Here is a 111,519-nt window from a genome sequence, read left to right as displayed (position 1 = left end):
TGAAAAAGCCACAAAAAAACCCCCTGTCCTGTGACTTGGATTCAGAATGTACGTAAACAGGGTTAACTAGTCACTGCAACCACATTCTGGTTTCAAGTGTGTATGAACGTGCTTGTATGCATTTGTGCTTTCCTAGTTCATGTTTGTATATTGTTCTTATCTTAAATTATTTTCCCGTTTGGCACATACACTCCTGTGCATGTCACAACAGTGCTCAGCTTCCTCAAATAGTAGCTTTCCACTGTCTAGCACAGCCATGCACTGCACAAGAATTACCTCCCATGGAGGCCCATAAATAATGTCAATACTGAAGAAAATGCAGCAGAGGATGCTACTAAGGTATGGAGATGACAGACATGTCCCATGCCATGGTATCTGATTTTCATCTTGAGACTGCTTCAGCGTGAGACTTAGTTTGTTGCTGTTGTCACTGGGTAGTAAAGCTGAACTCAGAACAGCAACTGGTATGTAGAAAGTGTTTTCAGATAAAACCTGAAAGCTGTTCCAAATGGTTACATGAAAACTTGTAGTAGTCTTAAGTCTGGTTCTGTAAACTGATAACACTGCTTACCCAGTTAAGTGCAATAGGGTTTTTTGAGGGGTGGGGAGAAATTCTGATTATATGAAACAAGTGTAATGCTATGTCTATTGTAATTTCTTTATAACTTGCTGTTTTTGTGAATGATATTGTACATTTTTTCCAGAGTATTTTTGTATGTACTGAAAAATACTATCTTCCAAATAGAAATTTCAAATCTTCAGCGTCCTTTTTTTTTTTTTTCTAATGCAGATGGGGTCTGCTTAAAAAAAACCCCAAACTACTAAACCAAATGTAAAGCGGGGCGGCAGTGCCACAAAAAGCATATTTTACACAACTAAAATGTCATGCTAGAGTAAATTTGAGGGGGCTAGGAACACTGCTTTCCTGCTTCTAGTATTTCCAGGTTTTGAATTAACACCCTCTGAATAGTGCAGTTTGCAAACTGCGTTGACAGCTGATGTCCCAGTTTGCTATGTGGATGACAGCCCTGAATTCTTTCCAAATGAGTTGTTTGGCTTGATCAGAGCTCAGAATTGCTGTTTATCTTAAGTGTCCACCTAAAACCCTGGTGACAAGGCCGAAGGACTGTAAAAGAATAAGAGGAGGCACGGATCTTGCAAGGTGTTAATTCTCTAGTATTGCCCCTACTGCTTGCATTCCAAACTTGTGGAGAAAGCATGACTGTAGCTATCCCATTATATGTATTTTTTTCCTTAATACTTCTGGATTCCAGCTTGCTTCAAGTGCAATTTATCTCTTAGGAAATTAGCCTTAGTGGGTTTGAGAGGTCTTATTCTTCCCTCTCCCCTCAAAAAACCCTAAAACTTAGACTGCAAGGCTTAGGTTTAGTCACAAGTTAAAATTAAGAAGCAGAATCCATATTACTTAAGTAGCTTTTAGCAGAACTACACCTTGAGTTTATAAAATGGTTACCTCAGTTTTGTGACTTGCATTAAAACCATGGTATTTAAATATTGTCAAGTCAGTGTACTAGTTACAGTATGTATACAACTTCAGCACCTGTGTAAATAAAAATCCATCATGAATTTGAAGGAACTAAAGCTGTAGTAGGTGATAAGATAAACAGCAAAGCAAATATGAAAATTAAGTGTTTTGTAATAGTCTAAAACCCTGTAATATTACCATGTTTTTAAACAAATTATTCCACTTGAGTATTCCAAGACTGTTAAGGGGTGTTTTACCTTTAACCTCTATGTTAGCACATGCATTTATGCAACTAGTCTCAAACTAACTTAGCTAATGGTTATCAAAGTATATGCCTTTACACAGACTCACTCTTCTAATTACCTTTTTTTTTTCCCCCCTCACTCTTAGGGTTTTAAGAAGAATGTTTAGGAAGATTCTTAGGTTACTAGTGTTTTGGACTTGATCCAGCATAGGTGAGATTACACACTTTATTTTATTATATCCTGACTCAACGCTTGGCCCAGTGCAGAGTGCCATCACTGTTCTGGAGTTTCCCTGGATGTCGCAGAAGTTCGATACTGCCCCAGGATTATGCAGATTAGATTTCAGCTGTTTTAAATAAAGTTCAGACTGTAGTAATTCAACTTAAATGTTTCCCTTTGTTTACGGAGCAAGTCCTCTGTTAAAGTGATTGAAAGGAAAGTTACTCAGGTGTGAAGATTTGGTGAGGGAGGCTCTTTGATATCAGACTTCCTGCAAAATTTGCTGTTTTCTGTCTGATTTCTTAGCTGGTGGTTGCATGTGTGGCTTGGAGGTTGGAGGTCCAGGTGGAAGGGGTGAGGGATGTGCGATCAATCTCGTGAATCAGGAGCAGCTCTGTATTGAAATTGTGTATGGTTAGTAGTTTTGAGCAAGAAATTCCATTGCAGGGATTAACATTTCCTGTCGGTTTACTTCTTAGGTATAAATAAGCAAAGAAAGAGTTAATGTGAAGTTACCTATGCTTCTGCTGTTGCAATGGATGTCCCTGTAGAAACTGAAAGTAATAGAATACTTACTTTTTGCCTTAATGAGTATGTCCTGGCTTTGGCTTGGATACAGCAAAGGGAAAAAAGGTATCTTAAAACTGTTCATCTTGACTTTAGAAAGGAGGCAGCTGATTAATACATTAACCTTTATGTAATACCTGGTGACATAAGCTGTTTAGTCTGAAAACACAAGCAAAAACTCCTAGCTGTGTTTTTGCGATTACCTCATCACACTTCTTATAAAGAGTCTGGTCCTCTGCACCGTTCCAGTAACTAAAAAGCCGTGGTTGCAGCCAGGGCTACCGGCCACCCTGGGCTGCAGTCGCTCCGTGCCCTGTCCCCAGGGCAAATCAGGTGGCTGCAGGGGACACAGTGACCTGCTCCTGTGAACACAGGCACCTTCCTCTCCCCCAGCACCCCCGCAGTGGGTGGCAGCCTTGTCCCCCCCACCTGCTGTGGCTGTGGGGGCTGTTGTGGGTGCTGTTTGCCCTTTCCTCGGTGGGGAGAGCCGGAGGGCATCTGTGGCCCTGACAGCCCACGCTGGGGTGGGTTCCTGCTGTAAGGCCTGTGGCGTGGGCGGGCTGGGGACAGAGACCTGCGTGTACTGTGACGCTGCTGGTGTGTGACTGAGCTGCGGGGCTGGGAAACACCCCTGGCCACCTGCTGGCGGGGCCTGGGGGGACATGCCACAGCCTCCTCTTTCTGCTCAGCTCAGTCTTTCCTCAAATCCTGCGGGGCTAAGCAGAGTGCAGTGGGGTGTTTACCAGCCTGGAGCTGAGAACTGTAGAATCACAGAATAGTTTGGGTGGGAAGGGACCTTCAAAGCTCATCTAGTCTAACCCCCTGCCACGAGCAGGGACATCTTCACCAGCTCAGGTTGCTCAGAGCCCCGTCCAGCCTGGCCTGGGATGTCTCCAGGGACGGGGCATCCACCATGTCTCTGGGCAACCTGGGCCAGGGTCTCGCCACCTTCAGTGTAAAAATTTCTTCCTTGTGTCCAGCCTGAATCTCCCCTCCTTCAGTTTAAAACCATTGCTCCTTGTCCTATTGCAGCAGGCCTTGCTATAAAAAGTCAGTCCCCATCTTTCTGAAAGGGTCACTCTTAAGTACTGCAAGGCTGCAATAAGGTCTCCCTGGAGCCTTCTCCAGGCTGAATGACCCCAACTCTCTCAGCTTGTCCTCATAGCAGAGCTGTTCCAGCCTCTGATGGTTTTTCTGAAGGAAGGGAGCAGCGAGCTGTTGAGCCTCGATGCGCTGGTCAGCATGGGCTCCTGTTCCCCATGGCTGAGGGTTTTTTTCAGCCCTCACCTACCCCTGGGGTGCCAAGCTCTGAGCACAGCCCAAGGGCTGAGGGCTCCAGGCTGCTGGACCTTGTGTATTTTTTTTTTTTTTTTTAGCAAAACGGTAGTCTAAAGGGTTAATTTTTCTCTTGTTCCAGAAGATATAGCCTGTTGAGCTCTCAGCTGTCTAGCCTTCAAGAAATTAATAGAAATCAAGAAAATCAAACTGGGACTGCTTATCCTTGGGCAGTTCCTCTTTGCTGGGAAGACTCTGTCTGAATCATCCTGCTCTCTTTACCCAACCTTGTTTCTTATTCACACCTCATCTCTTTTTTTTTTCATTTTGTCTGATCTCAGACTTTTGCCTGCCTTTCTTTCTCTCTGATAACTCACATCTTCATTTTTCACCCAAATCCATCTTTTCTTCCTCTGTATTTAAACTGGGTGGACTGAAAAAATCCCAGGAGTCCTGTAACCAGAAGAGAAATAAACTACCTTGTTTCAGCCTGGCAATCAGCTACCTACTGCAGGGCTGTCCAGCTCACTCTCTGCAGTATCTGCAACAGAGAAAAAGATGAAAATTTTGGCTACAGAGCAAGTCTGGCAAGCATGTGTAAGTTCAATCTTCCCATAGGTTCAACACATGCCCAGATGTGTGGTTTTTCAAAGGAAGAGTAAAAAGCCCAATAGTGGCACCAGCACAGCCTCTGTGCTAAATTTCATGTCCCTCTTTCTGAAATGTGGAGAAGAGTTTCTTAATAAAAGTTTTAAGAATTCTTTTGAATATAATTAGGGCAGCATATGTTCCCCATGACTCATTCTTAGAAATTACTGAGTCATTTTTGTTCTGTTTTTCCTGAAAATCAGCTGGAGGCGCAGTGTATGTAATCATATTCCAAATAAAAGTTTCTGGCAAACTTGGAGTAACTGAGAATGTGGCCTTAAAACAGGAAGCATTGACTAGCTGTAAACAACAAAGTGCATTGGTGGTAATGTGACAAAAATAAACCACAGTACCTACTTGCTACAGCATTAACTAAAGTTAGAAAATGCTGGAATTTATTTTGTCCATGTGGTTTTAATTCTGCTCTGTTTTTCCTGTGTTCACTTGGCAAGAACAGAAAGATGTAAACACTATATCCAAGTGCATGTACACAAAGAAGAGCTGAGGTTTTTTTTTAATTGCTTAGTGCTACACTTTCAATACTGCTTCAGAGTGTTTGTTGTGTGTTGGGGTTTTTTGGGGTTTTTTTGGTTTTTGTTTTTTTTTTTTTTTTGTCCGATTGTTTTTACTCTAACTTATTTGATACCAAATCTGTGGTTTATTACATACAGCCTTTTGTACTGCTTGAGTAGAAGGGTATAAACCTGTAATTGTGAGCAATCCAACAGATTTCTAATAACTAAGCTAAAGAAGTAATAGCTATTTAAGTTACACATTTTCTGCTGTCCCAAATGAAGCAAGCATTAGACTGTTGGGAAACTGAAAGTTGGTCCTGCTTCTGAATTATATATATGAAACCAGAAGTCTTTAAGCATTTCTTGCAAGAATCGTAGCTGGTCATTACATTCACTTCTGGGTTCGTCTAGATAGCATAGCATATGTGAATTTTCCCCATGCATTTTGAGTGGTTTTACAGGTCTTTACCAATCCTGTACCTTTTCTGCTATGCAGAGGAACAGCTGGTGGTAGAGTCTGTAAAGCAACTCAGTGTAGGTTTTGTACAAAAATAACAAAAAAACCAAACAACCCCCCCCACCCCAACCAAAAAAAAACCCAACCCAACACACCACAGTCTGTCAACTCATGAATAGGAAGATCATGGATACAGCTGCTTCTGTATAGTGATTGATTGCAATACTTTAGTTAAGAAAATCAAATGGGACAAAAATATCCCTCTGGGAGTCACATTTTGAGGAAAATGGCTATGTTGCAAATAGCTAAGTACTAGCGATGAGAAAGCAAGGGAATCCCCTGTTTCTGTTCCCCCATTGCCCACTAAACAAATCACTGGGTTACACTAAATGGTAAGTTGCAGAAGTACAGAGATGTTTACTTTTCTGTAATTCAGGGCTAATGTTTAGCATATGCCTGTAAAATTATAAATCTGCTTACTAAATTATATTCTTCTTACAGCAATGAGTGATCAACAGTGTGTTAATTTTCTCTCCCTTTCTTACATGTTGTGATTTCAAGTGGGGAAACCTCAGTAAAGGTAATATCTCAATATTCTTCAGACTGTGCTTATTTAAAGTTGTTTTCAGTTCACCTTTCAGTAACAAGTAAGCTGAGATGGATTGTCCAGAAACCCAAGCGTGGAGCTCGAAGAGAGGTTTGTATGTTCAGACTCAGATCTTGTATATGTGTGTGTTCAGCCTTAAAGGTCATCCCTGATTTCAGGGGCTGTGATGTCAATGGGGAAACCCTGCTGCACTTTTGTTTGTCCTTGTATGAAGGTCTAAAAAAGTCAAATAAAAGCAAAGCAACTACTTAGAAAAGTTTAAGGCTTTGGTACAGAAACTAACCACAGGCTCTTAGTGATTCCTAAGCAAGACTCCATTATTTCATTAGCTCCTGCTTGTATGTGAACTTGGGTCTCTGTCACTGTTCCTTTTACTTAAGTTGTTTTTGTTTTCAACTACTTACTAAGGAAAGCTTTTGTTGAGAAACATGGGATGATCTTGTATTTGGTAAGTAGTGGATGCTGCTGACACTAATGTTTAAGATAACTTCTTATCCGAAATAATTGGACAGGATTAACCAGGGTGTCTACCAAAAGTTCCTTCTTTGTATTAAGTTTTGGTACTACTGTGTACTTTTTTCCAAGGCTTTCCCTGACACAATGTCAAATTCTTTTTCAACACTTAATCATTCTTTACAACATTTCTGAGTTTTTTAAAATCTCTGCTTTAACAGATGAGGAACCTAAGGCATAGAGATGAACAATTTACGATGGGTCAGACAGAAATTTTGTGGCGATACCACAAACTGAAGCCAAATTCCCTGAATGTGTGAGATTTGTGTTGTCTGACCCTTTTTCTTTAGAGTTGTGTTGTCCACGCTTGCAATGGGGATTCCCAGTACATGAGTTACTGCATCTGGCTAAGGACTGTTGTAACTATCTCTGGACTATAACTGAAACCAACTGTGGATTTTTAAGCCACTACATATGTGATATCCCACTATTCTTTCCTATTTGCTTTTCTATAAGCTTGCAAATTAAACTACTTTCCTTCTCAAGAAGAAGAAAAAAATAATCACACATTTGTTTCTTGCTTATTTTTGGCTCTCCACAAAAAAAGTCTCACTAAGAATTTTAGCACAACGTGCAGTGCCATAGGACTGTTGCATCCAAGATAACACCTTAGTAAGTGCTGATGGACAAGTTCTTCTATCTTGCTGTTATGTGGATGGGTGAGGGTGGTAAGGGGGAATCCCAGTAATTCCTGAGAGTAGATTTATTAAAAAAAAAAGTGACATTTTCTAAGGAGTTACTACTAGTTCCTACTGAAAATGAATGGATGTGAAGTGTATATCCTTTAAAAAAAGGCAAAAATACTAGAATACTAACTGTCCAAATAGCAGATGGCTTTTTACATAGTCTTCATCAAGATTCTTGATTAGACACTGAGAGGTGCCTTTTTCTGTTGCTGAACAGTTGCCGCAGCATCTAACCACAGTTTCTGTGTGGAAGATGAATGTAGCTCTGAAATGACTGAGTAAATCTTTGCAGAAGTGTCATGTCAACTATTATGAAAAACTGGATATCCCGCGATACCATTTCAACATAGGAGGCTCCTTTCGTACGGTTGTGTGTTAAAGCCACAAAGACCTTACGTATCGCAAAATAATTGTTGGGGAACTGTATGAATTGGAGAGGCTCTGTCACTCCGAAGTTGTGTGTTAAGTACTGCAAAACCGGGCACTGTAGGATCTTGGTGTCGCCGTGGGTTTGCCTCCAACTCACAGCCGTGATATCAGACTTTTTTTTATTATTGTGCATTTTAGGCCCAAAGTTATCCCCCTTTAGATTCATTGTTAAAAATTCCTCTTTGCTTCAGTAGAAGACAAATGCTTTTATTTAGGGAAGAGTTGTAGCTACTGAGTTGAGTAGGTTGAATTATGAATGTCATGTATGTGAACTGCTATATTGTTACGTGTTAATGAATGAATGAGTTTGCAGCAAGTTGCTGGTAGCCTTACAATACTTACAACCCTTACAATACTTAAATGAATGTTGTTTGCAGGGCTGCGTATTTTCGTCAGTCAGACAACACTCCAGTCAAGCCAAGTGGAAGCTTTGCCTGTAAGAGAGGTGCGTGATTGGGTTCTTGACTCCAAACTGTACTCTGTCGCTATGAATGTGCTATTGCGTGGCCCCAAAATTTAATAAATTATTTCTGTAATCAGTGCTTGTTCAGTGCAGTCAACAAACACAATGAGAATGTTTCCAGGGCCTAAGAATGTGCTGTTGCTTAATGAGTTGCTTAAAGCCCCTCAAATGAAGGTAGAAGAAACACTCAAGTTGATCGGACTTGACATACCCCTTTTCTCCAGCTTTAGGAGTGCGAATCTTCCCAGATTTCCTCAATTAAGCTGTTGATCAGTCTCTGCTGCTTGAGTGTGTTACGAGCAAAGATGGAGACGCTCTTGTAAAGGGAACCACAGAGAATTCTGGCTCCCCTCCCATCTTCCTGAGCCAGAACAGGAATTCATGAAGATACCAAACTTCTGTTGGTAAAGCGCTGCTCTGCACGCTGCGTTAGAAAGCTCTGCGTTGGAAGACAGCCAGGGTCTTTCGCAAGAGTTGAAAGAATTGTGGGGTAGAGGCTTACGAAGGGGAGGATATTGTAAAAGAACCCAGAACTGGACAGGATTGCTAGAGAATAACATGGCTATGGTTTATATTAAGGGGGCGAGGGGAAGTCACTTTAGTTTGTTAAGCAGTAGCTACTTTGCTGTTTGTTTTCATAAGCCATAATCGGTTCGTTTTTATCACTTTAGGAGGTTCTTGCCACCGCCTTCATCCCTGGCACACTTGAGTCCTCCTTTCCTAGCTGGAGACTTCTGCTTCATCGGTTGTGGTGAATCAACTCTCTGTTTATAGCTAAGGAGCCAAAAAGCTCTGTTAAAAGGAGCAAAAATAACATTACATTTATTTACCCCTGGTTTTTGTTATTTCAAATTAATTACAGGAATGTTTATGAGGCAGGGTTGTTGACCACACAAATATAGGTTGCTCATAATACATATAGTCTGGGAGAAACTGTAATTGCTATGCTAAATGTAATTTATTCTGTGGTTCCATTCAACTATATATTTAATTTTATTTTCCCATTCTTATTCTAGGGGTGCTAGCACACATTCTTCCAAGCAGGGATAGTAATGATGAGACAGTAATTGTCTGAGTAAATTATCCAAGCAGCCTTCTTTCTTTTTTTCACTTCCCACATTTCTGGTGTCCTCTGGCATTGGAACAGAAGTATATGTTAGTCCTCGGCTATGGAAGTGAAAAGTTCTGTCTACACTACAATTAAAAACATGTCAGGTCACATGGTTTCCACTTGACCAGCAGTGCTATTTTGCAAATAAGGTTTTAACTGTGTTGCAAGTGTGAAGTCCTGAACTGACCAAGTCTGTAGTAACTGGGTCACCTGCCACAGAGGTGGTTTTTGTTTGTGTTTGTTTGGGTTTTTTTTGTGATGCAGGTCATGGGAATATTTGCAGAAGCAAAAGTGCTTTAATTGCATGTCTGTGCCAGTATTTATGTTGGCGTTGAAGCTTAAAGATGCGTGTACAGGAAGCAGAAACAACGCTATATGTAACTAGGATATGTAGAAGGAATATAAATTCTAGTTTTAAATAATCTAGCTACTAAATAGCACGGATTTTTGAAGAAATGCTGTCATTATTTCAGGTTTACTACTTTTTAATGGGCTCTTTGCACCCCAAGAGCTACCCACTGTTGCAGAAAGATAATTATTAATAGCAGCAGTAGCACAACCCCAAAAAGAAATCAAGTGGACCACTGGATGAATCACTGTGAAACAAAATAGTCCCTGGCCTGTAGACCTGGTTGCTAAGTATGAGACAGAGTAAACACAATATATACTCATGAAGTAGAGAGGCTGTATAGCAACATGTAGATAGTATCCCATGGAGTTGCCTAAACATGTAAGAGATTAGATTGACCATGGCACTGCCATGTAGCCAAGGAGCTGTAGTCTTCGACCACCCTGTTGTGCTGTCCAAGCAGGATGATAAATCTCACAAAATTGCCCCAAAGCCCTCAGAGTCTAAAAACAGATTAAGAGAACAGGTGAAGATGGTGAAACAGGGTAGCACCAGCAACTTAAAAGACAGCATCTGTCTGTAAGCTCATCACCATCTGTACAGAAAGCTGGAATTAAAGTGGTTTTTCTTTTTTTTGTTGTGTTTTTTTTCAGCAAGACCTTCCTCGTGGAACCTGTAGTCTCACTTGGTTGGCCAGATAAGTTTGAAAGGCTTTCAGCAGTAAAAGTATCCAGAAGTTAATCAGGTCTCAGTACCAATTTCTGAACTGCAACAGTCTCTTCGGATTGTTCATAGGTGAGTGTGGACCATAATGAGTATTAATTAAGTGTAGTAGTTAATTGTACTTTAGGCAAGTCTCTCTGCCATTTCTATGAGTCTCCTGGAATCGGACAACTACAGAATTATTTCTTACTGCAGCATCTGTGCCATTGGGAACAGATTTGGTCGCTCACTTGTTGAACCATGAGTCTCTAGTCTCACAAAAGCTTTGAAGTGGTATTAAATCTGAATTGGTTTACTCATTGTTTTCTTGTTTTTAACAGGGTAAGAGAAGGTGGTAACAAACTGAAACAGCTGTGCTAATTTTTAAAAAGTAACAAACTTTTTCAAGTAGGCCTATAGAGATGTCTTTTTTTGGCCTTTTTTTTTTTTTTAGAGCAAATAATTATGTGGATTCACAGAAATAGTTCACAAATTCAAGTGGGAACTTTGGTCTCAGTTTATTTTCTGTTATGCAGATCATTATTTATGCAGGTTTCCTTTAATGGAAGCTTCTGGAAAAGGCAGAGGCAGCTACGTTTGGCTCCTTTTCTTGGAGATGAGAGCTCGAGATACCACCGTGACTAAAACTCTCGGCTTCATGCACGTAGATCTTTATTTTCTTGTAAGCATGAAACCACATAAGTACGACGAGCACTTAGAAGCCGATGTCGAGAGATGTACTGGGAAGGCAGTCGTTTGCATGCCCTTTCAGGAAATCATTGCCGTGACCACGAGAGGGCATTTTATCAAGATACCACAAACCCAACTGTGTTACTCATGATCACTAGGAGGGTGGCATTAAGTCCCTTAAAGGATAAGTTGTTGTGACAGCCAGGAGTAAGGCCAGTAGGACAGTAATCAGGCATTTTATTCCAAATCCAACCCCGTCTCTGTTCGTACTCATTTGATACTGGAACGTGTAACGCTTATCTCAGTAGTGCAACGGAAGGGGTGAGTGCAATGGAAGATTTTAGCTGGCATTTATGTGTTTTAGCCTTTGAAGTAGATAATTCAACAGGCTGATTTTCAGCCCAGGGTTCTCACTGGAGACTAATCAGAAGTGGAGCTAGGACATGGGCAGCTTTACCTACATATAACTAATCTTTTCTATATCTGCATGTTAAGGAACCTTTCCATTAAGCACTTGGGTTTTTTTTTTAATATTCAACTTTATATATGACATTGCCCTTCTAGCCAACTCGAGGCCTTGTTCTAGTTAATCCTTCTTACCACCAGCTCGTTTCCGTCTTATCTTTCCTAGGTTAGGCCTTCTTCCTCTAGCTCTGTCCCTCTCATTGGAGGGAGGTTGGACTAGATGACCTTTAAAGGTCCTTTCCAACCCAAAGTCTTTGATTCGATGAGAGTTCCTGCATTCGCTTGCCAGAAGAAGCTTGTGGTGGCAATTCTTCCTTCATGTCTGTTTAGTTTCCATTCAACGGGCTCTGTGTCCAGATCTGTTTCTTCTGCCGCACAGGGCAAAGAATCCGTTCAGTTCCTTTTTCTCTGTGTATTGTGCAACAGATGACTTGAAGAATTACTAGTTTTCCTGGCTCCTTTTAATCAAAAGCAAAATAAGATTGCTATGTATATTCTTTACTCATGTAGAGGAAAGTACTTTTTCCAGGCACCTGAAAATGTTCTGAGTCTTATGGCGGATGACACGTTTACTATACCGAAGGCACAATATTTCAGACTGAAAACCCCGAGGATGTTGTTTGGATTTTATCTCTTTTCAGTAATATTAAGGTTCATAAGTGGGATCGCTGTGCGGATGAATGAGTATTTATCGAATGTATTGTTACGTGAGAGGTTAACCACCACATTGATTACAAAAAGGATGTCGAACTTTCCCCAGACGTCCTAAAATCAAAACTGATAAGTCATGCAGCGACTGCCAAATGAACAAGACTCTGAAACAGCAATATCCATCACTGTTCAGTGTGAGAAAGTAAGGGTTTTCAACCTCGTAATTAAGAAAGCTCAGACTAATAATCGTAGCCTTACTAGAACGTCGGCCTTTTTAGTAAATCTAAATTATTTTATTGCAGCATATGAGTAAATCAGATGTATATGCGCACACAAAGTGTAAACAGACCCCCTGGAGACGAACTATTTGAGTGTGGTGAAGCAGAGTGTGGTGAAGCAGCGGTGTTGATCATGACTTACTATTGCCGGTAACGCATGGTGAGGTGGCCCTGTGACACACAGCCCCAGGCAGGCTGTAAAAAGGGCTCATGCAGATGCAGATAAGATGAGTAGCTGGCCAATTTACAAATCCTAGATATGCTTTGCATATGTAGGAGGACTTATGCATAAAGTGGCCCCAGAAGGTGTTCTGTGTTTTTGTTCGGCCTCAAGAGGGGTGTCACTTTCTGTGATTCCTGTGTAATCCTTTAACTGTCCAAGTCAGAACTACATGAGTCATTGGACTAGAGATTATTTTAAAATAAGGTGTAAGACTTCAAATTAAAAGGAGATATATCTGGTGGGGCTGTACTGAAACAATGTGCCTTTTTATCTCTTTATTACTGACTGCAGACACAGTCTTCTGAGACTCTTGAAGCTCAAGGTGATGCTAAGTAGCCTAAACTCCTTGCAAGCCCTGAGGAAAAAGGGAAGTCTTGTAATAGAAACCTGGATGAGTGATTGTTAACCTCTGTAGGTGGATCCACAGCATAATGGCTGGTATGTGCTGGGGTTTTGGGGAGCAGGAGAATTAATATGAGCATGCATTGCCTATTATTTTTCAGTATGTAGTTTTCACATTACAACTAAGGTATTCTAATAGCTTGCTGTTGCTAAAGGGATGGTTCCCATCCTTCTTTCTGCTTCTCTAATTCTTTTCCATAGCTGCAGCCAGAATAATTCTATTGCTTCCCTTTGTATTAGCAATAGTGATTTGGCTCGTAGATCTAATCTATTTGAATAAAAACATTCTGGGCAGAAAAAGGTTGTTTTCTACTGATTTAGCTCCTTATGCTCAGCCTGAGCTCGTCTCTTCCCTAAGTCCTCTCACCACAGCACTACTGCATCGGATTAATCTTCGTAGGGGCATAAGGAAGAAGTTTGCAGTTTGCCCATTTTGGAGGTCACCAGATCAGCTTCACTGTTATATGAGGCCTTTATGTAGTGCAGTGGAAAAAGAAAACACTCCTCTTTTTTTTGCCTGCCAACAAATGTGGAAGATTTTTCTCTATTAAAATAATGCAGCAACTCCCAAACTGTGGTATGTGTTTGCAGCAGTGGGATGAGGAGAAAGGAATAGGAATCACTTGAGAGGGCCGGGGGAGAAGCTGCCTGAGAACTTCTGCACTGAAAACTATATCTGAAAAGGAAGGATTGTGAATTACAAACTTCAGAGAGATTTATCAATTTCTCAAGCTAAAAATGGTGTTAATGCTAGAGTTCCATGAAGCTAAACACTCTGCCAAGAACTGGCACCTCTGCCCAAATCTGCCTTCCAGAAACTTCTTCTGGCCTTGGTGCCACCACGTTCCTTGCTGCTGGCAGAGTAATTTCTGTGATTGCACATAGAATTGGCTCAGTAAAAACCTGAACCAGCAGAAAAACAATCTTTTTGTTTCCCCCAGGTTACCTTCAAGCAAGCTCCCGTATCACCCAAGGAGTGCTTGCAGCAACATAAGAGCTGAGTTGCCTGGAGGTTATGGAGAGAAACGGGGAAGAGACTGACTTTTTCTGACTCTACCGCAGTCTAAAGTGTTCATGGAACTATCATATTTTACTGTCCTCGGCACTTTCATATGAGTGGCTCATCCCCCGAAGAAGTTGCATCATCAGTGAATAAGGTAGAAGTGTGGGAGCAAGGAAGTATCTTCTCTGATTTCTCTTGGGGAAATTGAGGCTCAGAGAATTAAACGACTTGCCTAAGAGCAGAAGGGCTGACTTGCCAAGAGCCAAATTCCAGTCTCCTGAATCACAGCCTTGCGCCTTATCCACAAGACCAACCTTTCTCTATTAACATTTCCTTTCTCTCCACCCTGTTTTGAGAGGAGGCGCAGCAGCATTGTGCTATGTCAAACAAACTCCAGCTTCCAGCAGAAGGGCTTGAACAACCTTTGAGTTTATCATTAACCTGGAAGCCATGACTTTTCTTGGAATGGCTTCTGCATTAGAACCTTCCTTAAGACAAATAACCACAAAAGCTTGAAAGGTCTGAGAGTGTTTAAATAAGAGGCCTTGGAAATTAAAAAACATGCTTCAAACAACAAAAGGCTTCTTAAGTTATAGAGGATTGGAAATTACTAATTGGAGAGTCTGTAAGGTTTGAGATACAGTGAACAAGAAAACAGGACTTAGCTTTATTCCATATGGAAATAAGTGAATGATTTTATTATTATTTTTATTCCTGCTATGATGTACCTTATTAGGAGAGCCATATTCTAAAAGTACCTTAGTGCCTGCTTGGCTGCTTAACCAGGCCAGTGACAAGTGGCTTATCTTTGATCTAAGGCAGATAGCTGGGAACAGGAAATAAAGACTTAACCGTTTGCTTGTTTCTCTTATATCACAGCAGACTTCATTGGGCAATGCCTCTGCTAAGCACCACTAAAGAGCTATCACCTGAGGCTTGACAAATACCATGTCAAACACTCTATCCTTTGCTGTTGCAAGTTTTGTTGGTGTGTTGTGTTTCCTGGTTTGTGCCTTTTTTTTAAAAAAAATTATTTATTTTTTTCCCCTATCTATCCTTTTTTCATCTTGCTTGTCCCATGACATTCCCTGCCACAGCAGGAAGCTTAATTCCTTACAGCAACCTAGGTGTTAACTGTGGTAGTGCAGCAGCCAGTGAAAAGTAGGCGGGAGCACTTGTCTTTGGACTTGATAAGTGGAGAAAAATGGGATCTTAAAACCCTGGCTTTAACTGGAAGACAGGAAGTGAAGCACTGGATCAAACTGGTCTAAGAATTCTGGTATCTCGCCCCTGGCTATAGCCAAAGTCAGCTGACAAAAATAATAGTGATGCACCTGGCTTTTGTTATGCAATGCTCCAGGAGGGGAATTCCGTCCTGCTTTTTGCAAAGATCTGCATATGCCCAAAGTTATGACACGTTCTTATGCTTCATGTCAGTCGTCGACCAGGTTTCTGTAATTACCAGTGCTGCGATTCTCTAGTTCAGATCACTCTCACAGGACGATCCCTGTGCCACAGATTCAGATCACGGCAGAACAAAATTGCACACAGGGTAGTCGCAGGAATAGAGAGATCTATCTATCTATATGCTTGCATGATTTTAAGTAAGACCTCTTTAATTTGTTGAGATTTTTGCCTTTTACTTGGGAAGGCTTGTCGGCTTCTGTAGAACTTTCCCCTAGTTTAGGAACATGAATGTATTATAAAACAGCCACGCTGGGCTTAGACTAAAGGACCATTTTGACCCACTGTTGTGCTCTTCCCTGGGCATCAGCTTGTGGCCACTGCTGGAGAGAGAAAATCTGTCAAGAAAATGTCTCCACCAATGGTGTCCTTCCTTGAGTATCTTTGTTCAAGGGCTTTGTGAGCCAGATCTTGTCTCTGTGTATCCAGGTGATGTGCGCGTATAGATCTTATACAATGAAACACTACATTCGGTTGGTTTACCTCTAATTTTGTTACAGGTGGTTTTCATTTTAGGGAAGGGGTAGGGATAGAGTTGAAGTTTTTGCAACCCACTCATCTTCTCCTTAAAAAATAGTATCAAGAAGCAATTTGTACCATAGACACTTGTCTGTGAGATTTCTCAATTTCTAATGTGTAGTCTTAAGGATTATCTTTGAGTAGCCTGTTCCTGCAAGCCCTAAGAGTTCAAAAGAGCTGGGAAAAAATAGGGAATGTTTATTGATGTTTTAGTCATAACATGGTATTCTTATTGCCTGGAATATTGCCCTTAATTTCACATCGGTTTAGACTGTATACCCTACAATAAGATTTTCCTTCTGAAGAAATGAGTAGACACTTCTGTTTTGAGCCATAGAGTTTCCCAGGTGACTTGCTCTGTGTCTATTCAGTAGTGTCATGGTCTACAGAAGTAGGTGGGAACCAGGGATACAAACAGTATTTAGGGAAGCACCTAAATTCATCCTTGCTCAAAGGCCACCGTTTACTGTCTGAGACTTTGCAAACCAGCCTGAAGATAAGGAAAAGTGTTTAGTCACTTCATATGCCTGTACCCACAGCTTGCTTTACATCCAAAACTCACACCTACACTCCAGCTCCTGGGTAATAGCCTCCCAGGGCTTTTCGGAGAGGACTAGGGCCCTTTCCCTCTTAAAATCCTGTCCAGATAGCTCCTGTGACCTGCAGGGATGCCCTTAAATTGGGAGCATTTCTCCAGCTATTCAACCTTGTGAACAAAGGCTGTCCAAAACTGTTGTTCCACAGCCAGGTGATCAATTCAAAAACAGAAATAGCTTCTAATATTAGATGTTCATGAGCTAAATGTGCTTGGATGCTGGCACTTAGAGAGAAATCCAAGGTGTGTGTTCTATTTGCTGCTTTGCTTCTTTTACTGTGGAGCAGCACAAGCAATGAGACGCTGAGCTCTGAGCACCCGCCGTGTTAACGTGCCATCCCGTTGGCATCTCCCAACCCCATTACTTAAAATGCAAGAGAAAAAAAGCATCTACCCTCACCTCAACCCCCAGCTGCCACCTTGAAGAATGTTTTGTTTGAGGTCTCCTTGTCGGTGCATGCTTTCTGGTTGTGTGTGCATGTGTAGGTAAAATCTAAGTTTGAGTTAGAATAATGGAACCGCTTTCCTGCTTTATTTTACATCATCAATCACAGGGAATCCAAGAAATCCCTGAAGACATAAAGATCTAGTCCTAACTTCTCATAGTTCTAGGGCACTGCTGGTTTGTACCTTTCTTGTTTTTCTTTTTGTGGGAAATAAAATGAGAAAATCATATTCTTCTGGCAAGAAACTAACCCACAACCGTACAATTATTTCAGCATACTCTCTAAATATAATCATGTAGCTGTTCTTCCCTTTAATCTTCTAGAGCTAATGTCATGGACATTTTAATTATTCTGTGTGCCCCACAGGATTCTTCAGATTCTGATTTCAGTTATAAATTTGATAGGGGTGTAACAATCCTATTGTGTTAACAGGGCCAGGAATATATGTCGTGTATTCTTCTTCCCAGGGTCCTCTTAAGCATCTGGCTCTGTACATCAGTCAAGCTTCGTGGCTTCACATTCTAAAACCTATCCTGATAATATTTCTATTCAGATGCTGAACTGTGAATCTTAAATAAGAAAAGTTTTACTTGCAGGATGGAGAAAGATAATTTCTGTTTATAGGAAATATTATAGAACCATTAGTGGTGACAGTTGGACAAAATTAAGGTTATAAAGGAAAGTCCTGTTGAGATGGGCCCCAGAGCAGGAAGAATAACAAGCATTGGACAGTCTCTTCTGCTTAATGACCTGGGTTAGTGTATGGATTTGCAGATTAAAGAACAGCATTTTCTTCTGTGGTTCATTTCTATACATCCCAATAACCTCTGCTTTAAGAAAGGATAGTGAGAAAAACGAAAAAAAACCTAAGCAGTTATGTACTTTGAGCTCTCTTTGAGGCTTTTCTTGTTATTTTATTAATGTGTTGTTTTCAAGAATACCAACTCATTTAACTGAATTTTTACATGTGATGGTAAAGATTTAAGACCAAAAAAAAAAATTAAAAAAATTTTAAAAATTTTTTAAAATTTAAAATCATTGCTAGCTCAATACAGCCTGTACCACAGCCGTGTGCGCGTTTGCTGTTCCTTTGCGTTCCCCTCTTTACAGGTGTTTTTAATCCCCTAGGTTTGCTTGTTCCTGATTGACTCCTCCACCCCACCTATATTTGGGGCTGTGGGGCTGTTCCCACAGTGTCCTCCCCCCTTTTCCTTGATGTTTCTGTGTCGGGTCCAAGCTCCCCGCTGCAATTCACATGCTATGAAAACTCTGGGAGGGTTTTAAGTGACGTGCCGTGATTTAACCCGCTTGTTGCTGATGAGTTTTCCTCAACTTCACTGTTATTAACACACCACTACATGGAGTTTTGTGTTAATACCGGCAGCGTGTGCCCACCAGGCCCCATCCCGCGGAGATAAAGCGGGGCGGGGGGAGGGTGATATTTGTGCCGAGGCTCCGGTGCGGGCGGGCCCGGGGGCGGGCGGCGCGGCCGGGGCGGGGGGCGGCACCGCGCACGTCCGCCCGCCGGGAAATTCCCCCTGAAAAGGGCGGCCCTGGGGCGCGGCAGCGCAACCAGCCGGGGCGGGAGGGGAGGGAGTCGGACCCGGCCGTCCCTCCGAGCCAGTATTCGTCTGTCTGTCTGTCCGTCCGTCCGAAGTGTGCGGGGCCCGGGCGGGGAGCGCCGGAGCGGCGGCGCGGAGCTGTCAGCATGGCCGGTGAGCGGGGGGACGGGGCGGGGGGACGGCACAGGGAAGGGCTTTGGGGGGCCGGGGAGCGGCTCCGCTTCTGCCGGTGCCCCGCGGGAAACCGGGGTCCCCTCCGCCCTTCCTGCTCCTGGTGTTACTCAAACCGCGGTGCCGAAGAAGCGGCTGCTGGTTTAGGGGAAAAGCCAAGTGTCGGCTGGTTCGTATTTTTGCGCTGGGAGGGAGGGTGGGTTTGCGGCGCCTCTGCCACCATTTCGCCATCTGCCACCATCTCCTGGTGAGGTTAATGGGCTCGGTGATCCTGGGGTCTGTTTTGAGCAAAATGACTTTATGATTCTGTCTCCATGTTGGCTTCAGCCCATAGGCAGGGAGAGGTGAGTAACAACGCGAAAAAGGGTGACAGTGCCCCTACCCTGTCATCCCGGCATCTGCTTGCGATATTAAATCTGTATCTGTGTAGCTTGTCAAGTAGGCTTATGGAGGAAGTTAATGAAGAAACATCATGGGGTTGTTCAGGTTGGTTGCAACAAGACTGTTATAAAATCATAGAATCCTTTTGGTTGGAAAAGACTTTTAAGATTGAGTCCAACCGTTAATCTAACACTGTCAAGGCCACCTCTAAACTGTGTCCCTAAGAACCTCATCTACATGTCTTTTAAACACCTGGATCTTTTAAGCCTGAAAATTGTGTCATTAAAATGTCTGGGTGTTAAATAAGCACATGGGTCTTGTATCTGGGCAGGAGACATCAACAGGCCAAAGACTGTGATGCTTGGCAGGATCCTCCTCACACAGGAACTTGCCTGTGAGAATGCAAATTAATAAGAAACAGAGATGGTATAAATGCAAAGTAATGTAGATAAGGGGTCATGCATTGAGTAATTACAGCAAAAAAAAAAAAGGCACAATTAAGTTTCTTTAGGCTAAATTAAATTGAATTTGTCATCCTTTCAGAAGGCATCTCTCTGGTATCTTTCTTAGGGTTTAAAAAAAAAATCCCAAAACTTCAGACTTGGCAGTGTTAATTAGAACAGCATTTACAGGGAAAGATGCTTTCCAGCGTCAAAACTTAGGTGTGTGTGTTCTGTTCCCACTTAGCAAAGTGTGAACTTTACTCCTGCTAAATATGTGTGTGCTATCAACAGAGAGAGAAAGCAACTGGATTTGTACAAAGGTGTTGTTTAAATGTTATGTATTTTAGAGTGACAAAACTGAAGCAGGAGACAGCACCTTTTTTTTTTTCTTCTTTTTCATGTCTTAATGTATTTTCAGTGTAATTAGGAACCAGATAAGGAATTTTTCAGTAGGGGAAGTTCATAACTTCCTGGTACTAGCTAGCTTTTGTAGTTGCTTTTTTTTTTTTTCCTCTTCTGGTTACTGTTCTGTAATGTAATATGATAGTAAAGAGGAAGTTCATGAGCCGTTTTGTCTCCCTGTTAGAATCTGTACAGTTTATGGAGTCCTAGGTAGATTACTCTTTCTAAATTGAGAATTTATGCTTTTGATTATTTTAGACGGAGCTAGAATGTGCTATGTAACAAATCTTCCACCGTAGTCTGTCTTGCCTGAGGTGTTGCAGGAGGTTTTAAGCGTGTAGATGTTTGCTCTGGCTTTTCAGAAGCAGCGATTGCTGCGGAGGATGTAGGGTCAGCAGTGACGTCCAGGTGGAAGGGCAGCGCTTCTCCCATCTGTGTCTGGGGTCGGAGGGTTTCGGTGATACTTTCACATCTTCCACAAAGCCCCACAGCTGCTTCGCTTTCACATGCAGATGTTGCTGGCGAGTCTGTTCACAGGGTGCTCCCAGTTGAGCAAGAAAATTGCAACTTGTGTAGTCCCTCCAGAGCCCCCTTCCCTCGGGCAAAGGGACACGGCATAATGTACAAACCCTTGTCAGACCCTTGATCCGGTTGTCAAACCCTTGATCCCGTTGTCACTTTGCTCGGTGACAGCGTGTCGCACTTCCTCCCCTGATGGCACAGACCATGTTTAACTTTGAACCGGCCCAGATTTCTCATCGTGGAGAGGTCTGATGGAGGTGTTGTTTGGGGTTGTCCTTTTGTTCCTTTTTGTATTACCCAAACCTGCTTAAAATAAACTAACCTTCAGTTCTTGAATGAGTATAAGGTGCCTGAACTCTTGGACTGTTACTGCTTTTTTTGCATTTGTAGTTAGGACACTCGATCTACTGTGTTATCTTTTAAATTAGTGCATTATTCAGGGCATGGGGGGAATAAACAATTTTATAACAAAAAGAACAAGAGGCAGGTTGTAATCTGTAGTGTAATGTATTGCTGTAGTGTAATGCTATCGGTAGCAGTGTATAGGCAATTATAACCAATTACAAATGCAAATTAGACTCTTAAGCACTTAGATGAAGGATTAGCTACATTTTTTGCCTTTCTTCCATTTCAGATGCTTCTCTGAGTAGTTGTGGGCAGGTAGGTAATACAAGTAGCTGTGCATTTCTCTTCCAGAATTAGCGAAAGAGAGTCTGTGTTTTGCTGCAACTCGTATTTGTTTGACAAACACAGCGTGACCTGATGAGGACAGGTCGTTAGCGACCGTGTGGGAGCCAACAGACCTCTGTGTGAGAGCAGATTGGGAAATGGTTAAGCCCGGCCGCTTCGAAGCGTGTTGCAGGTTTACAGAAATGAGGAACACTTAACAGCCCCCCACTTCACTGCAGAGCGCTGATAATACCTTTAGTTCGCACAAAACACTTTTATGTGTTTCCTCTCTACACAATACACGATGGCATCGATAATCGGGGTAGAGATGATAACGTGATTCTTAAATAGAGTGAGAGAGAAGTGAGATAAAATGAAGTTTAATGTTTAATCTCTGGAGGCAGCCGCGTCATTGAGCTTTACTTTCCCACAAACACACCTGCTGTTAAGCAGCGGCTTTGCCTTCAATGACACTTGTTTCGGCCGCAGCCCTGTAAAGATCACTGAGCGCAGAGTTTTAAAATAAAGTGCTCTTAATAGGTGAGAAAAAAATCCTCCTGAGCAAGTGTTAATAGAGCGTGAAGGGAAATTATTGGTTAAAGCAGAGAGAGTTCAAGACTTGAAGTTATTGTGTTCTATAGTAGTTTCGAACAGCAACGCTCTGGCTGGTTTTGACATACGTAATGTACATGGGTGTCCTGTGCGTCTGGTTAGCACCTATGTAAGCGTGTGCACCTCCGAAGTGAGATGATTAGTAGGCACTTTGCTGCAATTTTGTCATTATAGCTTCTAAAATAGAGTTTTAATTTAGTATATGGGTACGTGCGGGTGTTTGTGGCATGCTGTGTTACGTTGGAATGGAAAGGTGAGGTTTTTTTCTCTACTCAATTGCATGATGGCAATGGGAGGCTGACCGATCTGCAGCTCATTACTGCTGGCAGAAGTCATCTGTTGTCCAGTCCACTGGGCTGGTAAATACAACAATGTAAGTGAATTTAAATGTGAAAGTTGAGTAGCCATATGCTGGTGTGCGGGCTTGGCTTTGTGAGCAGCTCAGGCCTCTGCGTTCTCTTTGAAACCAGCTTTACGTTATTTCTAGGCTTTTTTGTTATCAATATCTGTCTCCCCTCCCTTTTGCTGGATTTGTTTATTTTCCAGAAAGAGAAAATATGCAAAGCTTACCTAAAGGAGGGTTGGGTGAGATCTGGCAAGTATTTAGAAAAGGGACCATCCTTGTAAGTAACTGGACCTAGAGTAGTGGTTAATGCCTATTTAACATGACAGCTCACGGACTATTTTCGGAAAATTATTTAAAATCTGCTTGATGGGAGGTGATTGGTTTAGAATACTGCATTTTGATAAATTGTTAGAAAGGAATATAGAGAATATACCTAAACCATAGTTCTCAAATGTTTGGCAGCAAATGTAGCCTGGAGTTGAAATGTGTTGTGCCTTTTTAAATGGCAGTCAGGTTTTGAAAAGGCACGTTTTGTTGAAGATGATTCCAACAGACATCTCAGAGATGCACTTCTTTCCATCCCTTCTCTTAATTACTTCATCATTTAGGTTATAATCTTTTCCTGCTTTGAGGATGAATTGCTGCAGCACTGAATATGTTTTGCCATCAACAAATCCCAGGCATAAAGTTAAAGCTTTGTGTTGGCAGGCTGTACCCAAGTCATTGCAGGGCCAACAAAAGAGAAACTTCTATTATGGAGTTCAAATTGGAATCCACCTCTTTGCCCAAATTATATGCTATGGACCTTAGGCTGTCTAGAGCTTGGACAAAAGGAAGTAGGGGATCTTTTACCCCTTTAGCGCTTTCAATATATTTAATAACTATTTTGTTTATTATGTTGAAATCCAAACACTTTTTTCAGTGCTATGCCACAGCATGCTGCCCGTCATGCTTGTTTGTGATGCTCAGCCTCGCTCGAGGAGGATGCTATTATATGAAGATGACAGAGAGCTCAGCAGACATTTCCATAAGCTATGTTCTTCTGATCATGCAACACCATGATGATTCAACATCTACAATATTTACTTACCCTCTGTTATTTGTTTTTCACATGCCATCCCACTGTTGTCACTGATTGACTATCCTGTTTGATGTTCTCAGTGAGATATATTAAACAACTTGTTACTCTCTGGCAATAAAACATCACTTGAGCAGTACTTACACTCTTGCGAAGTTAATGTCTTTCTAACCCCCTCCATTTAGGAGTTCTGCTGTCTCTTATTCTTGTCTATCACTCATGTTTCCTGAAAACCTCCTTTTTTGACAGCTGCCTAATAGTTTCTACTGAGGTTTTGTTGTCTGGGGTGATACTGTAACTAGAAGCTGGTCCTGTGGGAGGTGGGCAGCTCAAGATGGAGAGTTCAATACCAACAACTGGGTATTTTCTGAGCCCACAGTGATAAATATTTAACCCAGTAGGGCTGAGTTTTTTTCATAATTTGCATAGTTGCTGCTTCACTATAAGAGGAACTAAATCAATAAATTCTGAGGAAACATCTTCACTTTCAGAGGACATTTAAGAGATCATAGTATTGACAGTACCTGTATTTTGAGAGGACAACCATTCCTAAAAGCGTATTATCTTTAGAATATCAACCTTTCCCGCAAAAAAATGATTTGTTTCCTGTTGTGTAAAATCCTCTTTCATCAGACACATGCTCTCTTAATAGCTAAAAGAGGTTAAATTGTAGGTGAGGTGGAGGGGAGAGCACCCTTGGCTCATTAGTTGGATGGCACTGATTCCTGAGGCTTCATTTAAAATCTGTTCTCTCCCCTTGCCACCCACCTTCAATGTGTGCATGTACATGAAGAGTGGATTGCCTGAGAAGGCAGACCAAGTGGAAAGATGGTAATACCAATCAAAGAGTCTAGATCGTCTAATCCTTACATCTACTGCTGCTTTTTAAGCTCTACTGCATGCTAATATTTAACATGTTTTGGTTTTAAGGTGGCCCTGAGCCCTACATTGAAATATTTGAACAACCCAGGCAGAGGGGGATGCGTTTCAGATACAAATGTGAGGGAAGATCAGCAGGCAGCATTCCAGGAGAACACAGCACTGAAAACAATAAGACGTTCCCTTCCATACAGGTAAATATTGCTTTTATCCATGAATTACTATTGCCCACATTAACAGTGTGGTGTAGCCATGCCTTGGACTCGGTGCAGTAAATAAAATACTTTTTTAATTTCATGTTCTGTTATTCTTTCCTTGACATGCAAATGCAGTTGCAACAGAGTGGAAAAAAGAGTTCCTTGCTCCTAGTCATTAAAGATTTTGTTCAAATTTACAAGAAGGTGTAGAGGTAGTTAACAAGTGCTAGTAGAGAGGGCACTCAGTGAAGTTACTCATTGTCTGGGAACCATTCATTATTAGCTTTTTCTGTATGCACATTTGTTCTGCTTTCTTAGTTATGCGACTTAGGTTTGTTTTTACTGTTTGGACTGCAGTATGAATTTTGGAAGAGCTCTGAAGGAGTTTGTGTACAAAATTTGAAAAGCTGCTGGGCGCAACTGTGTACAGGTGAGCCAAGTCAGAAAGTGATTTGCAGCCAGTGATTTGGTGATTAGGCTCTGCAAAAGAAACTACCATGAAGTACGTGAAGTCAGAAGGGGATACAGAATTTAAAAATGAGCTGAGAAAGGGGAATTATGTGGTCAGAGCACCTGCAATGAAGCCAAGTTGGGTGGTTGCATTATGGATAGGTTGGGAATCCCAGAATGAAGGGATTCGGGGCAGCCCTAGCAGCTCCGATCAAAGCAGGGACAAAGATACAAATGGTAGAGGTGGGATGGAAGTGCTTTGGCAGTAGCTTTCATATGTGGGACAAAGGAATGTCTCTCCTATTTGAAGTTTAAGTTGCTAAAGTTTCCTTAATCTCTTTCAATTTGGAAAAAATCTTTCGGAGGTGAGATTAGAAGAGAAAGCTCAAATATAAATGGGAAGTTAGAAGTACTTGCCATCTTGCAGTGCATCACAGTGCCCAGGAGCAGAAGATGTGTATCTGTGTTTGCAGTGTGTGCAAGTATTAAAAAAAAAAAAAGCAGAGCTAAAGACAGAGTCTCTGGAATCACAGCAGAAAAAGAAGAGATACAGAGGATGTGAAATCTGAATAATATGCGATGTTTTAGGCTAAGGCATAAAAGTTGTATAAGAAGAGGGAGAGTCTGAGAAAGGTAACGTTGGCAGTCGTGTTGAGCGGCAGAGTGAGCCTCTGCTACATAAAGCACCTTTGGAAGCTGGTCTAGCCCTAAAGCCAGAATTACTGAGGGAAGAAGCAAACAAGGTCCTCCCCTTGACTATCACTGTGCCAGATTTGGTTAAGGAATGCAGGAAATAGAGATCTTGCCAGACTTTTTTTTTTTTTTTTTTTTTTCCGCAGCACTTACCAGTTGAACAAGGAACTACGTAGGCTACTGGCAAGAGTAAATCCTTTCAAACTCTCAGCCTAAGGCTGTGTCAGGGCAGAAGTTAAACAGACAGTATAAGGCTTTGATTCCTTTTATTCTGGGCTGTGCTGCACGTGAAGGCCAGCCAGAACGCAAAGGGAAGACGGGATACAGTAGGTGACCCATCCTGGCCGTAGTTTGTTCTTTTTTTAAAGGTGACTGTTGATGACAGAGCTGATTGTTAACGATAGCAGGTGATTTCTAGGTGAATTCCTGCCTCCCTGAAGCCCGTAGGAGGCTTTAGTGCTGATGAGCTACTAGGGGAGTCCCCTCTAGAGGTGGAAACATCAATGAGGATGAGAACAGAGGGGCCAGGAAGAGATTATATTTTGTGGTGTGGTTATGCTGAAGAACATCAAGGAGGAACTGGAGAATCAGAAGTGGCTAGCTCAGGCTTCCAGTTCAAGAGATGGGGTGTGAAATGAGGGAGAAATGATGTAATAGTTGGAGAAGGTGAAGGAAAAGTGGAGGTTTTATTTTAAGGGCAAAAACTAACAGTGGCTTATATGAAGGCCAAGAAAGGAGCCAAATTGGAGGCTGAAGAAGCTACCAGATGATGGAAGCTAGAAGACGACGGGTGAAGTCAAAGGTTTGAGGTCTCAGCTGAAGAAGATCTATGATGGGTTCTTGAAGTCTCAGGAGGAAAGAGAGAAAGGGCTTGAAGGAGGAGAGGAACATTTGGTTCCAGGGCAGGGGAAGTGGAGGAGGAGAGGTCGCCTCTGCACAATTGTGTGCCTGAGCGAGTATTTGCTTTCAAGTTGTTACACTTCAAACAATTTAGGCCAAACTGTTTTTCTTTTTTTTTTTTTTCACTCACCCACACAACCCTTGGTGACTTCACTGGTAGCCGTCAGCATAAGGAAAGACTTTTATGCAACTGAGAAACCTGCGTTGAATTAGGCTGGTGATTTCTATGAAGGGTTAGTGCCCCTCTTGGATATAAGATTGAATATACATCTGAGAATTAATTAAAGACTTCCTAGAGGATTATGTCATGCTGTATCTGTTAAGATCCTCTTTCACTGCTTAGCGTTCCATGCAGAGGTAACATCCTTATCCCTGAGGCTTTAGGAGTTTTTATCCCAAGATCTTCGGAGCTAGACCCATCCTTCAATATGCATTTGTATGTGGTCACCTACATAGAGTTTTGCGTCTTCCATTGTGATGAAATACGTCCTGTTAACATTCAGTCTCACAACATTACGAGCTGTTTTAGGTCTAAGCTTCTGTATTACCCCTGCCCTTTTGCACAGGGATGAATTCAACTGGTAAGATGGTGAAGCAATAGATCTCCAGCCTCAAAACAAAAACAAACAAAAAAGATGCTTTAGAGCCATTCAGACTTCCTTCCTGTTCTGGCAGGAGGGTAATTTAAGAGAACTGAACGGATTGAATGTGAAATACTGGCACTGACAAAATTTTATTGGGACAAATAACCAGCTCCTTTGGCAAAACTAGCAGGTGAAGTATATCGTTTGACTTTCTGAAATAGATGAGATACACTTTTGGAAAAAAATTCACTTTTCACATGTTGTGCCAAAGAGCTGGGTTTTTTTGGGTTGGTTGGTTTGTTTGTATTTTTAGCGTGAAATGAACAGAACTGAAATGGAATGAACAAAACTTCTGAATTGTCCTGGCTTTTATGAAACAATAATGGCATTTTCTTAGCTGTGGTATTTCTTCCAGAGAGCATTTTAGGGTTAAATACATTTTCAGTTAACGTGTGGGGAGTTTACTAGCTCTGGTATCTAAAATCTAGAAAATATCCCACATTTTTTGTAGATTCTGAACTATTTTGGAAAAGTCAAAATCAGAACGACATTGGTGACGAAGAATGAACCCTACAAGCCGCACCCTCACGATCTGGTTGGCAAAGACTGCAGAGATGGCTACTACGAAGCCGAGTTTGGGCCAGAACGGCGAGTCCTGTCGTGAGTAATGGGCGTTGCTTGGGAGTTTGATTAATTATGCAAGTGATTTGCTAATCTTATGTTTTAAAACTCTGAATAGTGACTAAAAGGGCAATTAGTATGCTGCCTTTGAGGTTTGCTAATCCATCTCAGAGAGAGGCCAACTTCTCTTAGAAGTATTTTCGTCTTTTTCAATACTTCACACACTCATCTTTGGTCCTTTTCTGATCACCCTTTTCTCCCTTTTTTTTTTTTTTTTAATTTTCGTTCTCCCAGTGTCCATCTCCTTTTCCTTTCTCCCCCTTGTTTCCTTTTTTTAGTCTCGTTCAGTAACCCTTCTTACTCTTGAGTGTGACTCTCTCCTACATGTGAAACTGATGAGTAATAGAATGGGTAACAACAACCTTAGAATTAGTACGTCACGGTGATGAGAGATTTAGGGAAGTTCACGTCTTCCCTGGGAATTCTATTTGGACTTTCTGGAAAGCGGTGGAGAAAGTTTGTACTGGCTGAGTGTCACATCATCGAGAAGATAATGGCTGTGACGCACCTCAAAACGTGTTGGTAGCTGTCACTGTTGTTGCTATTTGTTTAGGTTGGGGGGTTTTTTTGAGTAAAAATCCAGATTCTGCTCAGGCCCAGCTCTGTAGAGCAAGGATACCGAGCAAGGATTTACTTATGGATGTAGTAAGGAAAAATTCAGGCTCTGTACGAGATGCATTTCTCAGTGCTATTCAGCGGGATATTAAGAATATCGGCAATACAGTTGTATTTGATGGTATTTCCTTTAAGTTTACCAAGTCTTACATAATGAAGTAAAAGCAGAGTAAACTGACAACAAAAGCCGAGTGATTATTGCTGGAGAGGGGAATTTAGAATTGACAAACTGCTTGTGGTTCACTGTTTGTGATGTAGTAAATTTGCAAGTAGGCTTCGGGGTAAACATAACTGAGCTGGGAAGAAAATAAGGTCAATATTTCAGCGTATAACTAGCTGTTACACACTGCTCTCAGGCTGATGGGATTCTGTTGATGTTAGTGATATTACTCCACACACGTGGATTTAGACAGTAGAACACTCTTAAAGGAGAGAACTGAAGACACACAGTCTGAAGATGACAATTGCCTGATGGTGAAATAAACTGTTGTAACAGTGGAGAAGCTGCTTTAACATCCAGCGCAGGCTCGACTGATCGTGAACATGCTGCAGATGGATTCAGCTGGCACGTGGTGTGTTGAATGTCTTGTCTTGCTGTTGCAGATGCTAACGGTTTTATTAGTTTATGTTTTTTAGCTCTGTTCACAATGCTGTCCTAATTGGCAAATGGTAGAAAAGGATTAGTAAATGTAATTCTCCTCATTTTTTCCCCATTGTGATACCTCTTTAGAAAGGTAGGGCTGTCCCTTCAGGTGCTTATGTCCCATCTTGATTGTCGTAACCTCAGTCCCGTCGCCTTCCCTGCGAGTAACCTTGTCTAAAAGGCAGTTGTGAGTATCTTAAACTGTTCCAGGACCTTGCACCTTCCTCTGACCGTCCGTTCAGCAGCTTCCCCTTTGTCTTCTCAAATCAAGGTTCCTCACGCGAAGTCAAAGGGTGTCTGTCGCTCCAGCCCGTCCCACTTCCCGCGCTCAGCTCTGTGCCTGCTGATCCAAAGCAATTTAAAAAAAAAAAAAAAAAAAAGAAGAAACCAAATTGCTTCACCCCTTTTCTGGTTATATGTGACATTCACCGGATACGGGGAGACACTGATGATTGTTTTTCCTCTTGGCATTTTGTTGCACAAGGGTTGAGTGTGTAAGTGCAAGGCAAGTCTGCAGAGAGGCCGTTGCATTGCAGGGTGTAATGCCAAAAAGCACTGGGATGCTCTGCAAATTATTTGCGAATTTTGGTTTTGTCTCCATTAAAGCGTGCGTCAAATCCTGTTCTTGGACATCACGCTGTGTCTCTCTTTCATTTAAAGCACTCATGATTGTTTGCTGTATCCATCAGTTCTCCGTATTGTTAGGTTATAAGCCTCTCAATTTAATACAAAATAGCAAGTGGGCTACTTTTGTTTAACTGATAATGCAAATCTCTGAGCTCCAGTTGAGCTTGACATTGGAGATCCTGGTGTGAGGAGGCTCAAAACATTCTCTTTGAAATGTTTCCAGCATCGGTACACTAATTTTAATTTTTTTTTTTTAACAAATCATTGGTCGCTTTAAGATGAAAGAACAGTACGATCCGTAATTGGATCTGGATGTTTAAAGTCATTTTCCTTTTTGTGGCTGGTGACTCAGTCTCCCCATTCTTCTCTTTGAGGCCACGTTGGAGAAAAGCCTCATACAATACTAGTGAGCAGGAGATATCCTCTCTTGGTAGTAGTTCTGGCTGTTTGCTCTTGCTCATCATCCCAAATGGAGCAAAAATCTATTTTTAAAAATTTTTTTTTTAATTTTTAGAAGTGGAATTATTAATCCCAGGTTTGGGGCTGCTCTGAGTAGTTACTCCGCTTTCTGCTTGTTTAAAGTTCCCCCTGCAGTTCCGGTTGAACAAAACGTTTTGTTCCGCCTGTGGTTTAATGATCTTTGTACCGCTGCCTAAACTCGATCGGAGCCCTCCCTGGCCAAGACATCGAGGCAAAAATACGAACGTTGGAGCATGTGTGACTTGCCTGTATATTCAGATTTTTACTTCCTAGTTCGCTGTCTCTCTACATGGATGATATCATAGGTTTTTTTCTTCGTGTCTTTCATTTTTTTTTGTCTCTCTTCCTACTTCTCCCTCTCTCTTCTCGTTATCTCACTGGCTTCCTGTCAGCTCGCCTCGATGTGAAACCCCGCGGCCCTGCTGAGGTTCTCAACAGTTTCTCCTCCGATCCGGCCCTCTGTTGAGCAAAAACAGACACTTTCACTGGGACAGCGCGTGTTTAGCTATATGTTTACAATCTGAGAATTACAGGGTGCTTAAAAGCCTGTTTGTTTGTTTGTTTGTTTTTTCCCATGAGAAGCTTTGCTTGCGATGGTTAAAAGGGGCAGTGATGTCCTTGCTTAGCTGGGTAGAGCTTTTCTTCAAGACCGGTGCTGTATATGGGCCTTTTTTGATAATTTATACGGGATGGCTGGAGAGCCTGAATGGCGATTTTGGGAAATAATACAGAACCAGACCTGTTCATGAGCTTGAAGTGTGCTTCAGACTCAATCTGTGGAATACAGTGGGTATTCTGGGGGAAAAAAAAAATAACATGGGCTGTGTTCAAGCCCTAAATAAAGCAGTAGCTACAAGAAAAGATAAAAATAGGTACAGCTCATCAAGGTACAGTGCAAATCTTGAATGTCAGCAGCCAGAATATGAAGGCAAAGTGTTTTGGTGAATGATGAGATGCTTCTGGGTTTTATTTTCCTCTCTGTCACCGTCTCAAGTTCAGGTTCAAAAGGAAGCTTGTGTGTTCCTCCGGTGGATAAAGGTTCTGCGAGTGCAACCTGATCACAGAGGGTTTGGGAACCTCAGAACAGAACGAATTGGGCACAGAAAATTAAATTTAACATCATGCCCGGAGAGTGTTGTTCAGAGCAGGGAAATGCAGGACTGTTCCTGAGGGTGCTGGCAGGAGCTTTAGGTGCATTAAGGTGTATTTTTTAGACACAGCTAAAGCACAGAACTTTTGTTGGGAGTTTCAAAGGAAGGGAAATTGCTGGTACTTCTGGAGAAAGATGATTGTTGGCACGACCCATCCTCTGAGCTTATTGTAACAGCATGAAACATGGCTTTTTTTTTTTAATTTATTTCTTCTTTTTTTTTTTTTTTTTTTTTTTTTTGCTTCCTGCTTTACATCCACTCAGCTTTGATGATGTCATGGTTTTTCCATGTGGGAAGGAGTCAGCTCGGCCGGGACTCCCCCCACCTCCTGCGTTGGGGTGACCTGCGCTCGTATGCAAATCAGCAGGAGCTGCAGCTCTTCAGAACTTTTCCATAACTACAGGAGATTTAAAAACCTGTTTGTACTGGTTTCAAAAAAAAAAAAAACCACCACACAACCCTTTAAAATAGTGGTTGAAAGTTACATTCCCTGAGAAAAACAGGAGGGCAAAACCTTAACTAATGCTTATTGATAACAAAAGCAATTGTCACTTTATATTGAGTATTTAACTTTTAAATCACTATAGGCTTCCTGCGGACTAAGTCCTTAATATAGAAATATATATTCTTAATAAAGAAATTCTGTAGAATTTTATTTTAGTGTTTTTTACTTCTATTACTTATTTTAGAAAACCTGTCATCCCTGGTTTTTCAGATCTTTTACATCCTCAAAATAAGCTTTTCTTTCCCCATTTCTTATACTGTATGTTATCACACTGGTCAACATAAAATAATTTATTTAATATTCTACACTGAAGATTTCATTAGTTGCTGAAATCCTGCCACATATGCTTCAGTTTTCAGAATTTGGGCATTCAGTGTGTGAAGAAGAAAGACCTGAAGGAATCAATTGCTTTACGAATCTCAAAGAAGATTAACCCTTTCAATGGTGAGTAGAACTTAGCTGGCTGGTTCACTTTGCAGAGTGGCGGGCTTTTGTTTTTCCTGCCTTTGCTTTTGTGGTGAGCTTTATTTTTTCCCAAAAACTCCTTTCCTTCTTTTTTTTTTTTTTTTTTTTTTTTTTTTTTTTTTTTTTTTTTTTTTTTTTTTTAAGAGAAACTTCCCTGGAAACTTTATCTGACAGCTGCTCTCACCAAGAATTGTCCTGCCCTTCCCTCCATCCCTACTCACATGCTCCTACCACTTTACTCACACCAGCTACAGAGGCACTGTGGCTACGCAGTGGGCAAGTTGCTCCGATGGAAAACCAACTTGCAAGAAAGAAACCAAAGAAGTGGTTTCCCCTCAGATCAACTTGCTAAACCAATTAATCTCACAGCTGAGTTCAATGCACAGAGCAGCAAATTTAAGGCCAACTGGAGCGGGACCAACGCTTCCAGCATGCAGGCACAACTAGGGGGAATTAGATAAAAAGTATAAACCCCACAAACTATTTTCTAAGCATTATTATTAGTACAGTTATGTATTTGCTTAAGTGTGGCAACAGCTTGGAGATTTTTCAAATACTTTTTTTTAAAATGTCCACAGAAGTCTGGCTGAATTCAGGTAAGACCCTTCTTAGAGAGGTGAGAGTTACATTTCCGGCTAGCTTCGGAATACATATTTTTCTTTTGTCCTGAATTGGGACAAAAAGAAGCATGTTGAACTTATTACAAAATGAGAAATGTTTTAGAAATTTTTATTAATTTTAGAGCAGCTGTTTGTAGTCAGGCTGATGGCCCTAATGGTCCATGGAAACAATTATCCTGGTTCTGGTAATGTGTGTACACAACAGCATCTGTTTTTACGTGGGTTTAGTCCATCAGCACAATTTAAACAGTGTTTTAATTATGTTACCTTGACTTAGCCAGTTCTCCCTTGATTTCAAACAAAAAAGGGGAAATCTTCTGTTCAGCCCTCTTGTCATTTTCTCTTGACGTCGTGCAGTAAAAGAACCTGATAAAATCCCGTTCTGTACCTCTATATCACCAAAGAAACTTTAGCAACCACATGTTTAGCTCTGTTCCTAGCGCTGCTGTGATGGTGAAGACATCTTTAAAATCATCTGATGGTAGATTTTTACAAGAGCTGGCACATAACTCCAAATTTCCTAATGATTTTGGGGTGATTGCAGCAGGTTTTGCTTGGCAGCGTCAGGTCGGGTCCTGGGCTGGTTTCCAGCTGCCCAGCAGCAGAGGAGAACCTTGCTTGGGTGACACCGGTGACACTGAGGTGGCACCTGCCCCTGGCAATCCCCAGCCTGCAAAATCGCTTTTTGGCACTTGTTAATGTGTCAGCAAAAAGCAGAGCTGCCTTGAGACTGGGCTCCAGCCTAGTCCCGTGCTAAGTAGAGCCCAGAAAAGGACCAAGGTCTAATAAAACAGGGGTAGCGACAGAAATATTTTGATACGTGTACTTAATTGATCAAAGCACCGTTTCATTAGCAGTCACGGCAATGTTTGCTGCTTGATGAGACTGAAAGTTTTATGTAGAGATTTAGTTTGGTTTTTAAGGTCAGCAGAGTATCACTGTGTTCTCCAGGATTGCACGGGCTGTATTGTATCCGTCCTGCATTGTGCTTTATTTATTTGTCTTCAGAAAGGCATCTGAGTTTTCTTTTTAGAAAAGTTTCGGAGTTAGGTGCATCCTCTAAGCAGGTTGCAAGTTAGCGTTACTCACTTCTTGTATGAACATCATAAAAGAAATTTCATGGAGCTGAAAACTAGCCTTCAGGGTGTTTGTGAGTTGTTTTTTTGTTCTTGTTCTTTCCCACCTTCTTCTGGAACAAGCAGTCCCTGTCCCCAGTCTCCTTTCAGGGCAGAGGATCAGTATTGACCCTATAAAGAGATGCGAAATGCCTCCAGCCTGTCAGCGTATGTATTACTTGTCTCGGCAGTAAGGGATGAAGCAATAGCAAGGCGTGGGTCCACGACATTGCATTTCAAACGTCTTTGTGTAAAGGGGACGTTGTCTTCCAGGGAAGCCCAAGTGCTACAGGCAACTGGGATGGCAAAGATAGAGCGAGCCCAAAGACAAACTCTGTGGTGGGGTCATCCCTCCTTCCAGCACATAGTATTGTCACATACTGAATAAGGGTCATAATCAGCAGCAGTAGGAAACTGCTTGGTCAAGATTTATGTTATTTTTAAGATAATTTTCTCCAGCACTCTTGCCTGTACTGTTAAAGCAACTGACGTCTAACTCCAAACTCCTGGACGGTGGGAAGATCATGCTGTGTGCCGCCTGCACCTGAGTCGCCCTGCAAGCGTTACCTGCGAAGCTGTTTCACGGTGAATTCCCCACTGTCAGCTGGCAGCACTTATCACTCGTTGAGTTCAGTACGTCCTGTACAAATTGCCTGCGCTCACTCGGATGCGAGTGGGATGATTTGTGCTCGGGTTGCTCCTCTTGTGTTACTGAGAGAGTCGCCGTTCCCACACCCTCCCTGGACGTGTTCGTGATCCGCTGCGTTCACAAGGTGCATCCCATTTATTTTTATCCTTTAATAAGCTAAACAATTCTAGAAATCGCTTGTCTCTTACTCTGGAGCACACCAGGGCAATGGTGTGCAGGTAACTGGGACTCCTTGGCGTGATGATGATAAAAGTAGCACAACATCCGAGGAGCAGAGTTACTCCTCCAGTGGAGCTGGTCCATGTCTGCTTTCGAGGGTGTTTGTTTTCTTTTAGTAGCTGTTGAGTTGTGCCATGTCCCTGTCTTCCCGTGGACCGTCTGATGTACAGCCAACTCAAATTAAAAGAAGAGCCAGTCTTCAGTTAAGAGCTTTTGTGGGTGGGTGTGACTTGACAGAGAGACAACAATTGAGTTAATAACAGCTTGAGTTAATTATCAACGAGAAAAAGCCCTAAAAGTGTTCTTTACATTTAGGGGAAAATCTGTGCTTGGGAAAGCGTTGCAGGGGACTAACGTTCTTCTAGCCAAATGGGTGACAGCAGGAAAACCCTGGACTTGTCTCAAAGTGAGAAGCCCGGAGAATTGCCAAATTTCAGGCCATTTATCAAGAGAGTATAAATAAGCTTTCCCTGGAGCTTGACGTATGCTTAAGGTTCCCGTCCCTTTGAAATCGCTCTTGCTAAGAGCCATTTAATTAATTTTTAGGCTCTCCCCTGTGCCCCACAACCAGCTCTGCTCCGTTTGCCTCCGCGGTTCTTTCCTTTCGCTGTTTCCCCTTTCCGCCCGCGAGCGGCTGACCCCGCGGCGGCTTCGCGCTCGTCACAGTCTCCACGACACCCCACGCCTCCGCCCCGCGCCGGGGCTCGTCCCCACGCCGCTGACACTCGCTTCCCGCCCCCGCGCACCGTCACCGTCCCCGCAGCTTCCCCCGCCGCCCCCAGGACCCCCCTCTCTTCTGACACCACTCACCCACGTCGGCCAAATTCGCCCAGATCCCCCCTCTCCACCCCACGTGCTGCTTTATAGGGGGGGGGCGCTGATTAATCGAGCCGGTAATCAAAATATTATGAACCAAAAGAAGGCTCTTAGCAAGTTGGTTTGAAAGCAGAAAGCATCGGAGTCCTCTGTAACAAATCCCTTAGGTGTTGGAAGAAACTTTAAACCTCTGTCTTTAAATTAAAACAAGTATTTAAACCCCCCCCAACTGAATTCTCAAGCTGAAAATTTTGTTTAGCGAGACTTAAGAGGTGCGGAGCAAATCCACTTGGGGAAAGCTGAGTGTCCTGATCCTAACGTGACTTTAGGTTTTACCTTTGGAAAGCCCTTGGTTCTTTTGTTCCTCGTGCAAATGCTTCTTGCTGTTTATGCTGAAGTTTTTATGTTAACCTAAAGGACAGGCCCTTTGCAAGTTGTTTAAAAATGAAAAGGAAAATTACCGAGTAGAGGCACAAAAAATGCTGACTTCTTATTTTTGTGCTATAAACAGAAACGGCTAAAAAAGGCCTTAGAAACATACAGGTGCTGCTGGATAATGTTGGCTTAAATCTGGTCCATTTTTACTTATTTTTTTTTTTTTAGATTGGACTTGAACCTAGATTCAGGGAAATGTTGTCTGGACAAAACAAGGACTGAGTTTCAAAAGTTTTAATTTGTATTTTCAGTTCTTCCCTTGGCTTTTGTATCGGGCCAGGTCATTCGCCTTCCCTGTGCTTCCTTCTGTAAAACAGAGGTGATGCCACTTCCACGTGCTGGAGATGCATGAGGGACATGTAACCGTAGTCATTTGGCCTTTTATTGACTGTAGATTAGCATCTGAATTTTCCAGTCATTTGCGCTAATCAACCCCCTGAGTTTTTGCTTTTTAAAAACCGAGCGTTGCTGATGCATGTTCTGTTTATAGGTACATGGAAAAGTTTCTTTTTTTTTTTTTTTTCTGCAGAATTGATTGTAACTTCCCTCTTCATGCATCACAGGGGTATAAACATGGGTGCATCAGGAGAAGAAACGTAGCGCTGCCACGGTCTTTCCCTCCCCTTGTTCCCAGCTTCTACCTCCCAGCAAGAACTGGCCTTTTCCAGCAAAACCTCTGGCGTAGGCTGGGTTAAACTGGTGTATGAGGGCTAAAAGGGGGGTATCTTTGTGCTCCAGGAGCAAAACGCTTGAGGCAAACCACCTTCTGTGTCATCGCTTAAATGAAACCCAGCTCCCAGCGTATATCCCTAAATTAAAAACCATCATCTGCGTAAAAGGCAGCTCGTCGGTGATTATTAACGTTGTGCGTTCCTGAGCGGTCACCTTGGTGCCGTGGTTTTGGTTTTTTTTGCAGGAGGTCATGCTCTTTGTGTGAGATCTGCCGGGGCTTGGGTGGCCCCTCGGTGGGAAGGAAAGGTCACAAGATGTCCCTTTGCAGGGTAAATTGGGTGTATTGTCACACAGCCCTCGCCGAGTGTGTCACACCACATCATCTGCCCTGGAAGTTTCCATGCAGGTTAAGATTAGATGCTGAAGTGCCTCCAACTCCACCCACTCCAGAAGTTTCTGACATCATTGGTCTCGAAGCTGGGTGGAGGGCTGGGTGTGAGGAGGGTGCTATTTAATCAGGTATCGTGTTATCAGTCAAAAAAGCCCAAACACTTCATCATTTCAGTGCTCAGAAAAAAAAAACACCTTTCACTTTCCCTGTAGCATCACCTCATGAGTAAACATCAGAGCCCTTAATCCCCCCGAAATTTCATCAGATCAGTGGTATTTTATTAGCCTTTCTGGATGTTGAAGACTGTTAAAATATTAAAAAGAAAAAAAAATTATTAATAAGCAAACAGGAGGCCTGATATTATCGGCGTCTTCAATTTTGTGCCCAAAGTTGGAATTGCGTTTTGGTGGGTTGGACCCAGAAAGTCTCTGATTTTCTTTTACAGAATTTATCTCGTTCAGTAGAAACCCAGTGGGGCACCTCTGGGCTTTGGTGACACCAACCTCTGAGATGGGGACAACCCAAACCTCAGGCCTGCGTCGCGGGGGCTGCTCAGACCAGCTGTCTCAGCTTGGAAGGATCGATGGTTTAACGTGTTCTTGTGCCCGCGCTGGGACTGTATCAGTCTCTTCCCGTGATAGTGGATATTGGGTTAGAGAATTATTTCAAAGGTAATTATTTTTTAAATTGGGGAATCAGTGTTTCTTTCAGAAGAGTTGTAAACAGATTTATAAAGAAAGGAGTTTACTAGTTACTGTAGCCCCTTTCAGGTTGGACAGTTCATAAATACTCCCCAGGTTTGATTATAAATCTAGATACCGTTTTTTAAATCCTATTGCAAGAATCTTGGCGAGTGGGGTTAGTTTTCTTTTTCCATTGCACTGGCGGTGTTTTTATGGATGTATTTTTTTTGCATCCTGTCCCATAATTAGAATTTTAATTATTTTTAAATGTTTACTTATTTTGAATAATACGTTCATTTCCCTGTGTTTCAGTTGCTAAGCGTTACTTTTGAAAGCTCCGCTTGCGCTTACAAACGTTCCTTCACGTGCTCCTGTTTGCATAGACAACTACGGAAAACGAATTTCTGCCGGGTTAAGGCCAGTTTTTTGTTAGATTGGGCCGTCACAGAAACAAACGCAGATTGTTGGTTGGATTCCAGCCCTTTCGGTTGGGTTCATATGAAGACACAAGGTGTGGTGCTGCAGTCAGAGGAGGAAGTTGAACCCTTGCCAAAAACAGAGCACTTCTTCCTTTTCTTCGTGTGTCGCCTTGGAGCCCTTTTTAACCGTATCTGCCCTCAACACGCCGCATCCTGCGGCGCTTTTTTAACCCCACGTGTGTCACGTCACCGGTTTCACCGCCGAGCTCGCAGGGGTTGATGGAGCAGCTGCTCTTCTCCGCCAGTCTTTTCTGAACTTTAATAAATTCAGGTTTGTCAGGTTTAACCCCGTCTGTTGTCCTTCCCTACAGAAGTCGGTGAATTAACACGAGCATCCTCCGTACGGCCACGCTCTGGGCATTAGTCAGGCTGTTTGTCTGCCTCGATTTTGTTTATTTTTAATATTCTGAAGGTGTCAGCCCGCACCCGCTCAAGTTAGTGGCCACTCTCAAATCGACTCGACAGGGAGCAGAATTAGATGTCTGTTAAAAATAACAACATTTTATTTTGTTTGCACGATTGTCTTTTAGACGGGAATGAAATATGGTTTGAAATTTACAGGAAGGATGGAATGTAGCCTCTCTATATTTTTAATCGTGTCGTCACAAGTTGGAGTTGCAGCTGTCTTGTTCTCCTTTTTTTTGCTCTGTTATGTTCTTCTCATCCGGTTAAAAATAGTCCAAGAGGAATCAGTCTTGACTGAGCGCTTCCTCTTTCAAACTACAGATCTTTTTAAATGGTATTAAATCATTTATAAGAAAAGTCAAATTAGAAGCGGTTGGTTTTTATTGCTGTAATACAATGAGCTGGACACAGAAATTCTGTTTCTTGCCAAAGCTGTGTGAGGCTGAACAGCTGTATGGGCCAAACCTGTTTCCCAAAGATCCTGTTTTTATTAAGTTATTATTAATGAAACACCTTAAATTATAGAACTTGGCATATCTGGTGATACAGTGGCAGAACTCCCCATGGCAGCATCATTTCTGATGTTACATGTGTAATTGCCGCTTAGTTTTGTACTCACTGGTGTATTTGTCTTGAAATACCTCAGATCATGGACTTTGAAAAGGGAAAGGTGATTTGTTTTATTTTTACAGCAGAGACCAGGAGAAACTGAGCTATCCGGGCCACAAGAAAGACTAAAAACGCCCGTGGAAAATATTCTGAGCTGGGTGCATTTATTATTTCACACCATCAGAAGGTGAAAGGAATAAATCATTCAAGTGGGCCCTGTGGAACCCCACTCGTGGCGGGGTGGAGACCGACCCGCTGATAAACGCCCAAGGTCGGAGCGTTGCAATCTAATCAGCACCGGGTGATCCCCTGGCTTCTTATCGCTGGCACGTTTCATCTTTTATTCTTCCAAGAGGCGTTTGAAAGGGCAGGGGAAGGAGTGAAGCCGAGAGGTGGTGACCCGTGGACTTGGCACACGGTCACCGTAGGGAATTGCGAGTGTCTGACTGCTGCTTCGAACCTTTTTGGAAAAAAGAGAGCTGCTTTAAATGATTTGAATTACCAGTACTTCTACATAAATGAAATTAAATCGGTTTTTCATTGAATGTCAACATAATAGTTAATGTCAGGCCTTAAAGGAAAGCTTTGAATTCAGAGAGGGCTGCTGATCCCAGAATCACCTGTTAAGCTACGAGTATGTGAAATGTTCAGTGATTATATCCTAGGTCCTATGTCTTGAAATAAAAATAAGTGGAAAAATGAACGAAACTGAAATGCTGAGCTTGGGTTATGCTATTAACGTTTTAAACTGGGAAGAATATGTAAGGAAATGGATCCTTTCCAGCAAGGGTTTGCTTGTTGTATTATGAGATTATATCATAATGACACCATTTATCAGTATTCTGAAAGCTACTGAAGTGTTGATGGGACGGGAGGAGATAGTTTGTGTTGTTTCGTCTTTGTTCTTGCCCCCAAAACTGCCTTCTGATTGTTTTCCCGTCTCGGTTTCTAGAGGAAAACGATGATTTCATGTAGCAGAAATCTCTCGCTGTTGCTGAAAGTCTTCAGCTACGTCTTAGGACTTATTTGTATTGAAAGATCTCCCTTTGGCAGCGGCCTTCATTTTGTAAATTTTATCATGCACAAGTGAGAGAGAAGCGTGGCCAGGGCATGACTTTTAAACCGTAGATGCATGAGACTGGTCTGGAAGGCAAGGTGAGGAAACGAGACGCAAGAAACAGCTGGAGGTCTGGGACTGTTTCGCCTCGTTTGATGAAGGGAAAGCGTTAAAAGGTTTCTGTATCATTTACTGCGTACAAGGAATTTATTCATGCAGCCCCTGTAAAACCATCTTTTACCGGTGGAGATTCATCCCCAGTTTGTTGAGGAATTACTGCTGCTTTTGGTGACTTAAGCTGTCTTGTCTTTCCTTCTGCCGTTCAGTGCCCGAAGAACAGCTGCACAACATCGATGAGTACGATCTCAACGTCGTCCGCCTCTGCTTCCAAGCCTTCCTTCCCGACGAACACGGCAACTACACCATAGCTCTTCCTCCTTTGATTTCCAACCCCATCTATGACAACAGTAAGTACCAGCTCAGTCAAATGCGTGGTATTTTTTTTTTCCTCCCTTTTGTTTTTTTTGCTTGGGATGAAAAGTTTCAGGCCAGTTTCTGAGGTCTCTGGGTCACTTCTGTGGCTCTTTCTCAAGATTTATCCCAGTGGGAAATGGCCTTAGCGCTTTTCTGTGTCCCTTTTGCATCCTGGTCGTTGCTATTTTCAGTGTATTTCAGGTAAGGAGGGAATGTTTGATTGTGCTCTGCAGAGTGCAGAAGTGAAATGCTCCTTCTTGGCACCATTTTCCTCATTCCACAAAACTGGACGTCTGAACGGCTTTAGCAGGTTGCTGCAGTTGAGGATTTTAACCCTCAGCATGCACTGGACTTCCCTCCTGGAGCGGAACAGCAGAATTATTTTAGTAATTGGAAACTTTCTAGCAGTTGTTTTTATTTCTGCAGTGAAATTATGTCCACGTTAAATACTTAAGGTCATTACTTTAGCAGAAGCTCCTGAATAAAATGAGGTCTCCAGTTCGTAAAGTTGATGTTAGAATTGCGTTGCTATGAAAATGTTGAACATGAACTCGGGTCTTCTTGGTATTTTTAGAGTCTCTTCTAAGTCTCTTCTTAGTCTCATCTAATTCTAGAAATTACCCAGAAGTTGTACCCGTGTGCATTGTGTTAGTGAGAACCCTTGTAGTACTGGAGTAATTAGGGTTGAGATAAAGTTGATGTACGAGATTTGCAGCTATGCCTCAGATGCCATTTAGAAATGTGCCAAATCATGATTACTCGTCTGCGTTGCTTGACGTCAGCCTTTGCTAAGCTGCTGAGATGACAGATCGCTGCGTGGTGGGGGAAGCTTTTGGTTTTTCAGCGGGGGAGTGTGTGGGCAGCTGCTGATATACTATAGGTATCTAAAATCCTCCACGTAACGTAGCAGCGGTGTAAATAAAACAGCGCATAGCCGCGACCACAGATCATAAAAATTATGCGGCTCTTGCCTGGGTCTGAACTTCTTTTTAAAATGTTGGCCTTTTAAACCTGCTCTGTCACGCGGGGCTGGGTAAGGTCAGGTTGTAACTGTAGATAAAAGATAAAACTGTGCAGTACAACAGGCTTGCAAGTCCTAGGTTGTTGGATATCAAGCTTTCACAGATCTGTCCAGATCAGGAACAACAAGGTATTCAGAGCTTGCACCTTTTAAATCCAGTATTTTCTTAACTTTCTAGTACTTTGTAGTCTCTACCTGCTATAGTAGAGATACACAAGAATAATATGAATGTAATACAGAGGCAGATCCTGCAAGTTTATAAAATTCAGTATTACAGGCAGCTTCTGTTTTCAGTTGCGTCTGATGTTAACTGGTTTCAAAGAGAAATTTCCCAAGTTGCGTTATCTTACCAGGCTGAAAACTCTTGGGAAGAGTCACATAAAGCAGCTTTGCCGTTTCTGAGAAACGCTGTTCGAGAGAGCGTTGTTCCGCCCTTGTTGAAAGTGACGGGATATTTGGTGAGAAGCTCGTTTTTCTAGGAATTTGTCACCAGGGATGTGCTTTTGGGGAACAAGGAGCAGGAATTGGGCAAGAGTCGAGGTGATGGGGGAAGAAGAGGCCACAGGGACCGTGTCGCTCCGAGGCTGGTGCCGATCGCGGCGTTTCTGCCCCGACACAGACTTTCTTCATCTTCCCTTCCCAATTCTTCGTCTAAAGATAAAAGAACAAACTCCGGCCTAGGAGACCTTCCCAAAAGCTTGTTAAAAAGACATCAAGTGCTATTTGAGCATACAGAAGTGAAACAAAGGTAAAATTAGGCCGTTTCTTGCAATTCTTAATTTACCCTTCCTGTGAAAGACACGCGATGACGCTGCCAATCATATGATCCTGCGCTGTTTCTGGGTTTGTTTTGTTTCCCCTCCCTTCAAAGTTTCTGATTCATTCAGCAAATGAAGTGGCCTATGTCATGTAGTAAATGAGGCTGTAGCACCCGCTTCTCCTAATAGTAGTGATAGTAACAGCAGCAGATAGTAACTACGTAATTGGGGGCTGAGGTTACCAGCAGCTCTGCTTCAAGCGTAGCGTGTGTTGTTCTGCAGCGTACCTGTACTGTACCGTGAGCAATCGGGCAGGACTTGACTCAAACTGAGAGTATAGAAGAGTATAAAGTAGCTTTATTTATTTTTTTTTGGAGGGTGACGCCATGAGCTTTGCTTTTGTATTTTATCTCCGTGCCCGGAGCAGGGAGCGCGTGGTGGTGGAGCCTCAGGTCGCTGTGGCAGCGTGAGGATTGGTTTTTAGGCACCAGCCAGATCCTCGCAGATGTTTTAAATACATCTGGAGCACGTCTCGGTAAAAGGAGATGAGAGAACATCATGGCACAGTGTAGTTTTGTTCTGTTGGATTTTGAGGAGTGGAAGAAGGTGCAGTAAACCATGAATATAGTCACAGACAGCAGCAGAAAAATGAGCATCAGTTACTTCGCATGTTAAATGAAGACAGAGGCTTAAAATTGGTCTGTGCTCATGTACTTAAAAGTATCGACACAGCCTATAGGCACGGGGGGGTGACCTTGAAATTCTAGACAGTTTTTTCCATTCTGTTTGTTTGGGGTTTTTTTTGTTGTTCTTTGTCACTTCTGCATCACCATCTTGTGCCATTAGTGCCCTTTAAAATAAATGGTCACACAGCCCACAAAGCTCAGGGGGGGCTGTTCGTTCTGGCAACTTTCGTTGTCCGTACTGACCCTGCGGAAAAGCTGCTGCCGCCAAACGGGGCCGGACACGGTCGGGCAGAACTTGTGTCCATCCCACGCGATTCCCTGTGGCCATCGGGTTGCTGGGGTGCACTGAGCAGATTTGGCTGGTGGTTCATTTATTGCGACATACGATGGTACCCCAGGGCAGCTCTGCATCCAAAACATCCACATACAGCCGGTTTGGACTTGAAATTTGAGCATTTGGGGATGAAATCTGCTCTCCTGAGTAAAGGCATGACAGTTAAACTCATAGACCTGTTCTCGAGCCCCTAGAGAGGGCAACAGAGGAGAGATTTGATGACCAAACATGTCTGATAGTCAAATAAGAGAATTTTCTTGGCTTGCTAGCCCAGGTAGCAGGTAATCGGCCTCTCAAAGAACTGCTTTGAATTCTGCAGCTCGAAGGGCCGCAGCGCTGAGCACAGTAGCTTCATTCGGGGAAGTATTTTGAGACCATTCTAGAATATTTAGGGGGTAAGTGGCACAGTTGCACTGGTATCTTGAGTCTGGAGGCGCTAAGAGCTGTAGGACCACAGAACATCTGAATCTCCTGCACGGAGCGACTGGTGTGGGGTGGATTTTGGGTTGTGTCGCGCTCCTCCAGCTCTTGCCTTCCCTTCCTGTGCCTGAACTCCCAGCTCCACCTCTTCACTAGTGATGAAGTTACAGTAATTCTTTATTACCTGTTCCTTTCCAGGAGCTCCCAACACCGCAGAATTGAGAATTTGTCGCGTGAACAAGAACTGTGGAAGTGTAAAAGGAGGAGATGAAATATTTCTGCTGTGTGACAAGGTTCAGAAAGGTAATCTTGACTTTTTTTCGTTCCCTTTGTCCCAAATGGCTGACGCTGCCACTTTCTGGCCGGAGAACTGAAGCCCTTCACCACACTTCTGTGTAAGTGGTCTGGTTTTATCGCTGGGCAGAAGAGCTTCGAGGTTCAAGGGCTCTCAGCACCTCCGAAAGATACTCAGTGCCTTTAAAGTCACTTTGCATCTGAATCCTGAGTCGGATTCCTTTTATTATTCCTCTTTCCCCTTTTTTTTCCTGTGGCAAGTTTTCAGTCCTTCAGCTTAACAAGCATCTTGTGTTTCTCATGGACTAGATGACATAGAAGTCAGATTTGTCTTGGACAACTGGGAGGCCAAAGGTTCCTTCTCCCAAGCCGACGTTCACCGTCAAGTTGCGATTGTGTTCAGGACGCCGCCGTTTCTCAGGGACATCACCGAGCCCGTCACGGTGAAGATGCAGCTGCGAAGACCTTCGGACCAGGAAGTCAGCGAACCGATGGATTTCAGATACCTGCCAGATGAAAAGGGTACCTTCCAAGTTTCCGAAAAGCCGCTATCGGGGCAGAACTCGTGTTGATAATAAACAGTAGCTTAATTAGTAAGAATTCTACCACATTACTGCTACAAAGTAGATTTTTTTTTTTAAAAGTAACAGTAGTCAATTTGCTCCCTCTTTCAGTGTGCATATCAAGAATCACTGTTAATAACATTGGCTCGGTTAGTGCTGTCATGTCTGAAATATTTCTCTTTAAATATATTTTACTACAATTAGGGGCCACTAGTATAAGTTTTAGTAAGTTTCTTTACTAATTATATCAAAGAGAAACTTGACACTTCTTCCTTCTGCTCCTTTCTCTGTAGACCCGTATGGCAACAAAGCCAAAAGGCAAAGATCGACGTTGGCTTGGCAAAAGCTCATACAGGACTGTGGTAAGGAAAATATTTGTTTTTTTCTTGTTCAGGTGAGCTTAGATTTAGATGGAGTTATTTAATAGAAAAGCAAACATTTGTGCTTTATTCCATCGCAGGATCAAACGCAACAGAGAGGCCCAAAGTAGCTCCATTCCCCGCTGTGGCTCCTGAAGGGAAGCTGATTAAGAAAGGTGGGTTTTTGCATGTCCCGATCCGACAGCGGTTTGACACAAAATCCTGCCCCACTGCTGCGGGAAGGGCGTTTTATGGGGGGCACTGAGGCTCCCAAGGCAGCAGGAATTCCGCTCTCTTACTTCCCCCCTCCTCTTCCTCCAGATTCTTCTCAAAGCCTCAGCCATGGCAGCTTCCCCTTGGCACAGGAGAGGGCTACACCTTCTTCATCCTTAAGCTTTGCTGGCTTGCAGCCTTAATTTAAATAATGACTGATTTTTCTCTGTGTTCAGAGGGTGCGTTCAGATGTACCTTCAGTTGCCGGCCCTCCCACCTCGTTGCTTGGAATTCTAATATTCTCTTGAGAGTTTCTTCCTGTGAGACTCTGCTACTTTTGACTCTACACACTAAACCCATCAGTTCTTCAGTTAAATGGAGCTGTTGCCCCCAGAGGTGGTAGGCGGGTGGAATAGCCGTCGTGCTGCTGCCTAGAAATTTGGGGTCCACCCAGTTAAGCAAGTACAAAAGTGCAATTGCACATATGACAGGCTGAAGGAGCTGGGTCTCTTTATCTTGGAGAAGAGGAGACTGAGGGGCAACCTCATTAATGTTTATAAATTTATAGAGGGTGAGTGTTGCGAGGATGGAGCCAGGCTCTTCTTGGTGACAACCAGTGATAGGACAAGGGGCAATGGGTACAAACTGGAACACAGGATGTTCCACTTAAATTTGAGAAGAAACTTCTTCCCGGTGAGGGTGGCAGAGCCTGGCCCAGGCTGCCCAGGGAGGTTGTGGAGTCTCCTTCTCTGCAGACATTCCAACCCGCCTGGACACCTTCCTGTGTAACCTCATCTGGGTGTTCCTGCTCCGGCGGGGGGATTGGACTGGAGGAGCTTTCCAGATCCCTTCCAATCCCTGACATTCTGTGATATCATCTCTTACTAAGATAGCACTGTTTTTGCTTTGCTTTTTTACCGTTTTTAAAATTACAAACGTTTTTTAAATGGCATTAAAACGCAGTCATGTCTTTCTATAGAACCAGACCTGTTTTCATCCGCGCTGCTGCTGCCGGGGCTGGGAAGCCTGCCCAACAGCAGCCAGCTCTACAACCCGCTGCCCAACCAGCCCGCGGGCGCGGGGAAGCAGGAGCCGCTCTCCTCGTGCTGGCAGCACTGGTGCAGCACCCCGGCTCCGGGCAGCCTGCTGGGCGCGCACCCCCAGAGCAGCTTCGAGCTGGCTCAACCCGCGGCTCCGGGCAGCAGCTCGCTCCCGACTTTCCACGACAACCCCCTCAACTGGCCCGATGAGAAGGATCCGGGTTTCTACCAGAATTTCGGTGGCGCAAACGGGCTGGGAGTGGCGGCGAGCGCAGACGTGCAGGGCGTTTCTGGTAACGGCGTCGGGCCCGGCAGCGTCTCCACGACCAGCATGGAGACCGATGACATGAACTGCACCAGCATCAACTTTGACAAGTACAATCCGGTGTTGAACACCAGCAACCCCAGGCAGCAGCTCCACCAGGTGCCTGGAGCAGCCCCGGGCAGCACAGCTGTTAATCCTCAGCCTAACGTACCTGATCCAGGAGTTTATGGTTTTATAGACCAAGTTTTAAGCGACTCGAGACTATCCACCAACCCGTTCCAAAACCACCAGAACAGCATTGCAGACAACCAGTTCTACGACACCGAGGGTGTCCACACCGACGAGCTCTATCAGTCCTACCAACTTGAAAGCATCTTACAAAGTTACAACCCCTGAGGAACTGGGTACGTAGAGCTCTTCAGCTGTGTGAAGAGGAGGAACTTACCCTTCTGGAGTCCCCGCTTTCTCCTTCCAAATGCTCCTATGCAAGTTTTATGATATAACTTGACGTTATATATTGCAGCTTAAAGACTGGTGCCTGTAAAGACGAGAGGTTGGGAGTAGGGTTTGGGGTTCTGTGCCTTAAAAGTATGTCGTATGCAGATTTTTTACGCTGTCGGGAAAGGGAACTGTTAAATCTTGCTTACCTTTGGGGACTGTAAAAACTTCTTCAGAAGGGTTAAATTTCACATCCTTCACAGGGCTAAAATTGTTATGGAAATTGAATTTTGATAGGACAGAAATTAGGAAAAAAACCTGCACGTGGGCACTCTCGCTCAGACTCATCTAACGACTCAGTTTTGCTCAACTTCTTAAAAGATTTAAGTTTCTTACGCTCTTCCATATACAATATTCTTCTAGTAAAAGAAGATCATACATTGATTTTTTTTTTTTTTTTTCCCCCACATTTTCACCAGACTCCATTTGCTTTGAAGGCAAATTTACTCTAAAATTTTTTTAATGACTATGTCATTGTTAGATGTATTTTAAAAGACCGGAAGGTTTGAGGTTTTTGTTTTTGTTTTTTTTTTTAAAATAGTCTCGCTCTGTTGTAAATGCATCACTGCACAAGAGAACGAACAGAAAGGATGGACTTCTCTGCACGCCAGACCAAGTGCACTATTTGAAATGATAAACCCCTGTTGCTTTAGGAAGGGAGCACGCTCTTATTTCTCTGCAAGTTGTTTTTGTGTGTGTGTAGCTGTGATGTATAATGTTATTTTGAACTGCAGAAATATGTTGAGGCGAAGCATCTCCCTGTTTCCTCAGGTACCCCAGCAGTTTCCTGCTATGCAAGTGACTGCTTAAAAAACAAAAAAAGGCTCACGCTCTGCCTCCTTGCAAAAAAGCTCTGGGGCCGCCCCCCGGGCCGTCCCAGATAACATTTATTAACAATTTTAGGGCGTCAGCACTAACTAAAAACACTCTTCTCTGTGTCAGAAGCTGGAACTTCCTTCCACTCCATTTCCAGTTTTCATCCTTAGCCTGAGTTGCGAGATGTTTGGTCACAACTCGCCTGGATGTAACTGGCTGGGTAAGACACTCTACTCCGCATTATAGGGCTTGGCCATTCTAGTATTAGTATTATTATTATTATTATTATTATTATTTTAAGAAGCAACACAGCAAGCGATATGAGAGTGTATTTCTTAAGTTATACAGGTGTTTTATATGGCAGACAAGGCTGAAGAATCTAATCGTTACTGTTTGCCAACATAAAGCCGCCCCATGGAATGAAGCAATAAAAAAGCACAGTTGGGTATAAAATAAACAAAAAACCCACGACCCCAAATCAAAAAAGCCACTTGAGACATACAGTTCTATGCAAGGCAGAAAGGAACTCCAAAAAACGCTGGTTCCTAGGAAAGCAATGACTCTCTAACCGCAGGAATTCGTCGCGTTCGAAGCAATAAGGTGCCGCTGCTGTTAACGCGTGACACCAATTCCCCAGGTTGGACAGAACGTGCTCCTTAGACCACGTTAATTTTGGAAAAATGCATCCCCGAGCTCCTGGTACACAATGCAAAGAATTAAATCTCCAGGTTTTAAAGTGGTTTCTCCTCACTCCTGCATCACGCCTCCCTTTTTCTGGAGCTCCTCTGCTGTCTTGAGTAATTGAAAGACCAAAGAAATACAAAGAAAGCTTGAAATGTGTTGTTTATTCAGTTTTTTTTGAAGTTCTCAATTGTAAGCATAGTAAATGTAAACATTTTACTCACTTCATAGTAAGCTCTCAATAGCACAATTTGTTTTTACTGTATAATTAAATATTTTCCAAGTTCTGTTTTCCTTTGTAAACGAGTCGGTTTGGTAATTAAAAAACTGGTTATGCCAAGTACTCAGCTTCTGCACCCTTGTGAGATCGGAGACATCCCTCAGCACAGGAAAGCCGGAGCGGTGGCACCAGGTGGGTTACGGGTTCCTTATCCTGGGGCTTTTTGGAGGATATTCTGCTCACCATTACTGTTGTTCACTACAAAAGGTAAAGCAACATCTGCACTCCGTGATTTTTTTTTTGTGGTAAGACAAGTGACTTTCTAGTCACTTGGGGGACAAAGTTAAATCTTGTTCTCCCACAACATCCTATTTGAGCACTCACAAAGAAGGTGTTTCGCTTTTCAAAAGAAGGTGAAGGCCAAAGTACAACGTGAATATTATTGCTGCAATATTCATTACAGATTGATCGGTCAAAGTGTTTACCCTGTATTACAATCTGCAGACTTGAAGCAAAGTTCAAGGAGACCAGATCATGTCTGGTGATTTTCATTTTTTCACGTGATCACCAGACAATAACTAAAGAGCTGTAGAGATATTTCCATCATAAGCTTTCCCCCCCCTCATTTGGATACTTCACATTTATCATAAAAATAAGAAATTTGGGAGTTTTTGATGGACTTCTCTATGTTGTATGGACAAAGGATCAGGCTCAGCACATTTAGTGCAATATTTATGGCCTTGAATATCTGCACTTTGCCTCTTAACGCGATCGCCACCGTTACCACGATAACGTACAGTGCACAAGAGCTACACTGCTCGCTGCTTCGGCCTCATTGCCCTTATATTGGAATTTATAAATCATATTTTAGCTCACTTTTAGTTTCAAGAACTCTGAGATGAGACTGAAATTCTCTTTTGTTTGTTTTCTGCATTCAGTTTCTTAAGTTTTCCATCATTCATGACACTTCCTTTCTGGGTACAGATTATTATCTGAGACAACTGCTCCTGGAATCTGTTGCTCATAACAGCTTTAAGATTAAAAACAAAAAACTATTGCTGTCCGAATCATGTTCCTATTATTTTTGTGTCGGAAAACCAGGAGCTTCTGACCTACATGTTAGAGTGGACTAGGAAAACAAATGATGAGAGTCAAGTTTTGACAGCCCATCACAGGCGGAGTGTGTAATATTTAGACTCATTTTTCAAGATCAGTTTTTAGCATCTCCTTGAAAATGTTTTGATTGATGCCTTTTGGAGCCTTCAGCTACAGTTTTCATGCAGCTGTTTCATGTGAGGTCCTGGCAGCGGTGAATGGAAGGTGAGACATCTCTGTCATCCTCCCTGTCCCCAAACAGTGGTTTGTCTTGGCAAATATTACCCTCTTTACTTCTGAAATGTTAATTAATGAAGAGCCCTTAAATTCCAAACCTTAATTTCTTGTCAATAGTTTAAATCTCTTCTGTACTTCAGGTCAGAAGCCTCTTCCTAATGGATAAACGTGGCACAAGCATCAAAGTGGCTTTTCCTTAGAGATGTAGGTGTTGCTTTGCAGGAAACATTTAAAATCACGCAAGCAAAGAGGAAAACTCGGGTTGTCCCTATTCGAGGCAAGTTCCCAGGTGGTGTTTGACTAGAAAAAAAATGTATTATGCTACAAACTAAAGCTTATTATCTGTCTTGCTCTCTCGATACCAACAGTCTTTGGTACATTTTGTATTTGCCTGTACTGTGAGGTTCTTGGTATTCCTGTTTTTCTTTAGAGCAAGGAATTCCCAATCTTTTTACACATGGTGACTCAATGGGGAAACCCTGTGCCTGAACAGGACTCTGAGCAGGGCCAAGAGCTGTTCAGGCCTCAAGAACCTCAACTGTTGTTTCCAGGAAGCATCGCCGATGTTTTTAAATAAGAAAAACTTGGGTTTACATGCAAAGTTTTCCTCTGAAAACTGGTTTTTTTCCCTTTTGAAAAGTACTTTGGCTGGGAGACAATTTTTCCCATCTCAAAAGAAGACAAGAAAGCTGCAGTATCCAATATAAAAAGAGTTTAAGAAAATCCGGCTTGAGGGAGGGTTATTTTTAATTAAAACATTTTAAACTGCTGCAGAAAGCATATTTGACGTACTTGCTCAGTACGTCATTCGCACGTTATGCCATTTAACTTTTTCTTAATTATTTTTTAAAAAACTTATTACCAATACACCAGCTTACTAAAATCTTTTTTATGCACAGAAGAAATAAAAATAAGGCTAGAGACTGAATGACCACTACCTCTCCCAGAGTGTTTAAAGTTGATTCAAAGTAAGAATATCCTTTGGCAGATCAACATGATCCAAACGTTCAAGAGAAACACTTTGCACCCAAACTGTAGAGCTGTAAAGTGTTCAGGAACCGGAGGAGCCGCTTCTTCCTCGTCCCAGCTGGAGAAGTTAATCATCCAGGGTTGGAGGCCAGTCAACGTCAACGGACTAGAAGAGGAGGGGAAAAAAAAAGGCAAAAATCAGCAGACTTGCTATTTTACATATATAAAAAAACGTGAACCATCTTCATCTTCTACCCATCCTGCAGATGGGCCTTTGCAACGTGAAAACAACCGACTTCTTGATTAATGCCACAGAATTATTCGGGTATTGGGCAGTTCAGGCAAGGCTCGAGTAGAAAACCGTCACCTGTCCCTAAATCTGCCTCCTGAGCAAGGAGAACTAGACCAAAAGAATAAGCTGTCAAGCATTATGTGCAAGAATTATCCAGGCAACGTGGTTAACTGTTAATCAAAAGGGACAGAACGCACCCGACACTTTAATAAAAGGAAATGTCGTAATTACTACAACTTGGATCACGTCTTTCCTCCCTGAGGCCACATCTCCAGTTCCCTTTGGGCATGAACTTGTTGCTCACCCTCTTCCAAAACCAGCACACCCTGCGCTACGAGAGTATCGCCCTTTGCCATCACAACGCCGCACATTAACCACCTTGGCTCCAGGACCGCCTGCATTAATCACAGCTACTCCTTGCCTAATCTACAGCTTCAGCGAAGGATTAGGCTCTCAGGCCAAGCTAAAATGCACTATTAGTAAGGTGACTAATTATTTTGCAAGTCCCTAGACATCTTTGACAGTTATGTCCGATAACGCCAGCGACACTAAACCATACGAGAGTGATGCTTATCAGCCCCAACCCTGTTTCCAGCAGTCACTGAAGTGCCCTCTGCAACTTCTCTTTCTGCATTATCCTACTAAAAATACGCAAAAAACTACACGGCTGTTCTGCAAAATGTAACACGTGGGCAGTTTTCCAGAAATACACGACAACAAGCGTGCTGATCGTTGGCTACTTCAAATGAAAAGCCATTTTAAAATAAACCTCGCCAAACCACTAGGTTAAATATTAAATCCGTATCTCTACGTACGTTCTTTTAACCACAACAAATTTATTCTTTTTTTCATCTGACTCCAGCAAGCAAATAGATATAATTTCGTGCTGTGTTTGAACCAGCACTGAAAGAGGAAGTTTGAGCTTCTCCTATTTTTATTCGACTCAGTTTTGAAAAGAGGCGATGTGGTACATGTAACATTGCTCAGTGGGTGCTAATAATAATTGTCATCAATTAATTTTACGTCTTCCCATCCCTCTGCAACGCAAATTCAGCAGAGGATGCCTGTCACATGTGGCAGCGTGGTACAAACCACGATTTTTGCATTAACATCAATTTTTCTATTAACTGTGGCAAGGAATGTTGACTTGGTTAGAGAAATTCCACTGAAACGATCTCACAAATGCAACCACGTTACTAATTTCCAGGAAAGAGAAATAGCAAACAACTTACTTCTACATCCAGCTCCAGAATGTCAGTGGTTCTGTTCAGTAGGGAGCCAATATTGGGTTTTGTTCTTCCAAAGTCTCCATGCACAAATTCTTTAATGTAGCTGGAAATACACGCTAAGGAAAGGTGTATTTTACCACAAAGAAATCAAAAGGAAAAAGAAAAAAAAAAAAAAAGTATGGTGAAAAACACTCAAAGCAAAAAATAGTCTTTTTCTGCTCCTAAGCCAATTGGCAGTGAATGTCCTGTAAAGCCCATACCCATCTTTAAAAGATTTCCTAATTCTTGGCTTCTAACTCGAATGCCAAAAAACTGCACTAATCACCTGTATTTTCTCTTTTATTCCAAAGTGAGTGGTGATTCCGTGACAAAACTCTTAACTTATAAGCAGCAGCAAGCTCCAGTATGCATTGCAGTGCATTAAATATTGCGGAAAAGCTTATTTTCTAAGGTGAAAAGCTTTCAGTTAAATTAGAAAAAGCTTAAGTGTATCTTTAACCAGTACATTTTTATCGCTATCGTATACTTTAAAACTATCACAGCGGTCATCACACACACTGGTAGCAATTTTAAAGGAAGGCCCGAATGTGAAATTCTGACATAAAAGCAAATATTATGCAGCAACACGTGGCTGCTGAAGAGCAGGGATTTAGAAACACCACAGTGATAAAAGCAGGAAACTTCTCGTTACCCGAATGACTCTAATCAGCGCGCTGTTTCATAAATGCGTTGCGTAAGGGTATCTAAGGATACGTTCCTGCTTGAGTCTTCAGGTGCAGGCGAAAATGATGCTCATCTATGTACTGGGATTTCATGGTGTGAATGATCCGACACCTTACAGCAAGGGGCCTCCTGTGAAGAACCCGGAGAGGGGTCTTCTGGTCAAGTTTTAATTCCTGTCGCAAGAAGGTAACAAAATAAATGAGGAAGGAAATGTGCAACATACTGCACAGATTGTGAGAGTCATATGTATTGTGAAGCAGTCACATCTTTTTTATATTGTATTATGGTAGCTGAGTAATCTTGAGGCAAGTCTAATTTTTTCCATGTTTATCAAAGGGAAAAAGGAAAGCCATCTCAGAGGCTAAATGAGGAGGCCTCATATGAACACAAGCTAATGGAATCACAAATACAGAGGAATAACCTTGAAATCTCCATAGTCCTTTGCTGGAATGACTCCAGGATTTGGAAGCTCACTGAGAGCCTGGGGCAATTCAACAAAAAACAATCCCACCCACGAAACGCTTTGTCTAAACTACAGCCAACCCCCTAGAAATAAAAGTGAGGGAAAAGAAATGAGATTAGATCTCGTAACCGTCTTTTAGAAAGTTTGTTTCCCACCCCCTTTCCCAAATGAGATGCAGCAGTTTGAATGGCAACTCTCCAGGCAGCGAGTGGGCACGCTAAAAAAAAAAAAAGTTACAACTGCTGTCTCAGTGAACCGTAACAGCGCTGAGAACGATTTCATGGGCAGGGCCCTCAGGAAATAGCGCAGCACAACAAAAACTGACCACACTTCTCCATCATTTGGAGAAAGGTCCCACAAGCACAGCGCGCTTGTTACACTGAGCACTTTGTACGGCCTCTTTGCGTTATTTTCCATAAACATTTCAAACTCCAAATCGCTGTGGCTGTGGAAGGGCTTTAGAGCTTGCAGAACAAAAGATCTTCTCCACTCCTTTCACGTACAAAAAACACGAGCCAAGGTAGAGAAAGGGCTGCGGGTGCCAGATTTCCTCCTCTGCCATTCACTGCTTTTTATAATATTGTTTGGTCTACTGGAAGGCCGACATGATCCAGTAATTTGTGGTGTTGGCTAATGGCCAGCCAGCTCTATCACCAGCCGGGCAGTGGGCAAGTAAGGAAGCGTGAGAAGGGGACTGGGAGGTATGAAAGTCCCTATAGCAAAAAGAACCCTGATTAAAAAACCCCAAAACCTAAAAACCAAAGACCAACCAAACAAAATCCACAGAGAGGCGTCTATGGCTGCACGTATATAAACTCTCCCCTAGGGCACCAGGACAGGTACTATATAAATCAGCACAAAGAGCTGCACGCACCTTGATATCATCTAGAAATGCAATATCTTCTTTGTGTATTGCTTTGTCTGTCCATACTAAGGCACTGTAGGTCTTTGTCTTTTCCTCTTCACCTTCCTTCATACGACCAAGTGCCTCTCTAAACAAAAAGAAATTAATTACTCACATAATATAAGCATAATTATATAACGCTGTGAGCAAGAACGCTTGCAGAACTCCCAGAGCATCGCTTGGAAATCCCTTGCCAGCGCTGATAAATACTGACCTGGTGACAAGCTGTAAATCTCGAACCTGTATTTTGTCTGAAGAGTTATTAATTGTCTGTGATATTTAAAAAAGAATCAGTTAGCAAAACTGCTCAGTTAGAGATGAAACACATGCTTTATGAGTTCCATGAGGTGCAAATGATTTACCTGCTGAAGCCCCTTCATTTCCTCCGCAGTAAAGTGTATTCTATGAGGATTCACAAGCTCGATTGCAAAGGGCCTTCCTGGCAACATGCACAGCCATAAAACATAAAAAACATGTTGTTCTAAATTAACGTTTGGATTTATGCGGTAGGGTTGGAAGGTGCGAAGATTGTCTGCTGTTATGAGAACAGGGAGAGGACTTGCGGGTTTAGGGATGTAGCATCAGATGGAAGGAAAGAAACGTGGGACTTTTTTTGGCTACTAAACCCCAGTATCAGCAATAAGTGCAAATTACGACTTCCCAGAAGACATCTTGTACAAGTCTGTGCTAATTAAAAAATAAAATAAGAAAAAAAGTTAATTAGCTTATTTTCTGTCACCTACAGCAATGCCCAGGTGCAAGATGATGCTAAATCCCGCTCCCTCAGCTAAACATCTGTTGCAATCGCTGCACTTTCTGTCCTCGGGGCCAGGGATGATCCCCAGTATAAGCAATGACAAAAAATACACTACCAATCCAGCAGCAACTGGAACGCATCCTTGTTAATGATAAGTTCTGCACTCAGCATTCAGCGAGATCTTTTAGGGGAGCTTTGGTTGACCCTTTTGTTCGTTTCTGTGTTTCAGAAGGGATGTTCCAAGCCTTACCATTGCCCAGCGTTCTTACATCCACATCTTCTCTTCCAGAGGAAGAAAAATTAAAGCCTATAACAGATTGGAACAAGGGAGGTAAGATTTTATCTTACATTTTTAATACTCTCTACAGCTTAAAAGGTAAAATATTTTCTTTCTAAACTTGTTTGCAAATATACTTCAAAGAGACATCTTTAAACAATGAAGCCCGCATGGTATTTAAACAAATCTTGGATAGTTATTGTTTATTGCATCAGGTTCACAAGTTTCTTGAAGAACATTCCTAGTTCCTTGGCTTGAATGACACTGTTATAACCCTGAAAATGTCCAAAAAACCCGCAGTACCATCCTAAAGGAATTCCACTTACTAATTAATTTTGTTCATTTCTTACCCAGCTAATTCAAGTCTACGAATAAAAATCAAACTGAGCTGTCTTCCTCCAAAACACAACTTTTTATCCTAAATACACCCAATGCTTTCCAGGATTTTAGAGAAATTTTTGCTACTCGCACACACCTGGACAAAAAAGGAAGAAAATTCAAGTCCAAACTGAAAAGTAACCTCTGTGTACTTGTTGTTTTCGTCTTCTAAGCTACAAAAATGTACTGTTGGGCATTTAGTTTCCTTCATCATACCCCCTTCACCTTTAAGTTTTTCCTGAAGGAGGAACAGGGGACTGAACCCTGCACTAGAGGTAACTTCGCAGCTCTATTCCAAAGCACCTCTGAAAAACTGAATTTTGACATTTTTTTCCTCCATAGGGAACATACACAGCATAAAGTTTTCCGCAGTTTTTATTCTCTCTCATTTCTCTGGTCATATTATGGCAACTACCTAATCATCTTCCATGGTCATAAAGGCATATTATGGTCATACGTCTAGGACATGACAAATTATGGGCAGTGGTTATGTCATCTGGGTAATTCCTGGATAAGCATTTAACTTGTGGAACTCTATGCACTGAAGAACATAAATGAATCAAGGGAAGAAACATGAAGTGGTCGAAGGCTAGGCAGATATTATGGAACGCTGATGGCAAAAACCTCATTATAAGTCACTTTATGAATTACCAACCGTTAAGAAGTATGGCTAGGCAGAAATACTACTACATAAAACCATTATATTTGCATCATCAGATCAACTGAGGAGATATTTTAGTAGGATAAAAGACACCGTATAAAATAAAGCAGTCATCTAATTACTCACGGATCATAAATAGGAAAAGTTTACAAGCTTTGACTTGAAAGGATAAGAGAGGGATAAAGAAACATAGTTTTTTCCCCTTATACTCTTGTATTAAGTGAGTAGCTACGAAGAAAAAATATTCTAGTAATGATGAGAAATATATACGGTAAAAGATCTCCCAGATACTTACTATCTGCTTTGAATTCTGCTATTAGATGCTCTGAAATCAGTTCTTCGACGGAAGACTCCAGCTTCCGCTCCCCGTCAATAATCCAGGGAGTCTGAGGTAAATTCCTTGAATATTTATTATATCTTCCTGTAAAAAAACAACTGTGTTACCTGTAATCATCCTAAAGCAATGTACGAATCCTCCAGTATTGCACAGCATGACACATTTAACTTTAATTGGAGCGAAAATAAATCTACAGGCTTAAACTTGTTTTAAGGCAAGAGCATTACAGCAACAGGATGAAACCGATGCTGCTGCACTGACGAGAGTTTTGGTATCGAGCCGGGCAGCTGAAAGGTGGCCCTGGAGAGCCTGTTCCTGCAGTGATACCTCCAGGTACAGCCTCAGCAACAGAACTGGAAGCAGTTTGACTCAACTGGGAATGAAAACCCAGAGGTTCAAGTACTTATTCTGAGTCTACTTAATTCTGAATGGAAAAATGATTATTTTGAATCAGGGCAGGGTCTTTAACCAGCTTCCCGTACACCGAACCAGGGTTATATATACACCTGTGCACCAACGTACACGTGTCCCAAGCGAAGAAGTTCCCACACCTCCCCGTATCAAGTAGTTCAGGTTCCGATCCGAATTCTGCCATTGCCTGAACGTTCAACAAAAGAAACCCAAACTAAAGTGCTTTGGCGCATTACAAGGAAAACCAGGCAAGCAAAATGTCTCAAAAACAAACCAGTAGGAATTTCAAGAACCTTGAAAAGCTGCCGTGCAAAGAGACTCCGGTCATGGGCTTATGTTATGTCACACGAGCATCTCATCTCCCGTGACACGAGTGCGATAACCCAAGAACAAGTCTGACCCGGATGACCAAGATGAGCCTTCTTATTGACAGGTTTTTATAAGAAGTGAAAATATGCACAAATCAAGGAAGTTATTCATAAAGAACAACAAATAACCCCCCTGCACAAAAAAGTTTCAATCTGAAACTTTGCATATAGAAAATAAAAAATGAGTTCAAAGTAGCCATGCATATTATACTGCGCCTCTGTCGTCTCATTTTTTTGGTTTTCAGTATCATATTTTCCTATTTCTAATAAAGTTTCCTTCTTGCATTTTGATCGGCAGAAAAACCCACACAAACAAATGGGGGAACTGACTAATACTGTTTCACTGGGGCATATAATGAAAGTACTATGACTAATCATTCAGAAGTCAGCTTCACACTGCTAAATTCTCTTTCCATAAAATGGAAAAAGGAAAATAATTTTTTTTTTTTCTCTCAACTCCCTGTTCTAATAATTTTAGCTTTCAATGTGAACAAGAGTGGGTTAAAAAACCAAAAAAACCCAACAAACCAGGTGTTCTCTTGGTTTTACAGCTTCTGAAACTTTTCAAATAAGCTGGGGGGAAGCGATCAGTGAACACCGAAGATAAGGTCAAGAGGACAATACCAACTCTGAAACTGGGCTTACAAATTAAGATCTTGTCTCATTTCAACTACTGCAATAGCAAAATAACTGCACTGTATGCAATAAATTATTCTACTCTGGATTTAATTCTTTAAAAATTAAAGACAACATTCTGCCCGGGGCGGGGGGGTTGTGGTTGGTTAGTTGGTTTTTTCATTTTTTTGTTTGGTTTTTGGTTGGAACAAGCTACAAACTATAAATCACAAAACCAATATTAAATCATATGCAGAAAGCTACCCCTCTGTCTCTTTCTCCATACAGATCAATTCTGATAAAACCATCCAACACAGCAACCTAAAATAAAACGGTGGATCTTGTGGCAGTATTTTAAAGTTACTTTTAAGACAACACAGCAGCAAATAAATGAATCAATTTACCAGCCACAAAAACTGCACCATTATTGCACTGAATTTCCAGAGCAACACAGAGGTTCTTTGGTGAACTTGGGGGACATGGAAAATGCCTGTATGAAAGAAGATTAAAAAATATTAGTAATACCAGAACGTGATGGAGCATCACCATAGCAATAATGGCACGAAAGATGATGACTTCAGTTACACAAAATGCAGCAACAGTATAAACTCAGTATTCCCATTGCAAGCTGGAACACCAAGAAATGGATAAACTTTAAGCAAATCAAGAATACTGCATCGCAAACACTTTCGTCAATCTGTCATCAAACATTATCGGAGCATAACACTCCAAAGTGTGATTAATATGATGTACCACACTATAGATGTAGCAATAATGAAACTTCATACTTCCTGAAAACTATCTTCAGGATCTATTAGTAAATATTTGCTGGAAATCGAAGAAAACAGCTGTGAAGACTTAGTGCAATTAAGTGCAGTGAACAACAGAGAAAGTGTCTCTAGGTGTCTTCCACTGCTTGTCATTTTTACCGTGTTACAGCACTTGGTGTTTTCTTGAAACTCAGCTCCCAACATTTTGGAAATACAGGAAAAAGTCTTTCTTGTAAAGAGAAGTTTGCTTTACAAACTCTAAGGTTCAAAACACAGCAGGAAGTTCCACAATTTCTGAATCTCTTCTGTGGTTTTGGGGATGTACATAAAGATTTTTGAATGTAAATGATGGGCAATGCTACAGCAAACTGTTTTCACTTCTAACCATCCTAAATCCCATGCCAGCCCCGAGATCTGCAGTGGCGTAAAGCCGAAAGCAGAGAGCAGAACTGCAGCTCTGACCCACAATTTCTCCCCTGGGCTGCTCCCGAGATAATCGAAGCACTTTTACTCATGGGAAAAAGACCATCATTTGTGTCATGTCCAGTTTTCCATCCTTTGTGGCTCAATTCAAGCATTTAAAAATTACTCCTTAAATAAAAGGTCTGGAATGACATTGTATTGCCAGAAGAATAGAAAATGCAACATGTTTTAACCAGTAAACTAGCAGAATTTAAACAACCGCTCCTTTACCCACCTAATATTTTCCTCTCCAGCCTAATTCTATACAAAAGCACAATACTAAGAACTAGTTTCAGTATATACTTACTTGAGAAAATCCTCTTCTTTTATCTTCTCTAGAGCTTTTATAACTGCCATTCTAGTGAAAACAGACTGCACAGTGAAATAAAAAAATGAGTCAAGAGGAGAAGCTAAGAAAGGATATGCCTAAGCAAGAAAAAAACCCTAAAACATACACACAGTACACTTCTCACTATATAGTTTTTCACTTGTGTTTTGTGTTTTTTTATACCCAAAAGCAACTCTACATCAGCAAAAATTCACCATGATCCTAGCCCTAACTTTAGAAGGGCAACAAAGGGCAACAGGTAATTGTGCCAAAACATATTCAAGTAACTTTACTCACAACATGAAAGCAACACAATTAACGCAGATGACAGATTGGTATGTAACAGTTATTTAGTTGTAGAATTAAGGTTTACCAAGTAGCTTGTTTCTAGAAGACATGTACAAACAGTAGCATGTTTCCTCATTCTGTTTTCGCACAGAAAAAAGTAACAAGTGCCACTGACTTTCAGCAGGTCTAAAGTTACTGTCACACTTCCCAGTAAACCTACTCCGGCTCCTCAGAATATTCTGCCTTTTGGTTAGCTGAAACAAACGCTAAGCACGTCTCTGGAAACTATACGAGGCAGAAAACAGAGAATTTAGGTTTTTAGAATAGGAGAAACAAATGTTGTAACAAGTGCTGAATTTCCAATTTAATGATGTCTTCTTTTTTTGCAAACTGGATGGGGGATTTGGAAAAATACAGTGAAAAATACTGGGTCACTGGGACAATTTGCTCTAACACAGAGTTCCCAGATGCCTTCAGGAAAGCTGCTCTTTCTCTTTTTAGGCATTAACTGGAGATAATAGTACTTCCCTTCCTCACAGAACACGAGCTGGAAAACTCTTAAACTAGCAGCAGGTTTAAATATGTATCTACAGCAGATGACACACAAATTTTCACTCAGGACCCAGTTTTTACACTACTTCTCTGATTAACGCAGCCCTTGAAGCTTAGCTTCAAGCATGGCTTCTTTGTAAGGCTGAACCTCTGACGGCTCTTCAAAGTCAGCATTTTTTCCTTTAGATTCCCCTACATCTTGTTGCCTGTGTGGTTCTAACAGCCAGGCCCTGCTGGTTTAACTCCTCATAGGGGATTTCCCCCCTTTTAAAGGAAAGCAATGCAGCAAGTGGTGCGTTATAACAATACAATCCTGCTAAAAAAGGACTTGCATTTATTGGTCAGGTGGAGTAGAGTAGGCAGAATTCCCAGGTCAGACTGCCTCTGCCAAATGTCGGTAGACTCTTCACCAGAAAGAATAAAAGGCTTTGCATAGAAGATGCTCCTGATAGAAGTTACTTGTTCTCCTTCTGATCACACCCACTGTCCTACTTACATCGGTTTCTCTCCAACTGTTTTTTTATTCTTCCATGTCCTCTTTTCCATCAATGATTGTGTGTGTGCTCAGGGCCTGCAACAAGTGGCAAGGTCCCTTCTCTTTCCTCCCCCTCGTCCAGAGGCAGACGGGATAAAACCATCCTGTGTGTATTGTGTCTTTCATTTGGATCAGAGGACATGAAAAGTGCAGTGTGATCATTTCTCTTTTAGCTGCGGAGTCTCATCCTCACGATGTGACTTACCTGAACTGTTCTACCCACAGAGAGCTTGAGGATCATCTTTTATGCTATTTTTAATGCATAACAATCAAATTCTTGGATCTTAAGGGAGGTATTTACAGAGAACGTTCCTAAAATTATGGCCTTTAGACAGCCTGGAAAATGAATGACCCAAAGAAAAGCACTAAGCGCTTAGCTTTCCTAAGCGGAGAAGTGTTAAGTGAATAAAGGAGAGAATTTTATTTTCAGACAACTGAAAACCAAAGAGATTTCTGATGAAAGAAAAGCAGACATTAAACACTGACTGAATACCCAGATAAGTTCTTCGCTGTAGCTACTGCTGTGAAATTCTGAATGTCAGAAAAGAAATGTAACAATGAGCGATCCTACCTGTTTGTTCTTCGCTGGTTTGAAGCAGTCTGGACAGGCTGTAGCTCTAAATACAGAAATTAAAATTAGCTGCTACTCTTACAGAAAAAGAAATAAACAGACAGACTTGTAAGCACAGCATGTACATGGTCTTTGTACCAATGTGTCCAGTATCTCACTTCCACAGCTTAGCACAGAGTAGATTTGAAAATTAACTTTATCCTAAACCACAAATGGTGGAAGGTGTGCGCTGCTTGATCTAGAGAGGGACGGAAAAGCACACGAGAAGTTCAGCTTTCAGTCCTTCCCAATCCTAATGTTTAAGTTCTCTGCGAGATTTGCTGACATCTTGAAACCTATACTTGCTGTTCTTAGACAATGCACATTACCAACCGGAGATTCAAATTGCTGCTTCTGGATAGGAAAATTCAATTTAGTACAGAAAAAGTAACCCCAGGTGTTCAATACCATTTGTGCTTTGCCTCTTCAAAAGGAAACTATTGGTTGTTTCGCGAAAGTGAAAGCCGAGTCAGTGAAACATTTTTTCTGAGTACTGTAGAGGAAGTTGCTGTTCCTATGAGTGGATTTCTATGTATGCAGCTAGAGATGATTTCCAGCCTACAATACAATTTATCATTTCTTGCTGGTGCTTTTCAACACCTCTGTAACTACTTTAGGCTATAAGGAAGCAGGTCTGACCTCTTGCAGCTTCTGTACAAGCAACTTGCCTGGCCAGTTTGTCGTACAAAGCATCACAACTTCCCTCTTCCGGAATGTAAATATCACCTTACTTTTAAACACAAATCTCCAAATATAAACTAACAAAAGCCAATTCAGCCTTCCATGTCAAACCAAGGGGCATTTTAGCACACCTACCTACACATAGTTGTGTAAGAACAGCTTGGGAGATGAGAAATTGCAGATTCCACACTTGGAAATCCCACCCAAAAGCACACCTGGAGGACTCCTCCTACTTTACAGCTTTCACCTCTACAGCTACTCTGCTTAGAGCCTTAACATCGGCTCCATAACATGCTCGACATCAATATTTTTCAAATGTCACAAAAATGATGGAAGGATGAGCCGAAAATAAGAGCTGAGAGTTTTCAGAGGAAGGAAGAGCAGTACAGAAAACAAGAACGGATCAGGTAAAATTAAATAAAAAAGAATAAAAGGGTGCAGGATCCAGAAACTTCTGAACTTTTACAGGATTGCAGGGAACATTATTTAGAACAGCAGTTTAGCCCTACTTCTTATTCCACCTTTTGCCAAGTCTTGAAGAAGCTGGAAAGGAAAGAAGCTCAGCGGATACTGGTAATCAGTTCTTGCTAATACCTGGTCTGTCACCAAGCACGCATTCCCTCATCCCAAAGACGGATGAAGGATGCAGTTGTTGAAAACCAAGACGGTGTCAGATTGGGCATTCAAACAAAGATCACAAATTGCCAGAAGGGGCAAAATTAGGGAAATATATAAAGGCTGCAAAGGAAATCTCTGGTCTCAAGAGATGAAGTCACTATGCAACAGGGAAGTCAGAAATTCTATGCTGAGCCTCTTTCTACGCTAATATTTAATTTGCAGTAGGAGCACAAGTGATAAAACTAAGTGAACTTTAAGTTTTCCGGGAAGCATCAGCGAATAGGAAGAGCGAACCTAATTATCCAGAACATACCACTGCTAGATTTTGAGAAATCAGATTAAATGCTAGCTAAAGTCACAGAAATATTTTGCTTCTTTGTGTACAGCAGATGCTCTACTAGGCCAGACCAAAAACTATGTGCAGTGGCCAGGGAACTTCTGCTTGTTTTAATCAACCAGCTCAGCGGGATTAACCCATTTCAAAGCCTTCTCTCCCATCCATGTCTCCTGTAAGAGCAGGAAAACCCAGGCATGACCTCAAAAGATTCCTCCACCTGCAACTACATGATCTAAATTTCTTTTTTAAAATGATACGGCTATATGGAAGTAATGACTTTGAAAAGGCTGAAATTGAACAACTTATCTGAATGTTCTCTTTCCAGTTCAAATCAAAATTCTGGATGATTTTGTTCATTGGCTTTAAAGCACAGAATTAACCAGACAGAGATGGCATAACTTCAAGCTCTGTAACTCTGTCTGAATATGAGGAAGCATAGACGCAGGCCCCGTTCTAGTTTATAAACATTGCATATTCTCATCTGTAGCAAATCCAATCCAACAAGGTTGCACAATATTTAGATAAGGATCTTTCGTTATTTATATAAAAACTTACAGGAAATGGCACTCCTCCTCTGTTTCTGGGTGAGCAAAGATGACACTAACTTCAAACAAACTCTAAATTAAGAAAAAACAAAAGGAAGGTAATAGTTTTTTAAACAAACAGGAAAGATACTTTCCAGCATCCTTATCGTAATATTAGGTAATATTGTAGTATTAGAGGTAGACAAAAGAGAAAGTAACACTTTTATTCAACAACATCATCTAAAGACATTAAAACCTGTGTCATAATAGCATTTGCATTTCTGAAGTAACCAAAGATGATCTGCGAGCACTCAGAAACTTGAGTGACCTACACATCACAGACACCGGCCCCATTTTGCGCAGAGGGAACTGACTCAGAGACAGCGTATGCTCAAAGCCTATTACGGTCACTTAAACTTCACAAACCTTCTGGGAGAGCAGCGCGTAGCGTGGAATAAAGATAAAAGCCCTGTAGTAGTCACCACTGTAAAATTTTGTCAGGGGCTTCGTTCGCAATGACTGGATGGCCTTGGGGCAAAGAAAGGCAACACTTCCTGGTGGATTGACAGCTAGACCAGAAACTCTAGTGTAATCTCAGTTCTACCCCCAATTCCCTCTTTGGCCTTGGGCAAACAACAGTCATTACTTCTGTTATTCAGAAACCAGAATACCTCAAGAGGGCTATTGAAAAGATTGGCTAATTTTCGAGTGCCTTGTAGATAAAGAGCACTAGACAAGGAACTTTTATCGTACAATGATGTCTGGAGTGGCTCAGTGCCTAAGTGTTGTAGAGCTTTTGCTAACTTGGTATGTAAGAAGTTTGTTTTTTCTTGGATCATCTTCAGGGTAACTGAGCATTTCTTTCTTCATGAAGACAAAGGGGACGTTTTCAATTAGCGCCTCTGGGAAAAGACAAGCTGTAATTATTATGGAAGCTGAGAAACCAAAGTACAGACTAAGTGAGTCTAGTCCTGGGGTCAGTCCTGTCACTGTTTCTGAGTCAAAACTGCAGATTGCTTTGTCCTCAGCACGAACTGTAGCCATGTTTGCAGAGATTTTCCATTCAAGGTGATGGTGTTTCTGAATTTGTCTGGCAACATCTGAATATCATGTTCAGTCAATGCATTTCAGAAACATTTTAAGAATGTTAGTCAGAATCTGAAAGTTGAAAACAGGGTTTGAAAAAACAATTCTATCGCCTACTTACAGGTATTACAGGTTCCAGCATGCCTGTCTTTAGCATTCATTAAAGTGAACAAGGACCAGTCTTTCCTCTTTCAGTACATGTCAGAAATTTATTGTATCCATAGAATTTAACACGCTAACAACCTGAACAATTTATTTCACAGAGCAGTAACTGTGTTGGCAGTAACAGGAGAGCAAAGGAGGAATGTGTGAGCATTCCTCAGGCTCTGGAAAAGAGAGATCCTGGAAAATGAGAAAACTGAAAAAGTCTCATTGATAAAAGGAGGATGGCAACCCAAGCACAAGAGATTCAGCAAAAGACTACCATGGTTTCAGAAGATGCAGTGATCTATGTGTACAAAAATGAAGATTGGACCTGTCAGTACTGAGACTTGGAGATTTCTGGTTAAAAGAACTTTCCCCCTGCTCTCCCCTACAGTGAATATATGAGCGGTACACCTTGTTTATCTGTTAATGGAGGAAAACCAGTATATATGTATTTTTCCCCTGATACATATAAGTGTATAAAAAAATATATATACACACAAACACATATTAAAAAAAAACAAAAACAAACCCAAAAAGCAACAGAGAGAAAAAAACTGTTTTCTTATTTATACAACACCTTTCCATCAGCAGGAACACCCAATTCTTCCGACAACTGGGGATGAATAATCCACTTATAAGCTTCTTTCAGCTGAACAATGTCATCCTTTGCCAAGGAAAGGCCCAGTTTTCTGAATCACATACACAAAGAAATAATAACTTGCACAGGAATCTGTCAAAGACAGATACATGACAGATAGTATTTCAAGACAAACTTAAGTAACTAGTCCCAAGTAAACAGACAATGCACAAGTGAAAAAGGACAAGAGTATTAAGCATACAGACCATGGCATGAAAGAATGGAAGGCTGTTCCAAGACCTCCTGTAATGGCACTGAATCTTTGTATTGAATTAGCAAAGTGCTGAGGAAACATGAAGGCCAGACCAGGATTTTAGATAAGATGCTTCCCAATAAACACGTAAAGGTTCGGCAGGGAGTAGCTAAAGGTGTAACTACTTGAGCTACATTCAGCTCGAACCAGTTTAGGACTCTGTTGCCTCCTCTCTGCCTCCGGCCACGCTTTCCTGCCAGCACTTGCAGAGGGAGGTATCACCAGCCCATTGACCCATTTAAAGCAAACCCTAATCCAAAAAAAAAAAGTTTTGTTTTTCAGCCAGATCAGTGAGATTATCGGCTCTGTGGGTGGTCACATAAGCACTTATGTTAAGACAAGAAAGACAGAAGGTACATGCAAAGAGGGGCAAGATCCTACTGATAGTAAATCAACAAACTGAGTATCTGGATCCTGCAGGGCAGCACCTCTGGTACTTGCTAAGGAGCCTCCTGTCCAGCTTCCACCCTAAAGAATATCTTGTTCTGCCCTGTTTCTATTCCCTAGTGTTCTTTTTCACTAACATTTAAAAATAGATGCTTGCTTTTTTTTTTTTTTGGCCTGGAGAGGTAGTGTCCTGGAGCAGACAAAGAATCAAATGTTTAAATTGATTTCAAAACACTGAGGTATAAAAAAGAGGAGTCAAATCTAACTTGCACCCACTGCACTACTATCTTTCTCACTACACTACTAACCTCTCACCATTATCTGAGTAACAATTTTCAGTTACTATTAATGTAAACTAAACCTGATATACAGGCAAAATGAAAATGTCTGTATTTCATTTTGTCTTCCGTGTACAAGAAGATTCTGGCTCACAGATGGCATCATGGCGTCTCTCAGGACCATTACACTAACTCAAAGCTGTACAGTCGGACAGACAGCCTGCACTCCAAGTTGAAATGCCACGTCCTAGCTATAACCACACTATGAGGCAAAAGAGATAATAAACCCCAATTAAGGTCAAACCAGGTAAAAAAAAAATTTAAAAAGCCAACCACAAACACTAAAACCAGCTGCCATCTTATCCTTCACAAGCATCGAGTAAACTGGACAAGACTATAAAATCATCTTCTTGCCTGCTCAACATTTATATAGACAAATGGTGTCTATATAAAGAGTTCTTGCCGGGCAGACAGTAAAAGCTATGGACAATAAAAAACAATAATTAAAAAAAAATGACAGCACATCTCAGTTCTGAATTTCCTTATGATTAGTTTTGAAGGTATAAAGTAATTTAAAATCTTGGTCAAAGACTAGGAAGTGAGTCTACATATTGCACAACTGTTAGCATAAGCAACCCTATATGAAAGCAACTGCCTTGACCTTGAAAATATAGCATTAATTGCCTGGTTAAAATTTTCTCTTAACACACCTGTCTCAGCAGATCCACTGCATTATGTGGTTTCTCATTTCTGCTATGCTGGAAGAAAGTTATAGTAAGAGTGTCCTGCCTTTCTCTAAATCTGGAGGAATCTCTAGTAGAAGTGGTACGAGGGTTGCCAAAATAAATTACTCACCCCATTTCCTGCTTTACCAGCAGCCAAGCAGCACACTATAGGTCACCAGCCGTGCCCAGGAAGATGAGAAAGAAAAAAAGCAAGTGAAATTAAGGCTCAAAACTCCAACAATTTGAGAGATCATTTCAAAACTCAAGACGAAAAGGAACCGTTAGGATTTTAATTTAGCTTTTGCTCTAGAAGCGGGAAGATAGAATCAGTGTTTGGTTTTATTTGTAAGACATCATTTTGCAATTCACCTCAAATTCTATCTGGCCTTAAAAAAAGAGACAGAACGCAGCAGTATAAGAATTAACAATGATTATAACAAAGGTCAAAAGCAGAATTAAAGTTACCAGTGGTATGACTGGACAATAGAAAAATACAGAAGTAAACACAAAGGAGCGACGGCCATCGAATCAGCGCAACACTAACAGACTTGAACGAAATTTAAAGGGATCAAGAAACTGTAGACTTCAAACAATATTGCTTATGTCAAAAGCTTCCAAAAGCATCTTTCTCATACTCTGCTCTGAGCAGCCAAGCATTTTAGAGGTGCATCTCTCTGCAGTCTCACTTCTCTTTGTACTGACATACGGATTCTTCAAGATGATCCATTACTTCAGTGTGGTAATTGTTCAGTGCTTTAGGCTTTAAATTTTGCCTCTGTGTGACTGCCATTCTCTGCATCACAATGAAAACACACCTTACTAAACTAAAGCGCATTACGGTTAACCGGAATTGTAACTTTGACCTCAAATAGCCTTTCTATTAGGTCTTTAATTAAGAGGGGAAAAAAAAAAAGTGATGTTGGACACAGGCATTTGGAAGACTTGTACAACTTCCATTTCAACACAATGCCTATCAGCGCAAAAGCAATTAATAAGAAAAGCCCCTCAAAACAACTACAATGAAAAAAATCAAAATTAGTAGTTTTTAATCCGTGGACTGCAGACTATTACTAAAGTGTCAGAGAAAAGTGACTCGATACGCTTGTCATACAACCATATACACACATGCAATGGCCAGAAGAGTTGGTATGTCAAAAGCAGTGAACACTACTGATTTAAATTCTTTAGAATTTTAGACCCCTTACCTGTCTTTAATTCTTCTTATATGGTGCTTTAAGAATAACCTCCCCCCAAACCCTGTTGAAATAAGAACTCTCTCTTCTCAAGGAAATAATTCTAATTAAGAGGTTTGAAAACATGTATCAAACTTAAAGGAGCAGAGCCAGCATCACGTCACCTTTTCATTCATATCAGAAGGAACCACATCATAGATCTATTTTACATACTGATAGAGGAACTCCATCAAAAAAGTCTATTGGCCTTTCTTAGGCAAATCTAAAAGAATGAGGGAAACCTAAAAAAAGTGCTAGATATACTAAGGGGAAAGAGGGATGGCGGAGAAAGAACACAAACTTTGTTAGATACACGATACAGCACACTACTGAACAAAATAAATATAGTTGTATTGACAGAATACTGTTTACTCAAATTCACTGCGATTCATTATACTGAATATGTCGACAGTATGAGTAAGACTGCTTCACAAAACACCATGAAGTATATTGTAATCTTGTTTGCATAATAACCCAGATAAAATCATAAATAAAAATAGTTTCCAATTGAAATTCCTTGAACATAATTCTGAACTAGAGAATATGATAACCATGCAACCAGGTCTAGAAATCTGCATTTGACAAATGCCAATTCAAAAAATCTCATGTGCCTTGATTTAAAGCACATGTAGGCTGGGTACTCGGGCGGCTGGCTAACCTCACTCTTTTCCCCTGATTTATGGGGGCACAATTACAGAATACAGAAAAACATCTGCATGCAAGTAACTATGCTAAAAGGAGACCACAGGTCAAATTTTGTCTCCTCTCTCTTGACCTCAAAATTGAAAGAGAACTAAAGAAATTACTTTTCCCCTTCAATTAAGAGGAAACAACAGATTAGGGTACTGCGAGCACAGAAGCCAAAAGATCCCAAATTCCAAATCACATTCAACCACCAAGCCAGCCAAACCCCTCTACTCCTAGGCCTCCATTCCCCTGCTCTATTCTCTCCCAGCTGTATGTGAAGCAGGGGATCAGATCCCTCTACTTCGTAATTACTTTATGTTTGTGAAGTGGTTTGAAAATGAAAAATGCTCATTACAGAGCTCAAGCCTGCAGGGCAATGCTTAACAGCAAATATATTTCTGAAATACACCAGCTCAGGCACTATATTGATTACAAGCTGCAGGATATTATTCTAATGCTATCTGAGGGATCTCACAGTAGCAACAGTTGAAACACCATGTGCCATCCCAGCCACAGCATTTTTTCACTGTATTAGAAAAGAGCTTCGAGATGGGGAATTCCATGATGAGGTGTACACAGTCCTACAGGGAGTAATGACTACAGATGCTATTTGCATCAATGTCCTTGTAGCAAGTACCAGGATGATGGATCACAACTGAGACTAGAGACAGAGCTAACACTCACCCTTTTGAAGGGCACGACTCACTTCATATTCTAATATAGTTGTCTGACATAAACTTGGGACTCCTGTATTTATGATTTATTTTAATAAAATATCCTACTTGTGCAAAGAGGCGATAGCTTCTTTGCATTACAGATACAAATACTAGGCAAATGTAAATTTTATGTCCCACTCCTTCTTCAGCTCCTATCGTACATTTTAGACTTGGCAGGATGACAACTGTCATACTTAAATTAGTTGAAGGAAATATTAAGAGGCAGTTTCTGATTTTTTGTTAAAAAGAAGTCAGAGAAAATCTGTGTGTCATACAAAAGGTCAATGGAAGGGAGGCTGTCTTTAGGGTGTCTTTTTATGATAAAATTACATATGGTCTTGTACAGTGCAGGTTAAAGAATTAAAAGCAGAATTTAACAAGACATCTTTTCAACACAAAGCGTTTTGAGATACCGGAGATGTTTTGGCATACTATATTACTTGCTGCCTTTCTGTAACTGTAAAACAGGACCTCTTTTTACCAATTATTTTCTGAAGTGATAAACGGATAGGTGGTAAATAAACCCGCATGATTTATAAGAGCTTCTCTCTCCACCATCACCCATTTTCACGTCTTCAAAACAGCTGGTTTAGCGTTTGGCAAGACTGAAGGGATGGAACTGAAGGGACAGCAGGAATTTCCTAATGCAGACCTGCTCCCCAGATGAACCAAAATGGTTTCCAAAGAGAACAGATTTGGTTTTGGAGCTTCCTGCTCATTCACCTCATTCCACCTATTTGTTTCTGGACCCACACCACAACTTCTATTCCCTTGCTTGTACCAAGCAGTGTAATATTGTTTGTTTGCTTTAGCATAAGGACAAGATAGTTTGAATGAAGCAGATGGACAGGTTAAAAGCTACACCTCATCCCTCTTACCAAACTAATAATTTATTGCACTCAAAAGACAACATTACTATAAAGTAATAAATCTGGGTTTCTACCAACTGCCTTTGCCAAGTCAGTTTTCCCAGTCCACACAGTCTCAGCATATCATCAATATTTCAATCAGCAAGGGGAACTCTCTGAAGCAAACTATTATTTTTGCTTCCATTTATAGCCAAGGCTGCCTCAAAAGCAGACGGCAACACTTGTCCTGCTTGTTCGGATTAGTGTGAGAACGTAGCTGAGCTAGAACTGCAATGCAATAACACCCTCTACCGAGGCTTTCTGGCAAAGACCCACAAGGAGGGTAAGGAAGAACGGTAGCATCCAATTTTTCTTTCCTCACCTCTATTGTTACATAGCTGTACTATGGGAAAAAAAAAAAGAAGATATTTTTAAGCTAGATAAACTATAGCTGTCAAGCTAAAGATGCATAATGGAAACGTATTAAGAGCTTGATAACATGGGAATTGCAGCTGGGACTCAAGCCAAAAGATTCCGTGCATGACTCTGGTTTTGCTCATCGAGGCTCTAATGAATGGAGTAAGGGAGGTCTCAGTAATGACGAGCAAAGGTAGACTGCAAAAAGAAAATAACTGATCAATAGTACCCTAAAAATAAGGCGGCTCCTCTTTTTTTAAACACCTAAGCTTATACCAGGCATAAAGTTGCGGTAAGTCTGACCTACATTTGGAGTTTTACAGAACATCATGGGCACACATGCATGCATCCATATACTTCATCTAGCCTGAAAGTGTGTTTTTTGACATGTATCATTTTTTGGATGACAACGAAAAATTTGTTCTGGTATTATTTTACCAGACATAGTGGCAGCTGCAGCAAACACACTAACTATGCTTAATTTCAGATGGGAAGTAGAAACTCTTACGTTCGAGAAGACTTAGAAGAAGAATATAAGTTAGCGTAACGCATCTGCTCAAGATGCCAGAACTAACAGTACAAATCAACACTAACAGTGTAGTAGATTATTTAACAACCAAACTGTGTGGGATGAGAACAGACCACACCATAGGTCTATATATAAACCCAAGAAGACCCACAATTCTTTCTGCCTTGTTCACTGAAGCTTCTACTACATCTTACCACAGCAGGCATCTATCATAAAGACTTACACATTGCACTTGAGAATAGTATTTTTGCATTACTTTATATCAGAAAGCAGGGGAACATCGTAAAACATCTCACAACTAAGCAAAAACTGTCATTTTATTGATCAAGTTACACTATGCTTAGTATTCTCCCTCCACCAAAAAAAAACCCAATAGGGTTATATACTCCTCCATATTATCATTATCCTCTGTAATTAAACGACTGAAATGTAAACAATTTAAGTTTGATTAAAATTGCCGTCAAAATCGCTAGTTTTACAACTGCTATGAACTCTAGTTTTACAATTCTAGACTTTCAACAATGCCCAAGACAGGTGACTATTAAAATGTGTATTTTCACATCATTTAAAATGCTGAACAGTTAAAGAGTTCATCTTCAAATTCCTTCATTTGTATTCTGCACTACCAATTATCATTTACTTCAGGAAAGGCACCAGCTGTGCAGTTCCTTCTCCGAGAAGATCCACAAAGCAGAGCCGGCATCTGTACCAAAGGGAACAACACACCGAGGGTTTAAAGAAACTCCTTTTAGATTTTCAGATGTAAAGTAACTCCTGGGCTAACTGAAAACTGAAGTGACTCAGACACTTTATAAATTAAAATAATACTCACCAAAAAGAAGATTTCAGTGCTAGCACATGGGTTTGGTTTTTTTGAACAATGGCAATTAAAATTCAAACCACCTCCAGCTTGTAAATTCCACAGTTACTTTCTATAATAAGCATTTAAGTTATGAAGAAATATCTGTAAACACTTACCTCCCTGACAGACAGCTGTGGGGGTAGTGACACAGAAAATACAAAACTAGTGAACTGGTAGTCAGCAGATGTAACCTTTTGGCACACCTGTAAGAGAAATTAATATTAAATATTAAAACACAGCAATGGAACTGAGTTGATGATCTTTTAGGATATTCTTTATTCTAGTGTTATCACTGTAAATCCATGTGAATGGTAACAAAGACTGACTCTGAGCTTTCAAGGTGAAATCAACATCTCAGATAATGAAATTTATTTATAAAATAAGCACTTTTTTGTGGTGCCTTAACAAACGCTGTCAGATTTTCCATTGCTACTCAAGAATGTAACTCTGAAACAAGTCTTAAAAGTGGATTCTGCAAAGATTTATATACTCTGCCAACAGAAACAAAAAAGAAACATCATGCACTGCAACAACAGAAACTATATACTATGCTTTCTGTTTAGTCCCATTTTAAAATATATTATGCTATTATATGCTATTAAACTAATTCTGTTAAACATCTCAAACACAAGCGAGATTTTTCCAGCTGATATTTCAGCTTGTCACATAAGCAATTTTATTGCTCAGAGATTATATTTGCAACACTCATTATGCCCATATTCTCTCCTAACTCGTATTTTCTCCGTTATTTACAGTCTGTTGTATCAAAAACATTTTCTTCCCCTGTGGCTTTCTAAGTAGCACACGGTAAAGATAGACTCATGCTGTTTTAGGAAGGTGTAGTTAAGCTGAAGAGCACAGCATTCGATGCCTCCTCCTTTTCCCTTCACATAGCAAAAGTCACCATTTCCAGTGAGGTTTTCCTGGTAATCTAAGCAGCTGAACCTCAGGTTATCTCCTAAATTCATGTAACTACGTATCAGTTAGCCCTTTCCTTAGGAAAATATGCTCCTAGCAGTCATTCCATTGCATCTGAACTGCTATTTTTTTTAAAAACCTACATTATGACAAGGCCTGGGGGGCATACGGTGACACTGACAAATGTTTTTTCCCAGTCGCACAGGAGGTACCCGCACATTGTCAAGGAGCAGTATGTAGTTGAGTGGCGCCATCTACATTTCAACTATTCAAAATAGGTAATTTTTTCCTTTTGTTTTCCAATCTCTTTCAGTTGTTTAACTGCATAGTGTTTTTAATCTGAGGCCCCAACATACACAAGCTCCAATAAAAGTACTCATAAAGCTTAGCTACTGGCTAGTTACCTTTTTAACAAAGTCAGCCTCACAGAACTCCTGAAGAATTCCCAAACACACATTGCAAACCTTCAGAGCTGAGTTCTCCATTGCATTATTTTCATCGTTACCCGAAGGAATCTGCCGGAGTGCTCCATTGTGGTTCAGATCGTCAGGCCCTTCTTCTGTGTGTTCAAGTCTGATTCTCTTACAAGGCGGGTCAACTACGTCAAAACAAACCATACCTTCTTTTTCTTGATTACTTTTCAGAAATTCTTTTAAATCCTTCATCAAATCCTAACACAAACAGAGCAATCATACTGTTACTGTTTCTTTCTCTTTTCTCCAACACTGTAACAAGCACTTACAAACTCAATTCTAAAAGGCAGTACTAACCATTCCAGTTTAGCCTTAGTGTATGTAATTAATAACCTGGAGTTTCTACCAAAACACATCTACACAATTAAAAAGCTCCAAGCTGTGTTTCTCCCAAAATAGTACCCAGAGAAATTGAATTTTGCTGAACAGACTGCTTTAACATTCAAGAACAGTGAAAACATTTTATACACCTGATTTGCAGAAATGCATTTATCTTTGACCCCATTACTATTCAATGAAAATATGTTTATTGCCTTTTTGTCATTTAGATTGTTAGAATTTAATTCCTCCAACTCTGTTATCCCAAACAACTAGGAAGAAAGTTGGCTAGTGTACTATGAGAAGAAAATGAGAGCAGATACAATTGACACTGAAATTAAATATATAGAGGAAGAACTTCATATAAAGAGAGACGCCTACAAAAATTAAAGGATGTGCTGGTGAGGAGAGAGAAGAATTAACTGCACGTCTCTGAATTTTAGGATGGATGAGAGACAGAAGCTAGACATAGTTCAGAAAGGAAGATTTATTAAAAGGTCTTTGGTCACAAAGACAGCAGTTGCTGTGTTGTTGCAACTCAGACCAAAATTAGGTAGAGATGCAAAAGAATAAAAAATGGCATACAGAATGAACACTTCTCAAATGATTGATAGCAAATGGAAAAGGATCAAGAACAAAGATATTAAAAATTAATTCGGGAGAGTCTAAACTTGAACGAAGTTGAAACAATCGGGACAGACACCAGGAGATGCAAGAATAAAGACAAGGAGTTAGACCAGGTAAATGAGGATGTTTGTTTAGCCTACACAATGAGAGGAGTATCAAATACAAGAACAAAGGCAAGAATGATTGTGCACAGCTAGGAAAAGTTTGAAGAACACTGAATTTCAGCACTAAAGTCAGCTAGAAAGGATGCTTAATAGCACTGTATTGGACTGATTGAAAAAGGAAGATTTATTCTCCATGTGCGCTCCGTAATTCTTCAGTTATGTTCCCTTGCCAATCCTACTTAAAGAAGGAAGGACGAGGCAAAGAGTTGGTAGCATAGATGGTTCCTCCTTTGCACGAGCTGCACTGCCCGCACCCCTTTACTACTTATTACATTAAAGGAAAAAGAACAGAAGGAACAGTCACAGCTGCTCTGCTTCAAAAGTGATAGAGCCATGCTGTGCAGAAAGCTAACGCATTCTAGTGTTTTCGGGGAATACATAGCAACTTTTACGGTCAAACTTAACATTTAACCCACAATTGCTATACTGTATAACTCTTGTAATTTCTCAACATTGCACAGTGTAGCGGCATTTTTCATAACTCATTTTGCAAAGCATTTTCCTCTCAAGCAAAGAGCACAAGAATGCAACAACCTTCTCCTCCAAGGTAGCACAAAGCACACTGCATCCATATGTTCACACATTCTAATTAGGAATACAAAGAACAAACCTTGTATGGACGTCTATACAGCGTCTGTGATCCCACGCAGCAGAACCTCAAAATACATCGTGGGCAAGTGCCAGTGTTCAGTAACAGCTGAACAATGGGTCTGTCCTTTTCTGTTAGTGAAGACATCCTGGATAATTCTAAAATTAAAAAAAAAAGCTTAGAATAGACAGAACTCAGCAATTCTACAACAAAAGAACGCACTTAACTGTGCCATATTTAGAATCACTGGATTTAGTTTTGTCCTCTAGAGAAAATTTAGGATATGTGTTTGTCATAAATCAAAAGCACAACAGAATTGGAAGACCAATCCAAAAAGACCACTAACTTCTGTACTTCCTAGAAAAAGCTGAAGTCAAGAGTTCTGCAAAGGTATGCTCAGCTTTTGCCCAGAGTTTTATCTTAGATAAAGTGCATTATATGCCATGTTATTTTTTGCTGAACAGAGAACGCGGGTGGAGCTAAGATATAGTAATCTCAACGTACAATGGAAATTCCTTCTAATATTGCAGCAACTAAAGAAATCAATCTGTTAAAATCACAGGAAAAAACCAAACCAACCAAACAGATGCCATTTTCTTTTGTCATACAAAGCCCTATAGGCAAACTAAGTCTTTTCTATCGCTTAGCCCCTTCAGTTTTTTGAGATTTCTTACTTCCCATCTCAAATATAGGACTGAGAGATCTTATAATGTGGTTTTTTGGGGGTTTTTTTGTTTGTTTGGGTTTTTTTCATAAAAGATTATGGTTCGTTTGTTTTCCTGCTGCTCTCTTTGCCCAGAACTTTAGAGGAGACTAATTTATTTGGCCGAAATTTAATAATGGCATAGAACTCTCAACAAACCTAAGTTCCTGCATTTTTTAAAAATATGGAAAAAGAGAGAGGTGCTCTGGGAAAGCCTAGGAGGCACATAGGAATAACCATAGCTGTTCATACCAAAGGTTCCACTATTCTATTGTCACCCAAAGCAGGGATACACAGGAAAATGTGTGCAAAGCATATACCTTTCTGTCTCCAGTTATTTCTGGTTTGGGGGATTTCTTTGACCTGGTGTGGTTTGCGCGTTGGGTAAAACTTGACAGATCTTTTCTCCAATCCTTCTCCAGCGTCTCTTTGAAAATCCTTTTGCCTCTACATCCTTCGGTAAGGAATTCCACACGGAATTCCACACAGAATTCCACACCACCTACTGACAGACGAACCACTCGATTTTGTTTGCGGCTTAGCTCCTGCAAACAGATAAACATTATTTTAGGTCACTGTTAGCTCGATTCGGCTTCAGGAGACTTAAATATTGCCAAGATGATGTTTCACGGTACCACGGTCTGAACCAAGAGATTTAAGGAAAAAAAATAATAAAAAAGAAACACTTAAGAAGCCGGATTTAAGGCCGGATCCAGGGCGCTGAACACCCGCAGCCCGGCCGGGACGGCACCGGTGCCCACGGAGCCGCTTCCCCGGGATGTGACGCGATTCCCGCCACCACCGCAGCCTCCGCGACAACGGGCATGTCGCGACAACAGGCATGGCGCGACAGTCGCGGGTCGGCGTTGCCCGGCCCGGCCGCGCAGGGGGAGCTCAGCACCCCCGCTCCCGGCCCGGACACCTCAGGTCTCGGGGAGGGAACCCCATAACCCCTCGCACACACACACGAGCGCGCGCCGCGACCGTTAGAACCGTTACAGCCCCTCGCTGAGGCGCCGCGCGCGGGAGGAACCGCGGAGATCGGGAGGGGGGAACGGGGATCGCTCAAGCACAGGGCTGCCCTCCGGCGGGAGGGCGGAGGCGCCGCGGACGGGCTCCGGGACCCCGCCCCGCTCCCCGGGCGCCGCGATCACCTCAGGGTGCCGCGATCACCTCAGGGCGCCGCGATCACCTCAGGGTGCCGCACTCGGGGCCTCGCCCCCCGTCCCGAGCGGCCAGCGGAGCCGGACCAGGCGTGCTCAGCGGCGAGGCGGAGCGCATCGATGAGGGGGCGCGGCGAGCAGCCGTGCCCCAGCGCCGCGTGGTTGGATAGCTCGGCGCTCCCGTGTCGCGCCTGCCGGTGGGCGGGCGGGCGGAGGAGCGCGGCGGGCCGGGCCGGGCCGGGCCGGGCAGAGCGGGGCCCGCAGCCAGGCGGACATGGCGTCGCAGCCGCCGCCTCCCAAGCCCTGGGAGAACCGGCGGCTGGCGGGCACCGTGGCGCCGGCCTTCCAGTGAGTGCGGGAGCCGACCCCCGGGTCTCTGTGGCAGGGTTGGGTGTTCGCCCCGCTCAGGGCGGCCGGGCCTCCCGCCTGGGCCTGCTCCCCTGAGGCGAGCTCAAAGGTCGGGCCCGGCCGGGCAGCGCCGGCGGCTGAGCGGGGCCGGGGGGCGGGGGTTGTTGGTTTGGGTGGCCCAGGGGGGTGGGTTATTCCGGGGGTGGTTTGGGGATGTTTGCCCTGTTGGGGGATCGGTGGTGAATTCCCCTTCTCAGTGAGGAGAGGGAGTGAGAGGCTTCTGAAAAGCACTGGGCTGAAAACCTACCTGCCTGTGTCTGTGGAAAGCTGCGTGTTTAATGTGAAGTGCCCGTTGCTGGGGGCGATGTAGGTGTATGAGTGGGGGAGAAGCTCTGTGACCTCCCCAGCGACTGGAAAAGCTACGTGTGTGTGTCACTTTTTCCAGAAAATCCAACCTGATGTTGTACAGAAAGTGTTTGTGAGCTCCTTCCTTTTTACCAGAAAAAGGGGAAAGTGTGGCGGTTGAAGATCGCTCTTGTTTTTGGCTTGGTGCTCGTGATTGCAATTAGACCGAGCTGAAACTGGGCAAAAGGTTGGCCCGAGAGTCAACATTCATCAGAAGCTTTGCAGCTTTCACTGCAGGGTGAAGCTGGCGGAGCAAGAAGTTTGATGTTAATTCTTCTTGGTGGGGTTATCTGGCTCATTTTAAATTGCTTCAAGCAGCTTTAAAGCGAGGTGTCCTGAGTTATCTGTTGGGGAGGGAGCTGTAGTGCAACTTAATACGTTATGGTACCTCTATTTTCTGTGATATTTTTGCTTCTGTCTTTAACTGCTAAGAGAATTAAAGTCTATGACGGAAAAAAACGAACAATGTAAAGATATAAATATTATTCTTTGCTGTGGAAACCTGAAAGTTTTGCTAAGAGGAATTTGTTCCCTCCCTTATATGGAACTAGTATAGCAGGGATGCTTTGCATTGAAAGCAGAGCAGAAAGAAGCAGCTCTGTAGCAATTCAAACCTGACTTCTCTTCTGCTGCTTTCTTTTTTTTTTTCTGTGAATTTAGTGGACTACAGAGTGGGAAGTCATGGGATGAGGTAGTAAACATGGGAAATGACCAAAATGTTTGGCTTTTAGGATGGTAATATGTGATTAGGTTATTAATGAAACAGCAAATATTGGACAGCTACTTGACAAAATTAAAATATCAGCCTAGTACTTGAAGGATGTTATTACAACACGCATAGGTAAAATGACTTTAAACTTTCAGGCATATGAAGGAATAAAAGTTCACTAAATTCAAAACAAATAGTTCACTCATAATACCTCTTTCTGCCAACCATTAACAGTAATAGATTCTATCCTTAGATGTGCTGTGTAAAGGTAATTAGATAGTTTGGGGAGAGGGGAAATTAGGGGACCCAAAGCCCTTGCATATGTTGTTGTGTAATTCCTTGGATTCTCAAATACGTCACACCACCCTTTTCCCTAAGGGTGGATTCAAAGGAGCTCTCAGACTTCCGTCCTGCTGTAGCATTGGCTCATTATATAGAAGAGCTGAGAACAAATATTGGAAAGAAATATTTCAGATTGCAGAGTTCGTAGATATTCTTGGTAGTGCACATGAGAGGCTCTTGTGTGCAGAAAAATAACCTGGGTATTACAGCATCAGGTTTGATGGATCTAGCATGGATGTAGCATTTCATGCTTTCTTGGTCAATAGAATAAATAAACTGAACATTTTTCCATGTGTATGTTTCGGATATGCTGTGGTTCCACATTTACACTGAATATCCCATTATGGTGTTTGGTTTTTTTCCTCAAAAGACCTGTATTTCCTGACTAGAATTTTTACTTTTCACAAACATTGTGCAAGGTACTGAGTGATTGGCTACCAGGTTCCCTATCCTAGCACTACTGAAACACACAGTCATATTTATATAGTTAGCCAAGAACTCTGGGGAAATGCAAATATATATTCCTTTTGAGTACTGATCTTGTTTGTCTAAACTTGTTTAGGTCTCCTGACTTGGGTGACAACCTGCTGACCAGGCCTGGACAACCCACAGTTGCACGAATACCTCCGCCTATTTTGCCAAGACCATCCCAGCAAACGGGAAGCAGTAGCCTGAGCACTTTCAGGCCAGCATATAGTAGTTCGTTTTCTCCAGGCTATGGTTCATATGGAACCTCTTTTTATGGAAGCTATAGTCCTTACAGTTACGGATACGGCGGTTTGGGTTATAACCGCTTTCGTACAGATGATATTCCTCCCAGCAGGTTTGTTCAGCAGGCTGAAGAGAGCAGCAGAGGAGCATTTCAGTCCATTGAGAGTATCGTGCACGCATTTGCCTCAGTCAGCATGATGATGGATGCCACCTTTTCAGCAGTGTACAACAGTTTCAGAGCTGTGTTGGATGTAGCCAATCACTTCTCCCGCCTCAAAGTACACTTCACAAAGGTGTTTTCAGCTTTTGCTTTAGTGAGAACTATAAGGTATCTCTACCAACGCCTGCAACGATTACTTGGTCTGCGGAAGAGCTCTGAGAATGAGGATTTGTGGGCTGAAAGTGAGGGGACAGTAGCTCGTGTTGGCCTTGAAGACAAGGCGGCTAACTCCGCAAAGTCCTGGCCCATTTTCTTGTTCTTTGCTGTTATAATGGGAGGTCCCTATCTGATTTGGAAACTGCTTTCTACGTACAGTGATGAAGAAACAGGTAAAGATGATCTGCAGCACAAGAGAAGTGCAGCATGTATTGTTCCTTTTGTTATCAAGTGTGTAACGATTAATCTTACACTACAGTAAAAGAAGTTAATAGATACTGGGGTAGATACTGAATTTTAGGCATGTGATAAAAGTATCAGCCTGTTCTTGAATTAGGATGTAGTTTCATGGTAAACTTTGTGTGATTCCAAAATCATGGTTTGTTTCTCTTTCTCCTTTCTAGCAGCTGTGGCAGTTGGGGTGGGGGAAAAAGTATGGGTTGGAATGAGTCAACAAATCATGCTTGGTTACTCTTGTGAGTTCGCTATTGGAAAAGTTTTAGCAAAGAAGACAAAGTGTTTTCTTCATTTTCCTTTTTAAAAAAACAAGCAACTTTATAATTCAAAGCAGATGAACTTCTAATTTCTTTTTGGAAACAGTATCTAGTAACTGGGCGAGTGGAGAAGATGATCACGTAGTTGGAAGAGCAGAATATGATTTCAATGCTCTCTCCGAGGAAGAAATTTCTTTCCGTGCTGGTGACATGCTAAAATTAGCACCCAAAGGTAAACTTTTAGTTTTGTATTTATTTTCTAATCACATGTGAAGTTGTATTGTTAGAGTCTGAAAATGAAAACAAAAAAACCTACTATACCTTACTTGACCAAACTCCTCATTCACGCTGATTTTTTTTTTTTTCCATAAGTTATTACTTGCATTGTAATAAAACTTATTGAGTAGGTTTGTTCAATTTCCCTAAGATATGACCAGCCTAAACTTACTCAGGGAGTGCTTTGTGGTTACCTTTTCCTCATGTGAGCCGAGTCATTTCTCTTGTGGAGTAGTTTGTTTTCGCCTTTTATTACAGGGTTATTTTCTCTGCATGATGAGCTGTTCTTTATCTGCCTTCTGGTGTATCTGTGCCCCAACTGCAATGTGTTTTGAATTGTTTTGTAACTTAACGCATTTGCATTTTCTTCTTCAGAACAACAACCCAAAATCCGTGGTTGGCTTTTGGCCAGTTATGATGGCCAAACAACAGGACTCGTGCCAGCTAATTACATCAAAATCCTGGGGAAAAGAAGAGGTAGGAAAACAGTGGACCTGGAAAAGATTACAGAGCAACCACCAGCGTTTACCAGCACGTCTGTTAGAGGACCCACCGTTGCTGCAACGTTAGAGGAGCAGGAAGCTGCTTTTGATTCTGTTTTTGCTGCAAGTAGTAAAGTTCCTGTTGCGTCTGACTCCACTGCGGTTAGTGGAGAGAAACAGGAACTCTGATGCACTTTGATCAACGAAGCGACTGAACTCTGCTTTATTGATAAAACTTAGGGTTTGTTGAAAATCTGTATTGTAGTGGAACACTGATGGGTCTGTACCAGTTCTTGCTGCTACTGACTGGTGAAGGGATGGAGAAATGATTGCTCAAATTTGTAGTATTTATTTTTGACTTACCTGAGGCTGTACATTAGTGACTCTACCCAACCACCTGGCAGCAGCTCTAAGATCCCAAGATGAGGAGAATCGAGGCATTTATAACAAAGCAAACAAAACCAATAGGGGCCGCTAACCTGTGCTTGTTAAGGAGATAAACTGTTGCTTGCTTTTTGTGAGAAGTAGGGCTTCTGTCAAAAAGACCTTAGCTCTTACAAAAATAGGACTTGCAAGAAAGAGGAAAGAAATACAGTTTACAAAGGAAGAGCAGTGAGGCTTCAGCAGTAGTTCTAACCAATTCTCTTTTGTTTATTAAAATAACGTTCGAATAAAGGGTATCCTGCAGTCAGGCACTTCTCCAGCACACTTATCAATTGTTCTTTCCTTCCGTGGTCGCATAATTTTGCGTCACTCCTAGCTATTTTTTGGTTGTAGCTTGTTAACTGCCTATCAATAGTTTACCAGCTCCCATCTGCATCTCAACGTGCTTCTGTTCTTTTTTGTTATTATATGAATGTCAAAATATCTATCCTGCCTTTTAGTGCAGTAGGAAAGTGATGGCCTGGGGGAAGTTTAAGTGAATTTGGGTGGCAAGGAAAAAGTAACATTTCTTTCTTAATTGTCTCAGCTGAGGTCTTGGAGTTACCTCTTTATGCTGCCTTTCAGGTTGTAAATTTTGCATCTGTCCATAAAATTTGAGGGCTCTGGTTTATCAAAAGCCATAAAAACATTAAGACTGTTCAGAGTATTTAGTATTTTCTTCATATTGGTGTTAGAGAATTCTGTATTGAAGTACTGTTTGGGTTTTGGTTTTGTTTTGTTTTAATGAAGCAAAGATAATTAAAACTTTTTTCCTTGTAGTATATATGTATAACATGTTGAGCTTCTGAAGGTTAGAGCAATGGGTAAAATAACTAAAGCTTGTCTTAATGATTAAAATAGCTTTTCTTTTTTATTTTAAAGGTATTCAAAAGTATTAGTAAAAGTAGAGCATGTGCCTTTGCTTGATTGATGCAGTAGTTTCAGTTTGACTCTTTCTACAGAGATCGTCAATGCCCATTATGTGTTAGCAAAGCTTTCAGTATTTTTACTTTAGTTGCATTTGCTGACCTTGAGCTCTTAGAATTCTGCTTGCCACATCAAAACTCTGAAAAGAAAAATTGAAGTGAGCACAGTTTTATTGAGGTAGAGTGGCTGAAAAGACAGATATTATTCTGGAACCTTGGATTTTAAAGTAATCTCTGAAAGCCCATGGTTGATAATTAGAGCAAGAATTTGGGTGGTTGTGCTCAGGTATTGGGACATGGTACAAAGAATAATTTTAATGGGTTGTTAGATCTTAAAGTGCAGAGGAAAAGGAGAGCGTAGTTGAAGGGCAAATGAGAAACTTGAAATGAGGCTTGCTATGTTTAAAACAGAACAGGTTCTTGAGACGTTTGCCTGTGTACCAGGGCATTGGAGAAAATTATCTGTATTTGGAAATGACATCTGTTGTTGAAATCAAAATAGCAAACAATCCTGAAATATAAAATATAGAGAGGAAAAAAGGAGAGGAGGTATCAAGTGTACAGTTCTACTTACAGTGTGTGTTCATAGAGGGAATTAATTTACTGTGTGAGATTTAATTAATGGACTTTCAGCTTCTCTTCTGTCAGTGAAAGATTTCGATCGGAGGAATAGTCTCTTAAGTTAGTGAGTAAATAAACCCCAAACTTTTTATAGAGTATCCATTCAAGTAGATTTCTATTTTCCTGCTTAGCACAAGTTGGGAAGACAGTACCATGATGTTTGTTAGAATCTTTAAATCTTCCTAATTTTTAGAAAGATGAGTTTAATTTTACTTTCAGGTCATACTATTTTGAAAATACTTCTTTTCGTAGGAAGATAGGTCATTAATAACTGGCTTGTCTTTATGGTAGTTTGACTTAGTCTGCCAATTACTAACTGTCATAACTATGTCTGCTAAATCTTGACAAGAATTTTGATCCTTTCAATCTTATGATTACATTAATGGGAAAAGAAGGCTCTGAGGAAATGAAGTTACTTAACTCACAATTAATTGTACTGATTGCAGAAGGGTATTAAAATTCATTGAAGTAAAATTATATTGTGCTTTAAGATTTTGATTTTTTTTTTTTTAAATGCACGAACCAGCATCAGGAAAAAATGCGAGTCCTGCAATTTCATTGTCTATGTTTCTGTCAGGCTACAGGAAAAACATTGGCTGATTGATAAAGGGAGGCTGATTGACAGGCTGCTTGAGACCTGCATAACTTTGGAAAGGTGGCAAGACTGAAAGGAGCAGGTGTGGCTGCAACTGGAGTGCGTAGGAGAGGAGGTCAGAAAAGATGCTGCTGAAATATTGCTAAACTTCTGCATTAGGCAGTTAACTCCTATTTCAAGATCTGTACATACTGGGTTACCTTTATGTTTTTCTTTGTAGCTGCTTGTATACCTGTAGCAGACCTAGAAGTCTGTAACAGACCCATGACATTTGTTTCTATGAGGCTTTAGGTTAATCTTACTTCAATCTTGTTGATACTGTTTAGTACACCAACCATTTTATGCTTGAATAATCTCCAAAGTAGTGACAGATGCCAGTTTTGCCTGGTTCTCTGGGTGCTAGCAGTATGTGAACTTGCACGCATTCAGGTTTCTGAATAATAAATTTAAAATATTCTTTTTACCTAGTAGTATTTAATAAAATTCTCTGCTTCTTTTGCACAGGTTCAAAACCTTTTCTTTCTGTGGAGCTAGACTGCAACTGAGCTAGTAAGATTATTCTGACTTATTTGGTGATCTTGGTGAAATTTGCCAGTCAGGTAAATGCAAAGAAAATACAGTTTCTTATAAATCTGATCTGTTTGCAATGAAAATTTTCCAGAAGTACAAGCTGAGAAACTAAACACAGTGATTTTCTTGGTGCACCACAGCCATTGTAGAAACAATCTAGTCCGCAACAGGAGCGGAACTGCACTTACTTTACAAAACACAGATAACATGAAAGTGTATATTTTTAAGTAGCCCTTCCTAGTTTTTTATCTGTGCAGGTGTGGCCGTATGTTGGAATTGGCCAACATTTTTGGCCTGTAATGACAGGTAGTAATTGTGTGTGTCCACAGGTAATACACTTATTTTTTTTCCACTTTGTGTCCTGGGACTGGTTCTGCAACCTGATTTGAGGCAGGTTTGGGACAATAAATCTGTTTCCTGGATTCTGTGGGCATGTGGAAAAGCCTTTAAGCAGCTGGAAACAAATGTACTCCTTGAAACAAATGTACTCGTGTAACCGGTTTAACTGGTAACATAGGAATGATGTCATTGCGAGGCACCCCTGGATTTTTCTTATCTGCAATTTTTAATGCTAATTTGAGATCCTAGTGTTCCCTAAATTTCACAGTAGCTACGAAACTAAGACTTGAGCAAATGGCACGGTTTATTTATGCTCTAAAACGGGATCTTTGCAGGTTTTTGTGTGTTTGTTTTAGAAATGAAAATGCTTTAAGTGCAAAGAGCTAGTTCCACTGTCTTTGTATTATTGGTAACTGAACGTGCATAGTCTCTAGACTATCAAATGAGTAAAATTTGAGATATCGAGGGGTTTTTTTTCCCTATCAAAAAAAAAAAGGAGGGACTGAAGTTCTGCCTAACAGCATGTTAATTCAAAAACTGCATTGCCCGTTCTCTGATGTACCATCAAGCCTGCATTTATACTGTCGTAAAGTAATGTCATAATAATATAGCAATATAGCAGTATTAGCTCATTCTATGGATTGCTGGGGGACCGTATGAAATGAGGAGCGTTTTCTACTTTAGCCAAAACCCAAAGGAGGCTTTTTACTGACTTAATTCAGATTTCATATACTTTTCTAGATCGCTACAATCATTTTCTTGAATTTTTCTGTGCTTTTTATTTCATTCTGTGTCCTTAGTGTATTACTTCAGGGTTTAGGGATGGGTTTTTTTGAAGAAAATGCTTAATATCTGTGTGGCCGTGATTCTCTCAGCGATTCCTGCTAAAAAATACTGAGGAGGAACAGAAGTTGCACAACATGATGCAGTGGGTATTAGACAGAGGCAGGCGGAAAAATGGGATTTGGGGGAGGGATTATTGTATGTTGCGCATAGGAAAAGGGGATGAGGGAAATAATTTTAAAATGTTTGGGAAGATTTGATGTAGTAGCAGACACGCGGTAGGAAACAAAGCAACAACGGATGAAATAGCAGGATTTGCAGAATAACTGTCTGGCCTGCAAGGAGCCTTGAATGGCACCGAGTGGTTGGGCTATGTAATTAGCTCTAAATTATGTGGTTTTTTTAATTAGAGTTTAATTAGAGTTTCAAGTGTATCAGCTCAAAACCTGGGGAAGGTTCAAATTCAGGTGTTCATCTTTGGTCAGCCTTTTTGTGGGTACCATGCAGTCTTTAATAGAGTGCTTTAATGCAAATTCCTGCTTAATTAATTTGCTTGCTGTCAGATTAGTTGTTGTATCCGGTGCATTTTGACAGGAGCTACGAACTCCGTGTGCCAGGGCTGCCCGCGCTTTTCCCTCCCATTCTCATTTTCGTACGTGGGAACGTCATCGTGGGTTACACGATGACGACGCGAGGCGCCGTCTGACGTCACGGCACGTCACGCGCAGGCGGGGAGACCCGGCCCCGCCTCCCTCCCCCCGTCGCGTTGCTTGGCGACCGGACGCCGGTGGCGCGGCGGGAGGGGGCGCTGCCGCCGCCGCTGCACTGCGACAAGGCGGGGCCGCCCGTGCGGGCGGGGCCGCCGCAACACGGCGCATTTTTCCCCGTTCGGCCATCCTATTGGCTAGCCTCGGCGGGAGGGGGCGGAGTCTTACCCCCCGCCCGGCGCCGATTGGCGGGATGCCACGCCCCTCACGGCGTTCCCCCGCCCCGAGAGGGTGTGGCCGGGCGGTGCCGCCGTGTGTGTGAGGGCGCCGGGCTCCCGCGCTTCGGGCGCGGCAGGTGGCGACGGGGGCGACCTGCGGGTCCCGCCGCGCAGGGGGAGCCCCGGGGTGGCTTTACCGACCTGCTCAGCTCCGCTCGTCCCCTCAGGAGGAGTCACTGCCCGCCCCGTCCCGCCGACCCCTCGCCTGGGAGCCCGCCAGGTAATTCGATATTTTATTTTGACTGGAAAGTGGCCGAACGGCAAGGAGAGTTGCGGTTATTTCTGTCCCCCGCCTCATTCTGCACCGTCACTTGGTGGCATTTATGGTTCTGTGTGAGACCTCACGCCCATCCCACCATCTTCACCTTCCTGAGGGTCATGCACGTGTAAGGGGGTAGTGATTATTCGTTTCTAGATTGATTCTTTGCTTTAAATTAAAAAAAAAAAAAACAAACAGGGTTAAGTGAGGGGGTACATTTCCATAATGTAAACCAACTTCCTGCATAATTAATTGTTCAAATCATATCCATTTTATGAAATATGAAATGTTTGGAATCCTTTGCACCATTTAATTTAAAATTCTAAGTTTTATTAAAAATTCCTATCGTCACATGTCTTTCTATATTTTGCACATCAAATGAGTTGGTCAGAATTAAATAATTCTGAAACTTTTTTCCCAGTTTCCACGGTTGAGGAGAGGGTTAACTTGAGCTTTTCTTGCGGTAACAACCTGGAGAGAGTTGCCTTCTCTCTCTTAAAATATGATTTATTACGGGCTTTATGTTGTTCTTTGTAGGGAGTGCATCATTCTTGCATGAGGTGGAATCTTAAGCATATCTTTAACTACTGAGAGGATTTCCTAAAGGGCAAAAAGTCAAATGTTAAATATCATGTATTAAGCCACAAAGAGGAGTCCCGTGCTTTTTCCAGAACAGAAATAAAAAGGCTTAACTTCTGTATGCTTGTAATTACGGATGCTCTTTCATTTATCTTTGCAGTGATAAGCATATACAAAACTGTGATTTCAGTGTATAGAATAAGTGAATAAAAAATATTGGAGGGGCAAAGGCTTCATCCCCTCTGAACATGTCCTTACATTTCAGAGTACCTGTCATCCCGTCATGGTCGAGTTGTTTCGTGTTCCACAGTGCAGAGCTGATGTGAACGTTAATTTGTGACCAGCAATACTCAAAATTTTTTTTCCTTCAAATTATAGGCTCAAACTATTTCAAAATAACTGCTTTCCTTTGATTACCCAGTGTAATCATACCATAAAACTAGGCCTTAAAATGGTGATTTATGGAATATTGATGCTGCTAGTAATTTTACTTTCATTAAGTGTATTTTATAGCTCAAGACCAGGGGATCCTGATACTCCATCGTTTACTTATCTTATTTAAATATAATTTTAAGCCAGCTGCTACATGTGTACAAGGTAGCACAAGAAGTCAGCTTTATATTTTATAACCACCTATGTTTGCCACTGGTGCTGACCTGTTCTGGCCCGGTTATTTCTTTTATAATAGCAGATATGGTACATGCTCACTGGCTTAAATATAATTGATACTGACATCTGTCTGTGCACTGACAGCAAGAAGTCTCCACTATAGAATTACCACAGTCGACACCACTTGATAGTGCTATCAGGATGAGGGATAAGGACTCAATGACTGAAGGGACGGATCTACCTTTGCCTTTCGGGGCATCTTAGTTGGAAAGTTTGGGCTCATTTAACTTGTGAAAGACCTTTGTCCTTTAAAACTGGTTATTTGACAATAAATTCCATTTAAATAGAATTCCTAAAATGCTATGACTCTTCCTATTGGACTTATGTTCTGTGCTGTGTTTGTGGCTTTTTTTTTTTTTTCCAATTTAAATCTCATTAATACATGAAACCTAAGAATTATCTTGGTGCGTTCTGGCTTTTTTTTCTTTCTGGTGGTTTCATTCAGCTGCTCTTTTGAGAGGAGGAAAGCTGATAGTTACCTGCTATTGTGATTTCCGTTTCTACCAGCAAAACAAACAAAAAGTGCTGGAATAGCTTCTAGAGTCAGAAGGAAAATCAGTGCTATTTTGTGTATTTTAAGCATCTTTTCTTTTAGCTGCATGGAGAGAGGGTGATGCAAAAGAAAAATCTATGTGTAGCATACTTTTAGTAACAAGTGATCAGTTAAATCTACTGCCTCTCTGATAATCTCTGTAATCCTTGCTTTAACAGTCACATACAGAATTCTGACTCATAAGTTCTGTTATTTATGTGATCTGTTTAAGGTACTTTGGAAAAGGTCCAAAGTGCTTTCCAAATATGAGTCTTTACTAAGCTCTTTGGCTGTGTGTTACTTGAATATGAAAGTCTTGATTAATGCCTGCAGATTTCTCCCAGCATATGCTAAAACAGTGCTTTGAACTTTTACTATGTTCCCTGGTGCGATACATAAAATTAATTTGGAAAAAAAAATACCCTAAATATAACACTTTTTTCCTAATTAGAGCTGCATTTTTATAAAGTGTTTGCTGCTGTCCTTATATGCCTTGTTCTGCCGTTCAGTTTGAAGCTGAAGGAGCCAGGTTTCTTGGCCCTGAGAATCCCAGCTCATCAGGAGTTACGAGTGCCTTAGGACAACTCAAATGTCAGGTTTTCAGAATGAGAGCTGAAAGACATCCAGGTGTTGTGTTTCCTGGCTCTGAATTCTTACTGATTGCCCTCAGCTGGCTGCCCTGGGTTGGCTCCTATATAATGGAGCTCAGGTGTGTAAAACAAATAGGCAGAATGAGAGGAGACTGAGGTTAAGTAGAAGAAAGTTTGGGGGAACAGACAAGTGTGTTTCAATGTAAGTAAATTTAAATTAAAATGTCCTTCTGTTGCTTAGGCTGTTTATTCTGAGTTTGTAGGAGGGTTTTTTTCTGTTGGAGGGATCAGTGGTGTGAATCCTTCCTGGAAACAGATGTTTCAAAGGGATGGTGGATCGTGCTGGCTGCTTTTGGGTTGATTTTGGTGGTTTGCACATCTGCTTCTCCCTCCGGGGTTTTGAGGTTGCAGATATGAATCCATAAACTTTGTCAAATAAAGCATTAGTACTTGACTGTAACGCTGTGATAACTTGTGGAGTGATACAATTAATGTAGATCAAGCTTTAGCAAACCGTGCAGTGAGACTTGCTAATAACCTTTTCTCTTCTAGGCTTAACATAGCTGAAGATGAGTCGTGGATTTTCAGAAAACAATAACTTTCCATATGATAACAATCAAATGGTTTTGGATATGATCCTGTGTTCCCTAATTGGTGTGCCTCAGCCTATCAACTGGGACAGCGTGGCAAGGCTGGTTCCAGGATATACATCCAAAGAGGTGAATTCACTAATAAAAGAATTTGTATACTTTAAGCAGTATTTTATGAAGAAGAAAACATCTGAGGGGTGGGTGAGTGGAATTTAAGTGAATTGATTTTTTTTTTTTTCTGAAGTAATTTATACCTGAAGGATCAAAAATGTTAAATGAGAACTCATATAGAATAAGAACAAAAGTTACTGGGAAGTAAAAATTTAAAAATTGAATAAAAAAAAAAGTGTTGTGCTAACATATTTCAAATTACGTAACTAAGATTTTAATGGAAAGGATGTCAGTACCCACTAACCTTGTCTAGGTTGTAGGTACTTACTAGCAAACCTGATGACTTTCTATGCTTGTCATTACAATTCTAAGGCATTATGAGTTACACATCACCATTAGCTAATTAAGAGAGCAGTTGCCTCTTGTTTCATCCTACAGATGTGGGGTTTTCTATCTTTGATTGGAATAGAGTTGGAAGAACCTAGTACCTCCATATACTTAATCTCTGGATTGCTGAATATCCTGTTCAAATACTTTTTTCTAATAATAATTTTGAATTTTCCAGTTCTGAGCGGAAGTAAGCTAGAAGAGGAAAATGTCTTTTGCCCTTGTGATTCAGCAGAGCTGGAAAAAAAACCCCACCTGTCTTTGTTTTCTTGCAAACTTAATCAAATGTGTCAGCTCACAATTATAGTGTTGCTATTGGGCATCCCTGTAACTTTGTATTTGGAACATAACAGTGAACAACTGGGAATAGAAGCTTCTCTGGAATGTTGCTGACACTAAAGTGCTTGGCAAAGCACTTGGGGGGGTCCCAACTTGTTTACCTTTCAATTTGCAGACAGTACTGTGCACATTAAGCAAATAAAATAATTATTAAAGTATTAGTGAGCTCTCTCCTCATTAATTAAAATATGATTAACTAATACATGCTTGGTTACTCTGTTTTAAAAGAACAAAGTGCCTCAAATAGGTGGAGTTCCTGTTTAAGGCAATTAAATAAATGTATACCCGTGTTTTTATGTATCTGTTATATATATTAGCCTGGCATCCTTACAGATTTGGGACACTACATCACTATCAGAAGGATGTAGCTGTGTGCACCTCTCCCAATGGGCAGGTGGCAAGCAGCAGTTGTCAGTTGACTCAATCCAACATCAATAAATAAAAACAGCTGCTCAAATGGAGCTTGATGAGCTGTGCCGTGGGAGGATCACCTATAGAATTAAGTAGATTTATTTTGTATGCGTAAGTTACCTGTGGGTAGGAGTCTACTGAACCAAACCTGTAGTTGTCACTGTATCAGTACAAGTTTACAAAATGGAAACACTTTCTAGTTCATCAAAACATGGAATGGAAGTTAATAGAACTGCGGTGGAAATCACCAGTCCCTTCCGTCCGAGTCAGAATGGCAGCCATAAAGTGAAAGAATAATAATTATGAACCAATTACTACAGCTACTTCTAATAATATTTGACGATGTTTATGGTAAAAGAACTAGTTACAGAAAGAAAATTTAAATTCCATACCTTTCCCTTTTGAAGATCGGGCTTAAAATAACAGGGTTTAAGGAAAGAAAGGTTGAAACAGGTTCCATCTTATTTTTCTCTTTCTGTTGGAGTGTTTAATTATGGTAAATGTTATTATTTTACTGTGTATTTATGTATGTTCCCAATACCGCTAACTAAATAGGAAGCGTTATAAGTTTAATATAAGTAATTGTTCACATGCAGAAGATATAATGAAATACAATATCCATCTCGAATTATAGCTATTAAAAATGTACAGAAAGCTACTGCTTCATTGTCCTATCGTTTAATCTTGTGACAGTGTGCAAAAAGGTTTGATGAACTAAAAAGCAGTGGAAGTTCACCTGTTGACAACCAGTATAATCCCCTGATGGCCGTTGGTGGGAGTCCTGTGGAAACTTTAGCTACGTACATCAAATCCTCCTTGCTCGATACACAGACAGAGTTTCAGGAGCCTGCTATTGGGCAGGATTCCATTACTATAACTGGTATGTTTTTAGTCATTCTGAAATATATTGGCTTTGCTTATAATCAGCATGTGCATGCTTTTCTGTCCTGAGTGGTTAAGTCCATCCAGGAACAGGATTTGTTCATCTTTGAGAAAGAAATCTAAGTATAAATATAACACATACACAAAGTCACTTTCAATTACTTTAGATTAAGAATTGGTGTTTGTTTAGGTATTTTTAATAGCTTGTCCTTCCAAAAGGCATATAAATACCTACACTAAATCCTCTGTTTAGGATTTTTGGTGGGGAGAGGAATTACTGTCCTATTATGTATCCCTAGTGTTGAACTGTTAAACCTACAGCCATTTGCAATCACCTTAAGTTGTATTATTAAAATAACCAGAAAGTTTTGTGTAGAAAAGCTGCAGAAAGCTGAGAAGGTGATCCCTTGAGGTCAGACCTTTCTCTCTCAGCAAAAACGCCCCGTGTTTGCCATGCTACTTGGTGGCAAGCTGGCTACATAGAACTTGGAGCATTGTCTAGTGGCTTTTTAATGCAAGACAGTCTTGCAATGACATATGATGTGTCTTAGGCAATTGTGTGTCCCAGTAGTAATTTGGCAGAAGAAAAATGGTCCTAATAGTTGTATTTCAGTCACAGCTCAATTAAATATTGTCAATATCTCCTTAAGTGTTTCTCATGTAAGAAGTTGTAATTAACTGTGGGATAGTTATTCTGTAGTTTTCATTGTAGACTGAGATTATTTCAGCACTTTGTAGGACACAGTGCTGCAGCTTTCTGGTCACTGTTCTGTTTGCAAAAGACAAACAGCTGTTTGATCTTTGCTGGAGAACAAATAAAATGTTTTTAATAACTCTAAACAAGACATAATATTTGAAAACTGTATATGGAGTATCTAGGCTGAAAATGCTTCCAATCAGCTTTCAATTATGTACTTTTTGCATGCATGCATGATGGGGGGATAAATGCTTCTTGCATCCACAGGTGGCTACTTATAAGATTAGTAGCTTCCCAGTAGGCAGTTAACAAGCTAACTCTGCTTGTAAAACTCTTTAGACAATTAGTGCATGTTTTCTTTTTAACAATGTAATACATGTAATAAGTATTAATGCAGTTAAGTACTTTAATGTTTCCTAGTACAAGATGGTTGCCCGAGATTTTTCTCTGTTACCTTTGTGACTTCAGATAAATAATTTTCCCTGTTTATATATAATTTGTTGATATGAAATGAGGATAATTAATCTTTTTCTCACAGGCTTGTAGCGTACTCACCTTCTTAATATTTGTGAGGTGCTTGTATATTTCAGGATTGGGGATTTGAGAAAAGCCTATTTGTAAATGTTTGGATTTTTAAAAATTACTTCCTAGTGGATTTATTCACATCTGCTTATTGTTGGGATCAAGAATTCTGGGGCTGTTTCAATTTGTTTGTAGACATGAGTAACAGTAAGAAAAACCCCTGAGGCTGTGGCCGACCCAGCCCCTTCCTTAGTTTTACTTGGGTCTGTCTGGTAAATATTCCCCTTTCATTAACTGTGTTCTTCCTAGTATGGCCTTACTAGGGCTTAACTGTGCAAGGCCTTAGGCTTTATCTTTGGAGAAACTTTTGTTTACTTTCTTGAAGGACATTAACTGCTGTGTTCTGGACTGCATAGAGCTTCCAGATCATTTTTGGTGTGAGTCTGCTATGGTTATTTAGCCACAAGATGAAAAAGTCTATTGTTAGTCTTTGTTAGAAGAGTACAGCCTCTTACGTTACACGAGGGAGACAAGATGCTTCTGGAACTATTTTTCCCTGAGAGTAGAGAGTAGTCATGGAAAATCACAACTTTATGGGTTTTCATCAGTGGAAGACAGACATGTGCCCTTCCATTATTAAAAAAACCACAAATGATCTTTCTGACTTACAAACAAGATAACTGAAGTTTCAGATTGTAGTGATCTATTCATCACAGTTGAAAAAGTTATTTGATGTCTCAATGCTGGGGTTGTCTTAACCCTTGACCCAGAATTGGATTTGGTGACAAGACCTCCTGGACTTCACAGGGTTTTGTGTCCAGGTTCCCCTGCTTGTAGTGCATTGGTGAAGAAAACCTATTTGAGTTAAAGTGCACCTGTCCTTTATTCCTGGAATAAGCTATATGTTCTAGGACTAGATGATCTGTATAAAACAATGCTCAAAGAAAGCAAACCATCAATCTGCTCCTTTAAGCCGCGAGTTAGAGAAACTTGGCAAAAACACAGTTCAAGAGACTTCTGCGCTTCTGTTTGGAAGCACCTTATTTGCAGGGCGAACAAGTTATGGATGAGAAGTGGCTTTAATCTCAAGGAGTTATATCCTGGCAGCAAAGCTTCCTGAAAACAGAAGTTTTTATGTGATAGAGTTGTAAGACCCACATCCCACAGAGCAGACAAGGAGAGAGCTATAAGAGTGGATTGCTGAGGATTCTATAATGCATGAATCTTACTGCTTGATATTAATATTGAGACAGGACTAATCTGGGTTTGCAGCCAAGTGTGTTGGCAACCCAGCAATGCTGCTGGGCTGAGTTTCCAGTGCATGGCATTCAGAGCGGGAGTTGCCATTAGTGTGTATGTATCTATACTAATATATCAATATATATAGTAGCCCTAATGGTAGCACAGATTTGTTCCTAGAAGTGTAACATTGCTCCACCATGAGAGCTGTACTTCAGCTGTGTTTCCAAGATGCTGAAGAGCAAAAGGTCAGGCATTGTTGCTCTAATGCAGCTTTTTTTTTTTTTTTACATTTAAGGAAGGCCCAGCACAACCTCCACAAGGAGTTGTTCTTCAGAATCTGAAGGTCCTGTGCATAAAGGTGGAGAAGGCACTGATGAAAGCCAGGGGTAAGAAGATCTTTGTGTGTTTGTCATCTAGGGATTATAGAACTGGCAGAAAGATGTCTAAATTGCTCATAGCTTTCTACTATCAAAAAGAAAACTGCTGAGAACATCCGAATAAATAAGAAATTTTAAAACCTTACTTTGCTACAGAAATACTAGGGGTTGGTTTGAGAATTTCTGCTGTGCAATAGGGATAACTTATTTATAAATCTGTCCATAGTGTTCCTCTGAGTGACTGATCACTGCTGTGGCGAGAATGGGAAACATAGCCTGTTTTTAAAAAGGAATGAAACAAAATTGATGATCAATAACACTTTAATTTAAAACCAAAACAAAACCCAGACATTCTGTGAACGTAGATTTATTCCATGTAAAAATGAGAAAAGAAAGCCGTAAATGAAAAGTGCGAATAAAAATTTTACTATGAGTTCAAATAGCCGTGCGCGTGATTGTTTTTCATACTATCACATCCCTGTTTTCCATAGTAGACAAGTGCATGTAGAAGAATGTGTGCGTTTGAAACCTAACAGTAACCATCTTTTTGTAGAGCCAGCATTTACCGATTCTAGCTTTCACCTTTTCTTCAGAAATAGACATTTTAATATACAATAAAACTATTTTAATTTCCACAGATGAAAATTGCTGTTGTGTGCTGTTATTGTCCTTGGTGCCTCAGTAACCTAGGCATATATCTCTGCCTATTTTTTCAATAAAATTATAAAGAGAGAACAAATAAGTTCTCTCTGTAATTCAGGTAGTATCCCAGAACAAACTGGAGACAAAATTGGTGACTTGAGCTAGAAATTTTCATTCTCCAGTCTTAACTTAGCAATTCACACTGATTATGTGTCAGAGAGTATGCATTTGTGTTCTTCACTGGACCACAGCTTATATTAATAGCTAATAACTTCAGTTTGTTTTCTTTCTGTTAATAAAACCTGTTGTTGAAATCAGTGTTGCAATGTGTGATCCAGATTTGGAGAGGAGATCTTTGTTGATTGGTTTTGGTGTTCTAATTGGCGTATGGTCCTAATTTGGTTTGTGGTTTGTTTTCTTTTTGAGGCCAAATATGGTGATCCACGTGTGCGACGAAGCCAAAAACCTCAAAGAAGATTTTGTGTGTCCGCGAGACCTTTTGATTTCAGAAATGAAATACTTTGCTGAGTATCTGTCAGTGGATGCCCAGCGCTGGGAAGAGGTGGACATTTCAGTGCACTGTGACGTTCACATCTTTGACTGGCTGATAAGATACGTTAAAAGGAATGCTAAAGATTCTGAAGAAATGCCCACTTTAGGTAAAAGAAAGCATGTAGGTTATTTATTTTATGTTCTTTCTGTTCCGTACTGATGGAAGATGAATATTTTTGATACAGTTCAGCTCCAGTCTCTTTGCTTCTGGCTGTTGCACCGAAGCTTGTAATTTGTTAGAAAAATGTTGCATCTGGTCATTATAGAAGATGTCTCTGATTTGTCAATGCTGACAGTTTTGAGGAAACATCCTGAGAGGTGAAGCAGTGAAAAAGGTCTAATATATTTTGGGATCTGGTGTTTTTAATTAAGATTCTTCAGACGTCTTCTGAACAAGAGCAGAGCGGTAATTTTAAAATACTGATGATTGTTGGGTTTTGTTTTGCTTCCCATTTGTTCCCCGTTGGTACAATTGCAATATTTTGTAAAATTTCAGCGTACTCTGATATAATGGTAGAAGAACTTCTGCCTTCGTGAATTCAAGGCAGGTTTCTAATCTTTTTATGAGCCTTTGCTACCGTTTTTTAAAAATATAAACAAACCAAGAGAATAGAGTTATATTAGGCAAAATCTCAGCTGGGTGTGATGCCTACAGATGGAAGTTAATCTTGTGTAATTGTTTAGTCATTGTATCCCAATGAAGCCACCTTTTCCAGTTTTTATGAATTCCAGTTTGTTATAGTTGCACTCCAGCCACCTAAATGATAAAACAAAAATTTATTTATCAAGATGGAAATTGCTCCACATATTGGAAGATGGAATGACAGGTGGATTGGTAAAATAGTGACTAAAACATACTAAATATGCAGAGGAAGGGATGTGAAATGAAATTATCAAAAGATTTAATATAAAACCAAATTTTTTTGTTGTTGCCTTTTAGAACCGTCAAATGTCATATCAATTCTTATTTCTTCTGAGTTTTTGAAGATGGATTCATTAGTAAGTATTAAGAAAAAAAATCTCTGCCGTAAGGGCGTAGTTAATTACCAGGTGTCTAACAGCTTGTCTGTTACATAAACAGATGATGCAGTGAGAACATTTTGAGATTTTTACCACCTTTTTTATTCAATGCAGTAATCTAATATTTACAGAAACTCAGTGCAAGAAAACTTACTGTAAGTTATTTCTAAATGTGATAGTGGGGTCTTGGATTTGCCTTCTCATGGCTGATCTAGAGTAATATGAGTATCTGACTTCTGATAGGTTCTATCAGAAAGGATTATTAAATCAATGCATACCCTTGGTTTATATCCTTTTTACATGAATAACACTTCTGCAATTTAGGATATGGTTCTCCAGCTCTGTGTAAGTAATATCTACTGACTTGTTTGATAAAAGGTTTGTCAAAAGTTCTGCCACTGGGGTGACCTGCAATTAAATACACAGTAAACGTAGCTGTTTAAGTTGAGATCCAGGCAATACTATGGGTAATGTGTACTGTGGTTCTCTTTTTACAAGCAACTGGAAGGTACCACTTGTTGCAGATGAAACATTTGTGGAGTTGTTTTCTAGTCTGTAGAAAGCTTTTGGAGGAGAACACAAACTAATTCAGAGTCACGTTAATTCAGAGTCTGCTTTAGAGAAATCTGAGACTTGTGTTTTATTCTTAAGGTGATCTGAAATAGTCTTCCACAGCACCACACTTTAAAAAAAAAAAATCTTGAAGCATTTAGTACATCTCTTGAGATAGCTTTGCCTAGAATTCCTTAAGTTATTTTAACATTTCTGTTTTTCCTAGGTAGAAAAATGCATTCATTATTGCCACAAAAATATGAATGCTATTGTAGCCACGCCATGTAACATGAATTGTATCAATGCTAATCTGGTCACGCACATTGCTGATCTCTTCACACACAATGAAGTGGAAGAGCTGAAGGACAAAAGAGACAAATTTAAGAGGTAACTTTTTGCCCTATAATAAATCACTAAAGTGCTGTAGGGCTTTTGGATTATTTCTCAGAACAGCTAAGGTACTAGTGATTTGAAGTGAGATAGATATATATATATAGAGAGAGAGAGAGATACACACACACACACACACAATTTACATTCTCAAATAATGTATCTTTACCACAGAATATCATGAAGTGACTTCAGAATTTTATATTAAAATTATGAGCAAAAGGAAAGAGCTTTTTATAGGAGATGGGCAAAAGGAAAGGCCACATTAGGAGTCTCACATCGACAGATTATTCATGAATACTCACATGGGAGCCACCATTAGGGTAAGGAGGCTTTTATGGGATGACATGCTCCTAATTTGTAGAGAATGGTTTGGCTTCAGCATCCTGTGAACTCTGATGTTTGGACATAGTATTTAGGATGGCTGGAAGGCTGAATAGTTGTGATGGAATAATATTTCATGCAGAAGGACTCCAGTTTAGTCTGTATCAAGATAAGGGCCAGTTATTGGAGGGCAGACTGATGGACTAAGAAGGTATTTTAATCAGTAGGGATTAAGACATGCAATTTTTAGAATGAAAGTTGTGTGATTTCACAAAAGTATTCATTAATAAAAGATCTTTGAGTCAAAGTAGAAGCTGGCAGTTTATATTGACAAAGAAAAGACATAAAGAGGAAAAAAATTGAGAGATCTTTTTCCTTAAATCTTTGTAAAAATAAGAGATGACCAAGTCAGGAACCAGTTATCCAAACAGATTATTTTAAAGGAAAATCACATTTAAAAGCTGGATCCTGAAAGAAATAGGTGACTATGGATGTCATCAGAATATTGTTGTTAGTCTCACTATACATAAAAAATTTTCAGTTTTTTCTAATGGGTGAGCTGTGTTGCTGTCATTAATAGTAAACTTTTCTGCAAGAAGATTGAGAGACTGTTTGATCCAGAGCACCTAAATCCAGATTCTCGAGGAAATGCAGCAACATTATACAGGTAAGGTCCTTTTATATTACCATTTCAGTTGCAAGAACAGTCCCTGTGGGTCAAAGTCCTGCTCTGACTCTAGTACTTTCTTTTTTTTCTTTTTCATTTTTTTGTGGTTTTTTTTCTTCTCTTTTTTTCCTTTTTTAAAAAATATCTAGGTGTTGTTTATGTAAAAAGCTGCTAACTAAAGAAACTGAAAGAAGAATTCCTTGTGTACCAGGAAAAATCAACATAGATCAACATGGAAATATTGTCTACGTTCATATAAGGTATATGTAATTTATGTGTTTAAAAATATTCCTTGAACTATATGATTTTGGGTGATTTTACAAAATACATGTTTAGGAATTATCAGGTACTTACATTACAAAACAAAGTCATAGGTGAAGAGCAGTGTGAATCATCTCAACTTCTTATGTTACCAATTAAAAAAAAAAGAGTGATTATGATGATGCGCTTCTGAGATGGATTCATCAGTGCTGTTGCTGAATGGAAGTGGAAATACTACAGCCACAATTACTGGGAGGGCTATTTTGGATTGTGCTGCCTTAAATAGAAAATACTCAGCTAATTCTTTCATCAAAGGGTTTTAAGATATGTGTAGTCGATGACAAATTAAATTAAAGGTTGCGTTTCTACAAGGTTTGTTAGGGAGTGATAGATTCACCTCTACCAGCAGAGAAATGCTAAAGACTCTTTTCTAGACTGACTTTATACTGTCAAATCAAATACTAAGGCTGCATCAAGACTACTATAAATAAACTTTGCCAGTTGTTTTTCTGTTCTCAAGTATTTGTCAGAGGAGCTTCCAGGACCTTTTCTGTATGTAGGCCTTTTTCTTTTGGCACAAATGTTTAATTCAAGTCTGTCTGTGTGATCCGTGTTTGTGAACAGCTGGATTCTCTTCTTAATAGAGGTCGGTGCGGGATCAGCTGCAGTTCCCTCCCTCCCCATGTGCCCCGTTTAATGAAGGTAGTGCGAAATTAGTGACAGGAGACCTCTCATCAGATCTGTTCAGTTCAGAACAACCGAAACACGGTTCAGTGTCAGCTCCAAAGATAACACCTGCGTAGTGTTACCTCCCATGAGTAATTCCAAGGCATGGATCAGGTTCTGCCTTACAGCCTAAATAGAACCAAACCTTGCGACCCTGTCCTGACCTATTAGGATTATTGGTGATTAGCCATGTAAAATGCATTAATTGTATTACTTCACTTAAGCTGGCTGTATGTAGCTGCTGCGCAATTCCTAACATATAAATACACAAGGTTTTAAAGTTTCTCAGAGGATTATTTAGGTTGTAATTATTTGCCTCGTGATACTTGTGACTGCTTTTCTACACAGAATCCATTTACTGTTCCTTAGGTGAAGCGATGCTGGCCACTAATGAATTCAGGCTTAGGAGCTAATACGAGCCTATCTTTAATGATTTAAAAATAGGTTTATATTTATTGGTCCTCTGGTGGTGCCTAGAAGTAAATTCCAGTTGGAAGTACTGCTTGCTTAGTTGAGGTTAGACATGTATATAATAAAAAATGGTTCATGCCAGGGCTTAGAATTGTGGGAAAACTGTACCTGCTTTTTCTGAAAATAACATGCATCAGTGTAAGTTGTGTATTCTTGTTCGAATTCTGAAGAGGCATGTGTCGTTTTATCACCAGGAAGGAACAAAGTCTATATTTTTAAGACTAGAAGTCTCAGATACATATATTCATCAAAAAACTGTTGTCTTATGTTTTCAAAATTTAATTCTTAACTTATTCATTGCTGGTGCATTGCAAATACCTAAGAAACATGTTATGTTGGCTTTTAAAATAAATAAAATAGAATGACAGCACTTCACTTCTGTTGCATGACGTATTACTTTAAAGACAGAAAACTGCAGTATGACTGAACTTGTTTGCATGTGGGTATTTTTATTTCTTCTGGTCTGCGTATTGGGCTTTCCACTGCTTTGTGGTTCTCCTGCTTTCCAAAAGGCTTGATATTTACCTTAGCTTTCAAATCTGCAGTATATGGAGCTTGAGATGAATCAAGCTGTAATTCTTTGTTATTAGGATGTTGTGAAACATAGGCTCTTCTGTCACGGTCTAAATTCAGTAATGATTGTCCACATTGTGTCTTTCCTGTTCTAAACTCTTCTGGAGGCTTTTCACCAGTGGAGCATGTGTTGTTCTGCTCCTTCTCTGCCTCACCTTTCTGGCAGGATCAAAACTGAGTTACAACTCTGTCTGCAACCTGACCTTTTGCTTTTTCAGAGACAAAACCTGGGAAGTCCACGAGTACTTAATTGGCCTTCACGAGGAACTGAAATCTTGGCGGGATGTTTATTGGCGTCTTTGGGGGACTGTCAATTGGTTGACCTGTTCAAGATGTAACCAAGTTAGTAGATTTTTCCCTTTCACTAGTTTGTCTGTGGGTGACTTTTGGAGGGTGAGGCAGGGATGAAAGCGGTTTGAAAAATACATGGCAATAAAGCTGGGTATACATTCTTCATAGTGCAAAATTTTGATGTCTATAGGTAATCTCACCTGTCATTATCTCTCTTTTTATTCTAATGCAGTCTTTCCTGTGTACTGAATTCTCCCACTGCCAGTACCATTTGCAGCCAGTTCTTTATCCAGGTGTAGCAAGTGCTCTGGGCTCAACTGCGACAGGAGTATATCCTTGCTGTAACCAAAAAGTGCTTCGATTTGATCCTACGACCCTCCCAAAGGTACTTCAATACTAGCTCACTTCTTTTAAAAGAGCATAACACATGGCGGGGGAGATGACAGTGTTATGAAAATAGATATTTTCCAAAATAAGGATTGTAAATTGTTGCAGTGTCCCAAGGCACCCTGGGACACAAAAGTTCCAAAGCTGAACTTGTGTTGCTGTACTTATTGAAATCTGTTCTTCCCATTAACTCCAGTATTTGATCTGTTGCGTGTATGTATCGTAGGGCTGCAAAGTGAGGGATCACATGGTTGATTTACCTTCAGGAAATGAAGATGGGCATGCTTTGCCATCTCAGACTACTAAAATATTGAATGATCTGCTCCATCATAGAGATGTTATTGTTGTTCCTTTCACTAAGGATGAGAATAGGTAAGAACATCATATTGCGTTACTGAAATAACTTAGCCTTCGACACTTAATACATGTGCACGTAACGTTTGCTTTCTCTCTCATCTTTAAACGGGTGACATAGGCCTTTTTAAAGGTAACTTATTTGTTATTGTTTAGTTGGAAATTGGGAAGGGAAGAACAAGTACTTTTTCCTTTTTTATTTCAAGCAGACATTTAGTCACTCACCCCCATAAGCATTCACTCCTATCTTCATATTTTAAATGCATCGTTATCAAAACACTGTGTGGCTGACTTGGAGGTCTGTCATCTCTTGGTACGTGATGAGTAGAGACTGATTCTGAAGTTATGAAATAGAAAAATTTATTTTCATTTCACATCTGTCTGTTTTAGTGATTCTGGCATTGGGCTCTGTGATGAAAAAGGCGTCGAATGTGATGTGCTTGTAGAACCAAACACGCCCTGGGGTCCCAAAACTGGAGAAATCAATGCTGTGAGTGACTGCTAATGTTTTTCTCCCCCTTTCTGATGAAGAAGATTCTTACAAGGGTACTTTGAAGGATTCGTTAGACAACTTTTAATAAAAACAAAGCCCCCTCTTTTAGGAGGAGGAAGTATGCTGCTGAGCATTGCAGGGTAGCATAGGGGCAAAATATCTGATTGGTAAAAAGGCAAAACTTTTACCATGTCTGCCAGAAATATTTCTGTATATGAGGCAATTCCTCATATGTCTGTGCTTTCCGCTCCATTCTTAAACTCATGATATTTAGGGATCTAGATACAGTTTAAAATACATCATGTGGCAAGTATGTAAACAATTCCTGCTTTCATTTTGTCTGCTGATGTGTCTGGGTATGTCCACGTGACTTTTGCAAGCCCATAAATGAAGAAGAGTAACTTGGGTTGTTTGGGGTTTTTTGTGTGTGTGGGTTGGTTGTTTTTTTGATTGGTTGTGGGGGTTTTTTGTGTGGGTATAGGTTTGGTTTGGTTTTTTTCTTTTTTTTAAAATTTTTCCCCAAGACGTGGAAGATGTTACTTTCCTGAACTGTGAGGCATGTACGTTACTGTGTGTGTTAATATGTCAGGTCAACAGAGATATTTTCTAAGCCAAGTTTATAGACCGTTTATAATACTACCTCTAGTTTAAAAAGAACTTTCATGCAAAGGTACGTTTTTGAAGTTCTGCACCCATTGTGGAGCTTCTGACAACTCGACGATCCTGATGGTAGCGTGATGCTGCTGATTCTGTGAGAATTTCAAACATTGTCAGAAGCTCTTTCGCAACAAATGCAGGAGGCTATTAAACTTAAACTCCATAACCATCTGGTACATAGCTGCCCCACCCTGGCCCAGACTGCTTTTGTGATTAAAGTAAGCTGCAAATATTCATAGTGCCAAGTTTAGTCAAGTTAAAACATGATTATGATTTCACTGCATTTAATTGATTGGTAGTTCCCAGTCTGTTTGCACTCTTAGTCATTCCAATTCCAAAATTTCTAGTTAAAGACGAGAGCAGGCCTTCGAGGAGTTACCAGCGTAGATTGCTGTACTATAACTTACCACTCCTTTTTTTAGAATTCCACTCAGATTTTTTTTTCCTTCTAATTATTATGAGTTCTTTAGCTTATGTTTTTCTCTTTTTTTGACTACAGTTTCTTTCTCTGAAGAACTGGACTTTACAACTGGTTAGTAAAATATTTTGTTCATAATTTTAAATATTTGCTCTTCTGCACTGGCAGATATATATCTTTGATTTTTGTCTTATATTCTAACTAATTTGGAGGAAAATGCATTTTCTTTTGCTTTGATTTGGAGCTTGCAGTACAGGAACAGTTTTTTACAGTAAAGTATGAAGTATGTGTGAAGTACTACTTTGGCTTGAATAAACGTTAAAAATTCCTTTTGTAATGTTTTTATAAATGACAAACAATAGGCCAGCAATGCACACATCAGTTCTTAATAGTTCATTAGGCTGACAGTAATGTAAATCATAAAAGTCAGAGGTTTTGAGTGTCTGTCTCTTTCATGGCTTCTCTGAGATGCTTCGTGTCATCTTTATGCTGCTGCTTCATTGCAAAAAGCTGTTCTCAGGGTTGAGGACCCAGTCAAATGCAGAGGATGGGGAGTTGTTCTTCCAGCAGCAAAGGATGTCCCATGATTTGCTATTTTTTTTAATGAAAATGTTAGAGAGCAGCACTTTACTTCTGTCACTCTTGATGATTTGTCTTGGAGTCTGATGTTCCTTAGTGTCCTATAGTAAGACTGTTCCTTTTGCAAACTTTTTGAACTTGTGGTCCATTTTGGGCTTCATCCTTTCTCATGGATTATGAGGCATTCATTATCACTCACTTCAAAAGAGATAAATGTATATTCAAACAACGTAAGCATCACTTTCCTTAATATTTTCATTATCCTGTGCTGTTTAGTTAGGAATGATTCATTGTGACGCCATCTATTGTGATATTGGAGCCAGTGGTTTATTTATGATGTACAAGTGATAGAAGGGGGGGAAAAATGAGGTATTATAGTGAGTTCACAAAAAAAAAGCCAAACAGATATTCCAGGCCAACTTGTAATAAATTATTAATGCAGTTAGCCAGGGTATACCCAATCTACATGTATTTGTAGTGCACTGGAATATGTGTGCTTTGTGGTATTTAATTAGTGAGTATCTCAGCAATTTTAGGCAGTTTGCAAGATGCAACAAGCCTCAACAGAACTGTAAATAAACTTGTAGATTCCTGTATTCTGTTATTACGTAGCTAGCTTAGGCGTTTGCTACCATAACATACATTCTCTTATTAATTAGAAAAATAATATAGGCAGCAGTACATTGGATACTGAACACTGAATCGTACAATGATACGTGCTGGAAGGGATCTCTGGTCATTTTATATATTTCCTCACGCTCTCAAAGCTGGGCTAACTTCAAAGTTAGATTCAACTTCAAAGCTATATCACTTTGCTCAGGATCATATCCAGCCTCTCTGGGCAGCCTTTCACAATGTTAGACTGCTTGGAAAAAACATAAATAACAATCTTTATCAAAAGATTCTAAGCAAAGATTTGAAATTGCTTTCTCAACATTTGAGAATCATGTTTTCAGACCTAACTGTGTGCACAATTAGGCCACTAAGATATTGAGTTAGATTTAATGTATCATTTGATAGTAGTTAAGCCTCACAATCTCTGGCATTCTCCTCTTGATTAGAAACAGCAGTCGTTGTTATCTGAAGAAGAGGAATATACCACTGGCTCGGAGGTCACTGAGGATGAAGTGGGAGATGAAGAAGAAGTATGCAGGAAACCAGGTACAACAAGTCTCTACAGTCGTCCTCACTGGAATTTAGGGATAGGGACTCAAGGCAGCAGAATTATTCTGTAAGCAAATTTTAAACATTAGGAAATTTGAAAATAAAGAATAATGTTACTTGAATTTTATTTCTGGTTTTCCTGTGTTCAGATGCAAATCACCCCGCTGTTCAGTGCCATCAAAAATCACTGGCAGATGAGGAAAGCTGCCTGAGACGTCCTCAAAGTTGATCAAGGATGTATTTTGCAGGAAACACTATCAAATTACTTTTATGAAGTTTCTTGTAGATCAATGTTGGAAGAAAAGGCAGTAGCTGCACGACCATAAGTTGTGATGTAACCCCAGCCTGCAACTAAACACAACACAGCCTTTTGCTCACTCCCCTGCCTCTGTGGGATGGGGGAGAGAAGCAAAAGGGCAAAAGTGAAAAAAATCGTGGGTTGAGATAAAGACAGTTTAATAGGTAAAGCAAAAGCCACGCGCACAAGAAAAGCAAAATAATTCACTGCTTCCCATAGGTGGCAGGTGTTCAGCCATCTCTGGGACAGCAGGGTTAACATGGGGAGACAAACGCCATCACTCCGAGCATCTTCCCCTTCCTTTTTCTTTTCCCAGCTTTAGATACTGAGCATGATGTCGTATAGTGTGGAATATCCCTTGGGTCAGTTGGGGTCAGCTGTCCCCGCTGTGTCCCCTCCCAACTTCTTGTGCACCCCAGCGCACTCGCGGGTGGGGTGAGAGGCAGAAAAGGCCTTGATCCTGTGCAAGCACTGCTCAGCAATAACTAAAACTTCTCTGTATTACTAATGCTGTTTTCAGCACAAATCGCAAACAAAGCCCCACACTGGTTACTATGACGAAAATTAACTCTGTCCCAGCCACACCTGCACTCTGTATTTTTGCAGGTTGTTTTTTTTCTGAATATTTTTCTGTTTACATAGTAGAATGACCAGTAAACCTGCTCAGAATTGTGTCTGCATAGAAGATAAGCTCTGTATGATCTAAAAGGATTTTTTTTTTTAGTATGATAAAGGGATTTAGGAACATGGAAAACCAAAAAGCAGCTTCTCCTTTCCACCCTAGTAATAAGCCATTTGCACAGAGCCGATTCTTTGTTCTTTTTGTCTTGACTCAAATGGACTGGAGTGCACCAGTACATTTAAAAGAAAAATTGAATGAAAATTTTTGTACTTCGACTTTTTAAACTTGTTTGGTCTGATATCATTCAGAGCTTGTTGATTGAATTCATGTGGTTGAAGATTTAGCTTTCATGTGAGCTTGCTTTTAATTTTACAACAGAAAACTTGTGCCGTTACATGTAACCACTCTGCATTTTAAATACATACTTGAGTTCCTATATGTGTGTAATAGAAAAGCATTTGAGTAATCTGCATGTATTAGCATGTCTTCAACACTAACAAAGGGAAAACAGCCTGTTCATTTACTCCCTTTGTAAAAGAATAAAGGGAAAAATTTCTTTTGTAGCTGTGTAGAAATTCCAGATATCTGTGGTGGTGTTAGTAGATATTTCTTCAATTAGCAGGGAGAAAGGAGAAATTAAAGAAATCCTACAAGCACCCAAAGAAAGTGATTTCTTCACCCAGTATTCAGAAAAAGGAGAAGCCATCTGACAAGGTAAAATCAGAGCTGTGAAGCCAGCGTTTCCGGTTGGGTTGAATAATGTGGAATTCTCTTAAGTTTTGGACTTGATCTTAAAACATACTTAATGTGGTTTTCTTTCTTTGATAGTCAAGTTCCCGAGATGCATCTCCATTCACGTGAGTAATTTTCAAAGTCCTTGAGAACCTATTGTGGTATATCCCTTGTAACCTGTTACCAATAACGCTGTGTGCCTCTTTCTTTTCCAACCAGTGTGAGTATGCAGCAGAACAAATGGGATGCCTCCAGATCATTGAGATTCAACCAAGATGCTCAAAGAGAAGACGGTCTGTTCTTGCATGAGTTTAGCTTTAAAAGTCAATATTTTGCAAATATAATAATTCTTTCATATAAGAAGTGGCTAATTTCCTAAAATATAGCTACTTTAGGTTTAGGAAACCTTTAGGTTGAATTTAATTTCAGCTGTAGCCACAGTGTGCGTTTTGGTTTTTTGTTGATTGCAGGGGGTTTTGTTGTTGTTTTTTTTAATAGCTGCTCCTCATTTGGAAGAGAACAGATTTCAACTGGGCTAATCATTAGTAATCAGCTGTATCCAAACCACACAGCAATCTCGGACTCTCCTAAACTGTACAAAAATATTAATACAGCTAGGAATTCCTTCTGAAAATGTTACTTCAGGATTTGATTGGCATTTATTAGCAATCTCTTCTATTCTACACAAGAAAAAAAAGTTTGTGGTAGGAAAATTGAAAGAAAATCCACCATATAAAACAATAACATTGTAGACTTGCATGCAGATTGAAAAAGAAATGGGCAGCATGTGGCCTGCCGTCTTGGAAAATATTGGAAAGGAGTTCAAAATTTGCAGAAGAAACAGAGAAAGAAAGCATTATAACTGAATGTTAGTGTGGTTTGCATTCTTTATTTGCGATGTCAGTACATAACCTACAGAGATTATAGTTGTGTCATCTGGTGACCGTGTAAGTATGTGAATAATTTTTCTTGCATACCTGTGCACGTTGTTTGTGCAGATAAACAGAGATAAACATTCACTTCTCTCTCTTTCCCAGTCTTTCTGGGATAATAAGTGAATAAAAATATTCAGAACTATATTAGTTTGTTGTATCTCTTTTAATCTCTCCTGAGATTCTTGTGCATTTTTGCTGCTTTGAAAACCTCTGTCTCAAAACCATTCCCATAGATTTTGATCTTTGTGTGATGCCTCAGGCTGATCTTGGTATCTGCCAAGAATGCTGCTGAAGCTGCATTATGCATCAGGATCTAGGATCTTGGTTGAAGATTTTTCTATGAGCTGGAATCTAATTTTACAAACAGAACATCACTAAAGTGTGCATCTAATTCTTCTCTCTTTGTATTCAGTAGCAAAGAAAACGTTTGTTCTAAATATTCTTTTTTATTCCTGACAGATCAGAGAAGAATGTCTGAGATTACAGGGCACTTAATAAAAATGAGACTGGGAGACCTTGATCGAGTCAAGTCAAAAGACAGCAAAGAAGTAAGATTTGTCCTGTCACAATGTAGCATTTACAGAATTGGAGTGAGCCTTGGTAACAAAAATACGTACCCCAAGTGAAAACACCATGTGTTCAATACTTTAAAGAACTGCATTTTATCAATTTTCATTTTGTTCCAAGCATGATTTTTTTTTATTTTTATGAAAATAATTTAAAATAATATTTAAAGTTCATTGCCTTTAAAAACTGGACATGGGTTGTGATAATGAGACAAAGTATCCCGTAGGTTCTGCTGAATATTAGTGATTTTTCATGAAAAGTCACTGATTAAATTGGAATAATGTCAAAAATTGATTTTTTTTTTTTTCTGGATTCAAGTATGCAGGAGGCATTTATTCTAGGCTTGAAGCTCAGATAAGGGCCTCAGTGCAGGTGAGCGCACGACAAAACAACGCTGAGAAAAATGCCAGGTAAGAAATTAAAAGGAAAAAGCAGGATGTGAATTTGGGGGGATGGGTGGGTTGTGTTTAAAGGAAAACACACCTTGTTTCATACACTTTTTTTGCATCAACATCCCTTCTCGCAGGTTTACCTTACATGATGTGAAAGCTTCCTTTAATTCCTTTAATTAAACTAGAGCTAAGAGAATGAAACTCTTGTTCCCATGCTGGAAGAATGACTTTACAGCTTCCATGTTGGAAGGTTGGCTGCCGCTCCAATATAATTTTCTGTGAAATTATGGATAACTGAAAAAGTGTTATCCACAACTTTTTAGCCTATTCTTGGGCCTCCTTCCAAAAACAAAACAAAAACCCCATACCAAAAATCTACATTACTGCACATATTGGTCTTCTACACCTTAAGTGGATAAAATAAAAAAAAGGGCTGAGAAGCTGCCTGCTGTGTGTGGTTGTAGAGCCTGGAACTGGTCTTAGTTCAGAATTACTGGCAAACTTTAAAAAGATGGGCTGAAAGCTTCAAATACATCATCAGAGGAATTTCTCACAGGTCTTATTTCTGTCAAAAAATGCACATGACTTTCTGTAGAATTAGCAATTTCAAAGTAAGGTATTTGATGTCAGAGTTCAGCTGTGTATCTCTGCGCAAATATGTAGTTTGTGGGTACAGGTATCCTGGCAGAAAGTGGACTTTCTCGATAATAGATTTTGAGAGCAAGATTTTTTTCTTTTTTTCTTTCTCTTGGAAGACACTTTAACAAAAAGTAGTTTCAAACACTGTACTAGAGAGCTGACTGGACAATGATTTTTGAATTCTAGGAGTAATGATGTACATACGTTTCTTATGTGTTCTCAACCCAGGTCAAAATCCCGTTTTGGTCAAGGCCGTCCAACATAAGGACTCATGAAAAGACTTTAGCCAGAATCCATACATTACTGCTTCCTGAAACTGTACTGCACTCTGGCATATGGAGAATGCACATCTCTGAAAGCTTTCCAGTGACTTATTTATTACTTTAAGCCTTGTAAATTATTTTGTGCGATAAACGAATGCAAATCCAATAAGGTCTGTACTTATTTTAATTGTAAATATACTGTTTCTTAAATTTAATTGGTTTTTTAGGCTATTGTGTTAAGTTGCATAGAAAATATTTTATAAATCTACAAAGTTAAATTATCAGACTAACTTTATTTATGGGGAAAGACATTAATATGCCTTTTAGTATGCTAGAAATACTGAAAAAGAAAAAGCAAGACTACTGAATTCTGAATACGGTCGGCAGCATTAACACAAGTCGCCGAGTGTATTTGTATTGTGTAGTATTTGATGGTACGTTTCAAGTCACTTCTCTGGGGATTTGCATTTGAAATCTGACAATACCTGTGACTTTAGACTAGTCTGAGTGAAACTTTAATGCGGTTTTGAGGCTTCCTTCTGTGTATCACACAATTCCCATGCGTGTGAAGGTGGGTAGCAGGTAGAGACTAGACCTCCAAAGATTTTCTAAATATCATAATGATGCAGTATTGCATCTTGCATGTGAAACGCTTGCTTTACTTGGCTGTGAAATTAATGTTAATTCCCTTTCTGTATCTTACTCCTCTTGCACAATGCAGTGTTTTGTTCCTTTCTAATATCCGGGCCTTAGGATGCAAAGCAGTTCTATCTCTCAATGCTGCTATACCGCTAAATTTCTGAGCAGATATGCTGTTAATTCTGTATCTTTCGACAGAGGTGTATCATTATGAAGATTTGCGCATGTAGGTCTTTTGGGTCTAGTTACTTTCTGAAACCTGCCTGAATAATACTGTTTAGAAGTCAGATGCACTTTCAAGTT

At 40.7% G+C, this 111,519-nt stretch overlaps 4 protein-coding genes across 8 annotated transcripts; 3 read left to right on the top strand and 1 right to left on the bottom strand.

Moving 5' to 3' along the window:
- The first annotated feature begins 18,601 nt into the window (after window positions 1-18,601).
- On the top strand, window positions 18,602-48,937 carry REL (REL proto-oncogene, NF-kB subunit). The gene is made up of 10 exons (XM_065630485.1): window positions 18,602-18,723; window positions 24,125-24,267; window positions 27,409-27,557; window positions 31,952-32,043; window positions 40,541-40,681; window positions 44,106-44,210; window positions 44,511-44,723; window positions 45,058-45,126; window positions 45,225-45,299; window positions 46,316-48,937. The coding sequence occupies exons 1-10, from the start codon at window positions 18,717-18,719 to the stop codon at window positions 47,035-47,037; spliced, it is 1,716 nt and encodes a 571-aa protein (XP_065486557.1). The 5' UTR covers window positions 18,602-18,716; the 3' UTR covers window positions 47,038-48,937.
- On the bottom strand, window positions 48,686-78,119 carry PUS10 (pseudouridine synthase 10). 5 transcript variants are annotated; one of them, XM_065630488.1, is made up of 19 exons: window positions 78,066-78,119; window positions 77,194-77,418; window positions 76,192-76,328; window positions 74,404-74,670; window positions 73,198-73,284; window positions 67,921-67,955; window positions 66,088-66,199; window positions 64,309-64,370; window positions 62,079-62,124; window positions 60,112-60,176; window positions 58,977-59,062; window positions 57,137-57,262; window positions 55,776-55,832; window positions 55,131-55,207; window positions 54,983-55,038; window positions 54,739-54,856; window positions 53,432-53,574; window positions 52,682-52,781; window positions 48,686-51,323 (listed from the first exon to the last, which is right to left on the bottom strand). In XM_065630488.1, exons 3-19 carry the CDS (start codon window positions 76,315-76,317, stop codon window positions 51,285-51,287), a joined length of 1,602 nt encoding a protein of 533 aa, XP_065486560.1. In that variant the 5' UTR covers window positions 76,318-76,328; window positions 77,194-77,418; window positions 78,066-78,119; the 3' UTR covers window positions 48,686-51,284. The 5 variants fall into 5 exon arrangements, with proteins under 5 accessions (XP_065486560.1, XP_065486558.1, XP_065486559.1 ...); XM_065630486.1 differs by having other exon boundaries at window positions 78,047-78,103; XM_065630487.1 differs by having other exon boundaries at window positions 78,028-78,091.
- A 153-nt stretch (window positions 78,120-78,272) lies between these two features.
- PEX13 (peroxisomal biogenesis factor 13) lies at window positions 78,273-86,070 on the top strand. Its single transcript, XM_065630492.1, has 4 exons — window positions 78,273-78,384; window positions 80,403-81,100; window positions 81,528-81,653; window positions 82,073-86,070. The coding sequence occupies exons 1-4, from the start codon at window positions 78,311-78,313 to the stop codon at window positions 82,366-82,368; spliced, it is 1,194 nt and encodes a 397-aa protein (XP_065486564.1). The 5' UTR covers window positions 78,273-78,310; the 3' UTR covers window positions 82,369-86,070.
- A 1,345-nt stretch (window positions 86,071-87,415) lies between these two features.
- Window positions 87,416-110,673, top strand: SANBR (SANT and BTB domain regulator of CSR). Its single transcript, XM_065631807.1, has 21 exons — window positions 87,416-87,641; window positions 90,603-90,769; window positions 92,582-92,768; window positions 95,527-95,617; window positions 96,677-96,909; window positions 97,743-97,801; window positions 98,601-98,761; window positions 99,669-99,755; window positions 99,905-100,015; window positions 102,005-102,128; window positions 102,310-102,462; window positions 102,691-102,836; window positions 103,209-103,308; window positions 104,468-104,500; window positions 106,027-106,126; window positions 107,669-107,763; window positions 107,878-107,906; window positions 108,001-108,074; window positions 109,176-109,264; window positions 109,602-109,693; window positions 110,543-110,673. Exons 2-21 carry the CDS (start codon window positions 90,620-90,622, stop codon window positions 110,577-110,579), a joined length of 2,151 nt encoding a protein of 716 aa, XP_065487879.1. The 5' UTR covers window positions 87,416-87,641; window positions 90,603-90,619; the 3' UTR covers window positions 110,580-110,673.
- Window positions 110,674-111,519: the final 846 nt, after the last annotated feature.

This window comes from Caloenas nicobarica, chromosome 3 (assembly GCF_036013445.1).
Source record: "Caloenas nicobarica isolate bCalNic1 chromosome 3, bCalNic1.hap1, whole genome shotgun sequence".
Lineage (NCBI taxonomy): Eukaryota > Metazoa > Chordata > Aves > Columbiformes > Columbidae > Caloenas > Caloenas nicobarica.
This window is presented reverse-complemented; position numbering and strand designations above follow the sequence as displayed.

What these genes read in the sequence shown, in the direction of transcription:
- REL (XM_065630485.1), top strand. An exon ending in AGACGTTCCCTTCCATACAG is followed by an intron (nt 24,268 to 27,408) that starts GTAAATATTGCT and finishes CATTTTTTGTAG; the next exon opens with ATTCTGAACTATTTTGGAAA. An exon ending in CCAGAACGGCGAGTCCTGTC is followed by an intron (nt 27,558 to 31,951) that starts GTGAGTAATGGG and finishes CATATGCTTCAG; the next exon opens with TTTTCAGAATTTGGGCATTC.
- PUS10 (XM_065630488.1), bottom strand. Translation starts at nt 76,317, where the DNA reads ATGTCTTCACTAACAGAAAAGGACAGACCCATTGTTCAGCTGTTACTG. An exon ending in GAGGAGGAGTGCCATTTCCT is followed by an intron (nt 62,125 to 64,308) that starts GTAAGTTTTTAT and finishes TTCTGTATTTAG; the next exon opens with AGCTACAGCCTGTCCAGACT. An exon ending in TGGTGCAGTTTTTGTGGCTG is followed by an intron (nt 57,263 to 58,976) that starts GTAAATTGATTC and finishes GTTTTTTTACAG; the next exon opens with GAAGATATAATAAATATTCA.
- PEX13 (XM_065630492.1), top strand. Translation starts at nt 78,311, where the DNA reads ATGGCGTCGCAGCCGCCGCCTCCCAAGCCCTGGGAGAACCGGCGGCTG. An exon ending in ACCGTGGCGCCGGCCTTCCA is followed by an intron (nt 78,385 to 80,402) that starts GTGAGTGCGGGA and finishes AAACTTGTTTAG; the next exon opens with GTCTCCTGACTTGGGTGACA. An exon ending in GTACAGTGATGAAGAAACAG is followed by an intron (nt 81,101 to 81,527) that starts GTAAAGATGATC and finishes TTTTGGAAACAG; the next exon opens with TATCTAGTAACTGGGCGAGT.
- SANBR (XM_065631807.1), top strand. Translation starts at nt 90,620, where the DNA reads ATGAGTCGTGGATTTTCAGAAAACAATAACTTTCCATATGATAACAAT. An exon ending in CAGGATATACATCCAAAGAG is followed by an intron (nt 90,770 to 92,581) that starts GTGAATTCACTA and finishes ATCTTGTGACAG; the next exon opens with TGTGCAAAAAGGTTTGATGA. An exon ending in AGAAGTATGCAGGAAACCAG is followed by an intron (nt 106,127 to 107,668) that starts GTACAACAAGTC and finishes TTCTTCAATTAG; the next exon opens with CAGGGAGAAAGGAGAAATTA.